The sequence below is a fragment of the Thamnophis elegans genome, chromosome 16 (genome assembly GCF_009769535.1).
Source record: "Thamnophis elegans isolate rThaEle1 chromosome 16, rThaEle1.pri, whole genome shotgun sequence".
Lineage (NCBI taxonomy): Eukaryota > Metazoa > Chordata > Lepidosauria > Squamata > Colubridae > Thamnophis > Thamnophis elegans.
In genome coordinates, this window is record NC_045556.1 from 5,927,936 (window position 1) to 6,044,811 (window position 116,876).

The 116,876-nt window shown below is 45.0% G+C and overlaps 2 protein-coding genes across 2 annotated transcripts; both read left to right on the plus strand.

Annotated features, from left to right (window-relative positions):
* Positions 1 to 249: 249 nt before the first annotated feature.
* On the plus strand, positions 250 to 33,200 carry NPTN (neuroplastin). Its single transcript, XM_032232847.1, has 8 exons — positions 250 to 603; positions 12,484 to 12,652; positions 13,756 to 13,850; positions 15,733 to 15,866; positions 16,821 to 17,094; positions 29,229 to 29,250; positions 31,139 to 31,212; positions 32,141 to 33,200. Exons 1-7 carry the CDS (start codon positions 504 to 506, stop codon positions 31,197 to 31,199), a joined length of 855 nt encoding a protein of 284 aa, XP_032088738.1. The 5' UTR covers positions 250 to 503; the 3' UTR covers positions 31,200 to 31,212; positions 32,141 to 33,200.
* Positions 33,201 to 49,758: 16,558 nt separating this feature from the next.
* HCN4 (hyperpolarization activated cyclic nucleotide gated potassium channel 4) lies at positions 49,759 to 111,414 on the plus strand. The gene is made up of 8 exons (XM_032233537.1): positions 49,759 to 50,537; positions 67,348 to 67,771; positions 91,384 to 91,545; positions 98,226 to 98,444; positions 104,330 to 104,476; positions 105,868 to 106,108; positions 109,190 to 109,354; positions 109,859 to 111,414. The coding sequence occupies exons 1-8, from the start codon at positions 49,759 to 49,761 to the stop codon at positions 111,412 to 111,414; spliced, it is 3,693 nt and encodes a 1,230-aa protein (XP_032089428.1).
* Positions 111,415 to 116,876: the final 5,462 nt, after the last annotated feature.

Here is a 116,876-nt window from a genome sequence, read left to right on the forward strand (position 1 = left end):
CACCAAGCCTGGGGGAAACCGCAGGGAGGCGGTCCCTTCGCGGGAACAGCGGGCGCAAGGAGGAGGAGGAGGAGGCCGAGGCCACGCCCTCCCTATGACCTCGCCGCGCGGGGATAGGAGGACACGCCTTCCCCCATGACGTCACAAGGCGCGTGGGCGGTGCCCGCTGGCTCCTCCCTCCTCCTCGTCGTCGTCCTCGCCTTTCTGCGCTCTCGGCGGCCGCCTCCTCCGGTGGGCCGGCTCTCGCGAGAAGGAAGAGGCGAGTTCTCGCGAGACTCCGGCGCTGCCGCAGAAGGAGACCGCTCCGTCGCTGAGGGGGGGAAAGAAAAGGCAGGAGAAGGCGACGCCGAAGGGCGCCGGAGTCCGCGACGCCCGCCTCGTCTTCCTTCCTTCCTTCCTCCTCCTCCTCTTCCTCTCGCCTCCCCTTCCCCTCTCCTCCCTCGCCGACCGCCGCCCCCGCGCCCCCTGCCCGCTCTTCCTCCTCCTCAGCCGCCGCCGGGACGATGCTGCGGGGCCCAGCCACCCTCCCCGCGGCCCTCTCGCTCCTCCTCCTCCTGGCCACGGCGGGGAGCCTCTGGCCGACGCCGGTTGGCGCGCAGAGCGGTAAGGAAAGGCGGACCGGAGTGGGGGGAGGGGGGAGGCCTTGAGGGGGCGAGGAGCCGACCTGAGGCGGTGATTGACAAGGGGGCGGGGCCTGGGAGGGGAGGGGCTCCTCGCGGGGCGGGGCCAGGAGGGCCTGATGGATTCTGCCTCTGGAAGGCGGGTACCAAGGCGGATCTGGTTGGGGATGGGAGACCACCAGGAAATCCCGAAGCCTGTAGGATTTATTTTTATGTAGTTTGCAGCTGGTGTACAAGATGACAGGACTAGGAATAAACAAGAGTAAGGACAAGGGAAATGGGTACAAATAAATGGGGGCAGTAGGGCAGGGACGGTGGGCACGCTGGTGCATTTAGGCACGCCGCTAGATAGGAAAAGAGAAAATATGTGGGGAAAGAGAAGATACATAGGGAAAGAAAAGAAAGCAATGGCAGGAAAAAACTCAGGGAAGGCAGGTTGTCGTCAGAGTCACCCTTTTCCCCTCCCTTAGGCATGGCTGAGGGTGGATCTGTTGCAGCAGAAGGCGAGGAAGGATCTGGAGAAATCTACCCAGGATTTCAGCATGGGAGCAGCTGCCTTTTATCTTTTGCAGGGGGAAAGATAATGTCCTTGAAGCGTAGCCAGGTTTGGGGAAAGTCACGGGCCCCATGTCATCAGAGGGGTGCATTTTTATCTGCCCTAATCTGAGGCCCTCCAGATGTGCCGACACTACGATCTCCAAGCAGCACAGCTAAGAGCATCTGCACCAAAGACAAACTCCTTGTGTGTCCAGTCACACTTGGCCAGTAAAGAATTCTATTCTATTCTAACAGCTAAGCACTCTGGGAATTGTAATGCCCGCACGCCCTGTTAAAATAGGTGGGAGGAGGTTGGCGTAAGATCTTGGGGACTAGAGTCATTGGATGCCAGGTTAAATTCCTTTGAAGGTACTTCACTTCAATGTTTGCTTATTAGCTGGGAGAAGATTAAAGGGATGAGTACAGAAGCAAGGAAGAGGAAGAGCGGTTATTGTAAGTTGGCTTTATTAGGGAAAATGCCCTTGGGTCATTGGCAATAAGCTTGGCCACCAAAAATCCAATTTATTGCTATAGGATGAGTAAATAATATTGTTATGGGGTAGTCCTTGACTTACAGCCACAATTGAGCCCAACATTTCTGCTGTTAGGTGAAAAATGTGTTAAGAGCCGAGAACCGAGGTGGCGCAGTGGTTAAATGCAGCACTGCAGGCTACTTCAGCTGACTGCAGTTCTGCAGTTCGGCTGTTCAAATCTCACCGGCTCAGGGTTGACTCAGCCTTCCATCCTTCCGAGGTGGGTGAAATGAGGAGCCGGATTGTTGTTGAGGGCGATATGCTGACTCTGTAAACCGCTTAGAGAGGGCTGAAAGCCCTATGAAGCGGTATATAAGTCTACCTGCTATTGCTATTGCTATTAAGTGAGTTTTGCCCCATTTTACGACTTTCCTTGCCACAGCTGTTAAGTGAATCACTGCCGTTGTTCAATTAGTAACACGGTTGTTAAGTGAATCGGTCTTCTCCATTGACTTTGCTGGTCAGAAGGTCACAAAAGGTGACCTGGGACGCAGCAAAGGTCATAAATATGAGCCAGTTGCCAAGCGTCTGAATGATCACGGGGGATACTGCAGTGGTCGTAACGATGAAAAAAATGTCATAACTCAATTTTTTCCAGTGCCATTGTAACTCTGAACGGGTCACTAAATGAACTGTAATAAGTCGAGGACTACCTGTATTGTTTCCAGTGATGGTCTGAAATCTGATTGGAAACTGCCCTCTATGCCATGCAGTATGTAAGCGCTTTAATCTAAAAATACAAAATCATTTGAATTGTCTGCAGAGTTGGTCAAGAGGTTTGACCTGAAAAAGGCAGGGAAGATGTGGAAATCAGATGTACTTGCTAAAAGTTGCTACAGGGCGGGGCAGAAAACAGTTTCAGTGTGTTCTAGGTGTGTTGGAACTGCAGTTCCTCAGAGTCCAAACATGGCCCAAAAATGCAAGATTGGCTGTTAACTCTTGCAGGCCAGGTCCAGATCTCTGCATTGCTACAAAGCTGACTTATGAACCTCAAAATGGCTGGCCTGGCTTACAATGTCCCTGGAAGCTGATGAAAGGAAGGCAATAAAAAGATAGATAAAAATCTGTGGCAGTATCAGAAGGAGATGATTAATTTAAATTGGCAAGAGGTTTAATAATATGGGTAAGTGGCAGCAAGGAAGGGACAGTAAAGGGTCAAGAATTTAGAACAGACAGAATATATAGTTATGGAGGAAATCCTGCTGTTCCTGGAGGACCAGAAGGTTTAAAAAAGATCTACTAAGAAGGGGGGGAAATGTTTTTTCCTATGTCCCTTCTATCTTCAGTTGTTTAACAAGAATGAAATGAGTCCATTTTAATGAACACTTTAACTTTCCTGCAGCCTTTCTGTTCATTCCTAAGCTTCTCCCGCCCCCAAAATGCCTAAGAATAGCTTAAGTATAAAGCAAGGAAACATGGCAATGAAAATGTTTAGAGACGCCTGTGTTGTAAGACAAAAGCATGTTTTGTTACTGGTGTTAGTGGGATCCCTAAAGCAGTCTTATGACACTGCTCTTCTGAAGAGTGGCTGCATTCTGTTTGATCAGATAGAACATCTGCATGCTTTGTGCTCCTTCGCAACTCAAGAGAGTCCTTCTGATAGGTCTATCATGGAACATCTTTTCTGATCCAGAGAACTGTGAGAAACATGAGTTTGCATCCGAGTGGGTGACGCTTGTCAGTACAGAGAGTATAAAATGAATACAGAAAACCCAGCATGTCCAAAGAAAATCCAGGGAGCATTTTTGTGGTTAAAGACCAAAAGATGAGCACGTAGGAGCAATATCACAATTGAATGCTGTAGCAGAAAAATTGATTTGTTATTTTGATACCAAAATTATACCTTTTTCCCCCTTCACTTTCTTTCCAGCATAACCAGTGTTTTCAAAAAGACAGTTCTGAAAATTATAGAACATGGATTCCCGAGTACTTAATTCTGAAACAAATTAAAGGGGGAGTTGTGTATGGCTTTCATTTTTTTCCTGTTGCTCTTAGTAATTTGTAAAATTATATCAAAATTTGAACTGCTTTAAATCAAGTTGACTAGAAAATAAATTACAGATAAAGGAAAACCCATAGTACTCGCAAAGAACCAATTGGGACTGTTTTATTTCATGTGCTATCATGCCAAATCTGAATTAAATAAAAGCAGAATTAGTACAGTAACAGAATTGTAGAGTAAGTGGTTAAGTCTTAAGATTGTTGTCTAGAAATTTATTGAACAACTTTTATGTGACTGATCACTTACAGGCTTTGGATATATTCCAATTTTCTGGCAGAACAATGCAAGAAGAGGCAATGTAAACAAGGAACCTTTCAAATCCTTTACAGTAGAAATATTCAGACTTTCACTCTTCAGTAATATATGACAATAACTGGCTTTAGTAGGATGAAATAGACTGAATTAGTGCAAAAGCTAATGATGATAAGTAGGTATCTTCAGAATAATAACTGATTTACATCATGAAAGTGAGACATGGTTGAAGTCCTTTCTTTCCACGTGTTCATTTGACCTTGAAAATGTGATTAGTGTGGATAGTGCTAATATTAAAAAGAATAAAGATCTTCATTTTAGTGATTGTACTACAGAGGATTGCTATTAAAATTAAAATCTGTATCGTCTTGAGTGTAGCTGCTATAAGAGTTGTGGTCTGGGTCAAAGAAACATTTAAATTAGGAGATTTGCGAAGTGACGTAAATTTATTATTCACAAAAGCTTCTTGATAGAAGTGGTTAAATATAAAATTCTATTCATTCTATGACTTTATATTTCAGTTGTGCCTATTCATAAGCACCAAATGCATCTATTGCTCTCGCCATATTAAAGGATTAGCCTCCGAGCTTGAGAATACAAAGATCACTCGAGCAGAACTCATTTGGAAACAGCTCAACTTCTTGCTAACTGGCGTAGGATGCACAAAGCAAAGGAAGGGATTTTGTGTTTAAGGCGATGTATATTTTAGCAGCACCGTCAGAGGGCGAATGGCTCAGCAGGGTCGTATCGCTACGCTCAGGCCTGTATTATGATTCTGCAACATTAACATTATCCAGCACAGCTTTTAGTGAGATGATGCCTTTGGTCACCTTAATAATTTAGTATACGTATGACCCATTTCATGACTTGCTTTATAGAACCTGCAGACAAAACTACATTAAGATCCATCGTGTTCGGATTTGTATTTTTGTTACAGGCTTTTTTTTAGAAGGCTGTAGAAACCATTTGTCACCATCTTGAAGAAACTAATTGAAGCTGATAATACGAACTATCCAGTGTATTCAAAATTATTAAATAGGTATAGCGCTGGTCAAAATTATAACAATACTCAGAAACACTTACCTTAACTAGATTTGCAGACATTCTGTTCAATTGTATTTAGCAGAATTTTCTTTTTATCGAAAGAGAATAAAACTGTATCATAGCTAGGTGAGGTTCCAGAACCGTAAAAGCAAAAATGTGGTGGATATTGAATATTGCAGCACAATGCTTATACGTGTATTAGCTGTACTGGTTTGAGTTTTCACCAAATTAGGATTGAAAGTTTTGCTGTAATTTTTTAAGACAGTAGTGTCCCATGCTTCACTAGTTAGAACCAGAAACTTTCCCTCAGCTATATCATTAAGAAATGGTCAGCAGTGTGGAGTTAAATCAGCAAATATTTTATACCTTTCTTGCCACCAAATAGGAAACTGAAAAATGTGACAGGAATGATTGCTGATCTCATAGGGAGGTGCTTTGTGAAATGGGAGGCAAAAACTGAGTTCTTTCTTGGCTGATATATACTATATTGATTTCCAACAATGGTTGCCTTACTTCATGATTGAATGCATATTGGAATAGGAGGGAAATGACTGTCTGTAACTCTCCAGGGTGACTCAGTATATAAACAAGCAGGTAATACCTTCTACGTTGTCGTGAAATATTTTGCAATCTAGTTTAGGTGTTGTTTGACAAACAGAAAAGTAGTCTTATAACTTTAAGTAATTGGTAATCTAGGTGTAATCTACCTTATTAGATGTAGTGAGGGCTAGTTGAGTGTAGCGGTTAAGGCATTAGGCTAGAAACCAGTAATCCGTGAATTCTGATCCTGCCTTGGGCACAGAGCTAGCCCACTTGTACTTGGGCATGGGATTTGAGAACAAATGAATTCTTAGTCATTAGGAAAAATCCCACTTGTACTATGCGCTTAAAAGATACCAAATTAAAGGAATTGAAAATGCTGATTCAGTTCTTGGGGAGAAAAATAGAGCTCTACATGGGATCGTTATTGGGTGTGTGACTATAACAGTAGTATGATTGTTTGCCTAATTTTCGCATCTTTGTGGTCCGTTTGTTTTTAATCAGCATAAGTTTGTGGTAATGCAGCGATTATTGCAACACAAGAGTTCTTTTAAGTGTGGGCTGCTATAAGATGTGTAAGACAATTTATCCGACTGTCATACATCCCTCTGGGCTTGAAATAAGAGGAGATCAAAGCACAATCTTGGTGGAGCCCTGGTTATAATAGAGAGCTTTTTTCCTAATCCCAGTGTTATATCCAAAGGAGATAATAAAGGGGAATTATTAAAGTTTAAACAAAGGGAATTCCTAATAAGACTTAAGATGTCCATCCAGTTTTTAACCTCCTCCCTAGGAACTATTATTATTAGATGGAACGAAGAGGTGGGGGGGGGGACAGACCCACTCTCTTTCTGTCGCAGACTAAGAATTGACTTGTCTCCCTTAAAACTGGCTTTTCTGCCAATCTCACTTTCCTTCTTTTGAACTCACACTATAACCACTGTTGTAGATGGGCATGTCTCTCTTTTTTTTTTGGTTTTTTTTTGTGTGTTTTCTGCAATTTCATTTGCTTTCTTTATAAGATCTGTTCTTTTTTCCACCCCACCCCCCCACCCGTTCATCTGTCATGGCATTTCTGCTGCCCCCTTTTCCTCTCTAGCTGGGTTTGTCAAGTCGCCTATGTCAGAGACTAAGCTCACAGGGGACGCCTTTGAACTGTATTGTGACGTGGTTGGGAACCCCACCCCAGAGATCCAGTGGTGGTACGCTGAAGTCAACCGGGCTGAATCTTTCAAACAGCTGTGGGACGGTGCTCGAAAGCGCCGTGCCACCATTAACACTGCCTACGGGGTGAATGGCGTGAGCGTGCTGAGAATCACTCGTCTTACCTTGGAAGACTCTGGGACGTATGAGTGCAGGGCGAGCAACGACCCCAGAAGGAATGACTTGAGGCAAAATCCTGCCATAACGTGGATACGAGCCCAGGCTACTATAAGCGTCCTTCAGAGTGAGTTCAGCTCCTCAGAGCAGTAGTGTCGTAGTCTCTAGAGGCACTCCCAGAGATCCTCACCCCCACCCCCCACCTCTCTTGTGACCCTTAGTATCACCCACCGATCCGTCTTCGTTGCGTGTGTGTGTGTGTGTTTGGTGGGGGGAAAGTTGTGTCGATTTTTTTCATTTGTGGACGTGTCAAGTGTGTTTTTGCCACCTTCTTTAATGTGTCTCCTCCTCCCTAGGATCACAAGTATTGAGAATCTTTGATTCTAGTTCCTCTGAAAAGCAAGCTGGTATTGGAATGTTTTGTTTCCTTTTGCTTTTATTCTTTTTTATTTATTTGTTTGTTTTACCTTTTATAGTAGGCTCTGTGCTGTCCTAGTTTCTCCACGAGTGCCTTGTCTCTTTTGCGTTCATTCTTAACCTAACAATTTCTTTTTTTTATTTATTATTATTTCGTTTATTCGGATATCATGGAATTGCCTTCCTTTTTTCTTCTCGGTTTTTAAGTCCGTAGACTCTCGTCAGCAACCTTTACTGCCTGAAAAATGTTGGGTTTCCCCTTTAAGTCAGAAGTTGCTTTTTATAAACAACATACCTACTGAAACTTTCCAGATGTTGAGTCTCTGCTTGGTACTTTCCTTGGTTACTTACAAATACAAAAGAGGCAGTCCAAAGCCTTTCCTTTCTCATCCCCTTCCTGTAACACTCAAGTTTTGTCTCCTTACATACAAAGCTAAATTGCCTGGGATGATCTTGTAGCTGACTTATTTATTAAGCCATTGGTTCTATCAGAAGGCTTAGAAATCATGATTACATTCTAAAATGTTGTCAGTGGTGGTTCCTGAACAGCCCCATCTCACAGAGTAGCAGGCAGCCAATGAATCGATAAAGAGTTAATATCCATCATTGCATGAGGATTTTTATTTTGAAAGGTGACGTGTAAATTCTTACAATAAAAATGAATATTCGGCACACATGAAGTTTCACGTTTAGGAAAGATTGGACAACTTCTTGGGGGATTAAACAATATCTACTAATGCTAATGAATTACTTCCTGGTTCATAGGAAAATTGTCCTGAATATTAGACCCTGGGAAGCCAACAATGGAAGGAGAACTATTTTCTCTAGTTGAGGCCTGCAAGCTTCCCAAATATCTTTGGTGCACTGCAGATTCATTTTGCGTCCATTGAATATATGATTTCCAACCTCATTTTGTTGCCTAGAGCTGCTGTTAGAAACCTTTCTGTCCTAACATTTATGCTGGCAAATCTGGCAGTTTCTAGTTCTGAGGCATATATAAATGATCTGCATCTGCCTTTCTGACATTTTTAAAAGTTCTTTTTAGAGTCCAGGATCTGCAAAGCAGCAAAATCCATTAGGGAATAAGGCGTGTAGAACATTTTACAATATGGTTTTTAATATGGAAATAGGTCTGTCCTTCCTTCCTTCCTTTCTTTCTCCCTCCCTCCCTTTCTTTCTTCCTTCTTTCCTCCATCCCTCCCTCCCCCTGTCTTTCTGTCGGTTTCTTTCTTTCTTTCTTTCTTCTTTTTCTTCCTCCCTCTTTCTTTCTTCCTTCCTTCCTCCATCCCTCCCTCCCCCTGTCTTTCTGTCTGTCTGTCTTTCTTCTTTTTCTTACTCCCTCCCTCCCTCACTCCCTCCCTTCCTTCCTTCCTACCTTCCTTCCTTCCTTCCTTCCTTCTTTCTTTCTTTCTTTCTTTCACCAGGCCCATCTCAATTGAAGACAAGGCTTGCAAGAGGCATTGATCTTAAGAAGCAGGCAAGAATATATGGGAAGTAACCTTGATTGATTTTTTTTTTAACCTCTGAGTGGTATGAATTCCCTGCTTTCTTTTATTATAATGCTATTAATTGGTTAAAAAGATCCAGAGGAGTCTGGCAGCACCTTTTCCAGCAAGCAAATTTTATTTTAAAACATATATTTTTGTAAACTGCAGCTCCATCAAGTCCATGCCTTGGCTAAACCAATCTAATCATAAACACTGGTCTGTAATGTCAGCACTCATATCAAAAGCATAATCTCAAATGTAAGGCATTACTTTTAGAAGCTTTTGGAAAGATTACTTTCTTTCTGCAATTTACCTTCTATATTGCTATGCGCATAAAAAAATAGTGACATTGAGTAGGATATATGTGTATCAAAATATATGTGTATCAGAGACTGATGTGAGAAAAAATTGCCCGCACAGTATATGAGGAATCATGTAAATGTGAAATATTCAGTAATAATGTGGATTTTGTTTTCTTATTTGTTGTGGCTTACAGCCTTCTCCTGGGCCATGTAGTGAAAATAAATCTGGTAACTTAATCTGGATTTCTGATCATAATGCTGCACCATAAATGTTTTTTTGTGTGTAAACAGAACAGTACAAAGTATACATTTATTAGGATATAGAAAGAAGCCTATGATGCTTTGTTTTGCACAGCATACAAACTCCTATTGTACAAGACTTGAAGAATTTCCTGCAGTATATGACTACAACTGATGGGGAAAGCATACAAATCCTTTTTTTTAAAAAAATGAGACCACGCTTCTCTAGTTCAAAATAGGCAGTAAGAACAGCTAACAGTGGAGGATTATTTTATTAAAAACCAAGAATCAGTTATGTGGGATGCTGACATATACCTTATACACCAGCATTATGATACAGTTTTAACAAATAAGAGAAATACTGGATGGTCAATGTGATTTTCCAGTAGTAACTACATGCTTGTCTCACTATCAGTTTTATGTTACCGTTTTGCTAAAATGCATCAAGTACAGTCTAAAAACTAGTATTCTGAAAGCAATTTTTTATATAATACTGCAGAACAAAATTTTGAAACCCAGAATTCTTGAAAATACAACTGCTTGTATTGCCCATTTCTAGGAGATAAATACTGTGTAGCATTTTCCCATTTCCTTCCTTTGTTTCTAATTCTTATTTTAACAACTGGTAGGAAAATATAATACAAGTCTTACCTAGTGTGATGTCCTTCAAATATATTTGGACTATAATCCCCAGAATTTCTAGCCAATGTGGCTCTTGGCATCAGGTTAGAGAATGCAAGGCTGGTTTATAAATTTCTGTGTTGGGTGGAGTTGTTTGTGTTCTTGACAAACATTATTCATGCATTATTTCATATTGCACGTAGATATTATTCATCAAGTGCCTCTGTCTACCTTGTTTAATTTTGTTTAATCTGCACGGTGAGTTTCTGAGGAAATGTTTAACTCATTAATGGAAAAGTAACGGAACTTTCCAAATACATTGGAGAGGAACTCTTAACTAGTAATGTTTTCCACTGAGTGTGAGATTTCCTCATGTTCAGGCTGCAAGGAAAGGGCAAATACATGAAGTGTTCCATATGGGCAACATGAAAATTGGGTTTCCTTTTTGTGAACTAATTGGAGAGCCACAGTTGAACATTTTATGCTTCAATTAATTATGCTGATTTTTCCATCTAGAATAAAGCCATGTTAAATCTGAATGTAACTTATATTTGTGTAGGATAATTCTCATTTAGTAGATAAAGATTTTCACGGATGTGGCCATATAGGTACAATCCCATGCTACTAACAAGACGTGTCTAAATCTCTCCAGTTCTCTATTACAGTAACCAGCATGTTTATCCCGCCATTTATTTTCTCTTCCGGAAGATAATATGCATGTGTCAAGACCACCCATAAAATCAAATGTATTTGCAAAACATTCCATGCCAGAAGTAAATCACGACAAGTCTTTCAAATTCTTACACTATTCCTTTACACAATTATTTTTAAATAGGGCGGTATGGCTTTGTACTACGTCTTTTGAGATACTGGCATGGAGTAAATGCTTAGCAATGGGTCTTTAAAAAAAAAAAGTATTACTCTACCAATACTTGGTTTAATCCCACAGTCTGTGCCTGAATACATGTAATTTCAGAACAAAGATTATACTGTTGCACTGGATGGATTCCAGAGGTCTAAAGTCTAAAATTCAGCATAAATATAAAGGAAGGAAGCCTGATACACATGAAGTATATTTTGACCTGTACGGTGATATGTTCTTGCTTCAGAAGATTCGTGTGGGACTGTATCAAGATAACGCACTGCATGTTCCTTGGTTGAAGGACATGGGAGTTTAGCTTGGTATAGCAATACATTACGAATGTGACCACTTTCTACCTAGTAAAGCAAAGTGGCTGTGTATAATTTCCGAAGCACCCAAAAGCCAGACAAGGAATAATGGCTGGAAACTGATCCAGGGGAGATTCAATCTAGAAATAAGGAGAAATTTTATGAACAGTCGATCCATGGAACAGAAGTTGCCTTCGGAAGTTGTGGGAGCTTCATCCCTGGAAGCTTTCAAGAAGAGACCAGATCAGTCAACTGTCAGAAATGGTGTAGAGTCTCCTGCTTGGGTGGGGGGCTGGACTAGATGACCTATAAGGTCCCTTCCAACTCTGATAATCTGTTGTTATTATAATATAACCCCATGTAAAAAGCCAGGAATCTCTGCCCAAGCCTTGCAAAAGACCTTGGTGCTTTAAGCAACGTGTAAATTTGGTTTGCTTCCCTGCGCAGTTCCTCTTTCAAATACTGTGCAATCTGAATATAGATCACGGGAAAAATCCATATGCTAATTGGGGAAAGGGTTTCAACATTTTTTTCTTAGGTAAAGGGGTTGGTGGGAAAGGGATCCCCAGGAACTTAATGCTGTTAGGGGCAAGGCAAACTTTGAGAAAGGGGAGTGGGTGGCTTCCTTACTCATCATCTTATATAGGTGTCCTCTGTAGCATAGAAAACGAGAAGAGTAGGCTTGCTACAAAGCTTTTATGGTTGCTGCTGATTCCAAAATGGTACCAGCTCTAGTTTGGGGCACAAGCTAAATAAACTTTGTTTCCTGTCTGTTTCATCATAGCTCAAAATCTGTGTTATGCAATTGGTGATTTGAAATTGTCTTCCATTATTGAGAACACGGAAGGGTGTAATGGCACAATTTTCTTTGCAAGCTTCCTAGAAGACTGGCCCTGCTAATACCTGTTGGGGAGGGTGGGCCGGAGTGGGGGTGAGGGATTGCGCCTACAGCATTGTATTCTATTGGATGTTTTTCTCTTGCAGCAAGATCCTTCAATCTAGAACGATATGTGAAAAGCACCCAAAGATTTTATTTTTAAAACATGGATTAGACTGAATGCTTGCTCTATGTTCTTGTGTGATTTATTTTTTAATTTCCCCTTAGTTAGGCCACAAAAAAATAAAGAATGCCAAAATCTATTCTTTCTTTTCTTTCTTTCTTTTTTTTCATTTTGCCCTTTTGTATCACTAGACTAGTCCTTGTTGTGTTTTATTTCCCCCCCCCTCTGCTGATCAGCTGTTCATTGTACGCCTTAATGCCATCTGAGCTAGTGAAGTTGTTTTCCATGTGTAGTTCTTTTCCTCTCCCAACTCCTCTGCCATTTAATTGTGTGCCACGTAGGACATTTGAGTCGGGTGGAAACTGACAGCCCTTTTAATGTGTCTCTTTTCCTCTAGAGCCCAGGATCAATTCCAGTAATGAAGTGACCATTACCTCCCCTCAAATCCCCATCACTCTACAGTGCAACCTCACATCCAGCCCTACCCCCCTCATTAACAGCTACTGGGTGAAGAATGGAGAGGACATTCCAAGTACCATGAAGAACACAAACACCACAGAATACAAGTAAGTCTGAAAAGGAAATTTTCCTCTCTGAAAATTCAGTGGTGCTTCCACAGAAGCAGCTGAACAAAATGTAGGAGCTGAACAGCTTTTAAGCATCAAAACTAGCCATTTTAGCTAAGGAGATTTAGATGCTGTGCATCTCCAATCCTCAAGTTTTTCGTAGAATGAATGACATTAAGAAATAATATCCAAAACTTTATGCGGTGGGGAGGAAGCCACACATTATTTGTTCCATTAACAAGCAGAATAGAGATTCAACTTGTGACCCCAGCTGAGCCCAAGATTTCTGTTGTTAAGCGGGACGTTTGTTAAAGTGAGTTTTGCCCCATTTTACGACCTTTCTTGCCACACTTGTTAAGTGAATCACTGCAGCCAATAAGTTAGTAACACGGTTGTTAAGCAGATCTGGTTTCCCCATTGACTGCTTGTCAGAAGGTCGCAAAAGGTGATCCCGTGACCCAGGGACACATCAGCGGTCATAAGTATGAGCCAGTTGCCAAGCGCCTGAATTTTGACGCGGGATGCTGCAAACGGTTGCAAGTGTGAAAAATGGTTGTGTCACTTTTTTCAGTGCCGTCGTAACTTTGAATGGTCACTAAATGAAACTGTTGCAAGTCGAGGACTACCTACCTGTACATTAGGGATAATGCTCACTTTAAAGGTTAATAAGATCTGGGTGCACTAACCCTTCTAATGTTGATAGCCAAATTGGAACCTTGCTATAAATTTTCCTCTTGAATTTATTCCAATTTTTCTAATAAAGTCTATAGGATAATTCGATCCATCTTAACCCAGCTTTTTTTAAAAAAAAAATAGTTTTAAAATAGTTCAGAACTTCCGTTTCAAATGGAGAAGATCCTATTTAGAATCCCCATTGGCTCTGTGCGATATTAGGGAAAGCGCTCTTTTCAGCCTCTCTCATGTAGGCGTTTCATTTGGAGGTTTTCCAGCAAAGAAGCTGATAGAAGGTTTTGAATATTTTGGATTGCTTTTTATTGTGTTAACCCTTGAATAACCTAGAAACAACTGGGCCTTTTATGGCTTCGTAAAACCTGGGTGATTTGTCCCCTGCTATTCTGATCCCTCCTTCTTTTTCTTTGCAGAATCACAAAGCCCAGAGCTGATGATTCAGGGGAATATTGGTGTGTATTTGTATTTGTTGCCTCCCCAGTAGCAAATGCTTCAATAGAAGTAAAAGGTACCCATACTTTTCAATTCATTTCCTCTGTCTTCGTCTTTTAGCTTAGCTTCTAAAATTCTCCTCCTGCAATGCCTCATGGAACACTTTTATTTTATTAAGTGCTCCCAGGTCCCAGTCTTTTAAAAAATATATATATATACTTTTTTATTTTCCATTTTCATAACATACAATCACTTGTATACTATTACATAGCCAGTATCCTATTGTATTAAGTAGTAATTACATCAGTTCCTCTTGTCATCAACGCCCAGAAAGATAAAAACCCATTATTAGCTCTTCTGCTCTCCATACACCTCTTTCTTCTACCTCTCTCCTACCTCCTTTCTTCCCTCCATCATCCTTTCCTACTCTACTTCCCCTTCCTTTCTCCTTCTCCTCTCTCTACATTCCACTCCTCCTTATCATCCTCCTCCTCATCTTCCCCCCTTACCCTCTCTCCTATCCCCCTCTTCCCATCTTTCTTCTCTCTTCTGTTCTCCCACTCTTCCTCTCATTGGTGTATTTCCGTTTCTGAGCAAACTCCAATCTATTTTGATGGTATTTATGCTTCCATATCAATGTACTTAACATATCCTAGTTTTAAAGAAAAAATAAGAGAAGACAGTATACCTGTGCAATCATATTACATTAAAATCTAACACCCCTCGTCAAGCCTAATATACATCCCTCCCTCCCCCCAACCCTGCCAGGTCACAGTCTTCACAGGTGACGAGGGCTCACCCATCCTCATAAAATTGGAACGTCTTGAGAAATGGTTTTATCTCCCGAATGCCAAAGCCAAGCATGGAAAATGTAAAATAATTCTACGTACACAGTACTGTATATCAGTATTGTGCCTTCTTTTCTGTAGGTTTTTATTTTGCTTGCTCTTGTGGATCTTTTGAAGCTGCTATAAAAAGTATCCCAGTTGCAACTTTCTGCATTTTTCTGTAGTTTAGTTTAGTTTAGTTTAGTTTAATAACATTTATATGCTGCCCAATCCCGTAGGACTCCGGGCGGCTTACAGTACAGAATAAAAATTTTTAAAAAATAGAGGAAAGAAAAGATAGATTTAAAAAACACACCATGCACTCCGTTCTAAATGGGACTGGACCGTATTTTGGGGTCAACAGCCCCAGGCCTGCTGGAACAGCCAGGTTTTAATGGCTTTCCGGAAGGCCGAGAGAATGGGAAGGGTCCGGATGTCTGTGGGTAGATCATTCCACAGGGCCGGGGCAGCTACAGAGAAAGACCTCCCCCGAGTAATCGCCAACCGGCATTGCCCGGTCGACGGTACCCAAAGGAGGCCCAGCCTGGGAGATCTTATGGGTCGTTGGGAGGTATGTGGCAGGAGGCGGTCCCGCAGATAAATGTGATGCCTTCCAGCCTAGTCCTAAATTGTTGGGGACTTTCTGCTCAGGAGAAGTTGTAGAATTATCTTTCTTTTCAGAATGAGAGCATTGGGGGGGGGCGGTGTTATTTTATTGCTCCATGCTTTTGTACTGTTCAGTATAACCTGAAGGATTTTTCCCCAGATTTTTTTTAAAACACTGTCGGGGTTACTCAGTGAGATGCAAGACACTAAAAACAAAATCCAGAATTGGACACAGATATTCTGCAGACACTCTTATTATAGGGAATTTACTCAATAGTTGAATATGAAATGGAAGGAAGTTCTAAATAAATAATCAATGGCAAAATTGAATATATTAAGCCACCGGAAGGCCCACCGCTGTGGCTTTCTTGGATTTTGAACAGTGGGTGACGATTTTGAATTTCATTATATAGGGTTGTAACAGTTCTATAGAGGAAACAGACTGGATTATACACTGCTATTTTTCTCTCCTTTCCTCCCCTCTCCCCCCCCCCCCAATCCTTTTTTTTTTTTTGTGCCTCTTAGCTGCTCCTGATATTACTGGGCACAAGCGAAGTGAGAACAAGAACGAAGGGCAGGAGGCACTGATGTATTGCAAGTCGGTGGGCTACCCACATCCAGAGTGGACGTGGTACAAAAAAATCAACGGGATGTCTGTGGTGAGTAGAAGGTCGAACGCCACTAGGTAAGCACAGCTGTTGGCTGAAGTTTGCAAGGCGAGGCCAAGGAATGAAGCTATTCCAGTATTTTTTGCCTCCTAAAGATCATTCTCTCTTGTTCTGCAAACAGCCTTTTTTTGTGTGTGTGGGGGGGCAGCTTTCTATTGGTTTGCTAAACTTGAAGAACAAAATCGGAGACATCTTAAGAGCAAAACCAGGTATGGTCCCTGCAACAGAGGTTTTTAAAAAAACGTTACTTCTAGGCAGGAAATCTCTTGCAGAATGACCCTGCTTCTTCCTGCAAAACAAGAATCCAAGCATCCAATCGCTTATGGTTTCCCTCAAGCGTTCTGCATCCTTTTCTGACTAACCTAACCTTGCTTGCCGCTCAGAATGGTTCCTCCATGGCTATTTGAAATACAGGCAGTCCTCGACTTACAACAGTTCGTTTAGCGACTAATTCGAAGTCACAACGATACTTACAACCATTTTTTTTTTCACGCTTAACAGCTGTTGCAGCATCTTCAAAATTCAGAAACTAGGCAACTGTTTCTTATTTACGACAGCCGCAGCGCCCCAGGGTGACGTGATCCCCTTCTGGCGAGCAAAGTCAATGGGGGAAGCCAGATTCGCTTAAAGGGCATGTTGTTAACAACCGCCGTGATTCGCTTAACATCTTGCTTAGCCACACAAATTTGGGTTGTGGTCGTAAGCCGAGGACATGCCCGTATACGTGCCCATCTCCTTCCGCCACAAATGAACTTGAGGAGGTTTTAAAAGGCGGCAAGTTGAATGATTATGCGAATGAGCTTGCCCTGCTTCTCTCATGCCCAGCTTGCCAAGCTTCCAGAATGAAGAATATTTTAAGCTCGTTCGAAGGATGGGATGTGGGCGCATAACAGAATAACTGGAACGCTTGGTAATTTTTGCTCCGGATTGCCCTTTTCTCCTTAGAGTATTGACAACTCTTCGGGACGCTTCTTCATTAACAACAAAGAGAATTACACCGAACTCCGTATTCAGAGCCTCCACATCACCCAGGACCCTGGCGATTACGAATGCAATGCCACCAACTCCATCAACACGACCGCCAAAATCACCATCCTCCGTGTACGCAGCCACTTGGCTCCTCTCTGGCCCTTCCTGGGAATTCTGGCGGAGATCATCATTCTTGTAGTTATCATAGTTGTTTATGAGAAAAGGAAGAGGCCAGACGAGGTTCCAGACGGTAAGTTTCTTCCACACCGCTGTGTTTGCCGGGAACCAGTCCCCCCCCCCTTCTTTTTTTTTCTCGGGGAGCCTTCCGTTTAAAAAGATGGCATTATAAAGCATACTCCCAAATTTCGGGCTGCTGAAGCCTGCTGGGAATCCCTTGTCCCTCAGTCTTTGAGAGGCCTTGACAGAGAAGATACTGAAGTATTTGTATCTTTGAAAAGGCTCTGTCAAATGAGGAAGTCCAGGCAGTTCAAAGCAATATAAAAGTTTGTTGCAACCTTACGATCTTGACAAGAATCTGAACCGCTAATGTTCGAGGGAAATTAGCGGGAATGAACAATGGAAAGAATTCAAGGTGGGCTGGAATTATATCTCTTGTGGGCATGAAGACACTCGAGACTGATGAAGTGTTTGACCCCTACCTCCCTCGGGCTCATCCTGGTCCTGTCTTCTTCCTAGCATGCGAGACATTTTAAACAATGTTCCCTATTACTAAATTCACCCTGCCTAAATGCAGCTTTCGTCATATACATACTGTGCTGTCTTGCTGGAGAGGGGAAAAAAAAAAGGATTTTTCAAACTAATTGATAAAACTTTTTAAGACCTCTTGACTGCAGATACTTGCAACCTGCCTTTTGCATGAATAAGATCTAATGCTTTAAGCGACTAAAACACATCGCAATGGAAAGCTTTTGCTCATACTTGCATTTGAAATGGTAGAGATAGGTAGCCTTTTGAAATTGTCCAATGAGCCCCACAGACACCCCATAACCATGCCGTAATCGTCTGCTTGAGACCCCTTGGAGGCAGTGAAGCGTCAATCTTAACTTTCTTCCCCCACTGATGTGGCTGTTTCTTTCCTATTATTATTATTTGTGAGGAAATTGGGGTCTATCCTACATTCTAACTCTGTTTCTCCATCTTGGCAACGATAAGATAGGCGGAATTCAACTCTCAGAAATTTCCAGCCAGCTTTGGCTGGCTGGGGAATTCTGGGAGTTGAAGTCCACCCATCTTACAGACTAAGGTGTAGAAACACTCCTAGCTACTAACTAGCTGCCTATGTGGGCCTGTCTAGGATTGACCATAGAGACTATGTCCATTCACAACTGAGGATTGTCTTTGTGTGTAAAGTATTAATTATGAGCCAATGAACATGAACCGAAAATAAATTGCATCTTCCTTTTAAATGGGGAAGTTATTTGAGAAGTACATTCTTGGCAAGCCCCATCTGACACCTTGAATAAAATATTGAGTTCATGAAATAAGGACTGTGTTATGTAGACAATACAGCACATTAAATTGCAATTATTACAGAAACGAACACTGCCTAAACAGTACGATAATTCTGCACTAGCCATGTAAGATAAGATTAAAATTTTTTTAAAAGCATGGTCCTGCCAATAACAGATGCTCAAGGTGTCATAATGGATTCCATCTGAGAGTCCTGTTTTTATACAGCTGCCTTGACAAAGCGTTCAGCTTTTTGAAACGAGCAGGCCAAAGGGAAAGGCGCTTTGGTAAGTTTGTGTAAAAACGGGCCAGCATTTTTACTACATGCATAAAATTCAGTAAGTTGTTTATTTGGGAAACTTACACAGCCACCTACTCGCTCACAGCGACTCTAGGAGGTTTACAAGCAATAAAAACATAGTAGAGACAATAAAATAAAATAAAACAATAACCCCCACTTCCAATAGTGGTAGTTTTTGTTTTTCCAGTTTCCAAAAGTCTATTCCAGCTTGGGTATTAATATTAGTTTGATCAGTTGGAATATGGTCTAGAAGTATTAAAGTCAATTTTTAAAACAGTTCACAATCCTCTTTTTCAAAAGGCCCTTTCTATTTTATTGTTCTGCTTCTCTAAGGTTAATCCAGCCAGTAACATTAACTGTGCTAACCATGACAGCATATACAGTGGCTCAAGGAAGATTGCTTGCTTGTATGTTTGTCTCAAAAGAGACACGGCGGCTCAGTGGCTAAGACACTGAGCTTGTCGATCAGAAAGGTCGGCGGTTCGAATCCCTAGCGCCGCGTAACGGAGTGAGCCCCCGTGACTTGTCCCAGCTTCTGCCAACCTAGCAGTTCGAAAGCCCGTAAAAATGCAAGTAGAAAAATAGGAACCACCTTTGGTGGGAAAGTAACAGCGTTCTGTGCGCCTTTGGCATTTAGTCATGGCAGCCACAGGACCACGGAGACGTCTTCGGACAGCGCTGGCTCTTCGGTTTTGAAACGGAGATGAGCTTCACCCCCTAGAGTTGGGAACGACTAGCACATATGTGTGAGGGGAACCTTCACCTTTTATGTTTATCTACTACCATGGACCAATGCAAGTTCTTTCCATTCAGCCAAAGGAGGTGGAAAGGATTGTTTGTTTCTGCCACAGCTTCCTGGGCAGACAGCTTCTTGATAAGAAAGGATAGAGGGGGGGCTGGGGGGCTGGGGGGAGTTGCTAAGCCTCTTCACTTATAACAAGATGCAAAGAGATTTTGAGTTGGCGCCAGCTTTCAATTCGGCATGAAAGCCATTATGCATGGTCTTCTTTTGAAGAGATGGTTTTTGTTTCATTTGACAGATGGATAAGCATTTGCTGACGCTGGACCGGTCTTCGTTTGAACACATTTCTAGACAGATGCATGTGCCAGGAATGTGTGTAGACATTCTTGAGAATCCCGTTTGCTTCTCAGTTGCCTGAAGAGTTTGCTTCCTGACTGTGGCAGGGGGATCTGGTGTTGGGCAATGGGGACAGCCTTAAGGGTGCATTTCCTCGCCTTTGCCATTAAAGCTTCCTTCTAAGCCATGGAACTTAGAGGAACTTCCCTACTGAGTTTCCGCAGACCTTAATTCCAAGCCTTCCCATCTCTCAGGAATGAATGGCTGTTTCCTTTTGGCTGTTTCAGTTTTTGCACTGACTGTCAAAGAGGGGGACTCACACAGAATATACTGACGATCTGAAGAAGCCGTTGAGTCAGCCCTCTCAGCAATGCCTAAAAACCTCTCACTGCTTCACCGGTGGGTGTGCCTCTTCAGGTTTAGGGCCACCGTGAATCCTTGGGGTTTGGACTCCGTGGCACGACAAAACCGCGCTCGACTAAAGCGCCCGATTAAACCGCGTCGCTGACGTCATCAACAGGGCGACAACAGCGAGCGCGGAGAATGAAGGGCGCTTTAAATAGCGCTTTGAAAGCAAGCCGATTCAAGTTAAGGTAAGGGTTTAGGGTTAGGTTAAGGGTTAGGTTTAGGATTAGGTTTAGGGGGGTTAGGTTTAGGTTTAGGGGTTAATTTTAGGTTTAGCGTTTACAGCGTGCTTTTTTCTCCGCGCTGTTGTCGCGCTGTGATGACGTCAGCTACGCGGTTTCGTCGAGCGCCCTTTAGTTGAACACGGTTTTGTGGTGGAACCTTTGGACTCACTTATGGAAGCCAAATTCCAGCCGGCAGATGAACATAGAACAAAGAACTATGCCCCATTTGTGTTGTTTTAAATTTATACGTACCATATTTTTCGGAGTATTAAGACACACCTTTTTCCCTCAAAGAAGGATGTGAAAATCTGGGTGTGTCTTATACACTGAATACAGCATTTTTTGCCTCCTGAAACCCCACCCCCTTTGCAAGAGACTTCCAGAGAGCTTCCCACCCCCTTTGCAAGAGACTTCCAGAGAGCTTCTGCGGGGCGTTTTTTGCTCGTTTTTGCCCCAACCCCCAGGAGCACTCTATAAGCCTCCTAAAGGCTATGCATGCCCCATTTTTTTTTGACAAAAAAATGGGCCCGTTTTTGGGAGGTCTGCAGAGTGCAAAAACTTTTTTTTTTTAATTTGCCTCTTCAAAATCTTGGTGCATCTTATACTCCGAAAAGTACGGTAATTAATTCAGAGAAAGACGATTAACTCCAGATTTACTATCATTTTCTCCAACTGCAATGGAGGATAGCTAAGTCGGGGACCCCCTGCATAGATGGAGGCACATGATTAACAGAAATCATTCGTGAATGACAGTTATGCCTAGCAGTTAATTCAGTGTTTCACCTTGTCACAGTAAGCAATTAAGGTCAGGCCATGCCTGCCATCCTCATTGCCTGTAGGATCCCACTTTGAGCACCAAAACCAAGAATAGAAAAGCTAGAAGCCGCCTGGCGGTAGTCCTCGACTTACGACAGTTCATTTAGTGTCCACTCAAAGTTACAACGGCACTGAAAAAAGTGACCTATGTCCAGTGACCGTTGTCGCATCCCCATGGTCACGGGATCAGGCACTTGGTAACTGACTCATATTTATGACGGTTGCAATGTCCTGGGATCATGAGATCCTCTTTTATGCGACCTCCTAACAAGCAAGTCAGTGGGGAAGCCAGACTCACTTAACAACCGTTTGACCAATTTGACAACGGCCATGGTTCACTTAACGACTGTGGCAAGGAGGGTTGTAAACCGAGTGTGGAAATGTTGGTGCGTCTTATACACCGAATACAGCCATTTTTGGCTCCTCGACGCCCCGCCCCCGCATCCAATTTTTCTGAAAAATGGGCAAAAAACTGCATTTTTGCCTTCCACTTCAGGCTTCAGCAGGGCTGGGGGAAGGGGAAAATGCCCCCCCCCCAGCCCTGGGGGCCAGGGAGGACAAACACTTTTTTTTTTCTTACTTGCCTCTTCGAAATCTTGGCGCGTCTTATAGTCCGAAAAATATTGTAAATGGCCAAGACTTGACTGTAACTGTATTGGGAGCTCAAGGCAGTGTCCATAGGCACCTCCCATCCCCTACTGCACCAAATCAGCATAAACATTTAAGGTTGCTCTATTCAAAAGGAGTCTTTCATTTCATTGTTGACATATTTATGCCTTCTTTCTCTTTGTGAGAGAGTTGCGTGCCGTGTGTGGAGAGGTGTTCTTCCATTTAACTCAGTTCTGCTGTTTCTGAGAACCAGGCTGGCCTCAGCAAATTCCCTTTGTCCTCCCAATGACAAAGGCAGGCTGAATTGGGTCCAGGTGTACCTGAGTCATCCTATTATTATTACCTGGGTATTCTCAGTGTGGTTGATGTCCCCTGCGTGAAAACAGCCTATCGTTCTTAACCTTGACTTTCCAACGTCCCAGATTTGGCGGTTCCTTGGAGCTACCCTGAGGAATTTCCTTCTCGGCTTCTCTTACGTGCAAGTCAACAGCCATTGATTCAGAGAGAGCAGATTTTGATCTTTATATAACACATACCCACTGGGAGCTTTTTGCTACGTTGTGCTAAAGTTTGATTTTTGCAATCGTTGCTTAACGAGAGGCAGGTCTTGTGTGATGGTTTTCAACAACTCCCTGGGCCGTAGCTTTTGTCAACACAAACAGGGACATGTTTCCGTGTTTCAAGCTTACTTTCCTCTGGTTCTGTTCCTTTCTTCATTCAAAACAATTATTATCTCATTGTATCAAGTCTAGGGTACGTAGGGAAACAATCTTTCTAGTGATCAATCAACAATGTGCTTTTCTAGTCAATGTGTGTTTGGAAGTAAGAAGGGAGTAAAAACTTTACCTGGTTTTCTTCCACCTCCTCCTCCTCTCCATGTTAATTTCAGCCTAAGCCAAAGTCACATGTTGTTTTCCTGTTTGAATTGTTTTGCAAATTGGAATAAAATAAAGAATGCATGATTTTCTTTTCTTGGCAGGGCAGCTGTTCCATTTTTATGGCATTTTGCACAAATGCTGATTTTTTTTTCTTGGCTTGATCCTGGTTATAAATAATAATGTGAAGAAAGCAATTTAAACAGTCCTCTTTTTCCTTCCTTTCTTCTTGTCACTTCGGCACTCATCTAATCGTCTTAGCAAAAAGTAGGTTATGCTTTGTGCTTTGCTTGACTAAAAGCCAAGGAATTGTTGCCTGCCACTGAAGGGTTTTTTTTTGTACGCAAAATGCACAAAAAAGGCAAAGCTTAATGAGCAGCTTTGTCCTTTATCCCAGGTGTTAATTTTTATAGATGCTCTTTCCAGCCACTTGGATTGATTATGGCCAGATGTTGCTATTGTTAAATACCAGTGATGTCTCCGGTGCCCCCATAGGCAGGTTTCCATCTTTCCTAACCCAAAGATAGAGTGAGAGGAGACAGACAGACAGATAGACAGACAGACTGACGTAGATTAGAGAGGGGAGGTAGAGAGAGAGAGGAGAGACAGACAGACAGACGTAGATTAGAGAGGGAAGAGAGAGATTAGATAGATGTGAGAGAGATGAGAGGGAGGGAGAGAGAGATGAGAGGGAGGGAGAGAGATGAGAGAGAGAGATGGGAGGGAGGGAGAGAGAGATGAGAGGGAGAGAGATGAGGGAGGGAGAGAGATGAGAGGGAGAGAGATATGAGAGGGAGAGAAAGAGCGAGATGAGAGGGAGAGAGAGAGATGAGAGAGAGAGATGAGAGATGAGAGGGAGGGAGAGAGATGAGAGGGAGAGAGAGAGATGAGAGGGAGAGAGAGGGAGGGAGGGAGAGAGAGATGAGAGAGGGAGAGAGGCGAGAGGGAGAGAGATGAGGGAGGGAGAGAGAGAGATGGACAACTCAACACAGAAATTCTGTCCTTGAAAAACATCTTTTCTAAAGGTTCTGAAGTCTTAGTCTGCATTCTTGCCCAGCTTAATTGTTATCTCAGGAGTCCTTGGTGCTCTCCAAGCCTGCTGGTTTTTCTTGCAGACATTTCATTACCCAACTAGATTCCCTGAAGATGTTATCCAGTTGGGTAATGAAACGTCTGCAAGAAAACAGCCAAGCTCCGGACTCCCCAAGCGTTCCACCCAGAGCTAAAAGTTACCTTTTAGCCAATATTCCTTTCCCTGCAGGGTCCTGCCTACCTTACTCCCACCTCACTGCACCTCTGAGACACTCTCAGACTTGAAGAAGAGTTGGCTAGATTTCCAAAGATCTTCTCTGATACCTCAAAGTCTGTTGCTAAGGCTGCCAATCTCTCTCTTCTGTTAACTCTTTCCTTCTAATCTCTTATCAACAACAGCATTCAAGCAGGTTCCGTTCCTGGCTAGGTTTTATGATGATGATGGACCAGAGAATTCTAAATGCAATTCAGTCTTAAAAACCACATTTTATTTAGACATATTTTGTGCCTCGTCCTACCTGTGCTTTACCTTATCCTAAAGAAATTGGGAACCAAGTTGCCAAGGTAGATGACTCAAATGAGTAGACACCCCAACTGATGACTTTTTTTGAATTCCTACCTTATTAAATCTGCTAACTTTCACCTAAAAGCCAAATCCTTTCATTTATTATTTCTTACTTGGGTTCAGGCTGTTGGATCAACCTTCCCGAATGACGCTTTCTCCTTCTCTTGTTTTTTGTTTCAATTTTGAGTACATGAGTGCAGTTACCAAATATCCTGCGCTTATATTAATACCTTGTTAGTTTATCTGCGTGCGGCAAGCATAAGCATTAACATACTGTGCTCCTTATAGTTGTATTGCAGAAGTACTTGCAAAGTGGAATACAGCGTAAAACCTACACCACACAATAGAATCTAGATAATTTCCATCAGGCTTTGTCCCTTAAAATGCTTTTTTCAGAATTAGTTGTACGAATTGATGGATACCTGGCTATCTTCATTAAAAATACTATTTATGTATTCCATGCATTTCATTCCATTGATTCAATATGCTGAGCATAAACATTGTTTATCAAATGTCACGTCAAAGCTTCTGTTTTCAGTTCTGATATCTGATTTAGAAAGGAAAGGAACTGATCTTTATGGAGTATCTTGAAAACACAGAAACTGAATTTCCAGTGTTGCAGTTGATATGAACTGTGCTTAGAAGTCTTAGAAATGTTATCTGGAATACTGTTTTGCTCTTTATATAAATGAATTCAAACCACTTAACTTTTTCAGATTTGCATTCAAGTGATTTTTTTTCCCCCTTATAAAAAATAAAACGTTCGTAGATTCCAGGCTCCGAAAATACAAAAATGTGCATATTAGATTTTACATAGCTTTGTATTTTGCATGTATTTATCATAGATATATAAGAAAACATTTTGTCCTTGAAGATTTGCACATATATGCACATAGCTAGTATGCTTTTTTTTTAAAGTCGGAAAAGACAGTTCTATAAAGATTTTAATATGTTACACGTATGTGCATTGTAGCATAGAATTGGGCTATTTATGGGAAATGTCCCCTAAAGTTTTTTTTTTAAAGTATGTTTATTTTGTGCATTTGGGGCTATTGAAATGTTAATTATTCATAATAGTTTCAAATGTTCTTAGCTTTTACAATAGTTTCCCCTGAAATATCGATGTATTTTTGCCTTTTGTCCACCCTCCCTCTAAACAATAGTATCCCATTTAGTGTGATAGCATAATCTTCTGTAGGTTAGTTTTTACATGAAGTCCTCATTTAGCGATGATACTTAATATCAGCAACTTCATTAAATATCGCATTCACTAAGTGAAACCATAACGTAGTTTACAATCTGACTTCTAATTTCTTCCACCATATTATACCTGCAAAGGCCACAGATGTAAAAATGGGTCCTCAAATTACTTTCTCACCACTGTTGTAACTTTTGAACCGTCACTAAAGAAGGCAGCTGTTAAACTGTCCTGTTTAGTCTCCTAGTTGGCATTGTCTTACGGACCTCTGCAAGAAGACCCACTTAGCAACCGCGAGCAATGCGGTCTCTTTAGGGGGAAAAAAAGGGCATTTGTTTCCTTTTTGTTTTCACGCCTTAGCTCTTGGGAAAGTCTAGTATAGGCTTTATAGTCATTGTACATCATATATGCAACGAAATTGGTTGTAGAGTGTCGAAAGTGTTGCTAACGGAAGAAAGAGGTTCCTTCCTTCACTTCCCCCCCCCTCCCCTGTTTCTAATTTTTATTTTGCTCTTTCCTTGTTAGGTTGTGTGACAGGTCAGAAGTAAGAGACCCTAGATCTAGACTGAAGAGGGGCATGGCGGAGATTTCTAGATCTAGGTCTCTTGAGAACATCTGTGTGTGTGTGTGTACAATGCCTCCCCTGTGCTAAGGGAAGAACATAGGACAAAGGTGTCCTTCTCTCCTGCCGACTCCCGATTACAGATTCCCACTTTATAAGCCCTTCTGTTCCTTTGGCAGAGGGGGAAAAAACAACAAATAAAATTTCTGATTAGCCTCGTCTTAAACCTCTTCCACCTTCCACTGCACTTATATATATATCTGCTGAACAAAACTCCGCATTGGCAACAGGAAGGGCAGTAAACACTCAGCTCCATTCAGTTGCCCAGACTCCGCCCTGCGAGGGATTATTGGGGTCATTAAAAGATGATGATGATGTAAAAATTCAGCTTGTGATTTTAAAAAAAAATAAAAATCCTGAAACGTCCGCTTGGAAGCCCTGCTTTTTTTACACGCTGATCTTCTTCAGAGGTCCTGCTTTTTGGTGGCGGGCTAATTTCTTTTTGCATCCTAGAGCCGATGTGTAAAATGGAGAAGTTGGGAGTCTTTTAACTCGATGACGTGTCAGTGGAATGAATTGCCAAGAGAGGCACCGGTAGTCTTGGGGAATGGCAGCCAGGTCGGAGGAGCCCCAGGGGAATTTTTCTTAAACCGACCTCCGTCTCAAATGCTGTAGAGAATGACTAGAACGTGCTGAGTAATAATTGTGATTTGTCAGTTACTATGACTTCTTTTCTTTTCCCCCCTTTCAATTGCATCATTCCTTTAAAAAACGGTGGTAAGTGAGATGCTTTGCATGCTTTGGAGTTCGTTTATTCTCCGCTTTCAGTCTATACAATTGCACAGTTCATGACATTAACACTTCTCCTTAGTTTTCTCCATTCCCATCCATCACTAATTTGGGCTTCCGTTTGTTATCGAACCTCCATTTTTCTAATTTGTTCCATTCTTTTTTTTTTTCCCCCCTCTTTCCCTTCTCCCTACATTTCTGTTTCTTCCCTTTTCTGGTCAACCTCTCTAGGGTTCTGGTCCTTTATTTTTTGTCTTGTCACGTCCTGTATACGGTGGGATCTATATTTTTTTTTGTAAAGGTTTCGTAGGTGATGACCCAGGAGCAATTGACCGAGAATGGCTTTCTATAACAGCCACGCTTGACTTGACTGGGCATAGAAAGGAGAAATGGCCATCCCACCAGTCCCCACGATAAAAGAGTTGCATGTCGAACTCCCTCTCCCCCCCCCCTCCCAAGCTCTGCCAACCTAATACATTCACGTTAGAGCATCCATCTTCGCTTCTTCCATCTCCCGTCCGAGCCCCAGTCTTGTTCCATTTGTAAGCTCCTTCTTGTTCCACCTCCGTGTTTTGAGGACCGGTCTGTCTCAGGGTGGCATAAGTTGGAGCTTGGTCCAAGAATGCGTTAGCCAAACGCTCCCCGGGGGAAAAAAGACAACAACACCACAACCCACACCCCTTGTTTCAGGCTGCTGTGATTGAAGCGAGTTTTCGAATGGCAGAATAATGATTTCGAACACGGCACGAACCCCCCCCCCCCTTTAACCCTGCTCATTCCTGGGAAAACGAAAACTAAGGATGTTCCTGGATGTCAGCACCAGCTTCTATATATTAGAGCGTCTCTGGCTTAGGGCTGCCTTTATTTTGGGGGGGGCGGGGGGGGTCTGTTTGAAAGATGTTTGTCGGAAGGGGCAGCTCAGTTTTTATCGTAATGTGCTTCCATGTTTCCAAACCTGATGTGTCTCTGTATATCTCCACTGTATATACAGCACATTAATGTCTGATTGTCCTTACTTACTAGTCCTAGTTCTCTGTACCTCGTTCTGATAGTTTGCTGTGAGTAGCAGACTTCTGTGGAAAAAAAACTGGTGTGTTATTTTGGCTGTCCAGCTGTTAGTTTGTGGTTAGCTCTTTTCTTTTTTTCCCCCGTTCTTCCTTTTTTTCCTCCCCTCCGTTCTGGTAACTGTGCTGGCGGTGGCTTAGCCACTCCGTTGCCTTAAAGATACTGGTGGAGTAATGTTCAGCTTGGGCCAACATTACTCCTAGTTGTGTGCTCATGCAGTTGCTTACACTGTTAAAAGACTGTAGTTTCCATAAACGCTTTGTGTGCCTTGAGTCCCCTTGTGGAATCCTGCTGAGTTTGTCTCCAAACTACAAATTATATAAGAAAACAACTTCTTCTTTCTTTAGCTTTCCAACTATCTATCAGTAAATAACCTAGCGATGTAATGCAGAACAGGTTGCCAATTGAAGGTGTTTCTCATGGATTGGGTGGTTTTTTTTAAATTGCTTAAAATGTGCCTGTTTTTTTACTCTGTGTAAGGTAAAGTACAAATGAAAAGTCGAGTTGATCATGAAGAAGCCTACATGAAAAGGGACACGTTGATTATTATTATCATTATTTTCCTAATCTTCTAAAAATTTATAACGGGACAAATTTCTGGCCCTCCCAGGTAACAAGCTGAAGTGCCTGTGATGCGTAATAAGTGGGTAATATCATTTGTGTATGTCAGTGGTTCCCAAACTTGGCAACTTTAAGACTTGTGGACTTCAACTCCCAGAATTCTCCAGGCAGCTCTGCTGGCTGGAGAATTCTGGGAGTTGAAGTCCACAAGTCTTAAAGTTGCCAAGTTTGGGAACCACTGGTGTATGTGATCACCACAAAGGCTTGCTAATTTTGGAAGGGCTGTTTTGTATCTGTTGCCAAATTCCGAAATATTTTAGTCAGAACTCCGGGAAAAGTGTCTGAAAGGGACAGGAATTCACACAAAACCTTGCGTTTCTGGGGAAGAGTCAGATGGGGGGCGGGGGGGAAATAAAGTGTTTATTTTAGAAACAAACAGCAGGATTTTACAACTGAAATGTTGGTTTGTCTTCTCATCTCTCTTGTAAGATTGAACCACTGGAATTTGGGGACAAGATGAGTGTATACATCCACATTTGCAAGAATCTGTCCACTTAACAGTTGCGGTTTTTCACGATCAGCATTCAAAAAGTGTTGACTGAAATGATTTTGAACAAACCTACTTTGTCATCTAAACTCAAATCCAGGAGGAAAAAAAAAATTCCCTTCATGAAATCTTTGCAATTTCAAGTGGAATGGCATTTTAGATAAACCTGTTTATTGGTAGACAATAATTTTGTACTGTCGCACAGTTTTACCTCCAGAACTTAACAATTTTTTCCCCTTCTATCCCTCTCTCTCTCTTTCATTGGATCACCATCGATCTTCTTGTAGACGATGAACCAGCTGGGCCAATGTAAGTATTTCATGGACCTTCCTACCGCAGTCCATTTTATGCTCTAAATCAGCGGTCACCAGCTGATGGACCATGAGAAAATTTTGGTGGTCTGCAGAAAAATTATTTGCATTTTTTATATTGCACTAAATCAGGGGTCCTCAAACTAAAGTCCCTGGGACGGATACGTGCAGTGAACACTTGTGTCGCTGCAGAGAGTCTCCCCTTTTGGGGTCTTTTTGTGGGGATCGGAGGAGGGGCAGAAATTCCAACGGGGTCTGCTTCAGCCTCCTGGTGTGGGGCTTTGGGAGAAGGCTGGAGGGAAGAGCCGCTGGTGGCGAAGAGCTGGAGGGCCTCGTTCCAGTGGGGCTGCATCATGGCCTGGAACTGGCTGGCCATCTCAGCCCTCTGAGCCTCCAGGCGCCGGTACCTGGCCTTGCACTCCCGCAGGTCTTCCCTCTGCTTGGAAAGCCTATGCTCCTAGTCCTCAGTGAGGTGCTTCTGCTGAGCCTCCTTCTCAGCCAGATCCCATTTGAACTGAGCCAATTATTTTGCCAACTCTTTCTCGTGGTGGCTGCTTAGCTCCAGCAACTGCTTCCTGTTGGGGCCCTAAGGAGCCCGGGCGGGCAGGCGAGGAGTGGCTGGGAGGGGAGGGGCGAAGAGAGGCTGGCAAGGTGCCCCTTGATGTGAGTGACATCAAGTTGACCACGCCCACCCGGTTACATGACCACCTAGCCACGCCCACCCAGCCAGTCATTAGGCAGATCATATTAGTGGTCCAAGGGATTTAAAATTACGAATTTAGGTCCAAAACTTTGGGAACCCCTGCTCCAAATATTCCATCTTCCAGGCAAGTATACATCAAGGGTAAGCGAAATATTCCGAGGTGATGAAGGATTGTTCTTTCTAGCGTCAGCATATAACAAATATTTCCACGTTGCAGAGAAAAATCCTTAGTCTCATCCAAAACAGTGCTTCTCAGTCTTGGCGATTTTAAGATACGTGGACTTCAATTCTCAGAATTCCCCAGGGATGTGACGACGATCAAGAAACTGTCACGTTAATCTGTTTGTTTGTTTTCTGTTTGTTTACTCTGGCCTTTTAAATCTCATTGTAGGTCAGTCTAGATGTTTTTGCATGTAATCTAACTGTCAGAAAAGGGAGGAGCAACAGAAGTGGGGATGTCAGTGGGATTGCCATTTCGAATGTTTATTTTTTGAGTGGGAAAATATCTCCTGCTTTCCTTTCCCTTCCTTTCCTTCCCTTTCCTCTTCTTTTCTTCTCTCTTTTCCTCTTTCCTTCCCTTCCTTTCCCTTCCCTTCCTTTCCTTCCCTTTCCTTTTCCTTTCTTCTCTCCTTTCCTCTTTCCTTCCCTTCCTTTCCCCTTCCTTTCCTTTTCCTTTCTTCTCTCCTTTCCTCTTTCCTTCCCTTCCTTTCCTTTCCTTCCCTTTCCTCTCCTTCCCTTTCCTCTTATTCTCTCTTTTCCTCTTTCCTTCCCTTCCTTTCCTTCCCTTCCTTTTCCTTTCTTCTCTCCTTTCCTCTTTCCTTCCCTTCCTTTCCCCTTCCTTTCCTTTTCCTTTCTTCTCTCCTTTCCTCTTTCCTTCCCTTCCTTTCCTTTCCTTTCCTTCCCTTTCCTCTCCTTCCCTTTCCTCTTATTCTCTCTTTTCCTCTTTCCTTCCCTTCCTTTCCTTTCCTTCCCTTCCCTTTCCTTTTCCTTTCTTCTCTCCTTTCCTCTTTCCTTCCCTTCCTTTCCCTTCCCTTCCTTTCCTTTTCCTTTCTTCTCTCCTTTCCTCTTTCCTTCCCTTCCTTTCCTTTCCTTCCCTTTCCTTCATCTCATCATATGGTAAATATTGTTCACAACTAGTTCCCCCCACCCCCCGCTTAATTTGGATGTCATTTTGCTTTTGTAGGAAAACTAATTCCACAAACAACCATAAAGATAAAAATCTACGCCAGAGAAATACAAATTAAAAGCAGTGCTTAGGTAAGTTTGTATAAAACGTTTCTCAAAACTTTTTTTTTCATATTTACTTACTTATCAACCCCTGGGTTTTTGAAAACACGGAGGGGCTAAATATAATTTGCCTAAGCCATCTGTATTATCAGAAATTATTTTGCAGGTTAAGTGGCACTAACGCTGAATGGAGCCAGCCTTACTCCTGAATATTTTTTTCCACACATTTGTGGCTGGTACGACAATAAAAAACCGGACCCACATCACACACAGTTCGGCCACATCTATACAGGATTATAATGATCCAATGTGGCATGCCTCTTTAAAAATTAATGATGAGCCTTTAAGAAAAATACGATTCCACCTTGTTTCATATAAACAAAAAAAAACCAATTTGTCTGGTTTTTATAAACACTTACACAGCTTTCCTGACCACAACCAACTTTGTAACAAAAGGTGGTTTTTATAGTCTTCTATCTCTATGTTTACAGGGTAAACATAGGTGGCTCAGTGGCTAAGACGCTGAGCTTGTCGATCAGAAAGTTTGGTGGTTCGAATCCCCAGCGCCGCGTAACGGAGTGAGCTCCCGTTACTTGTCCCAGCTTCTGCCAACCTAGCAGTTCGAAAGCACGTAAAAATGCAAGTAGAAAAATAGGAACCACCTTTGGTGGGAAGGGAACAGCGTTCCGTGCGCCTTTGGCATTGAGTCATGCCAGCCACATGACCACGGAGACGTCTTCAGACAGAGTTGGCTCTTTGGCTTTAAAGGCGAGTTGAGCACCGCCCCCTAGAGTCAGGGATGACTAGCACATATGTTCAAGGGGAAACATTTACCTTTATGTTTGTGTTCAGAGCTCCTTTTTGCTGATTTCTGAGGAAGTGGGTGGGCCTACAATTTTGTTCTAGCTTAATTGCAATTAGAAATTTCAGTAATTGCTAACTGTTATTCGTTTTTCAGAGCTTTACGTTTTGAGAGACTACTAGAAATGCCACCTGCTAGACTGAAATCCGATGGTTGATTTACAAACTCCATTTTTCTCTGATGCTTTTCTTTGAAGTGAGCAACGGTGACTGTCTCAAGCATGCCTTATTTAGCCGATACTTTTAACTAACGCTTCAGAATAGAGGATGTAAACTATTCTGGGCTTGATGTGCTGTGGGAATGTTGCTTTTTTTTTTCTCCCTTTGAGAACATTTAAGTATTACAAGTAAGAAGTCCAATCATGCATGCAGCAAATCTTCTTTTTTTAAAAACTTAATGTAGCTGTTTAAAAATTAGCTCTGAAACGCACCTGCTGCCATATTAGTGAAAACCTTTTGTAAAGTACAGCAAAACCTAAAATATATATACAGTATATATTTATATTTGGAGGGTGGGGAAACCAAACTACAGTGAGTATTTGATTTTTAAGCTGCTGAATTCATTCCTTATATTGTTATGTCTGAGAGATTTATGTCCATATATGTAGGAGGAATATAATGTAAATCTACATTTGTCCTAAGGGCTCAATCTGTACAGAAAGAAAGAGATATCCTAGAATTATAAAATGCAGGATTTGGGGTAGTCCGGAAGACAACGATAATAGAATACAGAGAGACACTATTGTTTATATACATATTAAAATGGCTTTAATTTTGTTTTTCCTTAAATCGTGTATATTTTTCATTTTTTTTTTTTTTTTTTTTCACTGATGGATTCACAGTCTTGTATATTCAATTCAGGCCGAATTTTATAATTTCTTCTTTCTTTTGTGTGTGTGTGTGTGTGTGTTTGTTTTAATGCTGTTTAATGAAACAGCAATCACGGCATAGTGATATTCTATGCCACTGGTTTGTCTCAGTTCTGACATTCATTCATGTTGATTTAGGATGACTGTAGAATCACAGACATTGCTGGGTTCTTATGGGCGTACTTGTAGATGCATGAAACCCGTGGTGTATAAAATTGTTGAAGTGCAACGATCATGTATAAAAGGGGTTCTACTGTTTTTAAAAATAAAACCTAAATAAAAACCCTAGCTCTGGGGCCATTTTTAAATTGGAATGTTCCTGATCAAATGAGGTGGCTTCGTGTCATTCTTAGTCCTCTACTGTCTCCTCAAACAGCTTTAGGACAGTCTCAAAAACCTGGGGGCATTTCATCCGTTTCTCCACCCTGTCTACAAATGCAAGGAAGTTCTTCTCAAAAGAGACGCCTAAATCAACTTGCGGAGTCTCAAATATTGTGCGGTTTTTTCCCCTCATCCCGGATTGTTACCCACATTGATTAAGACCCACGTAAGTTGAAGCTTTAACTTTCAAAATACAGGAGGAAGTCTTTCCCACTTGATATACTTGGACTCGGTGGCTCAGTGGCTAAGACGCTGAGCTTGTCGATCAGAAGGTTGGCACTTTGGTGGTTCGAATCCCTAGCGCCACATAATGGAGTGAGCTCCCGCTACTTGTCCCAGCTTCTGCCAACTTAGCGGTTTGAAAGCACATAAAAAATGCAAGTAGAAAAATGGGAACCACCTTTGGTGGGAAGGTAACAGCATTCTGTGTGGTCATGCCAACCACATGACCACAGAGATGTCTTCAGACAGCGCTGGCTCTTCAGCTTTGAAACGGGGATGAGCACCGCCCCCTAGAGTCAGGAACAACTAGCACATATGTGTGAGAGGAACCTTTATCTTTACCTATATTTGAACTACAATTCTCATAAGCCCCAATTAACACCTCTGTAAAATAAGTTCACAAGCCATTCTCAGCCGGTCAAGTACGATGCCTTCTTCGGCTGTATCCATCATCTTAAAACATACCTCAGAAAAATCCAGCATTGAAAGGCAAATTATTACAGGCAATGCATGTTTTGTCTTCTATTGAGATCAAAATTCCTGTGTCTACTTTGAAGTGCCAGATCTTGATAAACCTTCCAGAATCCTCAGTCAAGTCAGTTTTTCCAAAGAAGGTAAGCAACACCTCGCCATCAACTTTGGTGGGAAGGTAACAGCATTCTGTTATGAGGATACTTACTCATCCCACCTGGTCAGGTATGGAGGGTGCACTCCTGGTCCCTTCCCTAAGTGGTCCCATCTAGAAGAACCTGGAAGTCCACCTCCTTTAACTATCTTTCTCCCAGAGATCCAAGCAGGCCCTCAACCTCCTTGCCTTCTAGAAAGCCTTGGAAGAGCTGGCTCTTCCTACAAGTGTTAGGGTAGGATGAGACTGGAGCCCAGTAGATGGCACAAGGATGTATAGGAGAGGTGGTGTCAACTGTCCAACTAGCGAACCCAAAACATGGAAGCGCACTCAGGAGCGTTGAATTCCCCAAAGTAAAAACTATGGAATAACACCATTTTGGTACTGAAGAATCAAAACTAGCTCTGGTTTTCCCACACAAAGACTTGCTTAGTTAACACCAATACTTTCCCTTCCTCCCCACCTCTGGGTGATCACATTGTCCAATGGTGAAGCATTCTCCTGTTATGGGAACAGTCCGTCTCTTTCTCCAGCAGCTGCAGTGGTGACCTTGATGGTTGCACAGACTCCCACCGTCCATGCACACATTCTCAGCATTCTGTTTTCTTTCTCTCTCCCCCTCCCCCCATTCATTGGCAAGTTGAAAAGCGTTAAGGATTGAAAGAAGCAAAGGAGTTCAATCTTGACAGGTGCCATTTCCTGACACTTTATTCCGATAGTTTGCGGGAAGAGTGTTTTTATTCGCTTGCGTGCCATCCAGGATTATAGTTGCAATATGGGCACCTGTTGTGGCCCAGCAGGAGCCATTGGAGCTGTCACCAGACTCCGACAGCGAGGGGCCCTATGAGTCAGCTCTGGAGGATGTGGAGGACCCTGGACAGGGTTCCGACTCCGAGCAGGACGCAGAGAGGCTGGTTGGCCACCAGGAGGCGCCTGAGCCTTGGACCAGTGGGGAGGAGACAAGGGAGTGTGATCCTGACGTCATGCATTGGAGCAATGGGGAGGAGACAAGGGAGTTGGTCCTGGATGCCCGGCAATGGAGAGCTAATAGGCATAAGGAACAGTTACGCAGTTACAGGAGATAATTGAACTCAACTGGTGGTAATTCGGCTCCTCTCAAGACTATAAAAGGAATGACTTTCCACACGCTCGTCGCAGGAATCAACGTATTCACTAGAGCTGGAGAAGCTATCGTGGCTAGCTTGGCAGGCTGGATTGCTGCCAAGGTTAGTCTGTGTGTTAATAAATCCTTGAAGTAGCTTTGTCTCGGTGTGCTTTGGTGTATGAAGGGTGGGGTGGGGGGTCAGAACAGGCACCGATAGACATTTTTTTTAAAATGCATAAGGAGCCAGTTTGATGTAGTGGCGAAAGTGTTGGCCTAGAAACCAGAGAGGTTGGTGAGTGTCTTTGGGTCAGTCTCTTGCTCTCAGCCCAGCCTGCCTCACAGGATCATTGTAGGGGGAAATAGAGGTGGGAGTATGGCATGGCGTCCTCTGCTTTGAGTTTTGAAAGCGGTCTTCCAATATTTGAGGAGCTGCCACAGAGAGGAGGAGGGGGATCAAGCTATTTTCCAAGGCACCCGAAGGCCAGACGAGGAAGAATGAATGGAAACTGACCAGGGAGAGATTCAACCTGGAAATAAGGAATTTTTTGACTCTTGAGAACAATCAACCCATGGAAGAGAAGTTGCCTTTGGAAGTTGTGGGAGCTTCGTCACTGGAGGCTTTCTTTTTTTTAAATAAAGTTTTTTATTTTTTGTTCTCTGTTTATACATTCACATAATTATTATTCTTTTTTTTACATTCATAATTCTCAATACATTTGTCATTCAATTTATAGAATTGTATTATTCCATTCAGGTTTGTTTACCATCCCTAAGCCTATTTTGACACCATCTCCTTTCCTTTTCTCCCTTCTCCCTTCCTTCCTCTTTTCCCTTCCTTCTCTTACCTCTCCCCTCCTCCTCTCTTCCTCTTCCCATTCCTACCTTCTCCCTTCCATCTTCCTCTCTCTATCTTCCTTCCCTCCTCTTCCTCTCCTCTCTTCCTTTCTCTCCCTCTCTCCCTTCTCTACTTTCTTCTTTCCTTCTCTCCCTTCTTTCTTCCCTTACCTCTCCCCTACTTCTCTCTACCTCTTACCCTCTCCTTCTCTCCTTCCCCTTTCCATCTTCCCCCTCACCTTCTCTCTTCCTTCCCTCCTTTTCTTCTCATTTCCTCTCTTCCTTTCTTTTTCTATTGCTCCAGGTGTCTTTTCCAGCTCTTAATTTCTATTTTCTTGGGGTGGTATTTCCGCATCACTGGAGCCTTTCAAGAAGAGACTAGGCTGCCATCTGTCAGAAATGTCATGGGGTCTCCTGCTTGAGCGGGGGGGGGGGCGGTTGGACTAGATGACCTTCAAAGCCCCTCCCAACTCTGTTAATCTGTTCATATTCTTACTTTTGAAAACATCACTCTTCAGAGAGGTGGGCAGCATATAAATTTAATAAAGGCTGGATAACAGAAAAATCAGAATTAACAGGAATGTATGTTCCTATTCCATTTCCCAAACCAACCCTTTTCCAATCTCATCTTAAGATGGCTTTATTTCCTGATAAATCCACATTAAAATGACATCGTCCCTTGTCCAGTTCTACCTTCCGGTAGCTGCACCTTGCTATTTTTCCCTGCCCTTTGCTGGCTGTGTTTTTGTCACACACACACACACACACACCCCGCTGTGACTTTGTCACATTTCTCTGCTCCCACCCAGCTGCTGTGGAATCCCTGGGGGCTTGTCGAGCCCTTCTCTTGCAAGCGGCATTGCAAATCTTCCCTCTGCCTTTGCAGAAAATGACATTTGGCTCCTCATCTTTCTGAATATGCTCAGCAGGCATTAAGATAAAGCATCTATTCTGGGTATTTCCAGGAAACAGTTGAAAAGCCAAGGCTAACATCCTCGTAAAATATGTCACAATAAAACGTTCTTTGCTGCATGTCTTAATGTTCAACTCTCTTCCTTTCCTTCTTCCTTTCCTTCCCTCCCTTCTTCCCTCCTTTATTCTTCCTTTCTTCCCTCCCCTTTCGTCCCTTTAGCCTTCTTTCTTTCCTTCCCTCCCTCCTTTATTCTTCCTTCCCTCCCCATTTGTCTCTTTTCCTTTTTCTTTCCTTCCCTCCCTCCTTCCCACTTCCCCCTTTATTCTTCCTTCCCTCCCCCTTTGTTCCTTTTTCCTTCTTCCTTTCCTTCCCTCCCTCCCCCTTCCTCCTTTATTCTTCCTTTCTTCCCTCCACCTTTCTCCCTTTTTCCTTCCTTCTTTCCTTCCCTTCCTCCTTTATTCTTCCTTCCCTCCCCCTTTGTCCCTTTTCCTTTTTTCTTTCCTTCCCTCCCTCCTTTATTCTTCCTTCCTTCCCGCCCCATTTGTATCTTTTCCTTTTTTCTTTCCTTCCCTCCCTCCTTTCCACTTCCACCTTTATTCTTCCTTCCCTCCCCCTTTGTTCCTTTTTCCTTCTTTCTTTCTTTCCCTCCCTCCTTCCCACTTCCCGCTTTATTCTTCCTTCCCTCCACCTTTCTCCCTTTTTCCTTCCTTCTTTCCTTCCCTTCCTCCTTTATTCTTCCTTCCCTCCCCCTTTGTCCCTTTTCCTTCTTTCTTTCCTTCCCTTCCTCCTTTATTCTTCCTTCCCTCCCCCTTTGTCCATTTTCCTTTTTTCTTTCCTTCCCTCCCTCCTTCCCACTTCCCCCTTTATTCTTCCTTCCCTCCCCCTTTGTTCCTTTTTCCTTCTTTCCTTCCACCCCTCCCTCCTTTATTCTTCTTTCCTTCCCGCCCCATTTGTCTCTCTTCCTTTTTTCTTTCCTTCCCTCCCTCCTTCCCACTTCCCCCTTTATTCTTCCCTCCCTCTCCCTTTGTTCCTTTTTCCTTCTTTCTTTCCCTCCCTCCCTCCTTCCTTTTCTTGACACCCTGCTTATTTGAGTTGTCATTATCACAACACAGCTGGCTGGGGGATTCTGGGATTTGAAGTCCACAGGACTTAAAAGTCGCCAAGCTTGAGAAACGCTGCTCTAGATAATCCAGATGTTCTGTTCATGTAGATTAATCATTTGTTTACAAAGGGGACAGCATCTAAATTTGAAAAGAGTACAATGCAATACAATAGCAGAGTTGGAAGGGGACCTCGGAGGTCTTCTAGTCCAGCCCCCTGCCTAGGCAGGAAACCCAGTACCATTTCAGTGCTGCGCAAAAGGAATCACCCCGTGACCCAGGGGCCTTGCGACCGTCATAAATAGGAACTAGTTGCCGAGCATATGAATTTTGATCCCATGACTGCGGGGATGCTTCAGAGGTCTGAAAAATGGTCCATTTTTTCCCCGTGCCGTTGTAACTTTGAACGGCCACTAAATGAACCACTTGTAAATCAAGGACTATCTGTACCCTCTACGAGGCTCCTTCTTTTGTTTCCTTTGATTGGCACACATCACAAAAGCTTCCGGTGGTGCCGAAAGACACAGATTTTGACAAATTTCTGCTTGTTTTGCCTGGGCTCATCAGGAGGAGGAGGAGGACAAAACCAGCCTTCCTCACTAGGTGGCGCTGTCTCATCTCCCAGGAAAATGTGAGAGGCCGCTATGAAAATTCTCATTTCCCCCCCCTCCGATTTTATTTCTACAGGCTACTTTTAGCGCTTGCAATAAATACAGAAGGGAAAAGAAAGCTAATTTTCCAGTTCAGCTGACTTTTGCTAATAACGATAGCTGCCGTGTTATTTTTTTTGCATTTTATTTTGTTTTGTTTTTATTATTATTTTATTTTTGCCGGCCCCTCCTTGTCTCCTGCTTTGCTGGTTCCTTAAGTAGGGTTTGATTTTAAGACATCCCACCCAGAGGTGGGATTCAGCCGGTTCGCACCAATTCAGGAGAACCAGTTGTTAGCTTTCTAAGCAGTTGGGAGAACCGGTTGTTGGAAGAAATCTCATTTTGTGTGTTTTTTTCCACTTTACAGGGCTAATACTATAAGGAAGGCAGGAAGGAAACATTCTGGTGTTGTTTCTAGCCTAATCTTTATTGCCCTGATTACAGAAACTGCCTCTCCGGTTAACCCCGATTACATTGTTTGTTTGTTTGTTTGTTTATTATATTTATATGCTGCCCTTTTCCCCCGAAGGGGATTCAGGGCGGCTCACAACTCAAACCAGGGAAGGGGGATACAGACAAAAATTAAAAAACAAACAAACATAACAATATAATTTAAAAACTCACAACAGTCATACCATTCGAGACGGGGGCAACAGCTCTTTAGCCCCAGGCCTGTCGGAACAGCCAGCTTTTGAGGGCTTTGCGGAAGGCCTGGAGGGTGGTGAGGGTTCGAATCTCCACGGGGAGTTCGTTCCAGAGGGTCGGAGCAGCCACAGAGAAGGCTCTCCTCCGGGTAGTCGCCAGTCGACACTGGCCGGCGGATGGAATTCGGAGGAGGCCTAATCTGTGGGATCTAATCGGTCTAGTGGAGGTGATTGTAACAGCTAAAGCGAAGCGCCCATTGACGGGAGTGACATTGACCACGCCCACCCGGCCACATGACCACCGAGCCCCACCTACCCAGCTGGCCATTAGGGCAGAAAACCACTTGTTAAATTATTTGAATCCCACCCAAAGCCGTTTTCTCTTCTGCTCCCCCTGAAGAACTAGGGTTAATGAGATCAGGGAAGAAAGCTTGGACAATGGACATGCCCTGACTTATTAGGAACACCAAGTGGGGACTGTACCACACTGAAAATCACTGGCCTCCTGCCCCTCCCTCCCCTCTTGAGTGTGTGTACGTTTGTGCGTTTGTGTAAATGCTTTTCAAAGAACAAAATCCAGGTCAATTTGAAGAAACATAGATGTCAAAATACTCGGTGGGGCAGCTTCATACTCCAGGAGATGGCATTTCTTCTTTTCCCCCTTCCCCCAAAACACACACACACACACACACACACACACACACACACACACACACACACATACACACCAAGCAACCCAAGCATCCAATTACTTCTATCTGGACAAGCACGGGGAGTAATTCAGCTGGCAGGCTTGAGGACCTATACAAAGAGGAGTTTCCTTCGCCCACTCGGCTGCTGCAGATAATAACAGCAGTAATAGTCGCTGAAAGATGTCAAACCGATTCGGGTTAAAGCAAAAAAAAAAATGTGCTGGATGCAGATTTAATTTCTGAGTTTTCTGTTACAAAGTCAAGGACACTTTTATAGAGTATTGCAGGATTTCCCTTGGAGTCTTATGAGAGAGGGAGGGAGGGAGGGAGGGAGGGAGAGAGACCTTCCCTCTCTCCTTCCTTTCTTCTTTCCCTCCATCTTTCCTTCTCTCTTTTTCTCTTTCTTTATCTATCATCCTTCTCTATCATCTATTTATTTATCTTTATATCATCTTACTATCCCTCTCTCTAATCTATTATTTACATCTATCATCTGTCTGTCTGTCTGTCTGTCTGTCTGTCTGTCTGTCTATCTATCTATCTATCTATCTATCTATCTATCTATATCTACTATCCCTCTCTCTAATCTACTTTGTCTGTTTGTCTGACTGTCTGTCTATCTATCAACTATCTATCTATCTATCATCTTATCTATCTATCTCTATCTCATCTATATCATCTAGCTACTATCCCTCTCTCTAATCTACTATGTCTGTCTGCCTGTCTGTCTGCCTGTCTGCCTGTCTATCTACCTACCTACCTACCCTATCATCTATCTATCTATCTATCTATCTATCTATCTATCTATCTATCTATCTATCTATCTATCTATCTACCTACCTACCTACCTACCTACCTACCTACCTACCTACCTACCTACCTACCTACCTATCATCTTTCTGTCTGTCTGCTGTCTATCTATCTCTATCATCTCTATCATCTATTTACTATCCCCCTCTAATCTACTATGTCTGTCTATCTACCTACCTACCTATCGTCTGTCTGTCTGTCTGTCTGTCTGTCTCTCTCTCTATCTATCTATCTATCTATCTATCTATCTATCTATCTCTTCTATCTCATCTCCGTTTCACATCCCTTTTCACAAAAGCAAACACACACACACACACACCTTGGAAAGCCCCTTCGAAAGGATGGCCCCACCAAAATAAAGTATTTGATGATCCCAGGTAGTTCATCTTAAAATTGTCATTTATGCCCTGGTTGAAATCAGGCTCACGTGGGCTGAAGCGAGCTAATGCTTTTCTTTTCATCCTGGCGCAGCTTTTCTTGGGAGAAAGTTTCCCCGTTTCTTAACTAGGTCGATCAATGGGGATGTTTACTCGGGCGTGCTTGAATAGCCCCGATAAATGGGGGGGGGGAATCCATTTCTCTCTCTCTAATGCAGTGGTTCTCAACCTGTGGGTCGGGACCCCTTTGGGGGGTGTCGAACGACCCTTTCACAGGGGTCGCCTAAGACCATCGGAAAACCCATATTTTTGGAAAAAATACGGAAAACATAAAATAATTTTATGGTTGGGGGTCACCAGAACATGAGGAACTGTATTAAAGGGTCGTGGCATTAGGAAGATTGAGACCCACTGCTGTAATGGATAGGGGGGGTGAAAAAGCAATGCCGAAGAGGGGAGGAAAGCACTTTGATTGGGGCAAAGTCGCAAAGAAGCAAAGCTTGGAAGGAAATGTTTAAAACACACGCCCCAAATTATCTTTCTTTTCCTAGCATTATCACCAGTCATTCTTCTGTTGCAGTCTTTGGAACGATTGAAAGATGGGAAAAAAAACGGTACAGTGTGCGGAAGGCTGTTTCTACAAAGGCTTAGAAAATCGATGGATTGAAGAGATGGCATCGTTTTTTAAAAAAGTGATTTCTTCCCCCCCAAATCTGGTTTCAAAAGCTACAGTATTTTGCAGTGAATTACAATTCCTGCTTAACAAAGTTGCGCCTACAAAGTCTCCAGTATGGGTAACTGGTTTTTGTTGTGGCCCGGCAGGAGCCGTTGGAGCTGCCACCAGACTCCGACAGCGAGGGGCCCTATGAGTCGGCCCTGGAGGATGTGGAGGACCCTGGACAGGGTTCCGACTCCGAGCAGGGTGCAGAGAGGCTGGTTGGCCACCAGGTGGCGCCTGAGCCTTGGGTCAGTGGGGAGGAGACAAGAGAGAGTGTTCCAGAGTGTCCACAGTGAGTTGTTCCGGGATGCACACCGTCGAAGGGCTACTCGGCGTCAAGAACAACTACATAATTACAGGAGGTAATTACGCTCAGCTGATGGTCATTAGGCTCCTCTCCAGACTATAAAAGATACTGCTTGTGCCACGTCCTTCTTGCAGAAGTCAATGGTTTGACTAAAGAGAAACAAACTTGGCAGGCTGGAATGCTGGCTGGGGAATTCTGGGAGTTGAAGTCCGGACATCTTCAAGTTGCCAAGGTTGAGAAACACTGATCTAGATTCATGTCCTGGCTAATAATCCTATATATTTTTAACCTTTTTAAGTGGGACTCCCAAATACTTTTCTTAGCAGCAGAAAAAAGAAAATCACCGATAATTCAACCCCAGGAATACATGAAGGGTTTTGATCTCCTTCACCTTTTTTTGGAGACCAGAACTTCCAAATTAAAACAATAATAAAATAAAAAAATCAAGGGAGGTTTTGTTTTGGGAAAATTGTGATGCTCTTACCTCCCTCCTTAAAGAGTTCAGATACCAAGATCGCTCTCACCCCCACAAGCATCAGAAACTTGGAGGGATTTGTAAAATGGAATTTAAAAAAAATAATAATTGGAAGGGAAGAAACACCATTTTTACAAAACATTTATCCGATGCTCAGAACAATGTTTTGAGATGGCCAGATGGAGCTTCTGCTCTTTTTTTAGATTACAGAAGAAAGCAGTCTTTTGAATCTCATTTCCTTTCCAGCCACTTAGAATGGTCATTCTGTTGATGTTCACATTGTGTTCCCTTCCCCTCCCCAAAGTTTATTTTTTATTTCTCATACATACATTCACTAATATGCGATCTCATTAACTATTATAAATAATATGTGTTATAACGTTTATAACCATTTCTTCCTCCTCCTAAAATTAAAAATATAATCAAGATTGCTTTTCTGCCATCCCGTACAACCATTTTGTTTTGCAACTGTTACTTCTTCTTTCTCCTTTTCTCCTTCCCTCCCTCCTTCTCTCCTTCTCTTCTTTCTTCTTTCCTCCTCTCCTTCCCCTTCCTCTCCACCAGTCCTCCTCTCTTCTTCCCTTCCCTCCCTCCTTCTCTCCTTCTCTTCTTTCTTCTTTCCTCCTCTCCTTTCCCTTCTCTACTTCCCCTTACTCTCCACCAGTCCTCCTCTCTTCTTCCCTTCCCTCCCTCCTTCTCTCCTTCTCTTCTTTCTTCTTTCCTCCTCTCCTTTCCCTTCTCTACTTCCCCTTCCTCTCCATCAGTCCTCCTCTCTTCTTCCCTTCCCTCCCTCCTTCTCTCCTTCTCTTCTTTCTTCTTTCCTCCTCTCCTTTCCCTTCTCTACTTCCCCTTCCTCTCCATCAGTCCTCCTCTCTTCTTCCCTTCCCTCTCTCCTACTCTTACTTCCCCTCCATTTCTTTCTCTCTTTTCCCCTTTCTTGTTCATGCTGTGTTCTTATAAAAAGGGCTCTTTGCGGTAAGCAGACTCAAAGCAAAGAGAATTTTCCCTGCTATTTTCCTCTCATCCTTTCATGGATTTGATCTCCTTCCCCAACTGTCTCTATGTGAAAGGGACTTTAGCAAAGTGTTGTGGCCCAGCAGGAGCTGTTAGAGCTGTCGCCAGACTCCGACAGCAAGGGGGTTTATGAGTCGGCCTTGAAGGAGGTGGAGGACCCTGGACAGGGTGTCGACTCTGAGCAGGGCGAGGAGAGACTGGTTGGCCACCAGGTGGCGGCAGAGCATTGGATCAAAGGGAATGTTCAGGAAAGCATTTGGGAGTTGTATCAGGATGCATGCAGACGCAGGGCTATTCGGCGTAAAAAACAACGGAGTAACCACAGGCGGTGATTACGAACAGCTGATGCTGATCAAGATCCCCTCCTGCTGATAAAAGAGACTGCTGGTGCCACGCCCTGGTTGCAGAAGTCAACGTTTTCGTTCCTCATTCTCGTTCACAAATCGAGAGAAGCCAACTTGGATAAGTGGCTTGATATATAGAATCCTGTTTGCAGTGTTTTGTGAGTTATAGGACTTTTGCCAGAGCAATTATCTTTGTTTCTTTTGGGCTCACAGCCAGCAAGAGCTGGGACTGATTAAAACATTCTTTCGTACATCTGTTTGGATTTCGTTCCTGAACGGAGAAGGGGGGGGGTCAGAACAGCAAAGTATGCCCCAAACACATCGCACAAGATAATTCCCTGGTAAATTTGGTTGGTATGATCTTATATCACTCTTATGAATGGATGGTAATGGATGGTACCTATGTGCTAGTCGTTCCCAACTCTAGGGGGCGGTGCTCATCTCTGTTTCAAAGCCGAAGAGATAGCACTGTCCGAAGACGTCTCTGTGGTCATGTGGCCGGCATGATTCAATGCCAAAGGTGCACAGAATACTGTTATCTTCCCACCAAAAGGTGGTTCCTGTTTTTCTACTTGCATTTTACATGCTTTCGAATTGCTAGGTTGGCAGAAGCTGGGACAAGGAATGGGAGCTCACTCCGTTACGATGCACTAGGGATTCGAACCGCCGAACTGCTGACCTTTCTGATCAACAAGCTCAGCGTCTTAGCCACTGAGCCATCGCATCTCTATATGAATGGGTGAACTAAAAGATAAAGGTGCTTTTTCAAGAAGTAACTGTACTTTCTGGTCCAGTTGACAATACATACAATACCTTTGTGGAATATATGGAAATGGAATATACATACTCAAACCATGAACTCTAGTTGCCTCTTGAAAAAGCACCTTTGGGGCAACCACGATTTCGGGTGATGGATAATCTCCATAGATATTTAAAAGATCAATTCTATTGAGCTCTTCTGGAGGGGGGTAGCCTTAGCGACTGAATCCGGAGCCATCCAATCCTGACTTTTGTTCCGCTGGATCATTTTATTGTGCCACACTTTCCATTGGGCGAGTTTGCGTTGTCGATGTGTTTTTAGACGTGTGAAACTGCCTAGAGCCGAACCCAACTGTGGGAGTGACTCCATTTCATAAATAGAAATTTTAAAAGAAGAAAAGAAAGGTCCTTCTGGCCAAACAGATCCGGTGAGAAACTGAGAAGCTGCAAATCTGTTTAATAAATAAATAAATAGCCGCCATCCCTCTTCATCTCCATATGCAAAAACACACCACATACAGAGACCACAACGGCTGATTTCCCTTGGACAGCTTCCAGCCTAGAATGGAAGCAGCATCTCAAAGGTCTTCCTTTGTGGTCTGGCAGCTCTCCATGGTCCTGAGCATCAATTTGATAGGTCAGAGGAGGAGGAGGAGAAGTGAGGAGAAGAAGAAGAGGAAGAGGAGGAGGAGGAGGAGAGGAGGAGTGGAGGAGGAAGAAGAAGAGGAGGAGGAGAAAGAGGAGAAGAGGAGGAAAAAGAGAGGAAGAGGAAGAAGGGGAAGAGGAAGAAGAAGAGGAGGAAGAGGAGAGGAGGAGGAGTGGAGGAGGAGGAGTGGGGGAGGAAAAAGAAGAGGAGGAGGAGAGGAGGAGGAGAAGTGGAGGAGGAAGAAAAAGAGGAGGAAGAGAAGGAGGAGGAGAAAGAGGAGAAGAGAAGAGAGGAAGAGGAAGAAGGGGAAGAGGAAGAGGAGGAGGAAGAGGAGGAGGAAGAGGAAGAGAAGGAGAAAGAGAAGAGGAGGAAGAAGAGAGGAAGAGGAAGAGGAAGAAGGGGAGGAGGAAGAGGAAGAATAGGAGGAGGAGGAAGAGGGAAGATGAAGAAGAGGGAAGATGAAGAAGAGGAGGAGGAAGAGGAGGAGGAGTGGAAGAGGAAGAAGAGGAGGAGGAAGAGGAGGAGGAAGAGGAGAAGGAGGAGAAGGAGAAAGAGGATAAGAGGAGGAAGAAGAGAGGAAGAGGAAGAAGGGGAGGAGGAAGAGGAAGAAGAGGAGGAGGAGGAAGAGGAGGGAAGAAGATGAAGAAGAGGAGGAGGAAGAGGAGGATGAGTTTTCTTGCAGATGTTTCATTACCCAACAAGGTAGCATCAGCAGTACTATCACCTCAGAGTAGATTCATGATTTGGCCAAATTCTCTCTTGGTTTTTTTCTTACCTGGACTCTGGTCAATGGCTTTGAAATATATATTTTTTCATCTCCTACTTTTCCCATTGGAATCTCTTTCCTGGCTTCTCGTTCCTAACCGTTTGCCACAGAGTGCAGGAAAAGGGTACTAAATAACCTCTCCAACACTTTCTATATAATTGCTCTCTTGTTGCTCAGATGGTAATTGCATCGAAGGCCCACACTTTGCCCAGAAAGAAGAAGGATATCAGGGGATCCCCAATGCCAGGTACTAAAGTAATAGCGAATAAATTATGTACGATTATATAGATTATCCAGCAATCAATTACCGAGATGCCTGTCGGGAGCCTGTTCAAGTTGGCATTCCTTCAGCCGTTGGACATCACGGAAAAGGAAGATCATAAATCACCCACAAACAGGGATGTCCCCAAAAGGCCACTATCCTTTTTTTACTAATTGTCCTATAAGTTGGGCAAAATCATCCCGAGTCAGAGAGACACATGGAGAAACTTTAAGCTCTTCCAAAAATTGTACAGGTAACCCTTGCTCAATCACGATTGGGACCAGAATCTCCATTGCTAAGCAAGGCAGTCGTTAAGTCAACCACTTGGACATACAACTGAATCTCAACTTCCCCCGTAGATTTTGCTTGTCTGAAGCCGGCTGAGAAACCACAAACGATGATTGTGATTGCCACACAACCATACACACCGCTTGCCGGGGGGGGGGGGGGGCTGAATTTTTGATCACGTGATTCTGAAGATGCAGTTGCAACCTACACCGGTACGTGCCGAGATTGGTTGTCAGTCACTTTTTGTCATCGCCGTTCAGACACACAACAGGCAGTTTAAGTCAAGGACTGCCAGGAAGACAGTCGGTTCACACTTGAGTATATTACAAAACAACGTATTGCAAGTCTTCTGCAATGCCAGGTGTTTTTCCAAGAGCACAGGTGTCAAACTCAAGGCCCGGGGGCCGGATCTGGCCCATGGGGGTACTTAGAGCTGGTCCTCAGGGCAGCCCTGGAAATAGCGAAGGACCGGCCCATGGTGCTTCTGCTAGCAAATATGGAGCTCCGTTTTCCCTGGCGGAGGGTTGCAGGAGGCTGTCGCAGCCGAAAACGTAGCTCACAGCACTGTTTTCCCTGGCGGACGGTTGCAGGAGGCTGTCGCAGCCTAAAACGTAGCTCGCAAGAGCCACATGTGGCCCTCCCTAGCTCCGTTTTTCCTGGCAGAAGGTTGCAGGAGGCCATCCCAGCTATAGCAGAGCACTCGGGCCATCACAGGTGCCCCTCCTGAGATGAGCGACATCATGCTGGCCACGCCCCCTGGCCATACCACGCCACCCCCTCCTAAGGTCAAACACAACCCTGATGTGGCCCTCAATGAAATTGAGTTTGACACCCCTGTGCTAGAGGCCCCTTTCCTTCCCCTGGAACAAGTGATTTCCAAAGCTTTAGAGAGGGAAAGAGACGGTTGGGTTAAAATTGGCACCTAAAGGACAATCTGAACCCAGATCCTGCTCTGTTACAGCTCTGTTTTTTTCTTCTGATTCCCTCTCTCTCCTTTTTCTCTAATTCTCTCTCATTCTTTCTCTCTCTCTCATTTGCTTTCATTTTCTCTCTCTTTCCACATCTCTCTTTCTTTCTCTCTTTCTTCCTCTTCCCTTCTTTCTTTCTCTCTTTTCTTTCTCTCTCATTCTCTCTCACTTTCTCTCTTTCTACATCTCGCCCTTTCTCTCCTCCCTACCTCCCTTCCTCTCTCCCTTTTCTTTTTCTCTCATTCACTCTCATTCTTTCTCTCTCTCATTCTCTTTCATTTTCTCCCTCTCTTTCCACATCTCTCTCTTTCCCTCCTCCTTCCCTCCCTCCTTCTCCCTTTTCTTTTTCTCTCATTCGCTCTCATTCTTTCTCTCTCTTTCATTCTTTCTCTCTCTCTCTTTCCACATCTCTCTTTCTCTCTTTCTTCCTCTTCCCTTCTTTCTTTCTCTCTTTTCTTTCTCTCTCACTCTCTCTCACTTTCTCTCTTTCTACATCTCGCCCTTTCTCTCCTCCCTCCCTCTCTCCCTTTTCTTTTTCTCTCATTCACTCTCATTCTTTCTCTCTCTCATTCTCTTTCATTTTCTCCCACTCTTTCCACATCTCTCTCTTTCCCTCCTCCTTCCCTCCCTCCTTCTCCCTTTTCTTTTTCTCTCATTCGCTCTTATTCTTTCTCTCTCTCTCTTTCATTCTTTCTCTCTCTCTTTCCACATCTCTTTCTTTCCCTCTTTCTTCCTCTTCCCTTCTTTCTTTCTCTTTTCTTTTTCATTCTCTTTCACTTTCTCTCTTTCTACATCTCGCCCTTTCTCTCCTCCCTTCCTCCTTTCCTCTCTCCCTTTTCTTTTTCTCTCATTCACTCTCATTCTTTCTCTCATTCTTTTATTTTCTCTCTCTCTCTCCACATCTCTCTTTCTCTCCTCCCTCCCTCCTTCTCCCTTTTCTTTTTCTCTCATTCGCTCTCATTCTTTCTCTCTCTCTCTCTCATTCTTTCTCTCTCCCTCTCTTTCCACATCTCTCTCTTTCTCTCTCTCTCTCCTCTTTGATTCCCCCCCTACCTTCCCCCTTCCCAGGGCCGAGCGCCCCCTCCCAAGGTGTTGCCCCTTTAAGAAGCCGGGCGCCGGCTCAGGTAGACCCAGCCGATTGGACGCGGGGACTCCAGTGGCAACCCAATCGGATCCGCCGCCTTCCTGAATATTCCCAGGCTCCGGAGCTTCTGCTGCTGCTGCTGCTGCTGCCTGAACCCGGAGAGATGGGAGCAAACAGCAGCAGTGATGTAACCCCAACCTGGGCGCGCAAGTCCTGCTGATCGCCGGCTTCTCTGCGCCTTGCGCCGCCGCTTTGGATCCCAGCCGCCGCGTGTGCGGCTGTTGCGCCCCGTACCGCCGCCCTCCCGCCTCTCGCCCTCCTCCTCCTCCCCATCCTCCCCTTCCTTGTGACGATGTCGCCTTTCGGGAAGCAGCAGACGCGTCTCCGGGCTGGTCCTCGGGGAACCTCCCGGCCGAGATGTCCCGGCGGCGCCCACGGGTCCCTGGCCTCCTGAAGCGGCTCGGTGGGCTCCTCGAGGCGGCGGCCCAGCACCCCCGCTGCTAGCCCGGGAAGTGTGGGGAGCCGCCCCCGCCTGGAGGGAGAGGAGGAAGGGGCGGCTTCCCTGGAGGGCTCCGCTCCTTCGGCTGCCGGCCTTGCTCCGCGGCCCTCGTCCGGCGGGGACCCCCTCCAAGCAGCCCCCCAGGAGATGACCAGCGCGGCGTCCGGGCAGCTGGCGGCCGTCCCCTGAGCCTGGCGCTGGTGGGGGGCCGGCCGGCCGGCGGGGAGAAGGAAGAAGAGGAGGAGGAGGAGGAGGAGGAGAAGAAGAAGGTTGGCACAGCCGGCTCTCCCCTTCGCATCCTCGCCGCCCTCCAAGCGGCGCCCACCCACTCCTCCTGCTCGGCCCGGCCCGCGGGCCCCGGCCATGGATCGCTTGCCGCCGTCGATGCGCAAGCGGCTCTACAGCCTCCCGCAGCAGATCGCACCCAAAACCTCGCTGGTGGACGAGGAGGAGGAGGAGGAGGAGGACGGCGGCGGCGGCGGCGGGGGGCGCAGCGGCGGCTGCCAAGATGCCCGGCGCAAGAGCATCCGCCTTCACCCGCTCTCGCCTTCGGGGGCCCCAGGGGCTTCCGCGGAGCCGTCGAGACCCTGCGCGGGATCCAGAGCCTCGGAAGGCGGCCCTGCGGAGAGCGCAGAGGCGTCGGGCGGGGGTCTTCCCAGGCCGGGCGCCAAGAGCAGCACCAACGGCGACTGTCGGCGTCTGAAGGGCAGCCGCTCGTCCCTGGCCAGCCGCCACCCGCACGACTCGGGCGAGGGTCGCCGCCTGATCGGCCACGAAGGCGAAGCCGCCTCTCCGGGCGACGAGAGGAGCCCCCCGGGCCTGGCGGACGCCCCTACAGCCGCCGCCGCCGCCTCCTCCTCTTCCTCCACCCCGGCGGCCTCCGCTCCCCGCCAGGACGCGCCGCCCGACGCGGCCTTCGTGAAGGTGGAAGGCAGCGTGGCGTCGGGGGACCAGATCAGCCCGGAGGACGAGCTGGGCCTGGGCCAAGCAGGCTTCATGCAGCGCCAGTTCGGAGCTCTGCTGCAGCCCGGCGTGAACAAATTCTCCCTGCGGATGTTCGGCAGCCAGAAGGCGGTGGAGCGGGAGCAAGAGAGGGTCAAATCCGCCGGTTTCTGGATCATCCACCCGTACAGCGACTTCAGGTAGCCCAATGCGGAGTCAATCCGGAGTGAAGCTGCCGGGCGGGGAAACGGGGGCGTCTGGCTCCGGCACTTTGGATGCCTTTGGCAACTTTCTGCCCGGGTTGAGTTTGAACCCTTTAAGTCTGTCCTGGGATCCAAGGGAAGGGGGAGGGAACCAGAAATTAGATGCCCCCTTTTTCCCCATTAAAAGCTGGTCAGAAGCGTACCCCCTTTCCATTAAAGTTATTAGCTGGAGAAGGGCTGGCTTGATTCTTGAGTTCTGGCCACTGGTGGCTCCATCAGGTGGATTTATTCCACCCATAACTGGGGGGAGCTGAGTGAGGGTGTTTGCATTTGTATTTCTATTTATTAGTTTGGCAAACATGTACAAGATAGCAGGTAGACTTATAAAGATGGATATGATACGAATCAATGAGGGACAGTAGGACAGGGACAGTGGGCAAACTGGGTTCCACCACAAAACCGCGGACGACAAAATCGCGGTCGACGAAAGCGCGTATGTGACGTCATCACAGCGCAACGAAAAAGATCGAAAAATGTAAAAATAAAGCGAAAACCTTACCCTAACCCCCCCAAACCTAACCCTAACCCTAAACCTAACCCTAAACCTAAACCTAAACCTAACCCTTAACCTAACGAAAAACCTAACGCTAACCCTTAACCTAACGCTAAACGTAACGCTAACGCTCTAACCCTAACCCTAACCCTTAACCTAACCCTTACCTTTATGTGAATCGGCTTGCTGTAATTTAATTTTTATTTCAATTTTTTGATTTTTTCGTCGCATTGTGATGATGTCACATACGCGATTTCGTCGACCGCGCTTTTGTGGAACGCGGTTTTGACAGGTCACGGGCAAACTGGTGTGCTTAGGCACCTGAACTCTACCTAAGAACCCTGCAAGGTGGGCTGGGCTGGGAGAGGGAGTGATGTCCTCGGGGAAATTGCATTGGGATCTCCCGTCGAAATGAATTCCTTAATCCTGTGGGGAAACTTAATTCAGTGCAAAATGTTCTCTTCATTCCTCTAGTGGAAAGTGAGGGGGGGGCAAGGAAAAAGGCCTTGGAGGAGGGAAGAAACGCCAGCCAGAGAGGGTGGGATAGTTTTATTGCAATGCCGTAGATGAATGTTTCTCGATCTTGGCAACTTTGAGAAGTGTGGACTTCAAGTCCCAGAATTCCTGGGTGAGGAAATGTTCCATGCCGGCTGGGGAATTCTGGGAGTTGAAGTCCGCACCTCTTAAAAGTTTATTCGCATGCTGGCTGGGGAATTCTGGGAGCTGAATCCCACACATTCAATCAAACCCCGTTGAATCTCCCTTCCTCCCACTCGTCTGATATAGTTGGAAGTCCCGCTGCTTAGGCAGGAAACCCTACACCACTTCAGACAAATGGTTATCCAACATCTTAAAAACTTCCAGTGTTGGGGCATTCACAACTTCTGGAGGCAAGTTGTTCCACTGGTTAATTGTCCTCACTGTCAGGAAATTTCTCCTCAGTTCTAAGTTGCTTCTCTCCTTGATTAGTTTCCACCCATTGCTTCTTGTCTCAGGTGCCCTGGATAATGGCTTGACTCCCTCTTCTTTGTGGCAACCCCTGAGATATTGGAAGACTGCTATCATGTCTCCCCTAGTCCTTATTTTCATTAAACTAGACATACCCAGTTCCAGCAACTGTTCTTCATATACAATAGCAGAGTTGGAAGGGACCTTGGAGGTCTTCTAGTCCAACCCCCTGCCTAGGCAGGAAACCCTATACCGTTTCAGACAAATGGCTATCCAACATCGTCTTAAAGACTTCCAGTGTTGGGGCATTCACAACTTCTGGAGGCAACTTCTGTTCCACTGATTAATTGCTCTCACTGTCAGGAAGTTTCTCCTTAGTTCTAAGTTGCTTCTCTCCTTGATTAGTTTCCACCCATTGCTTCTTGTGCTACTCTCAGGTGGTTTGGAGAATAGCTTGACTCCCTCTTCTTTGTGGCAACCCCTGAGATATCGGAAGCCTGCTATCATGTCTCCCCTGGTCCTTCTTTTCATTAAAGTAGACCTACCCAGTTCCTGCAACTGTTCTTCGCATGTTTTAGCCTAAGCATCTTTGTTGCTCTTCTCTGCACTCTTTCTAGAGTCTCCGCATCTTTTCTACATTGATTTTCTGTTACATTTTTCTTTTCTTTCTTGCTAGCCTTCTGTTTTGTCCTGTTTTGTTTTTGATCCACATAGCCTTAATTCCTTGGGATGGAAAGACGTTAAGAAGGGAAAAGTGGCCGAAATTAACTTTTAATTTTCTCTCTCTCCTTTTTTCCATTCGGCGTCTGAGCCCCAGGAAACTTTGAAGGAGTTACATTTTTTTAAAAAAAAAAGGCGAATTGCCTGGTTGCAAATCAACCTTATGCTGTTCAGTCCAACTTTCCTGGCCACAAGGGATGGTTTAGTGTGCAATCAAGAGCCCCGGTGATGTTGATTTTAATTACAATCGGCTTACACAACAACTTTGCCCAAATTAAAGAGGCAGGCGTCCGGGGTTTTTTAATATGTAGGCTGAAAGAGGAGGGGGGTGGGAGAGATGCCTTTGTGGTTTAAGAAATGAAGCACGTGATAGAGAAAGCATTTCGTGGGTTTCTCCACCTTTCCTGCTTGTTCTCTTTCAACCAATGATTTCTTCTGCTTCAACCTCAATAACATACCCTTCATGGTATTGGACCTGGGTACTTGAGAGACCGCCTGCTGCCGATTACCTCCCAAAGGCCCATTAGATCCCACAGATTAGGCCTCCTCCGGGTTCCATCTACTGGCCAATGTCATCTGGCTACTACCCGGGGGAGGGCCTTGTCTGTGGCTGCTCCGGCCCTTTGGAACGAACTCCCCGTGGAGATTCTGACCCTCACCTCCCTCCAGGCTTCCCACAAAGCCGTTAAAACCTGGCTGTGCTGGCAGGCCTGGGGTTGACGAATTCCCTTCCCCTCTCGAATTGTGTGACTGTTGACTGTCTTTTTAAATTCTTTTTGCACCTTGTTTTGTTGTATCCCTACTTGTTTGCCCTCCCTCCTCGGGTTTGTTAGCTGCCCTGAGTCCCTCTGGGAATAGGGCGGCATATAAATACAATAAACCTTAAACCTTAAACCTTAAACACATGGGCAAACAATCGATAAAAACTCAAAGTAAACCGCTCCAAACTGCCTCCCTCCCTCTTTCTCTTCCCTCCCTCCCTCCTTCCTCTTTACTATCTTCTTTCCTTCCTTCTCTGCCTCCCTTGCTCCCTCCCTCGCCTTCCTTCCTTCCTTCCCTCCCACAGTCAGTTGGTCTTTATTAATGAAAATATGGCAAAGTTGACTGTGGGGGGGGGGAACACCTAGGAGGGCATCAGTTTGGGAAAACTCCAAGGAATTATATTTTTTTAAAAAATATGCCTTTCTCCTTCTCCCTAACCTTGGGAGTCCAGGTGAACTAATGCCCATGCTTTTAGCTGATGGCACAGCTCAGGAAACACCTCTGGAATTAGCCACTGGAATTCCTTGCTTGTAGACCAGACTGATTGCAGCTCCTGGCTGAGAATTTAAAAGGCAATAGGTCACATTCATAAGGGATATTAATCACCATCAGTTATTAGCCACCGTGAGAGCAAAAAAAAAAAACAAGCTGATGCATATTCAGTAAGTCTCTGAATATTGTTAGTTGTCCTAACAGTAAAGCTTTGAAGTCCTCCTGGAAATGCCTAGTTAATCACAGAGAATGACAAAGCTTCTTCATAATCCAAAGCTCTTCCCTCCTCAGGTTTGATGGATCAAAGGGGTAACCGAAACTTGAGACACATTAGAAGCCACCCTCCGTGCCCACAACTAACAGGTCCCATAGATAGGCCATAGGGATAATCTCTGGAATAACCCATAAGAAGGACAGCCCACTGCCAGAAGTCCACTAGCACCTTTTTCAACTAATAAATGGTATTAAAAGCTCAAGGAAGCTTTGCAAAATGGGATCGTTGGAAAAGATACTATCAGACTCTTGATTTAGGGGTTACCATAAAGGTGAAGGTTCCCTTCGCACATCTGTGCTAATCGTTCCCGACTCTAGGGGGCGCTGCTCATCTCCCTTTCAAAGCCAAAGAGCCAGCCCTGTCCGAAGAGGTCTCCATGGTCATGTGGCCGGCATGACTCAACGCCGAAGGCGCACGGAACGCTGTTCCCTTCCCACCAAAGGTGGTCCCTATTTTTCTACTTGCATTTTTTCACATGCTTTCAAACTGCTAGGTTGGCAGAAGCTGGGACAAGTCACGGGAGCTCACTCCGTTACGCGGCGCTAGGGATTCGAACCGCTGAACTGTCGACCTTTCTGATCGACAAGCTCAGCTTCTTAGACACTGAGCCACCCCTCTGGGGTTATCGTAGATTTACCCAGTTCTCCACCTACAACAACACTAGAACGGTGTCTGCTGGGCAAAGCAAGTGAACGTTATCTCCTTTTCGTCCCATCTCTCTGGAGGTTGTGGACGATGGGAGGAAAGAGAAGAAGGGAGCAGCCAGTGGCAGGGCGGAGGGATAGTAAGAAACCCCCAGATAACAAGAACTTAGGAGGCGAGGGCTTGTCAGCAGAAGGAAACAACAGCCAATGACTTCATAGCCAGCCATCAACAACCAGAAGGCCACACACACAACAGATACCGTATAAATGCCACACACAGAATAGCCCAAAACACACACACACACACACACACACAATGCTAGAGAGAAGTTCCCTGAGGATGGGGGCTGCAGCATGGGCCCGAAAGCTTGGAAGACAAAACCTCTGGTCCAGAGGTGGGTTCCTACCAGCTCGCACCTATTCGGTAGAACCGGTTCGTCAAATCTACCGAACCGTGTTAGAAGAGGTTCCACCAGTGGACCCAGAAAGCAGGCCACACCTACAGAAGGGGTTCCAAAATTTTTTGAAACCCACCACTGCCACACACACACACACACACACACACAGACAGACAGACAGACAGACTGACACAGAGAAAGAGAGAAAGAGAAAGAAAGGAAGAAAGAAAAAAGAAAAAAGAAAGAAAAAGAGTGAGAGAGATGAAAGAAAAAAAGAAAAAAGGGACAGAGAGACAAAAGGAAGGAAAGAGAGAGGGGGGGGAAGAAAACACATGGCCGGCAAGCCACTCCCACCAGGTCACATGGCCGGCAAGCCACTCCCACAAAGGAGGCCACACCCACAGAGTAGGTTCCAAAAATTTTTGAAACCCATCACTGCTCTGGTCCCTAGGAATGATCCAGATTGGATCCTGCAATATTATAAGTTTTCCTCCATCAGCATCAGAGGTGGGTTGCTCCTAGTTCGGTCCAGTTCGGCCGAACCGGTAATGACGATGGCGGGAGGCTCCGCTCATCCACCCGGACGCTTCCATGCACGCTCAGAAGTGTTGGGTGTGAGCACAAGCCAACCGGTAGTAAACTGGTTATCAACCCGCTACTGATCAGCCTGATAACGATCTGAGTCCCGAATGGGATGGAACGGAGATTTGGTAGGCGGAAGAAGACAGGAGATCTGAAGAAGTTGAGATCTGAAAAACGGGCCAGAACGAGAGGACGTCCCCACCCTCCCCTCCCCCATCCTTAGGATTGCAAGGGACCTTTGAGCTTGGAATATGGGGGGGGGGGGGCTGCTTCATCCCAGCCCCCTGCCTTCTATCAGCTCCTGCGATTCAGAATGAAGAGTGTGCAACTTTTCTGAGTGGATTATTATTATTATTATTTTAAGGAGACTCCCAAGTTGGCACTTTAAACCGGGAGTTAGAATTGCTGTCATTAACTCAGCGTCCCCATGGAGAATTTTGGAAAGTATCTATTGTTTATTTAGTTTAAATTGAATTGAAATTAATCTGGGGGTTTTTTTTTGCATGTGGGATACAGCTGTTGGGTGCGCCTCCTCTCAACATGCAGTTCATTGTTTCCTTTGGGGAAAGGAGTATGTGCAAAATGCCACAGCAGCTGGAGACGGGGAAGGTAGCTTGGACTAAGGGTTGAAGCACCAGGACAGAAAGGTAGAGACTCTGACTTCAAGTGCTGCCATGAAATCCAGCTAGGGGAAAGAAGGAAGGAAGGAAGGAAGGAAGGAGAGAGAGGAGAAGGAGGAGGAAGGAAAGAAGGAAAAGAAGGGAAAGGAAAGAAAGAAGGAAAGTGATGGGAAGGGGGGAAGGAAAGAGGAGGGGAAGGAAGGAAAGAAGGAAGGAGAGGGAGGGAAAGGAAGGAAAGAATGAAAGGAATGGGAAGAAAGGAAGGAAGGAAAGAGGAGGGAAAGGAAGGAAAGAAGGAAGAAGAGGGAAGGAAGGGGGAGAGGGGAAGGAAGACACAGACAGGAGGAAGGAAGAAAGAAAGAAAGAAAGAAAGAAAGAAAGAAAGAAAGAAAGAAAGAAAGAAAGAAAGAAAGAAAGAAAGAAAGAAAGGACAGGGAGGAGAGGGAGGAGAGGGAAAGAAGAAAGGGAGAGGAAGGAAGGAAGGAAAGAGGAGGGGAAGGAAGGAAAGAAGGAAGGAGAGGGTAGGAAAGGGGAAGGAAGGAAAGAAAAGAAGGAAGGAAGGAAGGAAGGAAGGAAGGAAGGAAGGAAGGAAGGAGAAGGAGATGTCTTCAGACAGTGCTGGCTCTTCAGCTTTGAAACGGAGATGAGCACCGCCCCCTGGAGTCGGGAACGACTAACACAGATGTGCTTTACCTTATCTGTAACTATGTTTTTCTGGGCACAATGGGAGTCATAACGCCCCCCCCCCCAGACCCTGTTGATAGGCAGGGCTGAGACGGGATGTGTCCTTCAGGCTTCATATCTTCTCTTTAAATGTCCACACTCTGCATATTTTGTCAATGCATGCACACATGCAGATAGCCTCCGCCAAGGAGGTCTCGTAATGCTTTCCAGCTTCTCTAAACAGGGACAGTTTTATCTTCCGGGAGCTGATAAAGCCACATTCTCAAGACTTCTTGTCTCCATCCTAAGAGCTCTGGTTTCTTAGCTCCCCAGCTTCCTAGCAAGGTGACTTGTCTCCTTACCCCATGACCTGGCTGGCCATTAGAAGGGCATTTGGCAGGTGCCCGATATTTGATTTCAAATAATTTAATAGCCCATGTCATTGGGAGCTGCCTACATTTTTTTTTTATTGAGGGATGTAGATATTTTAGCAAAGGAAGGAAAGGAGGAAGATGGAGGAGAAAGACAGAGAAAGGGGAAGGAAGGAAGGAAGGAAGGAAAGGAAGGAAGGAAGGAAGGAACTGGAGGATTTGGGTTTGGATAATCTAAAGAAAAGAAGAATCATGGGTGACATGATAGCAGCATTCCAGTATTTGAGGGGCTGCCCCAAAGAAGAGGGGGACAAGCTATTCTCCAAAGCACCTGAAGGCAGGACAAGAAACAATGGTTGGAAACTAATCAAGGAGAGACGCAACCTGGAATTAAGGGGAAATTTCCTGACAGTTGAAACAATTAAGCAGTGGAACAACTTGCCTCCAGAAGTTGTGAATGCTCCAACACTAGAAGCTTTTAAGAAGAGATTGGACAACCATTTGCCTGAAATACTATAGGTTCTTCTGCTTGAGCAAGGGGCTGGACTAGAAGACCTCCAAGGTCCCTTCCAGCTCTATTCTATTCTCCCTTCCAGCTCTGCTCTATTCTATTCTATTCTATTCTATTCTATTCTATTCTATTCTATTCTACTCTTTCCATGTTCTGTTCTACTCTACTCTGCTCTACTCTACTCTACTCTACTCTACTCTACTCTACTCTACTCTACTCTACTCTCTATTCTATGGAAGGGAGGGAGGCAGGGACCGAGGAAGAATGGATTTTGACTGGAGAATGGATGAATAAATTCTTCCATTACCAACCATTCACTCAGACTGAAGAAGCTTTCTCGAAACATCTTTGAGGAAAAAACAAATAAAACTCCAGTTGCCTTTTGGAAGAAAAACACCTTTTTAGGTATATATACATACACTTAATATTATACAATTATACCTATTGTTTCCATGGTTCTAACATACTTCTCTATACATTTAGAATAGAATAGGATAGAATAACAGAGTTGGAAGGGACCTTGGAGGTCCAACCCCCTGCCTAGGCAGGAAACCCTACACCACTTCAGACAAATGGTTATCCAACATCTTTTTGAAAACTTCCAGTGTTGGGACATTCACAACCTCTAGAGGCAAGTTGTTCCACTGGTTAATTGTTCTCACTGTCAGGAAATTCCTCCTCAGTTCTAAGTTGCTTCTCTCCTTGATTAGTTTCCACCCATTGCTTCTTGTCCTGCCCTCGGGTGCTTTGGAGAATAGCTTGACTCCCTCTTCTTTGGGGCAGCCCCTGAGATATCGGAACATGTATCATTTTATATATTTTGATTTACACTTTTGTACAATCTGGTAGTAATATTGCTTACAATACATATTCTTCTATATAGCTTTATACCTGTGATTATTTCTGGCTTGCTGATCGTCTTTCATCATTAATTTTCTAATCTTTGCATCTTTTATCTAACCAATTGTACCTTAAGTCCCATATTGAATGATATTCTGTTTCTTCTTTGTCTTTAATTTCCATTGTGAACCCTATGAATTCCCAACTCTTATTTGCTTTTGTGTCGGCGTTTCTTTGGCTTCCGGATGGCAGAACGCACGATGTTTGTTGACTGCTGAGGAAGCCACCATGTGCCCTTATGTTAATAAGGAGACATATTTTACCCGTGCCGGGTTTCACAGACTTAGCCATGTCTTCCCTTCTGGCTTGGCACGGTTGCCCTTCTGTGTGTTTTGTTGGCCCAGACGAGGCCTTCCCAAGCATGTTGGTTGAGAGAAGCCAAAGAGAAAAGAGGGTTAGAAGCATCCAGGAAGTTCTGAATGTGGAATTCACTTCTGCCATTGATCGAAAGCTAAAGTTCCCCCTTTCTGTTATTTTGTCTATCAACCTCACCCAATTCCTAAGAGGTCCCATCTATTTGTATTCATTTCCTTTGTTCATGTCCATGTTTATACTTATACCTGTTAGAATAGAATAGAATAGAATATGGAAAGAATAGAATAGAATAGATTAAGGAATAGAGTAGAGTATAGAATATAGTAGAATAGAATATGATAGGACAGAATAGGATAGAATAGAATAAGATAGGATAGAATAGAATAGAGTAGAGTAGAGTAGAGTAGAGTAGAGAATATAGTAGAATAGAATAGGACAGGATAGGACAGAATAGGATAGAATAGAATAGAATAGAACAGAACAGATTAAGGAATAGAGTAGAGTATAGAATATAGTAGAATAGAATAGGATAGGACAGAATAGGATAGAATAGAATAAGATAGAATAGAATAGAATAGAATAGAGTAGAATAGAGTAGAGTAGAGTATAGTATAGAATATAGTAGAATAGAATAGGACAGGATAGGACAGAATAGGATAGAATAGAATAGAATAGAATAGAACAGAACAGATTAAGGAATAGAGTAGAGTATAGAATATAGTAGAATAGAATAGGATAGGATAGGGTAGGATAGGATAGAACAGAATAGAATAGATTAAGGAGTAGAGTAGAGTAGAATAGGAATATGGATAGAGTAGAGTAGAATAGAATAGGATAGAATAGAATAGAATAGGATATTGGAATATAGACTAGAATGGAATGGAATAGAATAGAATTAGAATAGAATTCTTTATTGGCCAAGTGTGTTTTAACACACAAATTTGTCTTTAGTGCATATACTCTCAGTGTACATAAAGAAAAATAAATTAGAAGTTACAACACTTAGTGATAGTCATAGGTTACTAATAAGCAATCAAATTAGACTAGGAAACAAATAAAACAATATAAACTTTAAAGGTACAAGCAACATGGTTATGATCATAAGTGGGAAGAGAAAGGTACTAGGAAGGATGAGAAGAAGAATAGTAATACAGTCTTAGTAGTTAATTTGACAGTGTTGTGGGAATTAGTTGTTTAGCAGTGTGATCTTATACATTATATTATCCTGTACATGTTTGGCAAACCAAATAAATAAAAAGGCATCGATTTATTCATTTATCTATTCCCCAAATGTCCATCCCACTAGTGCCAAGGCTCTGGGTGATCGTTACCGGTAGTGTAAGAAAACTGGCAATGAAGAGAACTCAACCTCCTGAAAAATTCAGACTCTACTAATTAAAAATGACTGTACTCTCCGATAACTAATATAAAGCCAGGCACCAAAATCCAATATGAAGCATTCCCAGCAGCCCCTTAATTTTGAAAAGCTTGGAAGAAGTTGGCAGTTTTTAGCAAAAATCAGCAAGTTGGGTGGTGGTGGTGGGGTAATTGGACCTCTGGGGCAAGGTGTTCCATAAGGATAGTTTTGGGGGGGGGGGAAGAAATAGAGACTTTGTATTTATTAGTTTGTCAAACATGTACGAGATAACAGGTATCAACATAAACATGGACATGAATGAAAGAAATGAGTATGAATAAATGGGGACAGTAGGACAGGGATGGTAGACCCCCCCCAGGTGCATTTACACCCCCTTACAGACCTCTTAGGAATGGGGTGAGGTCCACGGTAGACAGTTTGAGATTGTGGGGGGGGTTGAGGATGTAACAACAGAGTGGGGTAGAGCATTCCAGGCGTTGACCACTCTGTTGATGAAGTCGTATTTTCTGCAATTGAATTTGGAGCGGTTTACCTTGAGTTTGCATCGATTGTTTGCCCATGTACCTCATCTCCACTTCAAAGCTGAAGAGCCACCGCTGTCCGAAGATGCCTCTGTGGTCATGTGGCCGGCATGACTCAATGCCAAAGGTGCATGGAACGCGGTTCCCGTCCCACCAAAGGTGGTTCCTATTTTTCTCCTTGCATTTTTTACGTGCTTTCGAACTGCTAGGTTGGCAGAAGCTGGGACGAGTCACGGGAGCTCACTCCGTTACGCGGCGCTAGGGATTCGAAGAGCCAAATTACTGACCTTTCTGATTGACAAGCTCAGCATCTTCCCTATATGACCAGTATAGGACCATTTATCTGGTCTTCAAAGTCCAGCAGTGGCTGGCTTTCGCAATAGCAATAGCAGTTAGACTTATATACCGCTTCATAGGGCTTTCAGCCCTCTCTAAGCGGTTTACAGAGTCAGCATATCGCCCCCACAGTTTGGGTCCTCATTTTACCCACCTCGGAAGGATGGAAGGCTGAGTCAACCTTGAGCCGGTGAGATTTGAACCGCCGAACTGCAGATAGCAGTCAGCTGAAGTGGTTGCAGTACTGCACTCTAACCACTGCGCCCACCTCGGCTCTTTATTTATCAGGCTTTATTGAAACGGCGGCTTGTCGTGTCAGCCTATGGTTGACATTATCAGCGGCTCCTTGCAATGGAGGGAAATAAGTCTCGGCGTGTTCCTTGAAAGGATTACAGTGTCATCAAAACGCTGAAGAAAATAATCCAGGATGAATTTTGCAAAATGTTAGGAAGGCTTTGTTTTGTTAAAAGCTTCCCACAGTTGCAAAAATTTCCAGCAGACTGCAAAATCTGTAAAGTTATTTTGTTGACTTGGGCCTCTGTCTCCCAGTTGGGTCTCTCGTCATCGGACAAAAACAGGGGACAAGGTTCTGTTGAGCAGAATTATATTAAAGTAGCAGAAGAGGTAATCTGTAACTATCTAGGTCAGTGTTTCTCAACCTTGGCCACTTGAAGATGTCTGGACTTCAACTCCCAGAATTCCCCAGCCAGCTTGGAAAGATGGTTTATTGTTGGACAGGGCCACATGGCTTGAGCCCTGACCAGAAAAGGTGATCGCATGTTTCAATGTTGGTGGAGAAGAAGAGAAGGGCTGAGGGAGGGGCTTGCTAGGCTTTTTATACCCTGTTTAGTCCCACCTCTCTGTTTCCTGTTCCTGTGTAAGAAATGTATTGGTTGTCAGACTCCCATGGTGCCATGCAGGGGGTTACTCTCTAGGCTGTGATGAGTCCAGGTATAGATGAGTTCTCAGATGCCATGTGGAGAGTTGAGTAATATCCCTTCCCCCAGCAGCTGCAGTGGGGAAGTCTTTATTATGTAAGGTGGGCTAGCCTGGCCTTCTCAATGGCCTATTGACAAAGGTGGCTGGGCAGGAAGCTACAGGCAACTATTCTGTCTTTTAAAGCATGTTCCTTTCTTTTCGCATCCAGAGAAATATTCTGCCTTTTCAATATTTCCTAGGATATTTCATTTTTCTGGGAGAGGGCTGGGTGATAACTTCCCACAGTGCTAACTAACTAACTTGCGACCCTTTTCAGTGTTTTTAGTAAGTGCAGAAGGGAGATGAAGGGGCTTCCTCTTAAAAGTTGGGAGGATGGAATTAAATCTAAATCAAGTTAAAAAAAACAACAACCGACAAATCCAGTCTGGAATTTCCTTAGAAAGATGTAATTTTTCTTTTCTTTCTTGGCACGAGAATCGAAAGAATACGAAGCGACCATCTCTTTTAAGAGGCTTTCACCTTTATGATGAGAACTGCTTTGGAAAGAACTGAGCGCAATGTTGCCAAATGTGGTTCCATGACTAATTGATAGCTGAGCCGAGGGATTTAATGCAGCTCATATCTGTCCTCGAGCATTAAAGAGGATGATCTCAAAGGGAACGGCAGCGAAGTACATTTCCTTGGGACAGGAGGCCTTACCGTTGAAGCGACTGTCTGCTCTCGTTGGGATACGATGCAGTGACAGGTGTTCAGCGCTGCAAATACCGCGTAGAATCAAATCAGAATCGAAGGCAAAACTATGCTTAAAGTTCCAATTTATTTTATTTTTTTAAATTTTATTTTATTTTATCAATTTCATATATACATTCACAATTATACGATCTCATAACTGTTATTAATAATATGTATTTATAACAATTTTTCCCTACTGTTGACAATATACTTGAAGATTGCTTTTTTAACATCCCATAGATCCATCTTATCTTACAACGGTCCTACTTCTTCTTCCCTCCCTCCCTCTTTCCTTCCCTCGTTTCTTCTCTCCTACTCCCCTTCCTTCCCTCCCTCCTTCCCCTTCCCTCCTTCTCTCCTTCCTTCCCTCCTTCCTTCCATCCCTCCTTTCTTTTCTCCTTCTCTCCTTCCTTTCCCCCTTCCTTTCCTCCTTCCTTCCCCCCTTCCTTCTCTCCTACATTCCCTCTTTCCTTCCCTCCTTTCTTCTCTCCTTCTCTTCTTCCTTCCCTCCTTCCTTCCCTCCTTTCTTCTCTTCTTCTCTCCTTCCTTCCCTCCTTCCTTCCCTCCTTGCTTCCCTCCCTCCTTCCTACCCCCCTTTCTTCTCTTTCTTCTCTCCTTCCTTCCTTCCTCCTCTCCTTTCCCTTCTCTCCTTCCCCTTCCTCCCCTTTACCCTTCCCCTCTTCTTCCCATTCCTCCCCTCTTTCCTACTCTTACATTCCCTCCCATTCTTCCTCTGCCTTTCCCTTTCTCCTATTCCTCTCCTTTCTCCTCTCCTTCCTGTCTTTTAAAGTTCCAATTTAATAAAGCAGGCATGTTGGCACATAGCTGTGGGATCCCAACTCTGGAAGTTATCCCACCCAGTTGAAAGTTCATGATCTTGTCCCCACACCCACAATCCATCACATGGTCCAATCTCCTTCTTCCACGCTGGCGTCTCCACCCAGCTGCTTCCGGTCAGGTGTCAAAGAACATGGAGACAAAGGATGACCTTGGCTTCTAGTAAAGAATGATAACAATACATTCCACAATCCTACTCCTGTCTATTCCCCCCTCCCATCGACTATACAAATAAAACAGCATAATGAAATAAGAGAAAGTGTGGCAGGCCAAAATTCTAAAAGGAATATAAATGCAGGCCTGACAGACAGGTCCCTCGTGCATCTCCTTGAGTTTGAGTAGCTACCCAGGTTCCCCGCTGGTCGACCTTCTTGATTTCTGTGGGATTGGGTGGGATTGACAACAACTCCCATCATTCATGCTGGGTAGGAATTATTAAAATGTAAAAGTAAAGATTCCCCTCGCAGATATGTATGTGCTAGTCGTTCCCGACTCTAGGGGGCGGTGCTCATCTCTGTTTCAAAGCCGAAGAGCCAGCGCTGTCCGAAGATGTCTCTGTGGTCATGTGGCTGGCATGGCTCAACACTGAAGGCGCATGATACGCTGTTCCTTTCCCACCAAAGATGGTCCGATTTTTCTACTTGTGTTTTTACAAGCTTTTGAACTGCTAGGTTGGCAGAAGCTGGGACAAGTCCCCTGTGAACTAGGGATTCGAACTGCCAAACTACTGACCTTTCTGATCAGAGCCACTGAGCCACCGCATCCTTTAGGATGGAAGATGGAGAAGACAGAGAGAGAGAGAAGGGGAAGACAGGCAAGGGAGGGAGAGAAGGAAGGAAGATGGAGACAGAGAGAGAGAGAAGGGGAAGACAGGCAAGGAAGGGAGAGAAGGAAGGGAGGAAGGAGGGAAGGGAGGGAGGAGGGAAGGAAGGAAGGAAGGAAGGAAAGAGAAAGGGAGAGAATTTGTCTCATTCTAAATTAGTTTCTGGTATGTAACCAAATTTGGCTCCATGAAGTTGGCTTGAAGTTCAGTCCAAATTAGCCCTAGAAACATCGGGAGGTAATGGAATAAAAGTGCATGGGAAGATTAATTCCTGGGGGGGGAAAGAAAGACTTCCCCAGAGGCTCCATTTGGGACTGAAAAAAAATTAATCTGAGAACTTTCAGCTCAGCCCTACTAAAAAAAAAAAGAAAGAAAAACCCAGCAAAACCCTCCAGATTACCTGGAATTAATGTGGCTTTTGTGACTGATATTAATATTTCAGAGTGTTGCCTCTTGACATGGCTGGAGATAAATCTGTATAATATTTCCCTGGTTGTGAAACATTGAAGAAATACTTGCTGACCAAGATTTATATGGATGCAATTATAAATCAGGAGCAAAACAAAAATCCATTAAAAAAAAAAGAAATAGAGTCTGTTGCATTAAAGTTGTATCGCCGTTTGCGATTTCTTTTTATTTGGGTAAATTAGTCTACTTTTAATCTCCTTTTTTTTCAATATTAAGGAATGATGCAAATGTCTGTGGGCTTTTATCTGAAGAAGTAAGCAAGCCGAACAATGGAACAGCAATGTTAAAAATTGGGACAAAATGTTCTGGATAATATCATGCATTATTCTTTCATTTGCAGCTACACAGATTCTTTGTAGACAAACACACACAAAAATATCTAGCAGGACTAGGTAACTTCATAGGAAATGTTTATTGTGACCTACTTTGTCCTATAGCTTAAATAGAGCTTATATATGCATATATTAAAAACACCATCGTTAGCGCTCATCTTCAAACGTAAAAATGCAAACCAGCATAAAGGAAAAAAGGAAAAAAGAATGACAAATTAAGAAGGACAAAAATATACTTCAAACAGATCTAACAAATGTGGCTTACGACTTTATTTCATTGCAGAAATATTAGCCATACAGCCACCTTTCTCAAAGTTTAAACAAAGAAGCCCAAACTACAAAATATCTTAAAATATCCATAGTTAACATACGGGGAAAAAAACAGTATTTGTAAAATGTAATTTCATCTAAAAGGGTAGTAAGTGATAAGAGGAAAATTAAGATCAATTGTTGTGGGAATTGTTAAGATCAATTGTTGTTGGAAAGGGGGAAGAACGCTAACCCTGAGAGGAAGTTCTTAAACTAAATGTTGTCAGCGTTCCAAGTATCATGTAGAATTAAATCAGAGTCTAATTCTTCCCGATCCTTAAAGTTCCAATTTAATAAAGCAGACATCTCAGCACATCTGTGTTAATCCCAATTCTGGAAATGACATCAGAATCCCACCCAGTTAATAGCAATAGCAGTTAGACTCATATACCACTTCCTGGGGCTTTCAGCCCTCTCTAAGCGGTTTACAGAGTCAGCATATTGCCCCCAACAACAATCTGGGTCCTCATTTCACCCACCTCGGAAGGATGGAAGGCTGAGTCAACCCTGAGCCGGTGAGATTTGAACCGCCGAACTGCAGATAGCAGTCAGCTGAAGTGGCTGCAGTGCTGCATTTAACCACTGCACCACCTCAGCTCAATGTTCATGATCTCGTCCCCACACCCACAATCCATCACATGGTCCAATCTTCTTCTTCCACGCTGGCGTCTCCACCCAGCTGTTTCCGGTCAGGTGTAGAAGTGCGGAGACAAAGGAAGACCTTGGCTTCTAGTAAAGAATGAAAAACAATACATTCCACAATCCTACTCCTGTCTATTCCCCCCTCCCATCAACTATACCAATGAAACAGCATAATGAAATAAGAGAAAGTGTGGCAGGCCAAAATTCTAAAAGGAATATAATTGCAGGCCTGACAAATGTATGCACAGATGGATCTTGGTTCTTAATTTCTAAGCGGAGTCCTTGGTGCTCTCTGAGCTTGGTGGTTTTCTTGCAGACGTTCCATGACCCAACTAGGTAACATCATCAGTGCTAGAAGGGAGTGGGGTTTGCAGTGTGGAGGAGGACTGTGGGGAACTTGGTGCTCTCTGAGCTTGGCTGTTTTCTTGCAGACATTTCAGTACCAAACTCAGTAATATCATCAGTGCTAGAAGGACGTGGGGTTTGCTACTTTCTGACTCTGATCATGTTACCTAGTTGGATCATGAAACGTCTCCAAGGAAACAACCCAGCTCAGAGACCATCAAGGACCACAAAAATCAACTCAGAGCCACAAATATTCCCTTCCACCGGTTATTTCTAGGTGTTCCCTTGCTGTCATTTGTCCAATTGGTGGACAAAATGGGTGCCTTCCTTGGGTCTTAGATCCCCCTGGTGCCTCCTTTCTCATTGACCGACGTCTCCGTCTTTCCCTCTAGGTTCTACTGGGACCTCACCATGTTGCTCCTCATGGTTGGGAATCTGATCATCATCCCAGTCGGCATCACCTTCTTCAAGGACGAGAACACCACGCCGTGGATTGTCTTCAATGTGGTCTCCGATACCTTCTTCCTCATTGACCTGGTGCTCAATTTCCGCACGGGGATTGTGGTGGAAGACAACACGGAGATCATCCTGGACCCCCAGAGGATTAAGATGAAGTATCTCAAAAGCTGGTTTGTGGTGGATTTTATCTCGTCCATTCCGGTGGACTACATCTTCCTGATTGTGGAGACCCGCATCGATTCGGAGGTCTATAAGACAGCCCGAGCGCTGCGGATTGTCCGCTTCACCAAAATCCTCAGCCTCTTGAGGCTCCTACGACTCTCTCGGCTCATCCGCTACATTCATCAGTGGGAAGAGGTAAGTAAAGGCGGAACTGCCGTCCTAAGCGGAGCAAAAGGGAAAGGTGGGGACGGATCTATATTCTAAGGGTGGAATATATTGAACATGGATGGGATCTATTTATACCGATTTCACACAAGGAAGGCCCTGAAGATGTCTTCACTATAAGCCAGGAGTCGGCAACCTTAAACACTCAAAGAGCCACAAAGGTCCTAATCAGAAGCCTCCTGTTAATTCTAGAGCTGACCGGAAGTCCGGTTCCCTCTACCATAGAGTCTTTTCCTAGCGTGGTGTCCTTTTTCCTCTGCCAACCAGAAGTCCAGTTCCTCCACCATAGAGTCTCTTCCTAGCATGGCACCCTTTTTCCTCTGCTGATCAGAAGTCCAGTTCCCCCACCATAGAGTCTCTTCCTAGCATGCTGTCCTTTTTCCTCTGCTAATCAGAAGTCCAGTTCCCCCACCATAGAGTCTCTTCCTAAAGTGGTGTCCTTTTTCCTTTTACCGGCCGGCGACAAGGAGCCACAGCAGAGGCTGTGAAAGAGCCACATGTGGCTCCGGAGCCTTTACCTTTAGCTCCTTAATATGCTGCAAAAATCTGGTTCCAGGAACGGATATCCCAGAGGACCACAATGTAGGTCTCACAATGGTTTGCTTAGCCTTGCAGACGTCACCTTTCCGCTTTGCTCTATTCTCTGGTGGGGCCAGTTGTTTCTTCCTGTCCCTCCCCTCCTCTCCAGAAGCTGCAATCTGGCTTTCCACCAGAGCTAGGACAGTGTCTGGTTTCTGAAAAGGCTAATGGAGGGATGGGTAGCGCATAATAGGCTAAAAATCCAAGGTAAATATTTGACTAGCTTCATTGATGCAATATGGAGCGAGGGTGACGACAGGAAAGTGAAGTGGATTTTACCGGGCTAATCTTGGTAACCGCGGTTTGAATTCCACGGGGGGTTCTGTGATTAGGGAACTTGATAAGGGGCAGATGGATATAGCCCAGAGATAATAAAATTGAATAAGCTTCATGGGTGGATTTAAGAAAGACCATAAAAGGGTTGGGGCGCAGTAGCTCAGAGGCTAAGATGCCGAGCTTGTCGATCAGAAAGGTCGGCAGTTCGGCGGTTCGAATCCCTAGTGCTGTCTAACGGAGTGAGCTCCCGTCTCTTGTCCCATCTTCTGCCAAATCTTAAATCCTATTGCTACAATACGATGGCATCTTACCATTTTGCATCATTAACGTCTTTTTCCAGAGTAGCCTAACTCAGTTGGCAGGCAGCTGTTTTTCTGTAAAAGGAGAGAATGACATTCGCAAACTGTGAAGGTGGGGAAATGATAGAGAAAGCTGATTAACCAGGCAATGTTACAATTAATGAAGGAGTTGTCAAGCAATTATTCATAGCCAGTGGAAGACAGATTAATCGTTCATCAACCGATGTCGCATTTTGCCGGAATTAAGAGTTTCGGTTGAGTTCTTTTTCGTTGCACGTGAAATAACCAGAGACCAAAGCGGAGAAATGTTATTTTCAGGGGTGGTAAGGATTATCCCAGGAGAGAGAGTTGAGTGTAGTGGTTAAGACACCAGCCTAGAAACCAGGGGACTGTGAATTCTAGTCCTGCCTTAGACACCGATACAGAAATGTGACCTTGGGACAGTGAGTCTCAGTCCTAGGAAGAAGGACGCAAACCACATCTGAAATCTTGCCAAGATACCTTCAGGGATTATCCAGTCACTAGAAGTCAAGACTGACTTAAAGAAACACACACACACACAACACACAACACACACACACACCTTCTCAATTTCAAATTTACCAAGAAGTCACAAAGTAGCTGAGTTCATTTCATTTCATTTATTTAGTTTGTCGAACATGTGCAAGATAACAGGTATAAGTATAAACATGGATATGAATGAAAGATATGAATACAAATAAATGGGGACAGTAGGACAGGGACGGTGGGCACGCTGGTGGGCTTATGCACGCCCCCTTTACAGACCTCTTAGGAATGGGGTGAGGTCCACGGTGGACAGTTTGAGGTTGAAGCTGTGGGGGTTTGAGGCTGTAACAACAGAGTCGGGTAGAGCATTCCAGGCGTTGACCACTCTGTTGCTGAAGTCGCATTGTCTGCATTCGCGTTTGGAGCGGTTTACCTTGAGTTTGTATTGATCGTTTGCCCGAGTATTATTGAGGTTGAAGTGGTTGTTGACAGGTAGGACGTTGTAGCAGACAATTTTATGTACTACACTTAGGTCAGACCGTGGGTTCCAGCTTATCCAAGCCCAAAGTTTTGCGCTGGTGGCATCAGGGATTCTGTTGTGAGCAGAGGAATGGAGGACTCCGGACTCTCTCGATTGCATTAATGTCTGATAGACAGCGTGGATTCCAGGCAGGCGAGCTGTATTCGAGGATTGGTCTGGCAAAGGTTTTGTATGCCCTTGTTTCCAGTACAATGTTACGGGAGAAGAAGCTTCGCAAGATTAGGTTAACAAACCCTTGGTGCCTTCTTGGTTTCTCAACCCGAGAATCGAAAAAAGGAGCGCATTTCTACCTTGTATACAACTTTAGTTCGCGGTGCCACTTTGGTTATTATGGGAAAAAAAGAGCTATTGTGAAGTCCTCGGTGCTCTCCGAGGCTGGTTGTTTGCTGGCAGACATTTCGTTACCTGACAAGGTAACATAATTGCTCCTTGTTTATGTACAGTCATTTGCCCAGCTGGTGTTGATGTGGATGTGGTTTTCTCCTTGGTAGTTCCTTGATTAGGATATTGTTTTGTGCTTGTTTGTCTGGTGTTAATCCCTGCTTATTTGTAGGCTGCTGGAGAGGATGCGTGGTGGTCTTTTTGTTTCCTTTTTATTTGTTTATTTTGATTGACTGACTGATTCGTAATCCTGCCTTTATTAGTTTTACAAATAACTCAAGGCAGTGAACATATCCACTTTTCTCCTCTTCTTTTGCCTATAACAACAACAACCCTGTGAAGTGGGTTTGGCTGAGACAGTGACTGGCCCAAAGTCTCCCAGCTGGCTTTCATGGCTAAGGTGGGACTAGAACTCACCGTCTCCTGGTGTTTTGCCCAAAGTCAGCCTTCCTACTTTCATGGCTAAGGCAGGACTAGAACTCACCATCTCCTGGTGATTGGCCCAAAGTCACTCAAGCAGCTTTCATGACTAAGGTGGTACAAGAACTCACCGACCCCTGGTGATTGGCCGAAAGTCACCCAGCCAGCTTTCATGCCTAAGGCAGGACTAGAACTCACCATCTCCTGGTGATTGGCCCAAAAACACTCAACCAGCTTTCATGGCTAAGGTGGTACAAGAACTCACCGTCCCCACTCACCGTCCCCTGGTGATTGGCCCAAAGTCACCCAGCCAGCTTTCATGCCTAAGGCAGGACTAGAACTCCCTGTCTCCTGGTTTCTAAGCCTTTTAACCACTAAGCCAAACTGGCTCATATTTGTAGGTGTGGTGTTATGTGATTTTCACTTTCTTTTCTACTGCACTATTTTGGGGTATTTATCAGAAATAATAGAATGGTTTATATGCGTATCCCACCCCAAAACAATGGGAAACAGAGGTGTCAACATTTAACCCTTCTCTGTTTGGGACTTAAGGTGCCAAAAAGATTTGGGGTAGGGGGGGGATTCAGCAGGATCTGACAGATTCTGGAGAACCGGTAGTGGAAATTTTGTGTAATTTGGAGAACCGGCAAATGCCACCTCTGGCTGGCCCCAGAGTAGGGTAGGGAGGGAATGATTTTGCAGTATCCTTCTCCCAGGAGTGAGGAGGGAAGGGAGATTTTGCGGTATCCTTCCCCTGGAGTGGGGAAGGAAGGGAGATTTTGCAGTATACTTCCCCAGGAGTGGGGAAGGAAGGGAGATTTTGCAGTATCCTTTCCCTGGAGTGGGAAAGGAAGGGAGATTTTGCAGTATCCTTCCCCTGGAGTGGGCAAGGAAGGGAGATTTTGCAGTATACTTCCCCAGGAGTGGGAAGGGAAGGGAGATTTTGCAGTATCCTTCCCCTGGAGTGGGGAAGGAAGGGAGATTTTGCAGTATCCTTTCCCTGGACTGGGAAAGGAAGGGAGATTTTGCAGTATCCTTCCCCTGGAGTGGGGAAGGAAGGGAGATTTTGCAGTATCCTTCCCCTGGAGTGGGAAGGGAAGGGAGATTTTGCAGTATCCTTCCCCTGCCACGTCCACCAAGCCACGCCTACAGAAGCGATAGTAAAAAAAAATTGAATGTCTCCACTATTTGGGGGTGATAATTTGTGGATGGAGCCTTCCTCTCCATTAACGCCTTTAGCCAATCAGAGAGCTGGAAGCCATCTCCAGTTCTGAAGTCCAGTTTTGTCCCGGGGTTCTCCATCAAGAGGTGTGAAGGTTTAATGGGGGATATCCATGTGGATCAAATTATTATTTTCCCGAGCACCACTGTGAAAATAAGCCCCTAAGAGACACTCGGTAGAAACATAATTATCATCCTGTTTGCCAGATGAATGAATTCAGGTTAAGCTCACGGAGGAGGCGACTTCGTTATTTCCATTCGCCGGCGAAGTAGCCTTCACTAGGGAAGTCCTCAACTTGTGACCACAACCGATCCCCAAATTTACGCAGCCGAGAACATTGGCGAAGCGCATTTTGTCCCATTTCATTTTTCCTCCCGCGTCTGTTAAGACAAATCCTGCGGTTGTTAAGCGAGTCCCATGGTTGTTAAGTGAATCCGGCTGCCCCATGGAGTTTGCTTTCTAGGGCGGTCACAAAAGGGGATCGCAGGTGACCGCCCCCCTCCCCGGGATGCAGCGACCGTCATAATTGTGAGTCGGTTCGCAGGCATCCAAATCTAAATAAATCGTGCGACCGGGGGGGAATGCTGCAACGGTCGTCAGTGTGAAACAGGGTGGTTTTTTTCAGTGCTGTAACTTTGAATGATCACTAAGTGAATGGTCATAAGTCAGGCCCTACCCGTATATGATGGTTTAACACCTGGAAATGCTTGCAAGGGTGTAAGGAAGCCATTTCAGAGTGGGAAGACTCTGAAAAACAAAATAGATAAAACCTCTGAAATTTATCTGTTGTTTCTTCTTTCTTGAAGAAGAAGAGAGAAGCATTTTTAAATATTTTAACAGATGAACAGAGTTCGAAGGGACCTTATTGGTCATCTAGACCAACCCCCCGCCCAAGCAGGAGACCCGGCACCATTTTAATTTCACATTGAGTAATAAAGCCGCAATTTAAGGGCATTTCCTTGTCAAAAGGATTTTTTAAAAAAGTCCCGTTTTCAGCAGTCATGCTACAGGTCACCTCAACTTACAAACAGTTCATTTTGCAACGGTTCGAAGGGACAACAGCGCTGAAAGAAGTGACTTACGACCAGTCCTCACACTTACAACAATCGCGACATTCCCCCCTCCCCCACAGTGACACCATCAAGGTTTAGGTGCGTTTACTGTGGGTCACCGCATCACGTGCTTCGCGATCTTCCCAGGCATGCAAAATCAACAGGGAAACCCCGTGATTCACTTAAGGGCAGTGTGATTCGCTTAATGACAGCAGCAAAAAAAAAAGATGGCAAAAATCAGGCTCAATCGCACGATGCCTCGCTGAAGGACCGCCACCCACCTACGGATGAATTTTTACAACCTCTATTTGCGGCTGCAAATCGAGGACTGAAATTAAGCTGTGAGTAACTGTGAGTAATGTGAAGGGGGCTCAGTGGCTAAGACGCTGAGCTTGTCGGTCAGAAAGATCGGCAGTTCGGCGGTTCGAATCCCCAGCGCCGCGTAACGGAGTGAGCTCCCATGACTTGTCCCAACTTCTGCCCACCTAGCAGTTCGAAAGCAGGTTAAAAATGCAAGCAGAAAAATAGGGACCACCTTTGGTGGGAAGGGAACCGCGTTCCATGCACCTTTGGCATTGAGTCATGTCGGCCACACATGACCCCGGAGACGTCTTCGGACAGCGCTGGCTCTTCGGCTTTGAAACGGAGATGAGCACCGCCCCCTAGAGTCGGGGACAACTAGCACATATGTGCGAGGGGAACTTTTACCTTTAACTGGAAGGGGCGGGAATATTAAGGGGCTCTGATTGGGCCCTGAGAGTCCCAAGCAGCACACCTGTATCGCAGGTGGCGTGATTCCTTGCAATGGGCTCAGGTGGGAGATGCGCCAATCGTCACTCCTCCATCCAGCCTCGTCTGCACCTCTGGTGGCGTGTCTGCAGCTGTTCATCACGCCTTTTCTTTTGGGAAATTCCAAATTGGATGTGTTCCCCCCTGGAGAGGCAGGGAACAGGTGCCAGATTCCCATCTTGCCATCAATTAACTGCTTTATTTTTGTGTGTTGGTTTCATTTCCAACCTTCATTTTCGGCTCAGCCGGAAATCCTAGTTGGTTTTCGGAAAGAAATCACTAACAACCTCACTCCCTAGAGTTCTTTTTTTTTTTCTTTTAACAGCTTCTTAGCGGTGGATCTTGGCTCTACAAGAGCCGGCGTGTCCTTTTGCTTCCAAACAAAAGAAAACGCTAGCCAGCCGCCAAGGTGGTTTCTTAAATTAGACGCTCAGCGGAATTATTTCCTTGTTCCCTCCTGCGATGTTCAAAACGAGGAGAGGTTTTGGGAGGCTTAGTACCTCCACCTTGGGCTGGAAATTTATTTTGTAGTTTCCTTTCTCTCGTGCTGTCACATCTCATCAGGCGCCTCCTGATTAAACCCTGCAAAAAAAGCAACCTCCGGGGAACCAGAGCTGGGATTGTAGCAGGACTCTTTGTCTGCGTTGTAGCTAAACAAGACTCCTGTTTGTTCCTGCGTGGAGGGCAACACCACGAAAATGATTCCTATTCCATTCCAGGCAGGTGGTTGCCCGGTTCTCTTCTGAAAAACCTCCAGTGTTGGAGGACACAGAACTTTTTGGAAGCCCCTGGTGAATTGTTCTCACTGTCAGGACGCTTCTCTTCAGAAACGAATGGAATGGAATAGAATATATTGGAATGTAGAATAGAATAGGATAGGATATGGAAAGAATAGGATAGGATGGGATGGGATGGGGGGTGGGGTGGGGTGGAGTGGAATGGAATGGAATGGAATTATATTATATTAGAATAGAATGGAATGGAATGGAATGGAATGGAATGGAATGGAATGGAATAAAATATTGGAATATAGACTAGAATGGAATGGAATAGATAGAATTAGAATATAATAGAATTAGAATAGAATAGAAGAAATGGAAAGAATAGGATAGGATAGGATAGGATAGGATAGGATAGGATAGGATAGGATAGGATAGGATAGGATATAGATAGGATAGGATGGGATGGGGTGGAGTGGAGTGGAGTGGAATGGAATTATATTATATTAGAATAGAATAGAATAGAATAGAATAGAATAGAATAGAATAGAATAGAATAGAATATTGGAATATGGACTAGAATGGTATAGAATAGAATTAGAATAGAATAGAATTAGAATAGAATTAGAATAGAATTAGAATAGAATTAGAATAGAATAGAATAGAATAGAATAGAATATTGGAATATAGACTAGAATGGAATATAATAGAATATAATAGAATTAGAATAGAGTAGAGTAAAGTGGAATAGAATAGAATAGAATAGAATATTGGAATATAGACTAGAATGGAATAGAATAGAATATAATAGAATTAGAATAGAGTAAAGTGGAATAGAATAGAATAGAATATTGGAATATAGACTAGAGTGGAATAGAATAGAATAGAATTAGAATAGAGTAGAGTAAAGTGGAATAGAATAGAATAGAATAGAATATTGGAATATAGACTAGAATGGAATAGAATAGAATTAGAATAGGATTAGAATAGAATTAGAATAGAATTAGAATAGAGTAGAATAGAATAGAACAGAACAGAACAGAACAGAAGAATAACAGAGTTGGAAGGAATCTTAGAGCTAGTCCAACCCCTGCTTAGGCAGGAAACCCTACACCACTTCAGACAAATGGTTATTCCAACATCTTCTTAAAAACCTCCAGTGTTGGAGCATTCACAACTTCTGGAGACAAGTCGTTCCACAGGTTAATTGTTCTGTCCATCAGGAAATTCCTCCTTAATTCCATGTTGCTTCTCTCCTTAATTAGTTTCCATGTGTTGCAGTGGTGGGTTGCCATTTTTTTTTTACTACCAGTTCGCTCGTGCCTGTATGTTCGTGCCCGCATGCACAGAGGCGTCTGGGTGGGTGGGCGAAGCCTCCCGTCGCCGCTACTACCGGTTCGCCTGATCCGGGCCGAACTGGGAGCAACCCACCTCTGATCTCTTGCTTCTTGTCCTGCCTTCTGGTGCCTTGGAGAATAGCTTGACTCCCTCTTCTTTGGGGCAGCCCTTGAGATATTAGAAGACTGCTATCATGTCTCCCTAGTTCTTCTATTCATTAAACTAGACCTACCCAGTTCCTGCAACCGTTCTTCACATGTTTTAGTCTCCAGTCCCCTAATCCTCTTTCTTGCTCTTCTCTGCACTCTTTCTAGAGTCCCCACATCTTTTCTACATCGTGGCCACCAAAATTTATTTTAAATTTATTTATGTATAACAGAGTTGGAAGGGACCTTGGAGGTCTTCTAGTTCAACCCCCTGCTTAGACAGGAAACTCTACACCACTTCAGACAAATGGCTATCCAACATCTTCTTTAAAACTTCCAATGTTGAAGCATTCACAACTTCTGGAGGCAAGTTGTTCCACTGATTAATTGTTCTCACTGTAAGGAAATTTCTCCTTAGTTCTAGATTGCTTCTCTCCTTGATTAGTTTCCATCCATTGCTTCTTGTCCTGCCTTCAGGTGCTTTGGAGAATAGTTTGACTCCCTCTTCTTTGTGGCAACCCCTGAGAAACTGGAAGACTGCTATCATGTCTCCCCTGGTCCTTCTTTTCATTAAACTAGCCATTCCCAGTTCCTGCAACTGTTCTTCATATGTTTCAGTCTCCGGTCTCCTAATCCTCTTTGTTGCTCTTCTCTGCACTCTTTCTAGAGACTCCACATCCTTTTTACATCATGGGGACCAAAACTGGATGCAGGATTCCAAGTGTGGCCTTACTAAGGCGTTACGATTTGCACCCAGAAGCAACCTGTGTCCAACCAGGTTTAGGGAACTCCTGGCTGGTAGAGCAGGCCTGGAGTTGATGGAGTCCCAGGAGGGCTGTGTGTCACATGGGTGGAGGGCTGGTTCTCGCTCAAAGCCGGCTCTTCTCCCATGGCCGTGACCTCTTCAGTGCCGGAGTCAGACGTTGACAAGAGGGCAGGGCGAGATACTCCCACACTGCGGAGTCAGAGGAGATGACTCATCCGGGATGCACTTGACGGGCGCGCTGCTGTCTCAGCATGCCGGACAAAGGGTGGCTTTGTGCCTCGTGCGGATAGAAAATCCCTTGAAGGGAGAAGTGAGGAGGCTGAGCAAGCTGTTTATTCTTCACTCCCCACCCCCCACATCCCAATGCTTTTGGGGGGGAGGGAAGGCAGGGGAACAGCTGGCATCATGAGCACAGCTGACATCAGTGGGAATTCCTGCAGCCGGCCCAAGTTCTCACCTCTGACTCTCACAGACTCTCTCTCTCTCTCTCCTTCCCTTCTTCCCTTCTCTCTCTCTTTATTTTTTCTTTCTTTCTCTCTTTCTTCCTTTCTCTCTCTTTCCCCCCTCTCTGCTTTCTTTCTTCTTTCATCTATATGTCTGTCTGTCCATCCGTCCATCCATCCATTAATATCTTTATCTATCATCTATCTATCTATCTATCTATCTATCTATCTATCTATCTATCTATCCATTTATCTTATTCTATCATCTATCCATTTATATCTTATCATCTCTTCCTCTATCTCCAGTTATATCTTATCATCGGTCTGTCTGTCTATCTAAGGTGAATTATCTACTATCTATGTGTCTGTCTGTCTTTCTGTCTTTCTGTCTTTCTGTCTGTCTTTCTGTCTTTCTGTCTGTCTGTCTATCTATCTATCTATCTATCTATCTATCTATCTATCTATCCATTTATCTTATTCTATCATCTATCCATTTATATCTCTTCCTCTCTATCTCCAGTTATATCTTATCATCGGTCTGTCTGTCTATCTAAGGTGAATTATCTATCATCTATGTCTGTCTGTGTGTCTGTCTGTCTGTCTGTCTGTCTATCCATCCATCCATCCATCCATCCATCCATCCATTTATCTTATTCTATCATCTATCCATTTATATCTCTTCCTCTCTATCTCCAGTTATATCTTATCATCGGTCTGTCTGTCTATCTAAGGTGAATTATCTATCATCTATGTGTCTGTCTGTCTGTCTGTCTGTCTGTCTGTCTGTCTGTCTGTCTATCTATCTATCTATCTATCTATCTATCTATCTATCTATCTATCTATCTATCTATCTATCTATCATCTATATCAGTCTTGTTTGCTTTCCATCACTTCTGGAGGCAATTCTGGGCAGCTTACAAACATTAAAAGCCAACAAACCATTGAAGCAATAAAAACTGGTAATAATAATAATCATCATCATCGTCATCGTAATTTGCCATTAAAAAGGCGAGGAGGAAGGGAACAGGAGGGCCACAGGGTTGGGGAGGAGAGGGGGAAGTTTCTGAGCCAGGGAAGGTAGAAAGCACGCAGGGGTGGGGTCTTCAGGGCGGGGTCCAAAAAAACCCCACCCACACTCAATCATGCGATCCCAGCTCCACCTTTTCTCTCTTGCAGTCTTGATTTTTTCTTTTCTTTGGGTGATTATTGAGCCGAGGTGGCGCAGTGGTTAGGGTGCAGTACCGCAGGCCACTTCATCTGACTGTTATCTGCAGTTCGGCTGTTCAAATCTCACCGGCTCAAGGTTGACTCAGCCTTCCATCCTTCCGAGGTGGGTGAAACGAGGACCCAGACTGTGGGGGCGATATGCTGACTCTGTAAACCGCTTAGAGAGGGCTGAAAGCCCTATGAAGCGGTAGATAAGTCTAACTGCTATTGCTATTGCTATTGATTCCCCTGTGGACCTTCCTGGAACACAGAAGAAATAGGTTTGCTGCAAGAGGGCTGTTGCCGCATAGTTTGGTCAGGAGTCACAAAACAGGAGCAGAGAAGTTAGATTACTGGCAAGTAACAAGACAAGAAGATTGACTCTGAAAGACCTCCAGCTAAAACCTTTCGTGCATTGAGACATCATTAGATCAGTGGTGGGTTTCAAAATTTTTTAGAACCTCTTCTGTAGGTGTGGCCTGCTTGGTGGGAGTGGCTTGCCAGCCATGTGACTGGGTGGGAGTGGCTTGCCAGACATGTGACCGGGTGGGAGTGGCCAACTTGTAAAATGTGGTGAAACTCACTTAACAACGCTCTTGCTTAGCAACCAAAATGTTGGCTGAGAAACTCTGGCATTTGAACCACACAAGTCATAAAGCTGTCAAGTTACAAGACCCTTGCACCCCTAACCCTTTAGAAAACCCCTCCAGGGGTGTTCAAACTTGACAGCTTTAAGACTTGTGGACTTCCAACTCCCAGAATTCCTCCTGCAATCATGTTGGCTCAGGAGCTCTGGCATTGGAGAGTGCAAGTCTTAAACCTGTCACATTACAAGACCCTTGCACCCCTAACTCTTTAGAAAAAAAACCCCAGGGGTGTTCAAACTTGACAGCTTTAAGACTTGTGGACTTCAATTCCCAGAATTCCTCCTCTCGCTCTTCACCTTGATGATGTGCGGACGGGTGGGGGGGAGGGAGCTGGAACCGGTTCTAAATAGCACTGTAGATTCTATAGAAGAGGTTAGAACTGGCAGGAAACCACCCCTGCATTAGATGTACTAATACCCCTCTACAAACCCTTAGTAAGGCCACACCTAGAGTACTGCATCCAGTTTTGGTCCCCACATTATAAAAAAGATGCGGAGACTCCAGAAAAAGTGCAGAGAAGAGCAACCAAGACAGTGAGGGGACTGGAGGCTCAAACATACGATGAACAGTTGCAGGAACTGGGCCTGGCTTGTCTAGTGAAGAGAAGGACCAAGGGAGACATGACAGCAGTCTTCCAATATTTGAGGGGCTGCTACAGAGAGGAGGGAGATCAAGCTATTTTCCAAAGCACCCGAATGCCAGACAAGGAATAATGGATGGAAACTGACCAAGGAAAGATTCAACCTGGAAATAAGGAGAAATTTCCTGACAGGGAGAACAATCAACCCATGGAACAGAAGTTGCCTTTGGAAGTTTGGGGAGCATCACTGGAGGCTTTCAAGAAGAGACTGGACTGCCCATATGTCAGAAATGGTGAATGGTCTCCTGCTTGGGCGGACTAGATTGGGTTGGACTAGATGACCTACAAGATCACTTCTAGCTCTGTTAGTCTGTTAATCATTGTAGCTGAACCAGCAAAACCTGCCTCCCAAAGCTCTTTGCCACCAGGAACCAACGTGCTCAGAGAACCAGGGAAGGTCCCTACTTGAAGGGCAGCTGAGCAGACAGGATAGGGCTTCTTTCTGGAACAAAGCACTGAAGAAGCAACGGGGAAATCCAATTTCTTTGCAAGCTGCTTTTCTGAGCATACATCGGTCTGATCTCCTGGCACTCCAAGTGGAATTAATCACTCTGTGTGGGCGGGCTTTGCCCAAACAGTGGCTGATTTCATCCTTATTCAGCCAGGAATATTGACAGATTATTAGCATGATTGTAGATGGCTCAAGAAGGAGGGGAAGAAGGGAGCAGAAGGAGAAAGAGGAGGAAGGAGGAGGAGGAAAAGAAAAGGAGGAGAGAGGAGGAGAAGGAAGAAGAGAAGAGAGGAAGAGGAGAAGAAGGAAAAGGAGGAGAAAAAGAGAGGAGGAGAAGGGAGAAGAGAGGAGGAGGAGAGGAAAAAGAGAAGGAAAAGGAGGAGGAGGAGAAAAAGAGGAGGAGAAGGAAGAAGAGAAGAGAGGAAGAGGAGAGGAAGAGGAGAAGAAGGAAAAGGAGGAGAAAAAGAGAGGAGGAGAAGGAAGAAGAGAGGAGGAGAGGAAGAAGAGAAGGAAAAGGAGGAGAAGAAAAAGTGAGGAGAAGGAAGAACCAAAGAGAGGAGAAGAGGAGGAGGAAAAAGAAAAGGAGGAGGAGAGAGGGGACGAAGGGAGAAGAGAAGAGGAAGAGGAGGACAAGAAGGAAGAGGAAAAGAAGGAAAAGGGGAGGAGAAGGAAGAAGAGGAGAAGAGAGGAAGAGGAGGACAAGAAGGAGGAGGAGGAAAAAAGAGAGAAGAAGGAAGAACCAAAGAGAGGAAGAGGAGGAGGAAAAGGAAAAGGAAGAGAGAGTGAAGAGAAGGAAGAAGAGGAGAAGAGAGGAAGAGGAAGAAGGGGAGGAGGTGGAGAAGAGAGCAGGAGGAGGAAGAGAAGAGGAGGAAAGGATCTTTTTTTAATATTTCCTTCCCTTCTCTTTCATCTGTCATGATTCTGAAAGCAGAGAATCAGGAGGTCCGCAGAACCTGGTTCCCAAAAAATCAAAACGGGGACTGGGATGGCGTGATCCACGTCCACCTCTCTCCACCTCTGTCTCTCATTACACATTAAAAACCAAGCGCTTCTTCAACCATATCAACCAAAATCATATCAAAAACACGGACCATGTCCCTCGGGTCAAGCATGAGAGGCCAAAACCAACGCTGAGAGAAACGTTGAGGAGAACCTCAACAGGCATCTCCTCTACGCGGCCAAGATCCATGTAGCTTCTCCTCTTAGTAGCTGCATGTCCATCTCCGTTACCTTGAAGCGAACTTTGCAAGAGGCCTCCCTGCAAATCACCCTATGAATATTTGACACTCACGTGGAGCTTCTAAATAAGTAAATCAGCACTGCAACCTACCTAGCGCATTTTAAGTAGACTCAGTGTGCAAACCCGCGCACCACAGACCAGGAAGCACATTTCGACATCCCTCTTTTTTTTATTAAAAGTTTTTAAAAAATTTACAGATATATACCTCCCCCCTGAACCCATCTCCCCCCACAACCTCCCCTCACAACCTCCCAAAGCAAATATAGGGTATAAACATTAACAACCATATTCTTAAATAAACTGACTTCAGCATCATCCCTCACTTGTACTTTAAATCCCCTTTTACAAAGCTTAACTTTAAACAAGTTGTATCATTCCTTGCTCATTCACTCATAAGCTATCTGGAGTTTCTTAGTCCCATGTTTCTTCTGAATATAATCGATCCATCTTCTCCATTCCAGCTTGTATTTCCCATCTGAATGGTCCTTAAGATATGCTGATATTTTAGCCATCTCTGCTAAGTTTGTTACTTTTAACGTCCATTCTTGAATAGTAGGCAATTCTTCCTTCTTCCAGTCCTGCACCACCAACAGTCTTGCTGCCGTTGTAAGATTCAAAATCAAATTCGTCTCTATAACTGTACAGTCTGTAATTATACCTAACAGGAATAACTGAGGAGTAAACTTTATCCTCTTTTTAAGAATATTTTGCATAATCCACCATATTTTTTATCCAAAATGCTTTAACCTTTTTACAAGTCTACCATATATGGTAATATGTAGCATCGTATCGACATCCCTCTTTAATGTACACGCCTGCGTACATTTCCGAGTCGGGTTTTCACCCACCCACCTTGACATCTGAAACTGAAAATTGCATCAGTGAAAATGGGCATCTGGATGATTTGTGTCTTCAGATTGGGGTAGCATAGAAATGAGATCATATATTGTATATATACATATAAATAAAAAGCAGATCGCCGAGAAAAATAGAGAGTCGGAGTATAGAGAGAAATAGCAGGTTTCTGCAAAAAGATTAGAAAGAAACACACACGCACACAAACACACACAGAGTCTTCTGACTTCTTCTATAGTAGATATAAATAAAAGTTAACTTCAACTCTTGCTACACAAGTGCAAGAAACTGCCTTTTTACGACCCTGTAATATTCCTTTAATTTAGGGTAGGGCGACTGGATAGAGCTGAGCATTTGCTCTCCAGATGCCCTTCCTGACGCCTATGCAGAGTTCGCAGCAATGCAACACCCAGAAAAATACAGCATTCTTCACTTAATCCTCCAGGGAAAAATTGAAGACAAATAAAGTCCAGGCAGAAGAAGAACATCATGGAGTCAAAATGGAAGGGACTGGTTTGGAGAAAACACAACTTTTTCATGCGGCTGTTGAAAAAAAATAGGATTGCCAACATGATTGCCAACGTCCAGTGATGGATATGGCAGAAGGAGGAGGAGGAGGAGGAGGAGGAGGAGGAGGAGGAGGAGTGGAGGAAGGAGAAGGAGGAGGAGGAGGAGGAGGAGGAGGAGAAGAAGAAGAAGAAGAAGAAGAAGAAGAACAACAACAACAACAACAACAACTACTATTACTACTACTACTACTACTACTACTACTACTACTACTTCATGGCCCCATCTATTCATCTATTCAGCTACTCTGCGGTAAAAGGGCAGTAATACTCACTCTGTGCAGGGTGAACTTAGTCCTAGAAATGTCAGGAATTCAAAGACCTTTCCAACCATTTATAGTTTCTCCACCTTGGGGTGAAAGGCCCAATGGAAGCCTTCAAGAAACACACTGCACTAAAAGGAACCATATCACCCAGTGCTTTTCTCTTATCTTCCACCTCAAGACATGTACCTGTTTTGAGATGAGGCTCATCTGGGCTGTCAACAGCTGCCTTTCTTATCTCCAGCCAGTGCAGGAACCCTGGCAAGCATCTTCTCTCAAGGTCAGCGGTGGCCCCTTCCAGCTGGCAGTGGCCTGAATGCCTTTCAACTTTTCTTAAGCACAAGAACTGCTAGCCTACTTCTTAAGCCAGCTTGCTCATTGGCAACAAATCTACTTGGACCGAGGTCCTTTTTCTTCCTTCCAAATTCTCAGAGACGCTTGGGAAAGAGAGAAAGATGTAGCCAGCCAGAGGAGGGGGAAAAATGAATTTTTAGGCTCTTCTAAGTTATCCCTGGCCATGGGTACCTAGCAGGTAGCTGCCCAGATGTTGCTAACTGGCAATTCTCACCATCTCATTTTATATCTCATGAGATTAAAAAAAAAAGATGTGGAGAATAGCTTGATTCCCCCTTCTTTGGGGCAGCCCCTGAGATATCGGAAGACTGCTATCATGTCACACCTAGTTCCTTCTTTTCATCAAACATAGACATACCCAGTTCCTGCAACTGTTCTTCATATGTTTTAGCCTCCAGTCCCCTCATCCTCTTTGTTGCTCTTCTCTGCACTCTTTCTAGAGTCTCAACATCTTTTTTATAGTGTGATGACCAAAACTGGATGCAGTACTCTAGGTGTGGCCTTACTAAAGCTTTATAGAGTGTTATCTTTATAGAGAAATATTGCATTCAGTTTTGGTCCCCACGATGTAAAAAAGATGTGGAGACTCTGGAAGGAGTGCAGAGAAGAGCAACAAAGAGGATTAGGGGAATGGAGGCTAAAATGTATGAAGAATGGTTGCAGGAACTGGGTAGGTCTAGTTTGATTAAAAGAAGGACTAGGGCTGACATGATGGAAGTCTTCCAATATCTTAGGGGCTGCCCCAAAGAAGAAGGAGTCAAGCTATTCTCCAAGGCACCTGAGGGCAGGACAAGAAGCAATGGGTGGAAGCTAATCAAGGAGAGAAGCAACTTAGAACTAAGGAGAAATTTCCTGACAGAATAATTAATCAGTGGAACAACTTGCCTCCAGAAGTTGTGAATGCTTCAACACTGGAAGTTTTCAAGAAGATGTTGGATAACCACTTGTCTGAAATTGCATTTCCAACATTTGGTGGACATGTTTTGGAAGATCTTTGCTAGCCTTACTGGTGAAAAATGCCACCTGTAAAACATTTTATATAGGTTTTCCTTATACCAGAGGTGGGTTCCTGCCAGTTTGCATCAGTTCGGTAGAACCGGTTCGTCAAATCTACCGAACCGGTTAGAAGAGGTTCCACCAGTGGACCCGGAAAGCAGGCCACACCTACAGAAGAGGTTCCAAAAATTTTTGAAACCCATCACTGACACACATACACACAGACAGACAGACAGACAGACTCACACAGAGAGAGAAAGAGAAAGAGAAAGAAAGGAAGAAAGAAAGAAAAAAAATAAGAAAAAGTGAGAGTGAGATGAAAGAAAAAAGGGACAGAGAGACAAAAGGAAGAAAAGAGAGAGAGAGAGAAAGAAAGAAAGAAAGAAAGAAAGAAAGAAAGAAAGAAAAGAAAGAAAAAGTGAGAGAGATGAAAGAAAAAAAGAAAAAAGGGACAGAGAGACAAAAGGAAGGAGAGAGAGAGAGAGAGAGAGAGAGAGAGAGGACACATAGCCGGCAAGCCACTCCCACAAAGGAGGCCACACCCAACAGAGTAGGTTCGAAAAATTTTTGAAACCCACCACTGCCTTATACGTAGTTGTCTTTGTACCCACACAGCTGTTTTTACTGCCCCTTTAGCTAAGGGCTGGATGTATTTTTCAGCTCCCCCCCCCCACCCTATGCTAAGCTCTGGTTACGAATGTGCATAATTGCTGTTTTCATACCATTGTGTAAAAAAACCATTTTAAAAGCTTAACAAGGATCCTGTGCTTCACACATCTGGCAAAGACAAACACAACATATGGGATCGCAAATTAGCCCACTTTTTTTTTTTAATCTCCTAATGCTAGAGTGATGTTGAATTACGATCAAAACTTTGGAATTTGATTGTCTGTCGGGAATTATGGTTGCGTCGGGGCGTGCAAGATGATGGGGGGAAAATAACATTGAGAAATTGAAAAAAGGATTATTTATTCCAGGTGTTAAACAATGACTGTGAGAAATGCATACTGTATATACTCGAGTATAAGCCTAGTTTTTCAGCCCACTTTTTGGGCTGAAAAAAGCCGCCTCGGCTTATACTCGAGTCAGTGAAAAAATTTGCCCGAAATGGAGGAGAAAAAGGGGCGGGGCCATGCCGCTGGGTGACACTCGTGAATGGCCCAGTGCCCCTGTGAGTTTCCCCTCCCTCTGTGTCAGTTTGCCGCGCAGCGCGCACCGCACCATCCCCCCTCCTCACGTTCTAATGTAATGCAGGGCTGTCTTACGATTCCCCTTCCTCCCCCTCCTGCCGCTCTGCAACGATGTCCCACCTCCTCCTTGTTATGGCAAGCAGCCACATAGCGATGTCCCACCTCCTCTGGTACAGTGATCCAATGATAGGAATCACTGTGCCGTGTGTCATAGGAGGCGGGACATCGCTCCCGCGGCTGCACGGGACATCATCATCACAGCGGGACATCAGCATCATGAGGTGAGTGAAGTATTTCATTGAATACACCGCTAGTTTACTGTTTTTCTTTGAAATAAATATTCAAAAACATTATTGGTATCTATTTTTATTTTTGAAATTTACCGGTAGCTGCTGCATTTCCCACCCTAGGCTTATACTCGAGTCAATAACTTTTCCAGTTTTTTGTGGTAAAATTAGGTGCCTCGGCTTATATTCGGGTCGGCCTATACTCGAGTATATACGGTAGCTTGCCTGCCTTACAGTCATATTCATTAATTGAAGTATTCTTTTCTTCATTTGGCAGAGATGTTATACTGTACAATAATATTTTTCATCTGATTATACCATAGTCCGACATGGCATTTATTAGTAAATTGGTGACTCTCTGCAGTTTTATTATATAGGGAGCTTGGTTGTTTCTTCTTTTTAGTTTGTCCATTCTTACCTTCTCTTCTTTTTTTCCCTGGTTTTCAATCATTATTTTCTAAAGTTCAAGCTTTAGAACATAGAAGATCGAATAGTAGAGTTGGAAGGGACCTTGGAGGTCTTCTAGTCCAACCCACAGTTTGTTTAGTTCAACTTCTTTTTTTAGTTCGTTATTTCTCTCCCCCCACCCCATTTTTTCTAAAATCAAGACTAAAAGAAGTGATTTGCTTGATAAAACATAACATGCACACACAAAAACCTTTATGGGATATATTTGTATCGGGGCAGGTTCTGCCATTAAGGTAAAGGAGCCACTCACACATATGTGCCAGTCGTTCCCGACTCTAGGGGGCGATGCTCATCTCCGTTTCAAAGCCGAAGAGCCAGCTCTGTCCGAAGACGTCTCTGTGTGGTCATGTGGCCAGCATAACTCAATGCCAAAGGAGCATGGAATGCTGTTCCCTTCCCACCAAAGGTGGTCCCTATTTTTCTACTTGCATTTTTGACGTGCTTTCGAACTGATAGGTTGGCAGAAGCTGAGACAAGTCATGGGAGCTCACTCCGTTACGTGGCGCTGGGGATTCGAACTGCCGAACGGCCGACCTTTCTGATCAACACGCTCAGGGTCTTAGCCACTGAGCCACGGTGTCCTCTTTTCTGCCATTAAAGAGAGCGTCAATATCATAAATTGCTAGCAAGGAGGTTTTTTAACCCAGAAAAAAATATCTTAAGTCAAAGGTGGCCTTTTTTCCGGTGGTTTTCTTGACAACAATGCAAAACAAAAAAAGTGGTTTGCGGGTGCTAGACCAATTTTTCCATTTCTCATATTGCTGATCTTTCTTCGTGGTCTTCCTTCCAAGTGCCTTTCCAGGTTGGGGAACCCTACTCAGCATCTCCCGGATCAGCCAAGGCTGGTTAACTGCTGCCATCTACTGCGATACTCTTGTTAGTTAGTTATTATTATTTTTTCTCCTTGTAATTTTACTTCCAGGCCTAGAGAGGAATAACGCCTTTTGGTTTTTTTGCCGTGGTTTATTTCACGGCTCAAAATATAATGTAGCTCAGGGGTGTCAAACTCGATTTCAGGGAGGGCCGCATCAGGGTTGCGTTTGACTTTGGTGGGGGCCAGGGTCAGCGTGGCCAGTTCGACGTCACCGGTGTCGGGGTCGCCTCTGGCGGCCCAGGTGCTCCGTCAGCGAAAACGGGCTCCCAAGCTCCGTTTATGGCTGCAACGGGTTCCTGAAACCGGTTCCACCACAAAACCGCGGTAGACTAAAGCGCGCTCAACGAAAGCGCGTACCTGACGTCATCACAGCGCAACGAAAACATCACACTGTGAGCGGTAAAGTTAAAATTAACGCGAAAACCTTACCCTAACCCCCCCAAACCTAACCCTAACCCTAACCCTAAACCTAACCCTAAACCTAACCCTTAACCTAACCCTAAACCTAACCCTAACGCTTAACGTAACCCTAAACCTAACCCTAACCCTAACCCTTAACCTAACCCTAACCCTAAACCTAACCCTTACTTTTACGTGAATCGGCTTGCTTTAAAAGCGCTTTTTAAAGCGCCCTTTTTTCTCCGTGGTCGTATTTGTCGCGCTGCTGATGACGTCAGGTACGCGCTTTAATCGTGCGCACTTTAGTGGACCGCGGTTTTGTCGTGCCACGCCTGAAACCGTCTGCCGGCGAAAACGGAGCTTGGGAAAGGCACTCGTAGTCCTCCTGAGCGCTGTCTTCTCTGGTACCGGCACTGTGGACTGACCCTTTGGGTTTTTTTTCCAGGGCGGCCCTGTGGGCCACATCTAAGCACCCCGTGGGCCGGATCCAGCCCCCGGGCCCTGAGTTTGACACCCTTGACGTATCTGATCTTGGCGGGCATTGGGTACCTCTTTGATTTAGAAAGGCAGGCAGGAGTGTTAGCTGCTCCTGGATCCACAGCTGAGTTTTGATCACCATCTATCAGCTGTGACCAGGGGGGCATTTGCCCAGGTTCGCCTGGTGCGCCAGTTGCGGCCCTACCTGAATCGGGAGGCTCTCACGACAGTCACTCGAGCCCTTGTGATCTCTAAGCTGGAATACTGCAATGTGCTCTACATGGGGCTGCCCTTGAAGAGCACCCGGAGACTTCAGCTAGTACAGAACGCGGCCGCGCGAGTGATCGTGGGCGCACCTCGGTTCGCCCACATAACACCTATCCTCCGCGAGCTGCGCTGGCTGCCTGTGGATCTCCGGGTGCAATTCAAGGTCTTACTTACCACCCATAAAGCGCTCCATGGTAGTGGATCTGACTATCTGAGAGACCGCCTTCTGCCAATAACCTCCCTGCGTCCCATCAGATCGCATAGAGCGGGCCTCCTCCGTATTCCATCCGCCAGTCAGTGCCGACTGGCGACCACCCGGAGGAGAGCCTTCTCAGTTGCTGCTCCGACGCTATGGAACAATCTCCCCGTGGAGATTCGTACCCTGACCACAGTCCAGGCCTTCCGTACAGCACTCAAGATCTGGCTAGCCTGTCAGGCCTGGGGATAAATTTTATTGCCCCTCCCGAATGCTGAGTGAATGTTGTGTTTTAGTACTTTTTAGTTATCTCACATTTTTTTTTCTCTGTAATTTGTCTTTCACCCCCTTTCCCTTACTATTGTAAGCCGCCCTGAGTCCCCTCAGGGAAAAGGGCGGCCTATAAATGCTAAATAAATACGAAATACGAAATGCTCCTGTTCCAATTACCTCCACCAGACCGATTAGATCCCACAGAGTAGGCCTCCTCCGAATTCCATCCGCCGGCCAGTGTCGACTGGCGACTACCCGGAGGAGAGCCTTCTCTGTGGCTGCTCCGAACCTCTGGAACGAACTCCCCGTGGAGATTCGCACCCTCACCACCCTCCAGGCCTTCTGCAAAGCCCTTAAAACCTGGCTGTTCCGACAGGCCTGGGGCTAAAGAACCGTTGCCCCTATCTCGAATGGTATGATTGTTGCGTGTTTTAAATTATGTATTGTTTTGTGTTGTTGTTAATTTGTCTGTATCCCCCTTCCCTGGTTTGAGTTGTGAGCCGCCCTGAGTCCCCCTTTGGGGGGAAAGGGCGGCATACAAATGAAATAAACATTCAAACATTCGAACATTCATTCTTGAAAATACACAAACACACACACACACACACACACACACACACACACACCCTGAGCCAGCCCAACTTTGCATTCAAATTTAATCTGACTCTTGTTTGGAGGGAGGATTTGGGTGATGTTATTTTTCCCAGGGCCAGGACTCTGCTGAGAATCGCAAAGCTCCCGTCTCCCGATAGCCTTTGTGAGTTGTGCATTAACGTCGAAAAGGATGCGAAACCCGCCTTTTGCACAACGCGGCACCTCTGCCTTCCACCGACGTCTGAAGAGCGCTTGGAAGGAACAGTTCTACCTCGTGGACAAAATAAGTCGCTTGATCAAAGGGATTGCCTGGCAACGAGGCAGATTTGGCGGCAATGTCCATGTAAATAAGTCAGCTGCGTTTCCAATACCTCCACACTCTGCCAGATCTACTCTTTCTCCAAGAGCCAGGAGATCTCTCGGAGAAGAGCTCTGCCAGTTCTGATTGTTGGCGGTATGGGAAGCCAGCTGTCTTCTCCAGAGATCCCTGTGAGCCAAGAGGCCAGTCGTACCAAGGCCTGGCCTTGAAAACGATCATCTCTTGGGCATCTCTTAAGCTTCACGAGATCCTGACAGCTCATTGTGGTTTAAAAAAAAAGGCTGCCGATTAGATAGACGTATTCTTGAAGCGGAACTGCTACTTCAGAAGATGACGTGGTGATTAGAGAAATGAACTGGATTTGGAGTTTTTAGATTCCCCTATGGAGTCAGGGACGCGCTGGCTCAGTGGCTACGACGCTGAGCTTGTCGATCAGAAAGGTCAGGGGTTCGAACCCCTAGCACCGCGTAATGGAGTGAGCTCCCATGACTTGTCCCAGCTCCTGCCAACCTAGCAGTTCGAAAGCACGTAACAAATGCAAGTAGAAAAATAGGGACCACCTTTGGTGGGAAGGTAACGGCGTTCCATGCGCCTTCGGCATTGAATCATGCCGACCCCATGACCACAGAGACGTGTTCGGATAGCGCTGGCTCTTCAGCTTTGAAATGGAGACGAGCACCGTCCCCTAGAGTCAGGAACAACTAGCACATATGTGCGAGGGGAACCTTTATGGACTCAGGAAGCTCCCTGGGTGAGATCAAGCCAATAATTATCTGGCCGATTGGCTGGTTGGATGGTCTAGCTTGAGAAGGCTATCATCCCAAGAAGATAACGAGTCCATATTGTTGGCAGTGAACTTTGTTAGGTAAGCTCCCCGTTGGGAGAGCGAGTACATTCAGCAAAGCGTTGTGAGAGTTGTGTTGGAGAACACACAAACCAGCATACAGAGACACTGCAGTTTAAATAGGCTTTTACTTTCGTGGAAATAGAGGTATCAGAGTCCATCAAACAGTCCAAGTCATACACGGATAAGGCAGTCAGTCATCAACGTCTTTCAGTTAAGGGATAATCCAAATAACATAGTCCAGTATCATATAATCAGTCTAGTAATCAAAGTTTGCTACCAGTTGCAAAACTTACAATAGCTCACGGCACTTTCTAACAGCCAGCTTCCAAAAACACTCAGATCAGATCAGCCCAGCATCTAACGAACAGAGAGAGAGCTAACCGGCATTCTGGCTCCCTCTTATGGCCGATTGAGGAATACAGCACCCAATCACATTTTACAGTACGATTTAAAGAAACAGTTACAACATTGTTACATGATTTATATATTGCCAACCCAACCGTTCGATTATATTCCTAACAAACTTTACAATCCTGACATCTCCTTTTAACATCTTTTTTTCCCCAGGACTTTTTGCTTGGAGGGTGAGGGTGAGGGTGGCTCTCTCTCACATGTCTTGTGACCCATGAATCTATCGTGACATTCTTCAAAAGGATTGCATCTCTGGGGCTCACTGGTTCATCCTCTTCTTCTAGATCTTCCATATGACCTACGACCTAGCCAGTGCCGTGGTACGGATCGTCAACTTGATTGGCATGATGCTGTTGTTGTGTCATTGGGATGGCTGCCTCCAGTTCCTGGTGCCCATGCTACAAGAATTCCCAGGGGACTGTTGGGTTTCCCTGAATCGTATGGTGGTAAGTTGATGAAATCCTGGCTGGACCAGTTTGGCAATGGGGAACCATACCTGGTACAGTGAGTGGAGCTGTGATGTTCCCTGATTTCTGTGTAAGGAGATGGGGCGGGGGGGGGTGTTCTCTATTCCATCAGCCACTTCCTTATCCCTTCTCGAGTGCAAAAAAACCAGTACATTCCACCCACTTGAATTTCTTGCACACCCAGCAAGAAAAGTCAGTCTAAATTTATAACCCCTTTAAAAAGGGGGGGAAATCTAGGGCAAGATCACAGCCTAGAAAGACTTTGTTTAGTGGAGAAAAACGACTTCCGCAACAGCAGGATTTGTAGTTTTATGAGAGGAACAAGAAGAAACATTTTAAGGAATATTTCTGTGACCTTCATATCTTCCTGTACCCTCCTTCCCCAAAAATAAGACCTCCCCAGATAACAAGCCCAATCTGTCTTTTGAGCGCCTGCACTAAAATAAGCCCTTCCCCGAAAATAAGCCCTCCCAAAAAATATTGCAACAGAGCAGCAGCCATGAGGTGCTCACGCTCGCCGCCTCTTGCACCTCAAAAATAATAAGACCTCCCCGAAAATAAGGCCAAGTGCTTATTTTGGGGGTGGGTGGGTCAAAAGAAAATAAGACTGTCAACTCATAAAGCATTTGCATGACTGTTATCAAGTTGCCATGGTGAGGAAAGGGGGGGGCACATTCCACGCATACATTCAGCTAGAGTCCAATCTCAGATTACTACAGGCTTGTGAGGCGTGCACCTCGTTGGTGAATGTGATTTATGACACAGACTGAGGGGAGGGAGGAAATGGGGGTAAAGTTCAGCCATAATTTAAATGAGTTCAGATCTGATTGCAATGGGGGAATTGACGAAATGTTGTTCCTAATAAATGACCGGATTTCTTTTGAAACCTGGCTCGAGGCTCATGAATTAATTAGGGCATCTTTTGGAAACCTGACAAAGAGCCTGTCTTATTTTCAGGGAAACAAGGTAATATGTGAGAGAAAGTGTCCATAATGTAGATGTTGCTTCAGGGCACCTGCAATCAGGAAATGATCTTAGTCCCATTTAGATATGTATGTATGTATGTATGTATGTATGTATGTATGTATGTATGTATGTATGTATGTGTGCATGGATGGATAGATGGATGGATGCATGGATGGCTCAATGAATGAATGGATTAAGGAATGAATGGATCAGTGAATGAATGGATTAAGAAATGAATGGATCAGTGAATGAATGGATGAAGGAATGAATGGATCAGTGAATGAATGGATGAAGGAATGAATGGATCAATGCATGAATGGATTAAGGAACATCAATGTATCAGGCGAGAGGATAAATATATTACGTCCTTCCCTTCCACCTTAGCTTCAAAGTTCTTCATATTTTGTGAATGAATCCTTTAATTAGAATTCATACCTCGGTGGTTGGCAAACTATGGCATGTAAAGGATGCAGTATTACACCTCCCAGCAGCTCCACCCATCATGGGGAATGGTTAGGGATGCGAAAAGACTACGGATCCAGTTTATGGAGCCATTTGGGGAAGGAAGGAAGGATTTGTTGAATTCAGTTGGCAACTGCTTTGTGCTTGAAATAGAGCCCCAAAACTTGGTCTAGTTGAATCTCCTCTTCTCCAGGCACAGGGCTGAAATCCTCCCGGTTCGCTCCAGTTTGGCCGAAGCGGTAGAGACAATTGTCCTTGGTTCTGTGAACAGAACCAAGCTTTTTAAAAAAAAGCTTCTGAGCATCGCACAGCTCAGCTTTGAGTCACGCGATCATCGGAAGCTTTCCCCCCTCTTTTTGAAGCATTTTTTCCCCGCCGGTTTGGGCGAATAGGCAGGGGGAAAAAATGCTTTAAAAAGCAGTGGGGGGATGCTGCAAAAAAGAGAGAGAGGGGAGAGAGAGAAAGGAGAGGGAGGAAGGACCACAAACCTGGCACCAGATGCAGCTTTCGAGGATTCTTTGAAAGAGAACAGCAATCCAGGGCTGGAAGGGACCTGGAGGTCATCTAGTCCAACCCCCTGCTCCCGCAGGACATTATTCAAGTGAGTTTCTGCCTTTTGACACCCCCAGTCACGTGACTACCTAGCCACGCCCTCCCAGTCACATGACACACACACCCCAACCAAGCCACACCCACAGAATCGGTAGGGGGGGGGAATTAGATTTCACCACTGTCCAGGCAGGCTAAGAAGCAGAGTTGAGGTGGACCCAGCCGCTGCTCTCTGATTTGAGGATCTGGACTCAAGCCGGTCGGAGGAGGAGGAGGCAGATTGAAGGAGAAGAAGAGGCAGGGGTTGGAGTCAAGTGGGGAATCAGTTCGGAATCATTACGTGTCTACAAGCAATTCAAATCCAGCCCTCCTTTTAGTCCCTTAATGGTTACAGTTCCATGCTGGATGTTATTTGTTCATTTCGGTAAAATCAGTTTGAAATGTCAGAACATCAGTGTTGGCTGTTCTCTTGGCTTGGCCCATTTGGGGGCAATTCAGCTTCTGAGCCCACAGGCTCCTCTCGATTCCGAGAACATTTTCTACCTGGCTTTTGAAGGACATTAAGAAACGTTGAGTGGAAGGGAGACCGTTTAGAAGAAGATTGGCAAACGAAGCAGTTGAGTGCTTTCCCACTTAGCTAAACTTTGGATTTTGGACCACACCAAAATCCATGCAGTAACTAAAAGGGACATTTGTCTTTTCAGGATAACATCCTGAAGGTCAGAAGTGATGACTCCAGGCAGCTTATCCAAATACAAAAACCCAAGATATCGTCACCTCCACCTGTGACAACAATTAGAGAAATCACTTGATGTGCTCCATATCACCTTGGGGTTCTCAGGTCTGCTGCTGGCAAATCCATGTCTTGAGGACCTTTCAAAAGAGTATCAAGGTGGAAGCTGGTTTATCTCTGCAGAGATGATGTTCCACAGGAAGGAAGGTCCTTCTTCTTGGTCCCACTAGACCAGGGGGTGGGGTCCAATCCTGGCAGAGTTAAGACTTTATGGACTTCAACTCCCATGCCCACCCAGTCACCTGGCTGCCAAGCACTCCCACCTGGTCACATGGCTGCAAGCCACTCCCACAAAGTAGGCCACACCTACAGAAGAGGTTCTAAACAAATTCGAAACCCTCCACTGGCCCACATGCACCAGAACCTGGAAGTTCGGCTTTTCCAGAGCGCAACTCCCCATGAGTGTGTGCGTGCGTGTGTGTGTGTGCAACCTTTTCACACGATCTTTTCGGCACGGTGCCAGAAAGCTTCACCATCACTGCTCCACGATCTCCCCTTACAACTGTACCTCTTTGCGAAAGTCGGCTTTTTGCAAAACAGGCAAACAGAACGCCGTGACAGAACGGGTTACCTGTTCTGTGACAGCGTCCACACATGGGGAGTTGCGGAGAGCGGTATGGCACTTCAAAAATAGATCCCTCTTTTAATAAACAAATTGTTCCTGAGGCAGGATGACACATCTGTACTGCTGCTTCTGCAGAAGGTGAGGTGGCGAATGCTATTTTGGCTGGGTGCCCATGCAGCTACTTCGGTGGGGGTGGGAGGGAGGGGGGAGGAAACCGCTCTTCATTCTCTGGGAATGGAGACAGGGTGGCTCCTTGTATGTGTACACACGCCCTCTCTCGCGCACGTGCACGCATGTATGAAGGAAAGGCTATCAGCAGGAACGAGGGCAAAGGAGGCCGCAACTTGTAAAATGTGGTGACACTCACTTAACAACGCTCTTGCTTAGCAACCAAAATGTTGGCTCAGAAACTCTGGCATTTGAAGCACGCAAGTCTTAAAGCTGTCAAGTTACAAGACCCTTGCACCCCTAGCCCTTTAGGGGGAAAAAACCCCCAGGGGTGTTCAAACTTGACAGATTTAAGACTTGTGGACTTCAACTCCCAGAATTCCTCCTCTAGTCATGTTGGCTCAGGAACTCTGGCATTGAAGCCTGCAAGTCTTAAAGCTGTCAAGTTACAAGACCCTTGCACCCCTAATCCTTTAGGAAAAAAAACTCCAGGTGTTCAAACTTGATAGCTTTAAGACTTGTGGACTTCAACTCCCAGAATTCCTCCTCTTGCTTTTCATCTTGATGATGTGCAGATGGGCGGGGGGGGGGAGGGAGCTGGAACTGGTTCTAAACAGCACAGTAGATTTGTAGAAGAGGTGACAACTGGCAGGAACCCACCGCTGATGTGGGCACACAACAATCAGCTGCCTGGCATGCAGGAGCATGACAGTTTTTGGCACTTCTCCACGCACGAAGGACAGCTGATCGTGCGCACCAGAAACCTGAAAGACAAACAGGCAAGGCCGTGCGTGCCAGGCGACATGGTTTCATGTGCCAATTCGGGCATGCATGCCACAGGTTTGCCATCATGGCTCTAAGCCAATTGTCCATCTGGGTTCAGTTCCAAGTGGGGGGAGAAAGAGACTGGAAAAACATGGCAGCTGTTTGGAAAGATGGTTTTTAATGGTGGACAGGACCACACGGTTTGAGGTCCTGGGGGAGGGCAAACTACCAGAATGTAGTTGTACACTGTCATGAAATGCTTCCAGGACTCTGGCTCCGAATTTTGCCTCGAGGTTGACTCCCGAAGCCTTTTCCAGGAGTGGATAGAGCCACAAGGCAGTGGAGGTTTGTAATCGGAGTTTCCCTTCTCCTAGAAGTTGGTTCTGCCGCTTGATCTGCCGTTGGGGCGTAGAGCCCTCTTCCGCCTTCCAAACCGTTGACCGTCTTCTCCTGTAACCATGGAAAGGGACCCTTACGAGGGGCTACCAGCCGGGCCAGCTGGACCAAGGCTTTTTAAGGAGGTGTTACTCCTCCATCACTCACCCTTTGTTCTGGTTTGTGACAGGCAGAGCCTGGCTTCCCAAACGTTGGGCCCAGGATGGCGGGTTTTTATTTATTTACTTACTTACTTATTTATATCTATGGCATTCAGAGGGCATGAAGATGGATTTTTGGTGGGGTTGAAGATACTTTAGGCTTTGGAAAGGAAGCCCTGTTGTGGCTTCCACTCCCAACCATTTGATATGAAGATGTCTCCTTAGATGTTGAGGCATGTCTCTTCTCTGGATTCGGACAGCTTAAAAGGTTTAGATCCTCAGTTTAGATAACGTGGACGTCTAAACTCACTTGAAAGGATTTCCGCGGGGGTTCATGCCGAGATTATATGTTGTTTCCTGTCTCGTCTACCAGGACATCTTTGTGTTTGGCTAAGTCTACGTTCAGAAGCTTCCCGTATTTGTCCATCTAGAACAGTCTTTCTCACGTTTGATAACTGTGAAGGTGTGTGGACTTCAATTCCCAGAATTCTTGCGCGTGGAGCTGGCATTCACACGGTTTAGGATGATCATGGTTCAGATAGACTGATCGAGATACATATATAATAGGAAAAAAACGCAAGGCCAAAGAGGGAATCCTCAGGAAGATCAGCCAGGTTCCAAGAGGACCTTCTGGGACAATACTCCAAGCAACACAATCACTTTCAGACTAGTGGCATTGATAGGAGTAGAAATCCCCCCCCAAAGACAAAATTTTGATTGTGCTGTTGTGAGAGCCGAGGTGGCGCAGTGGTTAAATGCAGCACTGCAGGCTACTTCAGCTGACTGCAGTTCGGCTGTTCAAATCTCACCGGCTCAAGGTTGACTCAGCCTTCCATCCTTCCGAGGTGGGTAAAATGAGGACCCGGATTGTTGTTGTGGGCAATATGCTGACTCTATAAACCGCTTAGAGAGGGCTGAAAGCCCTATGAAGCGGTATATAAGTCTAACTGCTATTGCTATTGCTATCTTGTCTTTTTGGACATTCCCCACCCCCTGGACAGCACTGCTCCAAACAGATGTGTTCTGACCGAGGCTTCCCAAGAGCAGGAGGCAAATTCCTTGTCCTGACAAAAACCCCTTTGATTAATTCGCTGTGAATTCTGCTCATTCACATCCAGCAAAGTCTTTCAAAGGAGGATTTGCAGTCACAGACCTCATCTGGCTTGGAGAGCTGCCAGGCCGAGATCTGCAAAACTTGGCAAGGAGTCTCGGAGAGTCACCAACCAATTAAGTGAACTAATGGTCTCCTGCAAGCTCCACTTCCCTTTCGCTCCTCTTTTATTCCCTCTGGGAGGGGCCATTCACAGTCCACCTGTAGCCTTACTCCCAAGTCGACCCCTGTTCTTTAGCTGTTCCCTTCGTCTGGAAACTCTGTGCATTCGCACACTGGGAACAGGCTCCAGCTGTTTGTCTGCCTCATTGATGTCTGACTCTGAAGGCAGTTGATAACTGGCATACGGCTCTGGCCCACTCTCTGCCTCCGACGCAAAGCCCTCCTCAGAGCCTTCCCCAGACTCCAGGACTGGCCCAGTTTCCTCTCCCACTTCCTCACTGTCTGAATCTGCTGCCAGCTCTGCTGGCAGGCCACAACAAGATGCTAGTCAAGTGCATTTTGAGAAATTAGAAAGAGAACTGGTTGCAATTTACTGGTCTGACTTGAGGCTCTCACCAGCCAGCCCCTGGTGTGTGTTCAAACTTGGAACTAGCAAGGTATGGCATGCCTGGCAGACTCCCGCTGACCCTTCAGAGTTGATGGGAATGGTGGTGGAATACCGAGTGCAGGGAAGCTAGTCCCACCTCGTCCCATTGTGTCCATCTCATTTTGTGTAACTCTCGTGTCTGTCTGTCTCTTTAGAACGACTCCTGGGGAAAGCAGTACTCGTATGCGCTGTTCAAGGCTATGAGTCACATGCTCTGTATCGGCTACGGACAGCAAGCCCCAGTGGGCATGTCTGATGTGTGGCTCACAATGTTAAGCATGATCGTTGGTGCCACGTGCTACGCCATGTTCATCGGCCACGCCACGGCCCTTATCCAGTCTCTGGATTCCTCGCGGCGACAGTATCAGGAGAAGGTAAGTGGCTTCTTAGGTGGATTTGGGGAGAAGGTTCAGCAGCTGGATCATTCTCGGATCCAGGCGCTGGTGAGGAGCGGTCCAGGGAATGGATCCTTCTCATCAGCTGCCCCTCCTTTTCTTCACCCCGAGAAAGATCAGAAAGGCAGCCTCCTGAAGCCCCTTTCCCAAGATAGCGTGGAACAAGTCGATGAAATCAACCCCAGTTAAGAACAGTATAGAAATACAGCCACAATCCCATCCCACGAATAAAGGCCGCCATCTGTCTTTTTATTTTTTCCTAGGCTGCCCTCTTGTCAAGTAACTCTAAGCTACTTACAAAGATTATTATTATTTTTTGCAAAAACTATCAAAAGCATGAAGTTTTGCAGAAAATTGTCCAATGCTGCAAATGTGTTTGTGTGATAGATACAAGAGATAGATGATAGGGATAGATAGATAGATAGATAGATAGATAGATAGATAGATAGATAGATAGATAGATAGATAGATAGATAGATAGAGATAGATGATAGATAGATAGATAGATAGATAGATAGATAGATAGATAGATAGATAGATAGATAGATAGATAGATAGATAGATTAGATAGATAGATAGATAGATAGATGATAGATAGATAGATAGATAGATAGATAGATAGATAGATAGATAGATGATAGATAGATAGATAGATAGATAGATAGATAGATAGATAGATAGATAGATAGATAGATAGATAGATACGTAGGTAGGTAGGCAGGCAGGCAGGCAGACAGACAGACAGACAGACAGACAGACAGATTTTAGGTTTAGGTTTATTGACATTTGTATGCCGCCCACTCCCTAGGGACTCTGGGCGGCTTATAGACAAAACAAGGGACATATATAAAAATTAAAATAAGAATACAATTATTTAAAATTTTTCACATCATGCATACTTCTTAGAGTGGGGCTGGATACTCACCAACAGCCCCAGGCCTGCCGGAACAGCCAGGTCTTAGTAGCTTTACGGAAGGCCGGAAGAGTAGTAAGGGTCCGGATCTCTACGGGATGGATGGATGGATAGATAGATAGATAGATAGATAGATAGATAGAGATAGATAGATAGAGATAGATAGATAGATAGATAGATAGATAGATAGAGATAGATAGATAGATAGATAGATAGATAGATAGATAGATATAGATAGATAGATAGATAGATAGATAGATAGATAGATAGATAGATAGATAGGAGAGAGAGAGGAATAATTAAGTCATAGACAAAGATTGAGAGTGAAATGATAGGTGATAGGTAGATGATAGATCAGATAGGTAGATAGGAAGGTAGGTAGGTGGATGGATGGATGGATGGATGGATGGATGGATGAATGAATGGACGGATGGATGGACAGACAGACCGATGGGTAGAAGAGAGAGACAGACAGACAGAGGAATAATTAAATCATAGGCAAAGATTAATAGAGAGTGAAATGATAGGTGATAGGTAGATGATAAATAGATAGATAGATAGATAGATAGATAGATAGATAGATGGATGGATGGATGGATGGATGGATGGATGGATGGATGGATGGATGGATGGATGGATGGGCGGGCAGGCAGGCAGGCAGGCAGGCAAACCTGGCGGGTTGTAAAGCACTGTAAAGCAGTATATAAGTCTAAGTGCTATTGCTATATTGCAGTGTAAGCTGTAAACCGCTTAGAGAGGGCTGTAAAGCACTGTAAAGCAGTATATAAGTCTAAATGCCAAATGCAATTGCTATTTGGCCACACCATCGACGGATCTTTTTGTTATAGATGCCAAAAAAAAATAAATGTTTGGAAAACCTTGTGTGAACCAGTGAGAATGAATGCATAAAATTCCCCGGGGTGTGTGTGTGTGTTTGTGGGGATAATCAGAGTTAGGGATTCACAATCCCATCCGTGTTCCTCTGCTTTTTAATGATGTCTGCCTCGTTCTGTGGCCTGCCCAGCAGATACGTTTAGTTCCATCTTTTGGTTCCACCCAATTTGATTTGTTAAGATTTTTGTGTGTGTGTCTGTTTGAAGTCAACCCAGCGTGGATTCTTTTTCCTCTCTCGTTCTTCTTTCAGCGATTTATTTTATTTTATTTCCCCGCACTCCTTTTCTGATTTCTCTTTCTCTTGTCGCTTTCGGACTGCTAGTTGGAGGATGAGTGGTGGGTAGAACTTAATTATGATCCTGTGTGGGAGACAGAAAGAGAAAGAAATAGGCACTGGTGTTTTCTTAAGCACAGGGCAATGAGAACTGAGCAACCAGCAGAAAAAGCCAAACAGACTAGAATGCCCGCTCAAATAAAATCGGCGAGAAATATTTGAATTGCGAAGGAATCTTTTGAATGTAAGAGACAAATGGATTTGAAAGAAAAACGCCATTCTTTTGAAGTCCACATTCTGGACAAATAGGACTGTTAGTTTGAAACAGGGGTCAAAGAGGCCATCTATATTAAAATTGAATAGTCCCCTCCCAACGGAGGGGCGAGGGATATGACACCACCTATCTCCTGTTTTGTAGGGTGGCTCAGTGGCTAAGGCGCTGTGCTTGTCGATCAGAAAGGTCGGCAGTTCGGCAGTTCGAATCCCCAGCGCCGCGTAATGGAGTGAGCTCCCGTGACTTGCCCCAGCTTCTGCCCAACCTAGCAGTTTGAAAGCACGTAAAAAATGCAGGTAGAAAAATAGGCACCACCTTTGGTGGGAAGGGAACAGAGGTGGGTTCCTACCAGTTCGCACCTATTCGGTAGAACCGGTTCGTCAAATCTACCAAACCGGTTAGAAGAGGTTCCACCAGTGGACCCGGAAAGCAGGCCACACCTACAGAAGGGGTTCCAAAATTTTTTGAAACCCACCACTGGAAGGGAACAGCGTTCCGTGCGCCTTTGGCGCTGAGTCATGCCAGCCACATGACCACGAAGGCATCTTCGGACAGCGCTGGCTCTTTGGCTTTGAAACGGAGATGAGCACTGCCCCCTAGAGTTGGGAACAACTGGCATATATGTGCGAGGGGAAGCTTTACCTTTTATCTCCTGTTTGCAACACGGTCCTTTCAGCAGTTCCAAGAGAGTCTCACACCCATTTGCACGATTTAAGTGACCCCCCCCTCAAAAGGATCCCCATAAAACCTCTAAGTGGCCTCAACAATTCTCAGAAAGAACGCTAACAACCAGAGGACTACAAGGAATATAAATCCTTCCATCCTGCGCCATTCAGTCAGAACTGAAGAAGCTTCTTGGATGAGAAGTGGACTTTTGAATGGAAGACACCTACCCCAAGCCAATTGATATTTCGAAGTCTTTCTGCTGTTGTGTTTATTATTATTTTTTTAGATAACACAAATGTGGTTCTGAGCTTCTGATTAGTACAATTATTTTTATGAAAATCATGGGTGCAAATAGAATAGAATAACAGAGTTGGAAGGGACCTTGGAGGTCTTCTAGTCCAACCCCCTGCTTAGGCAGGAAACCCTACACCATTTCAGACAAATGGTTATCCAACATCTTTTTGAAAACTTCCAGGGTTGGAGCATTCACAACTTATGGGGGCAAGTTGTTTCACTGGTTAATTGTTTAACTGTCAGGAAATTTCTCCTTAGTTCTAAGTTACTTCTCTTCTTGATTAGTTTCCACCCATTGCTTCTTGTTCTACCCTCAGGTGCTTTGGAGAATAATTTGACTCCCTCTTCTTTGTGGCAACCCCTGAGATATTGGCGACATGCTATCATGTCTCCCCTAGTCTTTCTGTTCCTAAACTAGACATACCCAGTTCCTGCAAATGTTCTTCATATGTTTTAGGCTCCAGTCCCCTAATCATCTTCATTGCTCTTCTCTGCACTTTCCAGAATCTCCACATCTTTTTTTACATTTTTGGCCAAACCTTAGTTTATCCCAGCTTAGACCTTACTCTAATAGTAATAGTTAACCACCTTTGTCTAACAATAATAGTTCCAAAAAGAAAAGATTAATTATAATGTTGCTAATTTGGCTTGTGTGTGGTTTTTCTCTCTATTTTTTAAAATATGATCATTTTAGCTCTTAAGCTACAACTTTCATGCAATTTCTAATTCTGGTTTGGGGCAGTTTATTATCGGGGGGGGGCAGTGGAAGAGGGAGTGGTGGATCAAACAGGTGCAAGTACATTGTTCACCAGCTCTCTCTGCTGCTGGGAATCCATTTGGCTTCTGCACGCCAAAGCTGAAAGGCAGTAAATTGTAGAGATTTGGTGCAGATCTCATTTCAAAGTCACTGCCTGAGACGGCTTCCTTTCTGCTTGATTCTGCCCATAAAAATGACGGATTGGTGCCCTGTGGCACAGATGGGGGAGAGGTGGAAAGAGAAGGAGGCACGTGAGCAGAATTTAATGGAAGGCCATCACTACGACATCACTACTGGACTAGAAGACCTCCAAGGTCCCTTCCAGCTCTGTTGTATTCTGTTCTGTTCTGTTCTGTTCTGTTCTGCTCTGCTCTGCTCTGCTCTGCTCTGCTCTGCTCTGCTCTACTCTACTCTACTCCTTATTTTCTTCTCTTCTAAATTCTCTTCTTCTCTTCTAAATTCTCTTCTTCTCTTCTAAATTCTATTCTTCTCTTCTAAATTCTATTCTCTTCTAAATTCTATTTTATTCTAAATTCTATTCTATTCTACTCTACTCCTTATTCTGTTCTCTTCTAAATTCTCTTATTCTCTTCTCTTCTCAAGTTTATTCTTCTAAATTCTCTTCTCTTCTAAATTCTATTGTTCTATTCTATTATAAATTTTACTTTTTTCTTCTAAATTCTATTCTTCTAAATTCTATTCTATTCTAAATTCTATTCTTCTCTTCTAAATTCTCTTCTAAATTCTATTCTACTCTACTCCTTATTCTGTTCTCTTCTAAATTCTCCTCTTCTCTTCTAAAGTTTATTCTTCTAAATTCTCTTCTCTTCTAAATTCTATTGTTCTATTCTATTTTAAATTCTATTCTTCTCTTCTAAATTTTACTCTTTTCTTCTAAATTCTATTCTTCTCTTCTAAATTCTGTTCTATTCTAAATTCTATTCTTCTCTTCTAAATTCTGTTCTATTCTAAATTCTATTCTATTCTATTCTTCTCTTCTCCTAGCACAGCTTCTGGGTGGATCCTGTTGGATTGTTTGAAGGGTGATAGATCAGACATAGAAATGGATCCTTCAAACACATCCTCCCAACATCTCAGAGAAATAGATTTCTCCAAGGGGCTTACTGGAAGGAATGAAGTCCTGGACTTATGGCTCCAGTTTTGGGCCAGAATTTTGACTGTTAAGGGTTGTTAGTGAGTTGCATCGGATTTCACAATCCTTTCTGCCATGGTGGTTAAGAGAGTCACTGCAGCTGTTAGGCGAATCGTGTAGTCCTTAAGTGAATTGGCTTCCCTCGTTGATTCTGCTTGTTTGAAGCCCACTGGGACAGTCACCAAGGGTGACCACAGGACTGTAGGATGCTGGAACCATTGGAAATAGAAGTTGGTTTCCAACCACTGGGATATTCTTCTAAGCGTGAGAAGAAAAGGAGGCTGGTGATGATCTCTAGCCATGCCAAAAGAACTGAGGTGGCGCAGTGGTTAAATGCAGCACTGCAGGCTACTTCAGCTGACTGCAGTTCTGCAGTTCGGCTGTTCAAATCTCACCGGCTCAGGGTTGACTCAGCCTTCCATCCTTCCAAGGTGGGTAAAATGAGGACCCGGATTGTTGTTGGGAGCGATATGCTGACTCTGTAAACCGCCTAGAGAGGGCTGAAAGCCCTATGAAGTGGTATATAAGTCTAACTGCTATTGCTATGTCCATTTTTGATTCTGGAATAGGAGTATAAATAGCATGCATTAAAGTTAGGTCAAAACCCCTCTTGATGGGTCCTGTTTTCTCTCCATACAGTACAAGCAAGTCGAACAATACATGTCCTTCCACAAACTTCCAGCTGAGATGCGCCAGAGAATCCATGACTACTATGAACATCGGTACCAGGGCAAAATGTTTGATGAGGAGAGCATCCTGGGAGAACTAAGTGAGCCCCTGAGAGAGGTGAGCAGTATAAAGATGGAGGAAGCACAAGTCAACGGTGCCGATAGAAGAGAATATTTGTAGCTGAGGGTTGAATTCTGCGTGATGTGGCCCGCCAGCGGCCAGGGGAGCTGGCAGCAGATTCGGACAGTGAGGAGGGTTGGGGAGGAACCTGGGCCAGTCCTGGAGTCTGGGGAAGGCTCTGATGAGGGTTCTGTGACAGAGGCAGAGAGGGGGCCAGAGCCATATGCCAGTTATTAGCTGCCTTCAGAGTCAGACATCAGTGAGGCAGATGAACAGCTGGAGCCTGTTCCCAGTGTGCGCATGCGCAGAGTGGCCAGACGAAGGGAGCAGCTACGGAACAGGGGCCGACTTGGGAGTAAGGCCACAGGTGGACGGTGAATGGCCCCTCCCAGAGAAAATAAAAGAGGAGCGAAAGGGGAGTGGAGTTTGCAGGAGACCATTAGTTCGCTTCATTGGTTCGTGACTCCCCGAGACTCCTTGCCAAGTTTTGCAGACATGGGCCTGGCAGCTCTCCAAGCCAGCTAAGGTCTGTGACTGTAAATCCTCCATGGAAAGACTTTGCTGGGCTCCTTGGTGCTCTCTGAGCTTGGTGGGTTTTTTTTGAAGACATTTCATGACCCAACTAGGTTACATCCTCAGAGCCAAAGAGGGCGCGGTTTATGGAATTGAGGAGGAGTCCTTGGTGCGCTCTCTGAGCTGGGTGGTTTTCTTGAAGAAATGATGATGATGTTACTTAGTTGAGTGAAAACCACCAAGCTCAGAGAGTATGGAGGTCAAAGGGGCTGAAAGAGCTTGAAACTACCTAGGGCAGTGATGGTGAATCTTTTTGGTAGCGAGTGGCCAACCTGGAACGTGTGCAAATGTGAGCATGCGCACTGGAGCACCAAAAATCTGAAGACCAGCTGGCCGGCCCACGCATGCCTGGTTTCTGGCTGGTTTTTGGCCCATTTTTCGGGTGGCTTTTCAGGCTAGTTTTGCCCTGAAAAATGTCCGGAAAACAGCCCCAAAATGTCCTGAAAATAGTCTGTTTTGGGCTGTTTTCCAGGGTGTTTTCAGGCACCTGTGAAGACCAGCTGGTCAACGTGGATGTTAGAAACCAGAGAACAGCTGGCGACGGTGCCCATGCCCACAGAGAGGGATTTGTGTGCCATCTCAGGCAGGTGTGCCCTAGGTTTGCCATCACAGATCGAGGGCCTTAAACAATAGAGCTGATTCCCATATGAGAAGAGGAGATTAATCAACTTATACGCAAGGTGTTTGGCTTGATTAATCTACTGAATGATGAAGCCTGAACCCACAGCACACGATAGAGGGAGAAGAAGCCAAGGAGCCTTGTTTAAACATTCGGCTGAAATTCCCCGTATCTCACAGGATGTTTCTGCTTCTAGGAGATCATCAACTTCAACTGCAGGAAACTGGTGGCTTCCATGCCTCTGTTCGCCAACGCCGACCCCAATTTCGTCACGTCCATGCTGACCAAGTTGCGTTTCGAGGTCTTCCAGCCAGCGGACTACATCATCCGAGAGGGCACCATCGGGAAGAAGATGTACTTCATCCAACATGGGGTGGTGAGTGTGCTCACCAAAGGCAACAAGGAGACCAAACTGGCCGATGGGTCCTACTTTGGAGGTACAGGAATACATTTCCCTCTCTCGGTTATATAGCAAAAAAAAAAAACAAGCTCTGAAAAGCGGTAGATTCCTTTCGTGTAGAGTTGATGATCTGGTCAATTAAATGTTTTATTGAATAATGGAATGACGGAAATAAGAGAAAGAGGTTTGGGAGTGGACCTTGGAGGTCTTCTAGTCAAGTCTAGTTCTAACCCTCTACTCAAGCAGGATTTGCCACGGCAGACAAATGGTTGAACAATCTTCTTATAAAACCTCCAGGGATGGAGGACTCGGGACTTCTAGAGGCAAATTGCTCTAACTCTCAGAATATTTTTCCTTAGTTCCAGGTTGGTTCGATACTTAAGTTAGTTCTTTCCTGCTTTCAGGTGCTTTGGGTGAATAAATCAATCCCCTCTTCTCTGGGACAGCCCCTCAAATATTGGAAGGCTGCTGTTATGTCACCCCTTGCCCTTCTTTTCATTAAACTAAAAAAGGTAGAGGTGAAAGTTCCCTTGCACGTGTGTGCCAGTCGTTCCTGACTCTAGGGGGCAGTGCTCATCTCCGTTTCAAAGCCGAAGAGCCAGCGCTGTCCGAAGACGTCTCCGTGGTCATGTGGCCGGTATGACTCAATGCCGAAGGCACACGGAACGCTGTTCTCTTCCCACCAAAGCTGGTCCCTATTTTTCTACTTGCATTTTTTACCTGCTTTCGAACTGCTAGGTTGGCAGAAGCCGGGACAAGTCACGGGAGCTCACTCCGTTAGGCAGCACTAGGGATTCGAACCGCTGAACGTCTGACCTTTCTGATAGTCAAGCTCAGCGTCTTAGCCGCTGAGCCAGCACATCCCTTTTCATTAAAGTAGATGAACCCAGTTCCTGTAACCGTTCTTCGTGTGCGTCAGTCTCCAGTTGCCTAATCCTCTTCGTTGCTCTTCTCTGCTCTTTTCTTTTTTTTTTTAGATTTTATTTTTTAAGGAAAAAAAACACCTTTGTCCGCATAGAATTTTTTTTTTATTTTCCATTTTCATAGCATATAATCACATGTACTATTACATAGTCAATATCATGTTGAATTATTAAGTAGTTACATCAATTCATCTTACCATCAACTACCAAAGGAAAAAAAAAACCAGTTATTGGCTCTTCTGCTCTCCATACACCATATTTATACCTTATCCGACACTTTCTTCCCCCTCTCTCCTCCCCTTTCTACATCCTTTCTTCCCTCCATCATTTTCTACTCTACTTCCCCTTCCTTTCTCCTTCTCCTCTCTCCCCTTACCACTCCTCCTTATACACCTCATCTTCCCCCTTCACCCTCTCTCCTATCCCTCTCTTCCTATCTTTCTTCTCTCCTCTGCTTCCCACTCTTCTACATCCTGTCTTCCCTCCATCATTTTCTACTCTACTTCCCCTTCCTTTCTCCTCCTCCTCTCTCCCCTCACCACTCCTCCTTATACACCTCATCTTCCCCCTCACCCTCTCTCCTGTCCCTCTCTTCCTATCTTTCTTCTCTCCTCTGCTTCCCACTCTTCTACATCCTGTCTTCCCTCCATCATTTTCTACTCTACTTCCCCTTCCTTTCTCCTCCTCCTCTCTCCCCTCACCACTCCTCCTTATACACCTCATCTTCCCCCTCACCCTCTCTCCTGTCCCTCTCTTCCTATCTTTCTTCTCTCCTCTGCTTCCCACTCTTCTACATCCTGTCTTCCCTCCATCATTTTCTACTCTACTTCCCCTTCCTTTCTCCTTCTCCTCTCTCCCCTCACCATTCCTCCTTATACACCTCATCTTCCCCCTCACCCTCTCTCCTGTCCCTCTCTTCCTATCTTTCTTCTCTCCTCTGCTTCCCACTCTTCTACATCCTGTCTTCCCTCCATCATTTTCTACTCTACTTCCCCTTCCTTTCTCCTTCTCCTCTCTCCCCTCACCACTCCTCCTTATACACCTCATCTTCCCCCTTCCCCCTCTCTCCTATCCCTCTCTTCCTATCTTTCTTCTCTCCTCTGCTTCCCACTCTTCTACATCCTGTCTTCCCTCCATCATTTTCTACTCTACTTCCCCTTCCTTTCTCCTCCTCTCCCCTTACCACTCCTCCTTATACACCTCATCTTCCCCCTTCCCCCTCTCTCCTATCCCTCTCTTCCTATCTTTCTTCTCTCCTCTGCTTCCCACTCTTCTACATCCTGTCTTCCCTCCATCATTTTCTCCTCTGCTTCCCCTTCCTTTCTCCTCCTCCTCTCTCCCCTCACCACTCCTCCTTATACACCTCATCTTCCCCCTTCCCCCTCTCTCCTGTCCCTCTCTTCCTATCTTTCTTCTCTCCTCTGCTTCCCACTCTTCTACATCCTGTCTTCCCTCCATCATTTTCTACTCTACTTCCCCTTCCTTTCTCCTTCTCCTCTCTCCCCTCACCACTCCTCCTTATACACCTCATCTTCCCCTCTCACCCTCTCTCCTGTCCCTCTCTTCCTATCTTTCTTCTCTCCTCTGCTTCCCACTCTTCCTCTAATTCACTTGGTGTATTTCAGCTTCTGAGCAAACTCCCTTTTGTGTTGATGGTATTTATAATTCCATTTCAATATAAAAAAATAATAATAGCAGCGTACATGTACAATCATAATACCTTAAAATCCAGCACCTCTCCTTCAACTTAGTAAGCTTAAAAAAAAACACCTTTGTGACAACCATGATTTGGATGACTGAGAACCTCCATGGACATTTAGATTAATATCTATTTATGCATAAGTGAAAAAAGATAGGTCTTCCACAGATACAAGGCAAGAGCCTTCAGACGGGATGGATGCCCCATCACTGGAGGTTCTTAAGAAGAGATTGGACAGTCACTTGTCTGAAATGGTGTAGGATCGCCTGCTTGAGCGGGGGGGCTGGACTGGAAGACCTCCAAGGTCCCTTCCAGTTCTATTCTGATTCTAGCCTGGGGTTTTCGTTGCTTAGATGTCTGATTGAATCTCCGATTTGAATGCTCCTACCCTCTAAATGTACCAAGCTACTACTTACTACTAGATTACTCACCCTTGCCTCTGAAAAGCCAATTGTCCATACCACAAAAGAGATGTCAAGATGTTCTTTCCTTCTAGAAATTTGCCTGCTGACTCGTGGTCGGCGAACCGCCAGCGTGAGAGCGGACACGTACTGCCGCCTCTATTCCCTTTCGGTGGACAATTTCAATGAAGTATTAGAGGAATATCCCATGATGAGGAGGGCCTTCGAAACGGTGGCACTGGATAGGTTGGACCGCATTGGTAGGTACACACATACACATGCCTGGTATTCAGAAGGTACTGGACTGAATCCTGGAGGGTCACTCCCGTTATTGATGGGTGTGGGTGTTGAAAGCCATCTAAGGTTGAGGATCCCATCTCCAAATGCTTCTCCGGCCTCCATTCTTCTAAACATCCTCAGCACAGATCAGGTTAGGAGAGCATTAATGTGGCATCTTGGAGCATGTGAGATACAGAGAGGGAGGTGGGTCCTGGGAAGAGGCCTGCCAGCAGCCATGTTCCAAGTTTGAACACACACCAGGGGCTGGCTGGTGAGAACCTCAAGTCAGAAGAGTAAATTGCAACCAGTTCTCTTTCTAATTTCTCAAAATGCACTTGACTAGCATTTTTGATTTCCAATGGAAATGAATCTTCTGCAGAAGAGGAAGGTGACTGAGATGGGTGGGGAGAAGAGCCACCCCTGGTGTCTTATCTGGTTGGGGGTTCCTCAAGACAGTTCCTCACAGTCCTCCTTCTTCCTTTCAGGTAAGAAGAACTCCATCCTTCTCCATAAGGTCCAACATGACCTCAACTCGGGTGTCTTCAACTACCAGGAGAATGAGATCATCCAACAAATTGTGCAGCACGACCGAGAAATGGCTCACTGTGCCCACAACCTCCAAGCGGCAACGGCGGCCGCAGCATCAACTCCCACACCTGTAATTTGGACCCCGCTGATCCAGGCTCCTCTGCAGGCCGCCGCCGCCACCACTTCAGTAGCAATAGCACTGACTCACCACCCACGCCTTCCCACAGCCATTTTCCGCCCTCCGGTCTCTGTTCTGGGCTCTCTGGGCCAGTCGCAAAGCCAGACACCGAGGCGCTTGAGAAGGCTCCATTCCTTGGTGTCTTCTGCCGGACCTTCCATCGTGGGTTCCCCATCAAGCACGCCATCCCAACAGCACACGCCAGGGATGGAAACCCTTTCCTCCTCCTCCTTTCAGATCCAGCAGTTGGCTGGGTTTACCGCGTCAGCCAGCCTGGGTGGGTTGCACCGGTCCTTGGCCAGCTCTCCGTCCGCTGGGTCGACACAGCAAAACCTGGGCAGCCCAACATCTACCGGACTGGAGCAGCTGTGTCCTGGGCCTCTGGATTTGACAGAACGGGCCGCTCGGCAGCAGTCTTCAGATACCAGCTTTGGCCCATTCCAGAAGGCTCCTCCGAGTTCGCCACCAGCCGCTGCCCCCACCTCGTTTCCTCAATTCTCTTCAAGTTCCCCCATTAGTCCTTGCAGCCGCTTGCAACCTACGGGCAGGCCCCACTCCACAGGGCAGCTGTTGCAGCTCTCAGGAACTGGAGGGACCAACCACTTCCAGTTGCCCCCTTCATCTAGCTCTCCCTCCTCTGGCTTACGCCAGCTGTCCCAGGCCTCGGGAGGCCCCCCTCCTGCCTCCGGCCCCACCCAGCAAAGTGCATTAGGCCCTTCCGCCGAGCCAGCCACTGTTGCTCAGTTGCACCAGGAACGGTCCTCCTTTGCCTCCATGTCTCCCCCAAAGCCCAGTCCTGTACCCCCACCGTTGTACCCGCTACCATCAGGCCTTAGCCCTCCCAGTCAAAGCCTTCCCCCCAGGACTTTCCAGTGCAGCCCGTCAGGGGCGCTGGGTTCCCAAGGCTCTTTGCTCCTGCCTCAGACCTCCAGCCCACCTCCCCAGGTGCTCCAACTCCGGAGTCGGCCGCTGGTTTTACCAGGACGATTAACCCAGGACTTCAAGTTGATCTCCGCCTCCCAACCGTCTCTCCCCCACGAAGCCACGCAGACTTCGAGCCCGCATTCCTCTTCCCGGGAGTCCGTTTCTAGCTTCTCCTCATTCTCCGGAGGCGGCAATGGCAGTGACATCGGGGGAGGACCCAGACCTCTAGGGAAGCCATATAGTTCGGGGCCAGGACGGGTCACTCTACCACGTCAGACATCCTCAGGTTCTCTGCCCCAACCCCTAGCATTTGCCATCTCCTCCTCTCTGCCCCTTGCCGAAAGGAAAGGATCTCTACAGCTGAGTGGGGAACAAGAGCCCACCCGCTCAAAACTGCCTTCCAACTTGTGAGATGCTCCTTCCTGCACCCACCCCTACCTCTCTGGCCCGGCCCCCTTTCCTCCCCTTTCCCGGAGTCCTCTTTCTTTCATTTTCTGCTTTTCAGGTCCCAGCAAAGGTCAATGCGCCTCGGCTTCCCCTCCTTCCATTGCTTTGAGTTTAACAACGAGATAAAAATAAGAACAAGGGCGATACACACACACCAGGGGTGGGTTTCTCGCCCCGTTCCAACCGGTTCGGTTGGAACGAGGCCGGCGGCGTCCTCGCGCACACACGCGGTGCGTGCGTGCACGCGCGCGGTGCACGCATGCGTACTAGCATCTGCGTGATGCTCCAGCTGCCCCTGGAGGATCGCGCAGGCGCTGTATGCGTTCTGCGCATGCGTGGAAGCGCAGAATTCGTAAAAACCGGGTAAGGAACGGGCGCGGGTGTGCGGGCGCGCGTGGGCGCGGGGGGGGGCTTCGCCGTTCCCGGAAGTTACTTACTTCCGGGTTCGGCGACCAACCGGATCGCAGGGACCGGTGCGAACCGGTCGAAACCCACCCCTGACACACACATACACACACACACACACACACACAAGATAACCAGGTATTCTTATAGCTATAGATTTTCAGTCACTTTCTTTTATAGAATATTTTACTACATGGAGCAAGAGGTTGGAAAAGAGGCAGGGGATCGATGCAGCGTGATAATGTGGCCCCTTAGCTTTCCAGGGAACAAAAATTGTTTTCGCCATGCAGAGATTTCACTCCAAGATTGGCATTGAAGGATCTTTTCTTGGTAGGGGCGTTCCCCCTTTTTCCTCTTTACAATTGGAGTATTTCACCCTTCGGGGTTTGTACCAACCCAGGTTCTCATCTAAGGAAGCTTCAGATAGAGATTCTCCGTCATCGGGGTCGTGGCTGTCCCAAAGGTGCTTTTTCAAGGGTTTTTCTTTTGAAGATGTTTTGCTTCTCATCCAAGAAGCTTCTTCAGCTCTGGCTGGATGGTGGGGAAATGGAAGGATTTCCTCGGGGTGACACAGACAAACCCCCAAGTGGCGACTCTCTAAAAGGATGCAAATGACCAGCTGTCTGCAAGGAATATAAATGTATATATATATTTGATGGAAGCGGTTAGCTTCCTCCCATAATTGGGGCTTACCAGGGGTTGTAAAAATCTAATAGATACCTTTCACCCTGGCTTCACTGATAACAGATAAGAGGCTGTGGCCTAATGGCTAAGATCTCTGCCTAGTATGTAATATAGCCCAGGTTCTAATCCCAGTAAGGGTATGGCTAGCTGATGAGAGCTAAATAGCTTGAAATAGATCTATACTAGTCTCCCTTTATTTATTTATCAGCACAAATATATATATATATATATATATATATATATATATACACATACATACATACATACATACATACATACATACATACATACATACATATATATATATATATATATATATATATATATATATATATATATATATATAGTGTCATAACCCCTGGTATGCCCAAAAGCCTATTGCTTCCTTTCTCTGTCTATCGGCTCGTCACAAGAGACCATCCAGACAGAAAGCCAATATTTTTAGCTCTCATCAGCTAGCCATACCCTTACTGGGATTAGAACCTGTGCTGTATTACATCTTAGGCAGATGTGTTCTAATCCCAGTAAGGGTATGGCTAGCTGATGAGAGCTAAATAGCTTGAAATAGATCTATACTAGTCTCCCTTTATTTATTTATCAGCACAAATACAACACAAATGTAACAAAGGCAACAGTAAAAATATGGGGTTTCTGTCGTGATGGTCTCTTGTGACGAGCCGATAGACAGAGAATGGAAGCAATCTGCTTCCTCCCATATTTGGGCATACCAGGGGTTGTGACACTAAATACATACATACATACATACATACATACATACATACATACATACATACATACACACACACACACACACATACATACATATATACATACATATTTATATATACATACATGCATACATACATGCATACATACATACATGTATGTATATATATGTATGTATGTATGTATGTATATGTATACGTTGCAATTGTGCTGATAAATAACAACAACACAAATGTAACAAGGCAACATAAAAAAAATGGCTTTCTGCCTGGATGGCTCCCAGAGTGAACCGATAGACAGAAAAGGGAAGCAGTATGCTCCCTCCCATATTTGGGCATACCAGGGGTTGTGATAAAAAAAAAAAAGAGAAGCAAAACATCTTCAAAGAAAAAAAATAACCAGAAAGTCCAGTGGCCTCTTGGGAAAAAAGGCACCTTTGGGACTTCCAGGTGAGATCTTGATACAAAATAAGGATGAGAAGACAAAGGGGATTTTCTGTCAATCTCGCCTTTAAACCTCCAGTGGTGCGGACAAAATAACAGAATAACAGAGTCAGAAGGGACCTTGAAGGTCTTCTAGTCCAACCTCCTGCTCAAGCAGGAAACCCTAGACCGTTTCAGACAATCCTTGTTCCCTTGAGGGATGTGAAGTTGATTCAACCAAACCTTGAACAAGTTGTGGACATTAAAATACCTCCAGGTTGCTATCAAAAATGTCCCATTTTAGTGGGAAGATCTGAAATCCTGATCTAGAGTTCAACGTCAAGGTGCAGAGATGTGGTACTTTCTGGTTCCTTTGGAGACCATCTATTTTTTCTCTTCTGCAATGCAAGCGATAGCCACAGTATAGCTGAAAAAAATGAGCATAATCCTTCCATCTTCCTGCATTTTTGCTGGAAAAGGGACACTTTCCCCTTTTCCCCAATGTCTAAATCCAAGAGAAGAAAAAAAACAAATGTATTCAGCTGCTCCAAACATTCAGAGCTTCCAACATTTGGAGAGAAGACAAGTCCTTTAAAAAAAAAACGGAAGGGGGTTTAAATACAGGTAGTTCTCGACTTACAACCGTTGGTTTAGCAATTGTTCCAAGTTACAACAGCCCTGAAAAAAGTGGTTTATGACCAATCCTTGCAACGTCCCCTCAAGGTCATGTGAGCTCTTCACAAGCAGCATGTATTTACAATGGTTGCAGGATCGTGTGAATGCCAGTTATGGCCTTGGCCGGGGTTGAGCAACCTGCGGCTCAGGAGCTGCATGTGGCTCTTTCAGCCCTCTGCTGTGGCTCCCTGTCGCTGGTCCACAATTGATAGGGCTTTTGGTTAGGACAGGTAGAGGAAATAGGACACCCTGCTAGGAGGAGACTCTATGGTGGGGGAACCAGACTTCCAGTCAGCAGAGGAAAAAGGACGCCATGCTAGGAGGAGACTCTACGGTGGGGGAACCGGACTTCCGGTCGGCTCCAGAATTGAACGGGGGGCTTCTGGTTAGGACCTTTGTGGCTCTTTGAGTATTTAAGATTGCTGACCCCTGGCCTTGCCAATGGCCGTCCGACAAGCAAAATCAAGGAGGGAAGCCGGATTTGTGATTCACTTAACAACTGCAGGGATTTGCTTCAGCTTGGCAGAAAGGTCATAAATCAGGTGCGATTCGCTTAACAACTCCCTCGCTTAGCAGCGGGAATTCTGACCCCACTTGTGGTCATAGGTTGAGTCTCACCAGTAAACAGGTTATCTTTTTTTTTTTAATAGAAGGAATAATTGGGGATTTTGATCTCCATGGCATTTCCATCTCTTTTCCCATACGAGCTGGTCCAGATAGCCCTCGACTTACAACATTTCATTTAGTGATCATTCAAAGTTACGACGACACTGAAAAAAGTGACCTCGGACCTTTTTCTCACACTTACTGAAAAAAAATGGTGACTTAGGTCCGTTTTTCACAGTTACAACCAGTGGTGGGATTCAGCCGGTTTGCACCTATTCGGGAGAACGGTTGGTAACTTTCTAAGCAGTTCGGAGAACCGGTTGTTGGAAGAAATCTCCTTTTGTTTTTTCCCACTTTACAGGGCTAATCCTGTAAGGAAGGCAGGAAGGAAACATTCTGGTGTTGTTTCTAGCCTAATCTTTATTACCCTGCTTACAGAAACTGCCTCTCCGGTTAACCCTTATTATATTGTAACAGCTAAAGCGAAGCGCCCATCGACGGGAGTGACGTTGAATCCCACCACTGGTTTGCAACCTTTGCAGAATCCCCTTGATCACATGATCCAAATTCAGACCCTTGCCAACTGGTTCATATTTATGACGGTTGCAGTATCCTGTGATCCCCTTTTGTGACCTTTTCACTAGCCAAGTACATGGGGAGACCAGGTTCATTGGTTACCAACTTATCCACGGTGGCGATTCTCTCAACAACCTGGGGCAAGGAAGATGGGTGCAAAACTCATTTCACCCACGTCTCACTTAACGATAGAAATGTTGGTCTCAAGTGGGGTTGTACGTTGAGGACCGGCTCTCCATGTCTAAGGGAGTTGAGCAGCTGCTGCTCCTCCATTAGAGAAGAAAATCAAAAGCTGGGAAAGTAATTCGTAAGAAGCCGGACGAGATACATCCCTGCACCTTTCCACCATTATTAAGGAATTACCACTGCATTGTGAAATGACACCGTGAGGCCCACCTGAGGCCTACCGAAACCCTTTGAAAAGCTGAGGGTCAGGTTTCCGAAAGATGTCCTAATTAATTTATGAGCCTCGAGCCAAGTTTCAAAAGAAATCCAGTCATTTATTAGGAGCAACATTTCGGCAATTACCCAAGCGGAGTCAGATCTGACCTCACCTGTTACAGGCTGAATTTTGCCCGTTTTCCTCCTCCCCTCAGTCTGTGTCATAAATCACATTATCCAATGAAGTGCTCCAGCAAGCTGCAGAATGCCACGCCTCACAAGGCCTGCTGTGGTAATCTTGAGATTCAACCCTGGCCAAAAGTCTGTGAATGTACTCTCCACACCTTGCGCCCGTGGCAACTCGATAACAGACATGGAAGCGCTTTGCAAGTTGACACTGAGACCTGAAAGTCGTTTTTATTATTTCACTGATGTGCGAGTCCTACCCTAGGCCATTTTTTTTAAAAAAATGAGACGCTTGAACGTGTCCTATGATGTGAGCAATAACACACGTATTCCTCCAAAGCCTGAACTAAGTTATGAGCTCCCTGCGAGACCCATAGGAGATGGGAGTTTGGCTGCCTCTTCCCAAGGGAGTCGGGAGCCTAAAATACCGATCCATGATAGATAAACCAGGGTTTCTCAACCTCGGCGATGTTAAGATGGGTGGAAATCAACTCCCAGAATTCTCCAGCCAGCATGAGAGCTGTAGTCCACCCATCTTGTCGGCGAGGTTGAGAAACATTGGATAAACCAAGAAAGTAGGCAGCTAGCTTTATCCAAGCTGTGATTTCATCACTTTGTATTAATCCATATCTATCTGTTTCCTTTCCTTCTTTTGCCTTTTCTATCCTTTCCCCACAATGCTGGGAATCTGGCTATCTCCTTAAGAAAAAAAGAAGCCGGGGGGGGGGGGGGGAAAGAGCCATTTTCACTTGGAAGACCCTGCTC

Bases quoted from the DNA above. Each gene is read 5' to 3' on its own strand.
- NPTN (XM_032232847.1), top strand. From the start codon at position 504: ATGCTGCGGGGCCCAGCCACCCTCCCCGCGGCCCTCTCGCTCCTCCTC. The intron at 604-12,483 runs GTAAGGAAAGGC...CTTTTCCTCTAG, and splicing joins GCCGGTTGGCGCGCAGAGCG to AGCCCAGGATCAATTCCAGT. The intron at 29,251-31,138 runs GTAAGTATTTCA...TTGCTTTTGTAG, and splicing joins GATGAACCAGCTGGGCCAAT to GAAAACTAATTCCACAAACA.
- HCN4 (XM_032233537.1), top strand. From the start codon at position 49,759: ATGGATCGCTTGCCGCCGTCGATGCGCAAGCGGCTCTACAGCCTCCCG. The intron at 67,772-91,383 runs GTAAGTAAAGGC...CTCTTCTTCTAG, and splicing joins ACATTCATCAGTGGGAAGAG to ATCTTCCATATGACCTACGA. The intron at 104,477-105,867 runs GTGAGCAGTATA...TTCTGCTTCTAG, and splicing joins TAAGTGAGCCCCTGAGAGAG to GAGATCATCAACTTCAACTG.